Genomic DNA, 144,179 nt, shown 5'->3' with positions numbered 1-144,179 from the left:
TTTTTACCATATCAGCCCTCTCCCTCCTTACAACCGATGATGACATGCCCCTCATCTATCCCCATCTTATCCAATATGACCAACAAGAACCACTCACATTGGATTGTTTTCAAAATGATGAAGCAATTGCAGAATTCCTTAGACTACAGGAAGGCATACCACAAGGTGATCATAAGGCAGGATTTGCTATTGACCTGGATTCCATAGCATATTTTGGGGAGTCAACTCCCTCTTCCAGTCATCAAAATGAAAAAAGAAAAGAAACAGTAAAAAATCAAAAGAACAGATCTTTGAGTGAAAACCGTAAGGCACTCTCTGATCATACAAAAGTAAAAATAAAAGACGTACCTGCGAGTGAAAACCTCTCTGAGGCGCCCAAAGGTGGAAGAGTGGACATACCCCTATCAAGTCAGGACAAATCAACATTGCTTGTGGAAATGACCGAGGAAATCAATTTGGGTACACCTAACAACCCTAAGGTCATTCATTTTGCTGCTTCTCTATCACAACAGGAAAAGGTAGATTTTGTCAATTTCTTTCTTGAGAAGAAGATCAACTTTGCATGGTCCTATGTAGATATGCCTAGCCTTGATCCCGAATTAGTCCTTCATCATTTGCCATTGAAAGCAGATGCCAAACCGGTCAAACAAAAACTTAGAAAGATGCATCCTCAGGTGGCTCTTTTGGTCAAAGTGGAGTTAAAAAAATTACTAGATGTGGGCTTCATTAGACCCATTGATTATGCAGACTGGATTTCAAATTTAGTACCAGTTAGCAAAGTAACTGGGGGCATCAGAATCTGCACAGATTTTAGGGATCTCAATAAAGCATGCCCTAAAGATGATTTTCCATTGCCAAACATAGACATCATAGTGGACATGACGGCTAGATATGAGATGCTTTCATTGATGGATGGTTTCTCCGGCTATAACCAAATTCACATTGCTCCTGAAGATCAGCATAAGACAGCATTCACCTGTGCTTGGGGTACCTACTGTTGGAATGTGATGCCCTTCGGTCTTAAAAATGCAGGCGCAACATATCAAAGAGCAATGACGACAATTTTTCATGATTTCATGCATACTTTGATGGAGGACTATGTTGATGACTTGTTATGCAAATCTGTCGCCAGAGATAGTCATCTATCCATCTTGGGCCTAATCTTTGACTGAATGGAGACCTACAAACTCAGGCTCAATCCAAAGAAGTGTGTCTTTGGTGTCACAGCTGGCAAATTACTAGGATACATTGTTTCTTACTAAGGCATTGAGGTCGACCCTGCCAAAGTCAAAGCAATAATGAATATGCCTCCACCTTCAAACCTCCAGCAATTAAGAAGTCTGCAAGGAAAGCTCCAGTCAATTCGCCACTTCATAGCTCAGTTGGCCGATAAATGTCATCCATTCCAACATCTACTACACAAAGGTGTCGCTTTCAAATGGACTTAGCAGTGTCAATCAACCTTTCAAGCTCTCAAAGAATATTTGTTGTCGTCGCCTATTCTAATGCCTCCAATAGACGAAAAGCCATTTTTATTGTATATTTTTGCAACTGAAACAGCATTAGGAGTTCTCTTGGCCCAACAAGATGAGAACGGCAAAGAGCGAGCCATTTACTATATCAGCCGAACCCTGGTAGGCTATGAGCTAAATTATTCAACTATTGAAAGGGCATGCTTAGCAGTGGTATTTGCAACGCAAAAACTCCAACATTATATGCTAAGCCACCAAACATTGTTGGTTGCAAAAATCGATCCCTTAAAATATTTGCTTAGCCGAGCAGCTTTGACGGGTCGCCTAGCAAAATGGGTCATGATTCTCAGTGAATTTGACATTGAGTATATGGAGCAAAAGGCGATAAAAGGACAAGTTATAGCAGATCAACTTGCAGAGGCTCCTATTTCTGATGATCATCCCATGTTGACTGATTTTTTGGATGAATCAGTCTTTACTCTCACATCTTCTAATGAATGGAAGTTATACTTTGATGGGTCCCATACCAAGTTTGGATCCGGAGCCGGCATCTTGTTTGTCACCCCTCAAGGTGATGCTATTCCAAAGTCCTACAGAATAACTTTCCATTGTACCAATAACATTGCAGAGTATGAAGCATTGGTTACAAGACTTTGAGTAGCCGTCCACTGGAACATCACACATTTGCAAGTCTATGGAGATTCTCAATTAGTCATCCGACAAGTGAATGATGACTACGAAACAAAAGATGAAAAGCTTATTCCCTATAAGCACATGGTGGATTTCTTCAAGACCAAATTCATGGCTATTCACTTCAGTCAAGTTCCAAGAATGCAAAATAAGTCGGCAAATGCAATGGCTACGATTGCCTCCATGTTAAATATGCCAAACAATATGGACAAATGTGAATTTTTAGTTGAACAATTGTTGGTTCCTTCTTTTGACATTCCGACAGCAGATGTGATGTGCGTTCTTGTTGGTCCCAACTCCCCATGGTACAATGACGTATATCAATATTTGAAATCCCAAACCTTACCACCCAACCTTTCCGCTAACCAATGCTGAGCCTTTATCCGACAGACAGCTAAATATGTCATCATTGCCAACACCCTTTACCGCCGTTCCTTTGACCATACCCTCCTCAGGTGTTTGGATTCTGACAAAGCACAAATGGCTTTACACGAGGTTCATGATGGTATATGTGGGGGCCATTTCAACAGTCTAAGCTTAGCCAAGAAGTTGACTCGTGCTGGGTATTATTGGCCTACTCTGGAAAAAGATGTTCATGATTTTGTTAAGAAGTACTACAAATGTCAGATTCATGGAAATTACATTCATGCACTAGCTCAAGAGCTTCATTCTGTCATATCTCCATGGCCCTTTTCTCAATGGGGATTGGATCTTATTGGCAAGATTCACCCCACATCTGCAAATGGACACAAGTTCATCATTACAGCCACAGAGTATTTTACAAAATGGATCGAGGCTATCCCCATGACCTATATCACTGGTGTCCAAATTTCCAAATTCTTGCTGAATTATATCATATGCCGGTATGGGGTTCCCCTTGCCATAGTCACAGATAATGGTCGTCCCTTCAAGAATAAAGATGTTAAAGAGCTTTGTGAAAAATTTCATATTCAACACCGTTTCTCCAGTCCATACTATCCACAGGGGAATGGTCAAGCTGAAGCATCCAATAAAACCATTATCAAGATCCTGAAGAATGTTGTCAATGATGTTGGTCAAGATTGGCATGTCCAGTTGAATCCAGCACTATGGGCCTACCACACTTCTATCCGCACACCTACTGGCGCAACACCTTATTCCTTGGTGTATGGTGCGGAAGCTATTTTACCTCTGGAGGTGGAGATTCCTTCCTTGCGTGTTTCCTTGCAACATTTGATTGATGATGAGATGCACAGAGTCTCTCGGTTGCATCAGCTTGAGATGTTAGATGAGAAGCGTCAGACAGCTCTGACACATTTGCAAGCATATCAAAACCGTCTTCGTCGCTCTTATAATAAGAAGGTCAAAGGGCGACACTTCGAAGTGGGAGACCTGGTTTTAAAGGCAAACCCTAAGAATGCACAGTCTACTGACATCATCAAAGGTAAGTTTGAACCTAATTGGGTTGGGCCTTTCATAGTCACTGCAGCCTATGGCTCGGGGGCATATCAGCTTGCCACTCCAGAAGGCGAACCTTTGTCTGATCCTATCAACAGCATGCATCTTCGCAAATACTGGGCATAATTTTCTATCAGCATTTCTTCAAATATGATCCTGAAAAAATACAAAAAAATTGAAAAAAAAATCAAAAAGCAAAAAAAAAAAGAGAAAAGAGCAAACAAAAGTAAAGAAAAAAAAATGATTCACCCTCTAGTGAAAACCTGTAAATAAGTGCTTGGGGCAAGTACCTTGGTGAAAACCTAGCAAACAGGCGCCATGTGTAAAATGAGATCGTTGCTCCGTCATCTGTCATGACCTCTAAGCTATGCTTTCTCTCGACCGGTTTATCATGTTTATCTTAGTCTTAACCCAATGTTCTATTCCAGGCTTGTTATTGGTCAACATCATTGTCTTGCATACCCCGGTTTCTTGTACATATGTTTTGGTCCCGGTCTATGTATGTCTTTCCGATGAGTACTGGGTGTGTTCCCCTTGTCATGTTCGATCACTAGAGCTTTAAATTTCAAAATGTCCTGAAAAAATCTCAAAAAAAATTGAAAAATGTCCTGAAAAAATCTCAAAAAAAAAAAAAATTGAAAAATGTCCTGAAATAAAAACAAAAAAAATTGAAAAATGTCCTGAAATAAAAACAAAAAAATTGAAAAATGTCCTTAAAAAATCTCTAAAAATCAAAAAATGTCCTGAAAAAATCTCTTAAAAATTGAAAAATGTCCTGAGAAAATCCCTAAAAAGTCAAATAAAGTCCTGAAAAAACGAACAAAAAAATTGTAAAATCTTGGAAAAGCAACAAACTAAATAACTTCTCTGTGCATAGACAGCTCACTGAGTATACATCCAACGACTCGCAATCAAACATTGTGCTTTAATGAAATCATGCGTAAACAGATGAACTTTTTCAATCAAACCAGACATTCAAACTGATCACAATTGTCATATCAATCAAACGTTACCATTAATATCATTTGTCCTTGTCTCTACTATCATGGGTCTTATACAGGGTGTGGTATACTCGAAACCAGGCTGTGTCCTGTCTTAGACGGGGTACCGCATATCCTGAAACCAGACAGCATGATCGTCCTATCAGCACTTTCAACTTTTGACAATGAAGATCAAGATGTTTGTTTGATTTGTTGGAATTCGTGCATCTTATCTTTTTATTGATTTATCTTTGGCTTCGATCATGTTCCTATGTTGCTCGATGATGTCACTGAGTGATTTAGAGTGACCGGGATGGATCATGGTTCTTTTATTTTTGATTGTGATTTTTATTTGTCTGTGATGTGTCTGTCTTTTGCAAAAAGGGTTGCATTTCAACTCTGGCCTTCAATGCCATGATGCTACGCATCCGTTTTGCTACATAAAAATAAAGGTTCTCACCTACAAAGTGCATTACTGAAAGCAAGTTTTTCTTCGTCTCTAACTGTCCTCTGTCTCATTTTCTTCTTACTAACATTTCTTTCGTCCATTCAGATAGTCAGTTCGGTCTAGTGCTCCTATTTCCAACCATACATGCTGCATCCTGCATCCATTTGTTTAGGACACTTGCATTACATCAAGCATCACATCAAGCATTTTATCCATTTCATATTATATATGCATCAAAAACACATAACAAAAATACATCCATACATGTTCCACAATGGTACATAAACTGTGCATAAGTCATCCATACATGAAAAATAACATAAGTCATAACACATTGCATCCCATCATATCGATGCATATCATATCATCTATCACAAAAATATCAGAGTACAAAATTGGACTGTCTATCCTAAGTATGGCGCGTAGGCTGACTACAAAATGTCAAACTACATAATGTCCACTGTCTATCCTATGGAGCACGTGCCTCTGTCACTGGGTGCTCCCTCTGTCATCCTCATCCTTGCACTGTCTCGCGGATGATGTCCCTCATGGTCCTGGCTGTGGTGGCCTCATAAGTCCACTCACTCCCATGCTACTCAATGACCTCCGAGAGTGTGTCCTACTCTCTGTCCTCGATTGTGCCCGATATGAAGGTGCTCTCTACTCCGGTGGAACTCCACCCTCATATAGTGTCCTCCAATGGCATATCTCCTCTCCGGTCTCTACCAGCATCTATCCTAGCTCCCGTACACTTGCATCCCGAATCAACCCAATATACTCAATGACTCTCTGTTCTTCTCGTTGTGCCTGTGCTACTGTTGTGTCTCGAGCCGCTGTGAGTCTGGCTATCTCTCTCTCTAAAGTCACAATATGATCCTGCTGACTCGCTATGGTAGCCCTGAATATCTCCATCTCCTCTGTCCTAGCTATCTCTGGCTCTATGGGTATGTCCTGTAATGCCTCCTGCTCCCCATCCTCATCTTCGTCCTTGTCATCATCCTCATCTCCGTCCTCATCATCCCCACCATCCTGCTCCCCATCCTCATCTCCATCATCCTCATCATCATCATCCTCATCTCCATCATCCTCATCCCCGCCCTCATCCTCCTCGTCCTCATCATCTCTCTCCTCCTCTCCTATGAGTGGGAAGTCCTGCTGTCGTCTAGGTACTAGAATGTCCGGATCTGTCAATGGCACTGGCCGCTGTCATGAAAACCATCTCTCATACTCCTCTATCATCCCGGCATCCACCACATCTGATCTCCAATCCCATGGTCTCTGCTGTAACTGTGAGAATTTAGCATATGCTGTGTGTGGCTGAATCATACTCCCCCACTGACTCGTCTCTCTGTGAGATCGGGCAAAGTGTGTAGTCCTCCTAGGTACATCCTACCTCTCTCCAAACTGTCGTCTGACTCTCTCTAGCAAGTACATCTCAATCACTCTCTGGCGGTTCACTGGTCACCCAATCAGGTACCTCTCCTATCTGCAATACGGTAGCTCATCACTATCATCTGACCATCCAGGGCAATCACGATATGGCCTCCATATGAACTCTCTCAATCTGTCCAGCTCATGTCGCCAATATAATATGTATCCAAAAGGACCCTGTCTCAGTGCTCCACCATAGCAATACACATATGGTCGGTGTGGTACTACCTGTCTCTCTGTAATCAGTCGACATATAGCTATGTGCTCAAATGCCCATACCTGTAACAATGTGACTCCACAACTCAAAGTCTGAACTCCCTGATATGCTATCTGATGCAGCTGGAAATACAGCATAGCCAGTACACATGGTCCCCATGCGTACACTGTCCCCTCTGTCACCATCCGCTCTAGCACTCTGCCCCATCCAATAGGGAATCCATGTCCTCATCTGTCCCCTGCTAGTAGACATGCTATCACCACATATCGTCCATCATACTCTGATGCCATGCTCTCCCAGCCAATCTCCCTCTCGACGATATCCAGATCATTTGTGTCGCACTCAAACAATCTGCATAATGTGTCTCTCCCTATCACTGGGTCATACTCTATCATCTCTCCATGTATCAGAATGCGGAGGATACGCCATACATCCTCTAGTGTCACCGTCGCCTCTCCAGTCGCCAGATGGAATGAGGAGGTCTCTGAATGCCATCGCTCTGCCAATGCGGTAAGCAGTCCTGTGTTTGCCCTAATCTCAGGCATGAATGTGACATAGTATATCCCAAGTCCTGCTAATGTATCTCTCTCTGTGCTCCTAAGTCTGTGTTGTAGCATGAAACAATTTGGTCGGTTCTCCCACGTGATCAACGGATACTGTCGCCTCTGCATCACAAATTGGGGTATATTTTGTCAGTTTTAGGGTTTTCTCCTATGGGTTGCATTTCCTCATTTTCATGTCCAAATCAGGGTGTTTTTCATCTAATCTGCCCTATCCTACCCTTATCACCCCTTTCCAGATCATTTGCATGTCGTTTTGACCAAAATTAGGGTTTCCAATACACTCTTGTGCCTCTGTCAAGGAACCTGCGCCTGTGTCAGGTAACTTGCACCTGTGTCTCTCTACACAGGCGTAGAAGACCCTACACAAGCGCAGGATTCACCCTACGCAAGCGCAGAAGTCAGTTTCTGCCTTTTCTATGGGCCCCGCAATGTCCCGCAAGCAATCAAAATTCATCAAATTGAAAACATGGGTTTTTGAGATACATACCGCTGCTCCTGCGTTGTCCGATCATCTGAATGTGTGTACACGTTCCCCAAGGTGATCCGCCATTGGAATGTTTGCCATCTCTCTGCAAGTGTCCTTGTCTAGAGCAACAAATTCTCCTCTTTGTCTAGTGCAAATGAGCAATTTTCAACCTCTTGGTCTCATTTATAGCTCTTTGTCAGTGCATAGATGGACGTGCACCCTCTTCATCTTAAGTTGGTCGCGGTCTTTTGCATCTTCAATTGCTTGTCCTTCATGCATCCGGTATCCGATTGTCAGTCCGTTTGATCCTATCATTTTCTATCATTTTTATCGATCAATTGGCCTCTTTTCTGCATGTTTCCAGCCAATTCCTCGAGGGGGCATGCATATGTCATTGTCAATGTCTGGGGCATTTTCATTATTATTCTTTGAAACAACGCTTAAAATCACATTGTCTCAAAGAGGGGCAAAATGTAGACACCTAAAAATGGTCAACGCTTGCGGAGTCATACTTTAACATTTGCGCATTGCCTCATTTTAGGTTTTTGCGTCGCATTAACATTTCTCCTATGTTACGCACTTGGTCTTTATCATTTGCGAGCATCGAGTCATTCCTCTACATTCTTCATTTGTCTCGCTCTCAAATTTGGTCTTGTCGACAACACTTTTCAGTCATGATTTTAATCGATCTTATCCTATTGCATCAATGTGCGTGCTCATTTGTCATCATTTTGGACATCGTCAATCCTAATTAGGGTTTTTTCCTCTTATCAATCTTATCGATTTATCATCAATCCTTATCGTTTTCAATCTTGTCGTTTTACGATCGATTTGTCATCGGTCGTTGTCATGTTCGATCTTGTCATTTTGCGATCGATTTGTCATCGATCGCGGTCATTTTTAACCTTGTCATCTTGCAATCTATTTTGTCATCGATACTTGTCCTCTTGTCAATTTTGTCATTTTGCGATCGATTTGTCATCGATCGTTGTCTGTCTCAATTATGTCAATTTGGATCAATTTGTCATTGTTCCTCGTCAATTGGCGCATTTTCTCAATCAAATCATTTATCACATTGGTCATTTATCAATTCAAAATCATGATCGATATCAATTATCTTTCAATCAAGACCTAATTGTCATTTTCGCATTGCTAATTCATCTTCTAGGGTTTTATGATTTAATCATTTAACCTTGTGTGTCATTTCTTCCTCTAGGATTAAATAATTTATTTATTTATCCTAAGTCTTCTTGTCACAATTAAATGTTCATTTAATTGGCTAATTATTCCTCTTTGTGAATTAATTAATAAATGACAAATTATTAATTAATTTACCTAATTTCTAATTTTCATCAATTTCCTTATTTTCTAATTTCTTAATTCCTCTTTTTCTAATTTTCTAATTTTTTAATTCCTAATTTCAATTCTCTCCTATTTCTCTCCTAAATTCATGGGAATGACATAGAAATTTGTCATAATTTGTCATAATTGACAATCAATCAATTCTTGACATAGAAATTTGTCATAAATTGTCATAAATTCTTGACATAGAAATTTGTCATAAATTGTCATAAATCCTTGCATAGCAATTTGTCATAGACATGTCATAATTTTGCTATTCTTGATTTGAATTTCCATTTGAATCATTATCATGCTAATTTGTTCATCTCTCCAATTTGTCTATAAATTGGATGAATTTCTTCAGTCAAAACCCCTAACCCCTAATTAGACTATCGAATTTACGCTTCGAGTATTCTTGTGTCAATGTCAATCTTGCTTTCACAATTAGGCTTATGCACTTGAAGGTGAAACCTACAACAAATCTATTTGGAGAAGAAAGAAGAACAATGGAGCCGCATGAAGGAGCATTCAAATCATATATTTGGTTTGCTTAATTTTTAGTATTGAATGTTTTTATTTCATGTCTCTATTGAATGTGTTTAGGATTAGATCATTGCAATTATGCTTTTGTGATTGAGCTAATGATTAATGTTTATATTTGCTTGTGATGATTTCCTATTTCCTATGCTACACTTATTACATTCATTCATTCATTCTTTCTACCATTAATAAAATATAGCATTCATTCATTAATATCACATAACGTTCATTAACACATAACATTGATTAACATTAATTAACACGCAACATTCATCAATATTAATTCAGATATCATCCATAACCATTAATTAGCACATAATTACATTCACTAACACATAAAAATCAGTCATTATCAAATAAGTTAGATTACAATCATTTCTTTCTTTGTTTTTTCTTTGAAGCTATGAAAAGACTAAGTGGAACATCGGTTTCTTCATCATTTCCCCCCTCTGCAGATGTTCCGCCAACTGCTCGTGATCTCAATGTATGCGTAGTCCTATACTGAGGACGAGGACGCTGAAGCGAAGGGGGGTCCTCTGCAATAACAAAGAAAAGGGTTGAATTCAAAAAAAAATTATTATTGTTACAAGTATTTCATTAATTTAGAGAACATAAGTGTTGTGCTCTTTACTTGATGGGGCCACATCATTTTGTGTAGCCTCAACCTCAACATGTTGGACACCCTCTAGATCTATTGGAGTTGAAATACTAAAGGTTACATTAATGCTGAACACCAATTGCAATTATATTTGTTTAAAGCAATAACAGTGGTCCTCTTTACCTGAGTGGGGAACATCACGTTCTTGATGTTGTGTACCCAGATAATGCTCCACTTGCTCGCCACCGACTACATGCTCTTAAATATTAACATTACATTAATTACTACTCTAATTACAAATTAAGATGTTTAATTGTTTTAATAGCTAAATAAATAAATTTGAATAGCAAATGAATACCTCCACTACTGGGATGCACATCTGGACCTTCATGTGCAGGTGGTGGTTCACAATTAGCAGGCTGCATTCCAATGACATGCACATTGTTATCATTGCTTACTTATTTAAAACAAATATAGTCACTTTATGTTGGAACTCAACATCAATTAGATTATTGGTAAAGTATTCAATTTGAAACAACTTCCATTTAGCATATTTACCTGTGTGATGGATGCACTCGAATGTTGTGTATGCCCACTCAATTCTCATAGCCGATCAGCCACGGTTGAATAGCCTTGCTGGTAGGCAATTCTCTTGTCATCTTCTGTGGGTGCTCTATTGAATTCAGAGCCCTACATTTTTGCTTGGTACCGTGAATTTTGATTGCATTATTTGATAAAAAAAAACATTTGCAATTTATTAATATTTTGATGCAATATTTCGTTTACATGAGATACTTACAATTTGTGCAGCAAGTTTCATGTAACCACCAGAGCCGAGTTTGTGTTGCCCGTGCTTTTCTTGCCTTGCCTTGGTTGCCTTTAACGTGTCACTCAGTCTATAAAATTTTTGAAATATGTTAGATTATATAAATATAAAGAGTAATTAATTAGTACATAATTACATTCTGAATAGTATCTCGTATCTTCTTCTGGCGTGTAGTGGTGTATTTCCTTTTTTCCTTTCAATTCTCTCCTTGGCATCCAAAATCAGGTCCTTCTACTCCCTCTCTGGAATCATGGGGGGACGCTCGTACTTTAGGTTCCTCTCCAAATGGGTCCTGTATTGGTCCCTCACATACTTTAGATATGTGCCAGCTTTTTCAAGGAGCTTGGTTTTGTCAAAGGTGTCATTTCCAAACCACTCAACCATTTGGTTTGTCAATTCATCTTTTAACTATTTTTCTTGGTCATTCCACCTTTTAAAGCAAAAACAAACCTGTTAGATTCAAAAATGAACTGAAGCTACATTTATTACACTTCAAGAAATGGATCAAAGGTAAACTATTCCAGCAATGATATGAAATCAAAAGTGGATTAAGATTAGTTCACATATGATGTACCACCTTTTACATATGGTGGGCCCAAATATCTGCAATGCAGTGTCACTAAGATGTTTATAGAAAATATCATTGCCTGCAAAAAATTAATGGGATCATTAGTCCAAAACGAGTGATCATAGAGTAAATTACAATTAGAGTATATATAATAATAATTTTAAAGTACCTGGAACCTTTTGTATCTTGAAGGGAAGCATTTCTTCGTCGCTCACCACCAATGTGGCCTGCAACGTTCCCGTACTAGCAATACGAGAAGATCCAAGAAATGATGGTATGTTATCAGCAGTAATCGCCTCTAGCACATCCTTATGTGCATCTCCTCCTGCAAAAAATGAATCCACTATGAAATGGCATAAGAATTAAGAAAGAACGCTTGGAGGGAAATAAACACATGACATAAGATAGAGCAAAAGAGGTATCTACCAATGGTGGGTGGGCCAATATGACGTGCACTAGAGGATGTTTGCATGCTACGTGTTGCTGACATTGTAGTCGACAATACAGGTGAGGGTGATGAGGTGGCGGCGGCATTTGCACAGTAACATTGACAACACCTAAAGAATAATACATTAAATATATGAAAAGTGCAAGAATTCTAAACAAGGATGAACCTTTATTTTGAAAATTGACAGTATCAAGTATGATGTGTTTTGGGTAGTCAGAGTGATAAGCCAAGCAAGTGATAATACAAGAAAATTGTCATCACCTGAAGATCCTGCAACACCCTGATCATGGGAACGACTTTCATGAAGGCAGATAAATTGTTTTAAAAACAATACGTACATATTTTAGTTAATGACATAAAAGAGAATAAAATATAAACCATTATTGAACTTTTGTTATAATTAAAACTTTCATTACTACTTACTTGCAAGTTTTCTATTGTCTTATACAATAATTCCACCCTTTGTCATATCTCATTAGTGGTAGGATGCACAGTTGCCAAAGAAACAATCTCTTTTCTAATTTTTATAAGAGGCATTTTAAAGAATTTCACAAGGTCTGTGGGATCTTCAGGGTCATCATTGCTTAACCCTAATGATTCCACATCCATAGAAAGGTGCTCAGGTACTGCAACTCCCTTTCCCTTTCCCCGAACATCCATCTGTGTCAAGAATATCATTAACAATTACAAAATAAGTATAAATCGCTAAAAAAAATTGCATAATAATGTAACAATTTGCTTCTATCTAATTTGTACAATTACAATGAGGTTTACCTGCTTGGTAGAAGTGTCGCAAGCTACATCTTTGTCTGCGATATGTGATGGATCCATCTCGGCCTATGACAAAGAAAAAATATAAAAAATGTTAGTGAAATTACATAGTACACAACATGAACAACATGAACTTTGTAGACAAAAAGAGTATTAAATAATTAAAAGATGTTGTCATCAAAATCATTGTAAATTTTTTAATTCCTTACCTTTACTTTATGTAGACTATGTAGGATCCTCAACTAAATGGTTGACGATGTCTATAGTCAACGACCTGATCCCACCAAGGGTGATAGCATCACACATGGACTATACCTGAAATCAACACCATCAATTGAGCATCATAAGCATTACTACATTTGTAAGTTGATAAACAATAAATACATACGTATCATAAGCATTAGAAGCATCACATGATGTTTCATCATATATTTAATTGAGCATCACAATTACCATCACATATCATGTGTCACCATAAACATGTAATCCATCACATATGTATCATAAATCACCATCCATCACATAGGTAATAAACAATCCACGTTCTATAAATAAACACAAAGTTCAAAAAATGTCACATGCATCATCATCATCATCATGTGTCACCATAAACATGTGATCCATCACATATGTATTTAAATCAACATCCATCACATAGCTAATAAAAATCCAATTTCCATAAATAAACACAGTTTAAAAATTGTCACATAAATAGCCACTCTCCATATCTTGCTCACATTGGCTTGGAAGAACATAGGTCTCATCCCCAACTGGTTCAAATGACCTTGTATTTAAAATTATAAAACCATTATCATGTTCAATAACAGTTCTATCAGGATCATTTTTATTCAATTGTAGCCTGTACCATTTGACGACGAACAAAACTAATTTGAAGGAATTAAAGTCACACTCAAGTATATCATCCAAAATGCCATAGTATCGATTTTGAGACTGTTGAGGATGAATGTCATTTCTCGATGAAATATTTGTCACCTCAAAGACTGCAGTGATGCCAGAATCACAAATTTTCTTCATGTCATCCAACTTTTTTATGCGAAATTTATGACCATTGCAGCACATAGCGTTGTGGTGTTTGACCTGCGATATGTCAAACATGTAAAATTCATTGTATTGTGAGTTGATAAACATATGGGTGATTAATAAATTTATACGTACCTGTTTATCTCTTAAACCATATGCTAAATCAATTTCCCTTTACGTAACATTGGAATCTCCATTACGATGTGCTTCTTTAACCAATGAAGCCACACCTTCCCATGTTAACGTGCATCCAGAATGTTGACAACGTTCAATCCATACCGTCATCCAATCAAGATTGTTTGCAATATACAAATGTAGTGCATCCCACTCTCGACCAACTGTACAAAAAATAAATAGACGTCTTACAATCGATTTATTTTGAAGATTGAGAATTAATTAACTACAATAACATCTTATAATTACCTCTCACTTTCCTCAATCTACCTTTCCCCGTCAAGTACTCCCCTTCGAATTTGTTAATGGTGTTGGGATCCCAAATGCGATCCACGTGGATCTTTTCTGTAAACTTAGGAAGATATTCAGAAATGTACACCATAGTCGAGTATACCATATATCCCTCCACCATAGAACACTTAGGATGTGCTCTTTGTCGAACCAAAGCCTTCAAAAATTTCAAGTGCCTCTCAACCATCCACATTGACCTAGTGTGTACAGGTCCACACAATTCAATCTCCTCAACTTGGTGTATGAGGTAGTGTTCATGTGCATTGAAAAAAGCTAGAGGTAGACACTTTTTCATTTCACACATTAAATGAGGAATTTTTCTCTTCCAATATTTTATATCGTCTTTATGGATTTCTTTACATGACAACCACCTACAAGGTATTCAAGACGCAAAAAAAAAATATTACATAAGAAGTAAAACAAATCGCAAGTATAATATCTATACAACAAACTAAACAAATATCACTATTTACCTCATGTATTTTCCAAGATCATATATGACTTGCTTGACATTATTGTCAAAGTCGTCTGGGAGAGATAGAGGTAGGACGTACTGCAACAATTATAAAATTATCTTTTCATTTTTTTGTAAAATAATGAAAAGTACACGTACGCGCAGTACTTAAATACATACTAAAAACACAAGAACATGAATTACCTTAATGAAGGTATGCCAATCATGCGTTTTCATCCCTGGCCCAAATTCACTTTTCTTTTATATGAGATTGTTTATGTTCGCAGCAAATCCTGTGGGAAATCATATTTTTCGTATGACTTCTTTTATAGCATTGCTTTGTTGGTCCGTTAATAACCAAGGAAGCTCACTTATATTAATCTGGTCTCCATGGCTATTTGATTGAATGACATTTATCATTGCATGATTGGAATCCTGAATGTCACTACATATTTTGACAATTTTTTCTTTGTCACGCCTTCCATCCAATATTTTCCATACTGTCTCTGTTATATTCTTTCCAATATGCATACTATCAAACAAATGAATAATTTGTAACTGCTCGTAGTAGGGCAACCTACTAAATTGTCAGGGATAAATTTGTATTCCCTTAGGAAGGTGGTCATTTATGCCTTCCTGACCTTCATGATCATCAATCACATCATCAGTAAACAAAACAAAATAGAAAAGATGTTTTATGACAAACTAGTAGATGGAATGGCATTACCTTGACGATTAATTCTATTATATTCCAACTTCCACAGGTGAGGTGTCATTCTTCGTGGCTTTGATGTATTCTCTTCTTTCCCATTGAAAATATTTTTTCAGTATTTCGATACTTATGATTTTTGTGGAGAAAGTGCCTATACTCATCAAACACCTGCTTTCCTAAACTTTTTGAATGACGAGATTTCATCTTTGGACCACAAACAGGACATGCAAATTTTCCCTTTGTTTGAAGACCTACAAGATAATGTATAATTGGATTAAATATGATAATTTTTTGAATTATAATGTTCATGCACAACTTAAACACTATAACATACCACAAAAATGTGTTAGCCTCGGGGCATCGTGTATTGTCCATAGAAGCATCGCATGGAATTGAAATTGTCTTTGTCCTATTGGTCTAGAGACATCATACATAGTGATACCATTCCATAACTCCAGCAACTCATCGATAAGAGGCTCGATATATACATTCATATCTTTAACTTGGTACTTACCTAATCGAATGAACAAAAACATTGCATAATTATTATGACCATTTTATTGCAATATTTATAATTAAATTTAGACGACTATATTTAAATGATAAAATACCTGGAACAATCATTGCCAACATTATGTGCCCCCTCTTTATTGACATCCATGGAGGAATGTTATTGTTGATAACAAAAACAGGTCACATTGAGTAAACAGATCTCATCTCTCCAAATGGATTGACACTGTCCACTGCCAATGAAAGCCTGAGATTACGAGGTTCTTCTTTTAAGTGTGGCCACATTTCCTCTATGTCCATAAATGTTGAACCATCCGTAGGCATTCGAATATTGTGATCTCAACTTCTATTGTGTGCATGGTAATCCATAAATTGTGCCAAGCTAGTGCACTTGAATAATCGTTGCATATGTGGAATAATGGGAATATAGCGAAGAACGTTGCGAGGAACCCTTTTGGTTATTTGATCTGTTCAATATCTACTGATATGACATTCAGGGCATTCAGTTCAAAATTCATGTTGTTTGTGATATATAATATGATCATTGGGACAAGCATCTATTGCTTGATACTCCATTCCAATATCTTTCATAACAGCAGATAATTCTCGGTATGAGCGAGGTAGAATATTTGATGGTGGTAACAAAAACTCACCTATCAATCTATAGCAACAAAATATAATTTGTTATAATAAAGAATATTAATGGTACAACATGATTCACAGTTTATTATGACATATATGACATGCCTTAACATATGTGACATTGTTATGTTGGATAAACCATTCATAACCTTCAAGTTCACCAACCACAATACAGCGGAGAGAAGAGTTGCATGCGAGCCTTCGTAAAGAACCTCAAATGCCTTCTCAAGTAGAGGGACATCATGAACAACATAAAGGTCATCTTCATCATCATGATTAGTTGCGCGAGTACTAAATGAGTCATGGATCAACGTATTTGTACCATCATCTTCAGTTGTGTTTTCTGGCTCATGATCATCATCTTCCATGGGATCATTATCTTCAGCTTCGATATTCACACCTCCATGTTCGTCCACTTCGAAAACCATATTCTCAGGGTTGTGTTGATCCATACCATGTGCTTCGGGGTGCTCGACCTATATAAAATTGATATACATAAATAAACGGTGATCATGATCTCATCATCACATGATTTATTATGTATATAAATTGTCAAAATGATATAATGAAAAACTTACCAATGGATGATAATCATGTCCACCTTCAATGTGACCATGCAGCCTATAATGTTTCTTCGTTTTTTTGACTAGAAGTCTTCTAGTCTTTAACCCCTTACAAATTTTGCACGAATAATAACATTTTCCATCACCTTTTATTTTCAAGTTAGACCACAATCTAGCAATTGTCTCCTTATTTTATTGTTCGTTGATATTGTCTGACATGGTCTTTCCCTCAGGAGCTGGCAGATCCTGCTTCCATACTTTAATTATGTTTTCTCAAAGGACAATCCTAAAAATCCATGCATTGCAAACAACTTTTTACACCTTTGTTGGTTGTTGTGGCATCACAGAGAGTTTACATCAATAAATGAAGAACATGCCAATGCTTTTAATGCAGCAGTAGAAGTCTATCTCTTATTCAATATCTCTAGTGAAACCCCCATGATCTTTTGTTGGAGTAGAATTTGTTATATTCTAGAAAGGGTCTTGTCCTTTGTTGATTGGATATTCATCTACCTCAAGAAATAATTGTTCTTTTCTCCAACAAGAAGTGGAACTAAATGAAGATCTAGCACCATGAAATGAATCCTCAAAAGGATTACTATAGTTAGTTTTAGTAGATAATGATATGGGTAAAATACTAATGTGGCTTTACGAAACATAATGTACTAGCTTAGCATACTCTAACAACTTTGGTGCGACTGTTGGCATTTTTGTTGTTTATGTTGTGATTTTCATTGATGGACACACACTTGTATTGAGATCTCCTTTATGTGTATGAGCTTGTGCTCAACCGGTATTTGTTCCAACCGATATGTTGTATACTAGTCTTTACACTAGTGGTGATTTTGCAGAATGTGTTCCCAGTCTGAAGCGGCATGTCAACCCTAAGCGGTTCATAGATCCCAAGCGACATGAGTGAGCAAAGCGGCACAACACATTCTTACCAGTCTTCATTTTTGTCAAACTGGCAACCGGTATTTTGTATGAACCGATAATACACTGTGATGAGTAACCAATCCACCGATTGTTTGACGGTGCCGACACATTGACGGTGCTTTTTGTGTCGTGTTACTGAGTACGTCTAGATGCATTGAACCTAGGAAATTGTAATGTAATCCTATTGGACCGACATGAAATCAGATTCCTTTAAAAGGACATCATGTCTAGGGTTTTAAGTTGTTGCTGAAAGGGTTAATGTTGTGCTAGGGTTTAAGGTGGAAGTTGAGAATGATCTTATCTGAGAAGATCAAGTTGTAACTATGAGAGAGAGAGTGAAGACTGAAGTAATGCTGGAATGCATTATCTATGAGCAATACTGGATCTAACCAAGCAGTTTGTGCTATTAGATAGATCAAACACTTGTTGATTACTCACATCTTTGACAAGTCTATAACCCTTAACCGAGTAGGCCTCAAAGCCTTTGTAAAATCCTCTAACAAGGTGGTTCACACATGTGAATCTAAAATCCTCTAACAAGGTAGTCTTTAATCGGACTTATCTCCTAACAGAGATTGAGATTCCTAATGGGATCCGTTCCAATGAAGAACATTGTAAGACCTTAACCGGTCTGGTTTCTATTCTGCAAATAGTGACTCGTGAGTTCCATCTCACCGTGGTTTTTTCCAGTTGGGTTTCCACGTCAAATATCTTGTGTTATGGTTGTATTTCTTTTGTGGGTGAATTCTTTATTCGCATTTTGGTTTGCATGTGTGGTAACCGGTCTGACTGTTAGACTGCTTTACCAGTTTATCTTTAGACTGTGTAAGTGTTTCAGTGCAGAGATTTTTGGCATACTAATTCACCCCCCCCCCCCTTCTTAGTATTCATCAATTGGTATTAGAGCCTACCTTTCTATAATTTTAACCACTTGGAAAGAAATATGGGGGAATACACCATGAGGGAACTTACTCAAAGGCTCACTAAGTCTGAGCAAGCCTATGATGATCTTATGGTCAAATACAAGGCATCTCAAGCAAAAAGGAGAGAACATGCAGAGAAGCTGATGGAACTATCTAAAAGCAGTTCTGAAGATGAAGCTAATATGGAAGCCATGATAGCAAAAGTAAACAAGTTGAATGAATCAAACTCCAACCTAAGAAAGGAGTTGGAAGGAGTGACTATTCAGTTTAGTCAAGAACTTGAGAACCGGAGAAAAGCTGAAGATCGGATAAAGGATAGAGATCATGAGATCTCCAAGTTGAAACAAGAGATTAGTGCACTGACTACTTGCCTTCATGAGAGAAGAATGGAAAAGGAAGACATGCAAGGAGAACTGAACATTGCCATCTCTGAAAATGCAAGTCTAATGGAGACAAACACTGCTATTTCCAAAGAACTCTTTGAGTCAAAGGAAATACTGGCTAAGTTTGGCAAAAGTATTGTCAAGCTAAAGCAAAAGCTTGAGTCATCTAGACCGGCAAAGAATACCATGCAAAAGTACTATCAAACTAAAGCAAAAGCTTGACTCATCTAGACCGGCAAAGAATACCAATGGTCTTGGTTTCTCTGGACATGAGGAAGGAGAATCCTCAGGAACAAATGCTGAAGCATCAAAGAAGCAACCGGCACTCAAAGGAAAAGGTAAGCAAAAATTCAAACCTGTTTGCTTTCACTGTCTTAAAGAAGGACACACTACCAATGTATGTAGGAGCAAAGCCTACAATAATTTTCCATATTTTATCAACAATGTACCTAGATCCAATAAGTTCAATGGTCATTGTTATGCATGCAACAAGTTTGGGCATAGAGCATTTGAATGCAGGTCTGTGATGGATAACACTGGAAGATATCCTCAGAGGGCCCAAGGAACTGGTCCTGAACCTTTTGTGAATTGGAACCACAACCGGTTTATTGTCTTCAATCATCAGTCAAGAAGCAGTGGCCATCAAGTGGCAACGGGATGGAGAGAAAGTTGTATGATCTATCATGGTCATGGTCACACTACTGCAACATGTAGAAGGAAGAATGGAAACATGTACAATGGACCTTGGGGAGCACCTAGACTTGTTTGCTATCACTGCAACAAACCAGGTCACATTGCAAGATTCTGCAGAAGTAGAAAAAGTATATCTGATGATATACCGGTCACTCGGGAAGGAGAAATCGATGTTGAAAAAGTTCAAGGTGACATGAAGAAAACATGGAGGAAGAAACCAACAATGTTGGAAGAGGAACCGATTTCTGCACCTAGTGTGGAAATATCGGAACCGGCAAACTAATCCTCAAAGGCTTAGGGGGAGCAAACGGCGAAATGCTTTCGAACCCTCGGTTTACACTAGTAAAAGACCTTAACCGGTATACAATAGTTGTCGCTAGGCAGAAGACCGAAAATGATAAAAAGGCAAATTAGGGTTTACACCCTAATAGAGGAGCATTAATGGCGGTAGGTGAGAGACATGTATAAAAGCATTTTTCAAATCATTTCTCACTATCTAATTTCGAGCGAAGAGAAGTTTTTCAAGTGTAGAGCGAAGAAAAGGCTATTTGAGCCTTGATTTCACGAAATTGACAAACCTTGAAAGAGATTCAAATCCAGTTTGCAAGCAGTAGTGGAGAACACAAAGCGGTGATTTGGCAACCGACGGAGAGTGGAGTAAAGCAGAATCAGGAAGCCCTAAATTCGCGCTTGAAAGGTATTTTTTCGTGTTCTTGAAATACTCTACAATGGCTTCCTCATCTCATACCAGTTCGAGTACATCCATAGAGTCAAAAAGTTTTATTCAGAGGAAGTGAAAATATAATGCTTTATCATAAGTTCCAGCTGGAGTCATAGTTGAAGAGGGAATTTCTGATTATATTGATTGCAAAATAGAAGACCTAGGGTCTTTAGCCATTCACACTCAATTAGGTCTATTTTGCAGCAAGGACAAAAAGATAAAACCAGAGTTTAGTGTCTTAGAGAAGAAGAAATTCCACAACGCAGTATATTTTCTAGAAGATTTCACGGAGGATCACATCAAAATTATTTTGAGCAGAGTCCATGGTGACAAGATGTACTTGGAGAGGACGCATGATATTATGCCTCAGGCAATTCATGTAGTCATCGGTTTTTATAACACAGGGGAAGTGTCAGCCCTGAGAAAAGTGAGCAAAACCGAAATAGCCAAGCTCACCGGTTCAACCAGTGATTCACGGGGTATGACAGTCAATCCTATCAAGGATGATCTGGTGAAATATGCCTGCATGGTGATAGGCTATAGAACATTTTCAGCCAGCAGGATTAATTGTGTATCTACTGCAGCAGTAAATGCCGCTTACCGAATGATAAAAGAGGATGCATCTTTTGACTTATGCACCGGTATGCAGAGGCAACTTCTGTTGAATCTTAAGGAAATCAAACAGGATAATTCACTAAGGTTTAAGTTTGGACAACTACTAGTAGGGTTGTTCTTCTATTTCCAAGGCTACTTTCCTAGTGTAGGAGATGTCCAGTGGTCCCCTGACCAACCGGTAACTAAACAGATAAAGGAAAGTGTTCAAGCCATTGGAATTGGCTACCCTGAAGTACTAAACAAATATTTTGATGAGTTCAGAAGAAAGATGAGTCAGAGGATAAGAATCTCAGGTGATATAGTGAAGAAATACAAAGATGACATATGTTTCACTATTCAGGTGGACAAATGTTTAATGGAGGTTGTTGAGCCTAGAAAGGAGGAAGTGGAGCCAATGGGCTATGAGGTTATGTATGACATGCTGGAAGGGTATGCCTCAACCCTTATTGCCTCGCCTCTTGATCCAAAGGCTAAGAGGACCGGAACCTACTTGGAGAGGATTGCACCGGTTGAAGAACCATCGGTGAAGAATGGAAAAGAACCGACAGCTAAGAAAGCCAAGGCAGTGCCTGCAGCATCAGCACTGGCTACCACTACAACTCCAAGAGTGACCAAGCGGTCACCGGAAAAGAAGAAACCGGAGGTAACACCGGAAAAAGTCTTTGAAAGAAAGGGGAAGACTAAGACAAATGAACCGAACTCCGAAGAAACCGAGTATGATGAAAAGCCGAAGAAGGCAAGACAGACAAAGAAGGTGAAGAAGAATGAACTGGCAGCATCCGCACCGGTAAATATTGATATCTCCTCATACAAACCTTTGACACATTGTCAAAGAACAGTAAAAAATATTAGGAGAAAATTACTTCATGATTTAGTAGACTATTATGATGAATTTAATAGTGAGGAGAAAGATGAAGTACTACAGGAAATCATTCTTTATTTGTGTAAAAATGACCGGTCACCATCAGAGATTAAGTCTCAGACACTGGATTCATTATTTAAAGCATTAGATAATAAATGGTGCATTGCCATTGAAAAGGAACAGGAGATTAGGGAGAAAGTCTTTTCACAATACTTTCCTGAACTCTCAAATTCGGAATTATTTCATGCCTTGGATCAAAATAAAGGTCTCTTCTTCACAAGAAGAAGAAGACTCTAGTTGTTTGAGGGGAGAATTGATGATGTTGAAAAAGATACTCATCAGCATATGGCTCATGCTATCAGCTCTCACAAAGCACGAATGGCCAACCTCCAAGCGGAAAAAGAACCGGTTATTTCCAAACCGGATGAGGTTTTTGATGAGGAAGGAAACCTGGTGGAAGAACCAATCGACACTATCGATGTCGATGCTCTAGATGTAGAAGATGTCACTCAGGACATACCTTCTGAGGGAACTGAACAGGGGCAACAAGCCGATCAGGGTGGTGAACAAGCTGAGGACACACAACAAGCAGCAAAGGAATAGGAAGAGAAGAAGAAGAGGGATGAAGATGAGAAAAAGAAGAAAGAGGAAGAGAAGAGAAAAGAGGAAGAGGAGAAACGAAAAGATAAAGAAAAGAAGAAGCAAGAAGATGATAGGAAAAAGAAAGAAGAAGAGGATAAGGAAGAAAAGAGAAAGAAGGAAGAAGAAGAAAAGAAGAAGAAGGAAGAAGAAAAGAAGAAGAAGAAGGAAGCGGAAGAGAAGAAGAAGAGGAAGGAAGAGGAAGAACAAAAGAAGAAGGAAGAGGAAGAACAGAAGAAGAAGGAAGAGGAAGCAAAGAAGAAGGCAGAAGCAGAGCAGAAGCAGAAAGAAGAGGAAGACAAGAAAAAGATGGAAGAGGAAGAGAAGAAAAAGAGATAAGAGAAAGAGAAAGAAGAGAAGGAGAGGAAAAAGAAGGAAGAAGTAGACAAGACAGCTGAAGCAATGAAGAGCACACAGATGGAGACTCCTAAGGCAACCGGAAGCCAAGCCAAACCGGCTACTATCTGGAGTCCTATTGATCTCCAATCTGCAAGTGAGTCTGAGCTTATGCAGAGCATCAAGGTTGCCCAAGAGCGCCTTAAAGTCATTCGCAAGAAAAGAGAACAAGATATTATTCAAGCGGTTGTAGACACACTTACCGATTTATTCCTCGGTACTAATCTTCCTGACACTGAATCATCACTAGCATAGCTCAAGCTTCTATGTATTGTAGTGGATGATCAGGTGCAGAGTCTGGAAGAAGCAGCAGAGGCCAATGTAAAGAAAGAACACCAAAAGGCTCTTAATGTTGCTCTAGTGAAAAAGATGAATGAGCTTAGGACTGAACTGCTGAAAGATCAAAAGGACATAAGGAATGCCTTAGATGAGGGAAACTTGCTACTCAGCAAAATCTATCAACCTCATCTGTTCTGTGACGATGTGCTAGCCAAGAAGCAAAATCCTCAAACGCACTTACAGTCCTACTTGGGCACATTTAAGACACCTTATGATTCCTTTGCAGCATATGGGCAAACCGTTCACCGGTTCTAGATCCAGTCAGCCAAGATGGAGCAAGAGATCAGTGCACGGTCTAGGGATTTGCAGGAGCTTCGACTGGTATTACTTCCATGACTACAAATTCTTCAGAAGTGTTATCTAAACCTAGATGCCCTGACAGTCACACAGGAACTGAGCACAATTGATGCCATGGAAGAACAAGTATCCCAGATGTAGACAGAGAAGGAAGTGGCAACCTCCCTACTTGAGTCTTGGTCTCTATCCATGAAACAATTTTTGCAAGACTATAAATCGGTTTTTGACAAGTATTATTCATTATTGTCATAAACTTATATATATATATATATGGAAATAGGGTTATCCAGCAGTACTTTGTCATTGTTGGCAAAGGGGGAGAAGTATATCTGGTTTTTGGTTGGTTATAAAATTTTGATCTTCTGACACAGGGGGAGAAATATCTGGTTCTGACATTTTGATATATGCTTTGATATATGCTATATGCTCTAATGTCTCAATAATTATGCTCTGTATGCAAAATTGCTATACACTGTGTTAATTAAGGGATAGTGTATATGCTTAGGGGGAGCAATTTTGTTAATGGCAAGTTTTTGTTGTAAAACACTTAGATGTCAAATTTTTATTTTCCTAAGTGTTGCCATCAATGCCAAAGGGGGAGATTGTTGGCATTTTTGTTGTTTATGTTGTGATTGTCATTGATGGACACACACTTGTATTGAGATCCCCTTTATGTGTATTAGCTTGTGCTCAACCGGTATTTGTTCCAACCAGTATGTTGTAAGACTAGTGGTGATTTTGCAGAATGTGTTTCCTGGTCTGAAGTGGCATGTCAACCCCAAGCGGTTCGTAGATCCCAAGCAGCACGAGGGAGCAAAGCAGCACAACACATTCTTACCAGTCTTCATTTTTGTCAAATCGGCAACCGGTATTTTGTATGAACCGGTAATACTCTGTGATGAGTTACCAATCGGCATTTTGTGATGAGTTACCAATCCACCGATTGTTTGATGGTGCCGACACATTGACGGTGCTTTTTGTGTCGTGTTACTGAGTATGTCTAGATGCATTGAACCTAGGAAATTGTAATGTAATCCTATTGGACCGACATGAAATCAGATTCCTTTAAAAGGACATCATGTCTAGGGTTTTAAGTTGTTGCTGAAAGGGTTAATGTTGTGCTAAGGTTTAAGGTGGAAGTTGAGAATGATCTTATCTAAGAAGATCAAGTTGTAACTGTGAGAGAGAGAGTGAAGACTGAAGTAATGCTAGAATGCATTATTTGTGACCAATACTGGATCTAACCAAGCAGTTTGTGCTATTAGATAGATCAAACACTTGTTGATTACTCACATCTTTGACAAGTTTGTAACCCTTAACCGGGTAGGCCTCAAAGCCTTTGTAAAATCCTCTAACAAGGTGGTTCACACATGTGAATCTAAAATCCTCTAACAAGGTAGTCTTTAATCGGACTTATCTCCTAACAGAGATTGAGATTCCTAACAGGATCTATTATGGTGAAGAACATTGTAAGACCTTAACCGGTCTGGTTTCTATTCTGCAAATAGTGACTCGTGAGTTCCATCTCACCGTGGTTTTTCCTAGTTGGGTATCCACATCAAATATCTTGTGTTATGGTTGTATTGCTTTTGTGGGTGAATGTTTTATTCGCATTTTGGTTTGCATGTGTGGTAACCGGTCTGACTGTTAGACTGCTTTACCAGTTTATCTTTAGACTGTGTAAGTGTTTCAGTGCAGAGATTTTTGGCATACTAATTCACCCCCCCCCCCCCCTCTTAGTATTCATCAGCGACATGCTACATCCAATTAACTCTGCATCGGTATCTCTATTGTGTTTATGGATTGGGATTCAATGTACTCTTTTTATACACAGATTTTACTTTCAACTGAGGAGGTTTGTATGTGGAAGCTTGAACATGCCTTCCATGCTAGCCTTGTTGATACGTTCAACACCATCTTGTGCAACAAATCTTTAGAACTCCATTTTTCTAAATTGAAGAGTGAGTAGTAGGGACAATCTAGGACACTTACCGAGGTTTTGCAAGAGAGATAAATAGACCTAAATATTATGGCTTAATAATGATCAATAGGTAAACAAATAAGAAACTCTCAATATCAAAATGACTTTCTCAATTGTCTTTACTAGAAATGGATAGATTTGCTAATAATGGCTTTATGATTGTATGTCAACTTTAGACTCAATCCAAGAAGAGCTAGAACTAATATGCGATATCTAGATTTATGATCTCTATAATATAACAATCCCATAATTATGTTTCCATGCATCTATACCACAACACAAACATCATGCTAGTGTTTAGCCATAGCAATTGATATCCTAATTATAGAATGTGCAATATGCGCATAACTATGAATAAAGATTAAGAAAAACAAAGAAAGATGCTTATTGCAAACATAAACGACTAATGGACAAGAATTGAATTCATTGTAAATTCACTTATTTGTGTGCATTTAGTAACTCATGTACTTGTGGCCAACCATTTATCTCTTTCATAAATTAAACACTTATTAATAACAGTAAATGGCTGAGTAATTATGTTTTAGTTGAAATTGAAAATAAAATATTTTATTTCAAGACAGCTCACACTATTCCCTATCATATTTTAGACTTTCGGTTTTGTTAGTAGTGGTTTGATGTCTTTGGAGCTGATCATTGCATTTCTTTAGTTACATTTGCCAGCCTACTCCCAACCTGTGCCAAAATGGGAGCTTTGGAACAAGGTATGGACATCCATCAAAGCATAAAAGATAGAGGAATTTTGTCAGATGTAGTTGCAACTGCACAAAATGGATTTGTTGAGAAGGCTTTAGAAACTTTCAAGCAAATGCAATCGGCAGGTGTAAAGCCAAATTCCACGACCATTGCTACTATCCTCCCTACCTGTGCCAAAATGGGAGATTTGGAACAGGGTATGGACATTCATCGAAGCATAAAGGATAGAGAAATTTTGTCAGATGTTGTAGTTGTAACTACCCTGGTAGACATGTATGCAAAATGTGGAAGCATAGACAAAGCACGTGAACTGTTTGATAGAATGCCTGAAAGAAATGTTGTCTCGTGGACTGCAACGAATGCTAGATATGCACAAAATGGATTTGTCGAAAACACTTTAGACACTTTCAAGCAAATGAAGTTGGAAGGCATAAAGCCAGATTCCACAACCTTTGACAGCATCCTCCCTGCCTGTGCAAAAATGGGAGCTTTTGAACAGGGTATGGACATCCATCAAAGCATAACGGATAGAGGAATTTTGTTAGGTGTTGTACTTGCAAATGCCCTGCTTGACATGAATGCAAAATGTGGAAACATGGAGAAGGCTCGTGAATTGTTTGATACGATGCCGCAAAGAGATGTGATCTCATGTGAACAATCAACACGCACGTATACGGAAGGAAGGGATTGCTGATACAAAATCGAAAGCTCACTCCTCAATCACAGTTCTATGGTTTTACGAGATTAAACTAGGACAATTAACCACCACATGTATATTTTTTGCAACATGAAATTAAAAACTAGGGCAATTTGAATCTACCTCCTGCGTGGGATTGCCTTCGACGCAGGTTTGATGTTCTTGGGGGTTGAAGTCGCCACGGACGCCTACGCAAGATTGCAATTCACAAATGAATTCCCCGCCTCTTTTTTTATTTTGTAATGGCCGATGTTGTCGGAATCACGACGAACTCAAGCACTTTTTTGAAAAAAAGAAAATTCTCATTGCTAATGCCTTCTTCGTCGAAACCAAATGGGTAATTTCCGTCGAAATTACGACGAATGCGGACATTTTTTCAAAAAAAATCAAATTTGGCCACAATATACCTTCTCCGTCGGAAACCTCAGTCGAAAATCTAGTCCAAATGTATTAGTGACCAGATCCCTTCTGTAGCTTGCGGAGCCCTGAACATTGATTCCGATGTTCCTTGGCCTGTGGCCGACCTTCCCTTTATTCTACACTTTATCCTTTGGATTTTCTGAAGGAATTTATTTGGCGGATGCCAACCTTGTTGTTTTTACACGTTAGGTCTTGTTCTTCGGCATTTGATCCTTTTTGGGCCAACCGGATCCCCTTGAATCATATAAATCATTGTAATTAAGCATTAGAAAGTAGAGATAAGTAGAGATAAGTTAAGATATAGAACATAGAAGATCTATTTGAATATTTGAGGTCTCGGTTGTGACATGCTCTGTAATTAAGCATGTTTTAGCAGGCCAGTGAGCCAATTTTTGTAACCCAGTAGTTACCGGTTGGTTGTAAATAGTTTTCATTCATTCAATTATGCATTGCCTCCATCATATCCTTGTGTTTCTGTTGTGTTTATTCTTGTTGACCGATCCAGATTGATCTCTTTGAGGTCCCTCCTAACCAGTGACCGCACTAGGACTCCATTAGAGTCATTGAGGAAATTCCAAAAATAAGTTCGTGAAAGCCACAAATAAACCCTTGACATTACATTATTAAATGAAAATGCTTTACCATAAACTTAAAAGTGTATCATAACAATAGAAAATTGGATGGCAATGCTATATCATTCTTCCTGGCCAATTTCAAGCAAACTTATTTACCTACACCAAAAAAAGGTTTTAAATAATTTAAGTGAGAGATAAGGGCCCCCTCCCTTTTATAATTAAAATTAAAAAAAAATTAGGGTCATGTCCTACCTATAACCAAATGAATTTAATCATACATAATGACTTGATGGAAGGCAATGGCTTGATATACATTACGGTAAATTTAATAACAAAATATTATAAGGGAAAACAATAACCATAATTTCTCTTTTGTTATTTGTATCTTGAGGTTGCTCGGCTGTTTCTTTGTTCTGGGAAGTCCTCCTATAGAGGTGGAGGGGATTTTTCTTTGTTGGTCCATGACTATTATGTGTGGGCTTCTGGGCTGCTCTCCTCCTAGCCTGTCTGAGGTGGCCCTTTCTCCTATAGAGGTGGAGATTTGGTGGTTGGGAGCGGTCGGGTTTCTGCTTGCTACAAGAGAGTTTTCAAGGTTATTGATTTGTTTTCTTTCTTGTCTTATTGAGGTGGACCTCTTCCCTATTGAGGTGGGGAGATGGTGTGAGAAGGCCTTTCGGGTGAGGCTGTTGTTCGAGCTGCTTGTTGAGGCTACCTGCCATTACTTTCTTGTGGGTCTTCATGGTAAAGTTTGGGCTTTTTTGTCCCTGCTTTCCAGACATTTTTGGGGTTCGAGGGAGCCTTCCACAACCCTCCTTGTGTATGTCCTGAAGGTTAGGGGAGCCTTTCAAAACCCCCACGTGTGCTTTTAGGTTTTTTTTCTTTTTCGTGTGTGTTGGTCGTGGGAGCTTTGTTTTTTCCACAAGCAAGCTGGATGCTAGTAATTTTAAAGGGCCCAGTCTAGCCAATTGTGGTTTTTGGTTAAGGGTTAGTTGTGTTGTTGGCAGGCTGAAAACTTTGTTACAAGTTAAGGGAGCCTGGGAAAACCCTTGTTTGTTGGTTTTGGGAGCCAGTTTAAAACCCATGATGAAAGTTAGGGAAGCCTTTCAAAACCCCATTAGTCCAGATTGTGAGTATATGTTGATCTATTGTGATCTGGTGTTGTTGAAGGTGATGGGTGTCTGGATACACCCATGGAAAAATCTGTATGTTAAGGGAGCCTGGGAAAACCCTTGTTTATGTGTTAGGGACGATTTTATGTCCAGTTTGTGGTTTGGTTGCTGGTATGTATATGTTCTTTTCTTTTAGCAGTGTTGTATTGTGGGTTCTAGATCCTAGTAAAATATGAGGGTTTTGTGTTCCTTCAAAACCTGTGGGGTTTTGGGTCCCCTCAAAACCTTTTGTACGAGGTTTTTGGTCCCCTCAATACCTGTTTACCCTTAATAAAAAACAATAACCATAATTTCCTGATAGACTATGAAAAGAACCAATTCAAACATTTATAAAATCTAAACCATAGGCTATGTCCTCCTTTATTGGCCTACCTTCCACTACAAAAATTTGATATCTTTAGGTGATTTGGCAAGGTTGAACCACTCCTAGAGTTGGGATGACTTCTTGGGTGCACAAAGCTTTATTACATCAATAGAAGGATTGTCAAATCTAACCAAGCCTTTAAACTAACCTTGAATGACAACCACTTCTTTCATCAATGTGATCAACCTCATTTCAATATCACAATCTCTACATTTTTCACCAAATAATGAATCAACTAAGAAAGCATAAATTTGATGACATTTTACAAAAACATGTCTAGAGCGAAAAATGCAATGTGTAGTTCAACCTACATTTTTTTACACAAGTCAAATTGTAACACAATACATCAAATCTAATAACTTTTAAAAAATGGAGAAAATAAAATTAGGGGGCCACTTTAATTAGGGTTACACTAACTTGAAGGATATTCAAAGCTGATTACTATCTAACATATTGTGTAAGCTACAAATCATATCAAATTGCTACCTATCTCATTTAAAGTATAAACTACTTTATCTCTACAATGATGGATGGTACAAGTAGAGATGAGAGATGAGATAAATGATACCAAAAGGAACAAAGTTGGGAGTGCCTACTACCATAGTGGAAGGTTTAAAAGCACTAGACATGCAAGTTGGCAAGCTTACATAGACGACTCTTAAAGGTCCAATAGCCAAGGTATGACATAGGATGAGTGCCATATAGTCATGCAACATACGATGTGCAGCCAAAGAAGAAAAGTTCAAGTTTATTGTTGAGATCTCTAACAAGTTGCAATATCTATCTTACTCATAGCCTTGGTCAAAATTTTCTTCTTGACCCTCTTACATTGAGTGGTTTTTATGCCTTCTAAATCATTCATTGTAACTCATCCTTAATAATTGAATTTATATTCTTCTTCCTGGAATATTTTTGGCTTGCCTTGTGATGGAGTTCCTCTTCCAACTCATCTATGTGTAAATGTATCTCTTTAATCAAACCAAATATGAACGGAGACAACATTCTTGTCCATACCTCTATCAAAATTCGTTTATCTTATAGAGAATAACCTATGCTTTCCTCAATCCCCACTATCTAAACTACAATATCTTGTTACAATTCCTTAATGTGAAAATAACTCCATGGCTTTCCAATTTAGTTGTCTTATTTTCATCTTCCAATTGCTATTTTTACTTTCACAAACACTTTTTCTCCCCTCAAATTTGTTCGTTTATTTCTACAAGCTCTTGAAACCATGTTTTTTTGTAGACACCAAAAATCATCTCCCAAAAATTCTACTATCAGCAGTCATTCTAAATTAGTTAAATAAATTGTATTTATTTAGTTAATTGTTTCAATTTATATTCTAATAATAAAATAATTTTGATTATTTAATTAATTCATGTGATCGTTCTTCCAATATTAATTGAATAAATCAAGGCTTTATTCAATTAATTAAATCCATTTCTAAATTTCAGAGTTACATATATAAATCTAAATATTATTTATTTGAGCACATCATGCACATTCCCAAAAATTAAATAAATCAATCTTATTTAGTTAATTTCAGTTTTTCCTTTCACCCTATTCTAATCATTTGTACAACTCAATGCATGATTAATTAATGCAAATCTTGTCCATTTTCCTAGAATTCACGTGACCAAAGGAAAACTTTTACATGCATTTGTCACATTCGATCCCACTTCTTAAAAAAAATAGCCTCATTCAATATCATCCACTTATTTATCTAAGATCTCCCATAAAAGTCATTTGTTATCTCATTCCTTCATCTTTTTCCAAGAAAATTTTATCCATCGAATCCCCTTAAATCATGGAGTTCACATTGTGCACCAATCACAAGATAATACTTGGTTGCCTCTCATGGATTCAAAGTTGTCATTCGAGTTGTCATTCGACCCCAACCATTGATCTTCAAATCCAATCTTAGGCATTGATCAACCTCTCCAAAATCTATAAATAGAACCTCTTAAAGGTTATTTTAAAACAATTCATGAAAGCAAAGTTATTCTCTCTTGATGAACAACCAACATAGCTTAAATTGCATATCCTTGATTTGTAATTAGAGGCATTAGAAGGCTTCATTCAAGATCTTTCAACTTTGGTGCAAATACATCTTTGGTTCAAATGGATGTGCAATTGGATATAAGGTAAAAGCTTAGTTTCTTGTGTTTGTCTTATTTTTATGCTTTGCATATCTTGTCGATATTTTATAAAAAAAATCCCTATGACTATGTTTTGCAATTAAGAGCCTACATTTGTCAAACAACAAATGTGAGAACAAATACATACATATTTTTTTAAGCAAACCCTAAGTATACAATAAAAACAACCCTGACAATGATTTAAACCCTAATCAATGTAGATATTCATCCTAATGTTCAACAACTTGTTGACCACAAGTTACATGCTTAATTGAAAATTTTAGACTATATTTTATGTTCTTATAGTTCCATGGTTGGTTGCTAACACCATACATTCATCATGCAAGGCACATCATCCACTATCTATTTATGGTGTACATATTATTTATATTGTAACAATCAAATATAAGTAATTGAAAACGTTGTATGAAAATGATAAAGTGATTTACTCTAAAAAGACCCGATTAAGCACACTAGCAACAATCCATTATGAATCAATTTTGCATATATAATTCCCTATACAAACCTTCAAAAATGTCACATATGACTTGATGTATCCTCACAATATTCAAAAGCCTCTCAATTACAACTATAAATTCAATGGCCAAGTAAAATCAAACAACCTTTAGAACCATGGAAATAGACTAAAACCTTTGTGTACCAAACATCTAATATACAATTATTAAATAAGCTTCTACCTCTATGACATTGCATTAGTAGTGACACAGCAATGGGTAACAAGCCAACAAACCTTTTTTTAATTCTTCAAGCATATATTCTATATAAATTCTTCATGAATTAAACCTTGACTAATCTAGTCAATATTCCCCATATAATTAGTTTTGACTATAATTAAATTCAGATTCTAGGCATACATTCGATAATTTTTAACTTATCCTTCTAGTTTTTCAAGCTACTAGCATAAATTAGTACTCCGGAGAAAGAACAACACACATGTTAAATCGGAACTAGATTTATGCAGTCTCTAAAGGAAACTAATAACATATGTGCAAGAAAGTGCATTCACAAATGCCAAAAGACAGCTCAAACAAAATCAATTTGAAGTAATAAATAAACTCGCAAAGTAAACACCACGAGGTCAAACGGGTTGTCAAACATGAAGCTAACTAGCCATACCCAAAGAGTAAATTTTTGCAGAGAGGTTGAAAAAACTTAATGATCATGAAAGGCCAAACCAAACAAGATTTGGTGAGAAAAATGTAATCTTGAGAGTACATGTGTAAATTCCATCAATGGCAAAAACATAAAGAAATTCAAAAAAATTACATGAAGAAAGATCCAACTGCTAGGCAAGGGTTCACTTACCAAAGGTCAAAAACAAAATACAATGGCCAAGCACAAGGCTTGGCACACAATATGTCGTATAACATAGGGCCAGGTGAATAAAATTGTGTGCACTAGCAGACAAAGTGAAGTCAAGGTGATTCACAAAGGGTGAGAATGAAAGGGTTGATCGCTTTCTCACTTGAAAATATAGAGCATCTTAAGGCATAGGGTTAACGTTGAGACATCAAATTTGTGACACCTGTCACAAACCTGCACTCTTCAAAAACTTAACAAGCACCATGGACTTATTATAATAGGGTTCTAAGTCTACCTCGGGACCTCAAGGATGTTATCAAGTTGCAATCAACAAGAGTGGAAACTGAATCACCAAGATGTCAGTATGTGTCACCTCCTTGGCTACTCAAGCCCTCAACAAACAAAGGCTAGATGCAATCAACCCAGCCAATACTTCAAAAAGGATGAAGTCTAGGTCCAAAGCACAATGGAAGTCTTAAAATTACCAGACAAACTAGTTGGCAAACTTGTGCAACTCTAAGGACCCAATGGTCAACCCCCTCATGGCATTTCATGTAGCATTATATGACAAATGATGAGCACCATATAGTTATGTGTCATAACGCATGCACCCAAGGAAGGAAAGGTGAAGCTTAATGCTAAGGTCCCTCATAATGTTCCGAAGAATATTCCTCAATCACTTATAGATGGGAACACAACAAAGATGAAATACAAACAATTAATCAACCTGCTTAATGAGCCTATTAATTGCCCATTATATACTCCAAGTAGAAACTAGGTTTTACATGAAGTCAAAGGGAACATAAAGAATGCACAAACTAATGGATAAATAAATAAAATACAAGACTGCCATCAGGTCTAATCAACCAATCGGAAAGTTCTCTCAGAGGGAATGAAGCATTGCCACCAAAACCTCGAGGGTCTAAACTTTAGGTTCCACGCACCCTCAAGACAACTAACTCCTCCCTACAGCCCCAAAGCACAAGCAATGGGATAATCATACAAGTTGTGCACTAGTTGGTCACACAAATTTGCACAAAAAGCATCCACCATCAAAACATACACTTAATTTTCAGCGCAAACCAAGAGTATATAGATTTCAAACGATTACATAGAAGAGAGCAAGGGGTACACAACCTTAAAGCCTACATGTCTCTTGTATGATCTTAGATATGAGGTTTCTCTCAGTCCCTTGTCCAATCAAATCTACCAAGCTCACCCCACACTACCCTCAACAAAACCACCACAAAGCTCCAGCTCAATGACAATGTCCCACATGTTAAAGAAAAAATCTTTATACTTACATTGTTATCTCTTCAAGGAACATGACAAAAAACAACTACACAACATACTCCCCTATCTTGATGTGCATTCCATTCCTCTAAGCATAGTCTCTCTCTACAAAACACGATTTCCCAACTAGAGGCAAATCATTGAAAATATTGGAGCCCATAAGGTCTTTTACTCTCCAAGGCATCTACACAATCATCCCCCCGTAGACCAATCTGCTATCATTAAGGCAAATGGTCCTATTTTCCTTCTTTGTCATCTACGAAAACATTCAAACTCCCTAAAATGCCCAAGCAAAGAAGCAATAAATATAAAACATCCACAAGCTTTGAGAAAACAGGGCACAAAACCAAGAAAAACCAAATGAAACAGAAGAGTGAGAGTGATGAGAATTGATTCAATCAATAACAATATTCCTAGACAAATTTCCACAAATATATAAATCAATCCGATCACAAAACAATTATACAATATTGGGGCATAACCTTTAACCATGGCATGGCTTAAGTCCTGCAGTGCAAGTGATTGCAGGTTTTGGCACCTAGCACCACCTTTCATTTCCCTTCTTGACTCCACTTGCGATACACACAAAATTCATCAAATAAATTCATTGTAAAAACAGTTGAAGCATATTGTCGTGACATTCCATTCAGTCATGTATGTTTGACACAAGTGTAGGCAAGCATACAATTAAGTACATAGCATGATATTACACCAAATTACATTTTAGCTATCTAATCATGTATCATGCTAATTCATAACAACCTTTATAAATTACATAAATCACAGTAATAGATTGATAGCAAGATGGAGTTGTTCAAGTATAAAACAAAATGGCCACAAACAATGCCACAAGAGTCACAGAAGTTTGGGCCTTACCTGTCCCATATGAAAAGGCTAAAGGAGAATGGATTCAACTCCTCAAAAAATATTTGACTCTCTTATGTTGTCTGTCATGCACAAGTCCATTTCACAAGCAACCAAATCTATTTGTTAAAGCCAACCCAAACAATGACAATTTTACCAATAACCAAAATGATAACACCATGTCCTACCCAGCAGAATGTTACAATCAAACATAACCTACGACTTTGTTGCACCCATTCTTCCTCTATTCTGATCTGAGTTTTAAAACTCAACTCGCCGGATGGTTGATTCACTCAAACCAAATAAAAGTGAATGTTTATCCAGTCAATTTCAGGTCATTTTATTTACTACCCAACTCTCCATGCATTCATCTCAATGCCCCAAGTACCCATAACAAAGAAAAAATGTAGACATTAAAAAGATCTCTAGATATTTTTAATGATGGATTCTAGATTATTTGCTGCTCAAAAACAAAATTTATGCCACTCAAGGAATAACAACCTAGTGCTCAACCATTTGGTTTGTACAGATAGCTTCTCCATGGATGAAAGAAATTGAAGTACATGAATATAAAGTCTGTTAATCTAACGAGGGGTCTTAATTAGATGGAAAGATCCTTATTTCAACGTAAAAACTAACGATGAGTGCCACTGCCAATGATCCCTCACATGGTTTGAAGGAAAATCTCCTTGCAGCCTGTAGTTATAAGCTAAGAAAATAAAATTAGCGTACAGCAGCAGAAAGTTCCAGAAAACAAGTTATTTTAAGTGGTTTGATGTTAATAAAGATTGTCTATTAAATGTTCATACCTATGAGATCTGTCAAAAGAGAATAAATTTGATCAGCCTCCTAGGAGATCTACCAAGGATGGTGCTGGCTAGGTTCCAACAAATGAGTATGTTTCATGTAGATTTAAATCTTCTGAAACTAGCAATGATTTATCATAATCTTACTTTAGGTTGGGTTCCTTAGTCATAATCTAATTTCTGGCCAACTGTTGAACAGCTGGCTTTTGATCTTTGAAAGAGCTTATACATTTGGGTTTGGCAAATATATTCTTATAGCCACTAGTTGGCAAAGGCTGTTATTATTAGCTTTTTCATTTCAATTTTCATGTGTGAATGATATGACTTCTCTAAACAGGAAAATTTAAACGGAGTTCTTTGTTAACAAATGTTATGTACCATGGCAAGAAGTTTCAGAGTGCATTTCAAAAATCCATTATGCATTCACTGATTGGAATCTGATAGTAGCATAAATGCATCTTTTGGTTGTGTCCATTAACATGTCTATAATCCTGGACGTTTGCACCTAAATAACAGATTTTATTCTTAAAATAAAATGACATCTGCTCAGATTTCACAAGAGCTTTGATAAATTTAATAATGCCCATGATTACATGTTTGAAAAAATAAGGAGAATTGCACTCCTCCAAACCATTTTCTGGAAGTGTCAATCCCTTGTCAAAAAGGCACTCAGAAATAAGAGGTTCATCCCATATTAGAATATATGTTCAGTTTAACAAATTGATCCTTGTAATAAAAGATGGCATACCATTTATCTGCATTTTACTTCTATGAAACCTAATTGAAACAAGAAGTAATGAACACAACCAGGAATGTTTATAACTCTCCCAAAAGCCAACTAATCTCTATACAAACAAATATGAAATGGAAATAAATAAAATACAGATGGGCTTGAAAGAGTTCAATGCCTTATGTGCCATAGGTGATATGTGAATTCCTTCCAGGTATTCTGCTCAACGTTTGTAGTAGCCACTTTGCTGCGGAGGGTAATACTCACTAGATGGTGGTATATGATAAGGAGGTTGAGGTGCAGCTGGTGGTGGATGTGACCCTGGCATAGCATTGTAGTATGGACCACGCCAACCTGGATAAGCTGGCTGGCTGTAGTCATGTGGTACCGATGGCTGAGGTGTTCCAGATGAGGAATGGTAAGGACTGGGAGCTTGTGAATAGTATGGAGGTTGACCTGGGTAGACATTATGGGGCTGACCAGGAGCTTGTGGTGCAGAATAGGGGGGCACTGATTGTTCAGCTGTGCGATAATAAGGTGGCCGTGGACCTCCTGCCTGGTGTGCATTCTGTGGATCAGGATGTGAGGAAACACCTGCAGATCTTTGAGATGTTGAACTAACGGATGGGTAATTGTAAGAAGATTTACTGCCATTGAAATTAAGTCCAGCTAACTGTCGTTGAAGATCTTCCATCATCTCACGGCACTGAATGTTACGAGTCATAGCAAAATCACTACACTGTTGCTTTAAGTTGTTGATTGCATCCTGATATTGTCCATAAAAGTCATAAACATAGAGAAATCAGCTTATTGAAATAATGCTAAAATGTTCAAAAATTGTAAGATATCATAAAGCAATATTGACAAAAACAAATCTTGAAGGGAATCCAATTTGACACATGAAAAGAAATGCATATGTTGACAAATTAAAACTACTTGTACTCCTTAGCCAGAAACACATATAGCAGCAGTTTGAACTTTAAAACATAAAGGCAAATTTCTTACTCAGGGATATCCTAGCAAACCAAAGATAAAGATATTTTTGATTTCCCAGGGTATTATTGGGATGATATTTGGAACCCAAAAAATGCAAAAAACATCACAAAAAAAACAAAAGAAAATAAGTAATAACTGATGATTTTTATAACTTAAGTCATCCAAATTGCTTATAGATAGAGAAGGAAGTAAAGGAGAGTGTACACCATGAATAGTGAAATATGAGATTTTTCTCAAAAAAATTGAGATAGAGGATACAGTGCACACTGCGTAGTGTGTTACTACATAATTCAACTTCAGAGTAGCCATATTAGACATATTTGGGTCTCCACATTAGTTATTGAATCTTGAATTTCTTAACTAAAAAAAACAATTCTGATGGACCATTACAATTTTTTCACAGAAACTTTCCACACTAATATCATGGACTATAAAAATCTCATGAGTTCATTAAGATTATGATTCTTGAATATTAAAATTTTGAATTATGAATACGAACTTTATGGGCTAATTGATTAGGAAGACATTTTACAGTAAGAGTTGCTAAACTTTTAATATGCTTGTATAAATGAAAAGCCAATCCCATAAATTCTGTAAGTGATCAATATTCTTCTAGAATTCTACTTTTTGTACGTTGAGAAAATGGTTGCAATGGAACAAGAGATCATAAATAATTGCATCCAAGACAAAGACAAGGGAAGGGTGCCTGTAATGAGTATCGTAAATAACATGCTCATGCAAAATACAACAGTATATCAGAAGAGGATGTGAAGAAATGGGATGCAGGTTTTGCTCAAAATGCTCTTCTGCTGATAAAAATCAGGCAAATATACATGGGAATTTTCTTGAAATCAACTATCTATTTGATTTGTTATGTAAAGCAATTGCAGATTTTCTTTAAGACCAACATGTAAAACAAATGTGCTGGATTTTCAAGATAAAGAATAATTTCAGTGAGGAAGAGGAGGCAATCATGCAAGAGACGAGGACAAGATGGGTGTATAAATTAAGTTCTTCAGTGGGACAGTTACAGATTACTGTCAAAGTAATTTCCTACTTTTGTTTCAAACTTATATAATCTTCCCTCTAAGTTCTTCTGAAGATGGTTTGAAGTAAAATGTTTTTAAAGCAATTAATATGAGTTGTATTCCACTTCTAAAGAAAGGATTCTAGTTAACATGCCCTTGAATCCAAGAGGAATCCTCCAATATATGCCAAAACTGTGCTCAGGAAACCCAAAAAATCCAGTCTCTTTGTACAGAAAAAATTAGAGCAAATGGAGTTCAAATGACCCTGTAAGCAGGAAATTTTGAGAATATCATAGTCAAAATAGCTGTCAAACTATGTCTTCAAAAATATCATCATTTTTTCATGAAAACATTGGTCTGCAGTCTGAAATCCAATATATCACGAGATATTGCAATATCTGCTTCTATGGCTGACTCACTTTAAACTAACAAAAAGATATGAGCACAGCATTGATATGTGAAAATAAAATAGACACTTCTAAGAGGAATATAACATATTCCAAAAAATCTGTTCAGAGCAGTTTTCTCCCTCATGTATAGTACTATGAAAACCTATCAGTTTCGTTCATCCATTAGGAAGCATCTTCACATTTCAGAAAACACATTATGTGCCAATTTAAAATATGCCCACATAACAAAGCGTCCAGTGCATATGATGTATTTATGTTCTAGTTTATTTTTGCTCCAGAAAAAAGGAATTGTGTAACAATGTTAAGTAGCTTCAAGAATATTCCAATCTTTAAACTTAAATTAATTCTTGGGCATTTGTTTGATCATTCTGTGAAACAACTCCCAATCAGCAATCATAATGATATCCAATGGCACAGAGTTTCTGTGCTATTATGGGGACCATGAATCTGCTGCTATTGTTAGCTACTTCCCATATCACATATTTATTGTATCTTCCAAGAAAAGGCCTCATTATGTTGATAAAAGTTCACAAACTGTCAACTTAAGCTGTTCTGACACCAAATCTGCTCTATTAGGAAAACCTGATCCAGCATGCCCATATTTAATGGCTGGTGGTGGGACGGGAAGAAGGTGCCGGGTTTGAGGGTAAGAGGGTTAAGGGTGGAGGCTTTAGAGTGAGGTTTCCTGTGGGCCAGGGCTGAATGAAGTAGGGCAAGTAGTGGTCGTGGGACTGGCAGAGAGGCAGTTGGGTGGTAAACTGGTTATGTGAGTGACGGCGATGATCGGGTTCTGCAGGTAATATTATTTTGTTGGTGCCGTGATTGCTAACTATTGCTTCCCACCCACCCGGAAATGGCTGGTTGGGGTTGGGCATAAACAAAACTAGATCCTTAAATTACACATGTAATGTCCCCCAATAAACTTACAAAGTTGGGATAGCATATAAATTGAATGAAACCACTTACTTTTTCAAGCTGTTGTAAGTTGAAAGAAATCCAAGAAAACAAATTCTTGATAAAACGTGGAGACATATGTTAAAGTACTCGGGACGAACCTAACAATTGTTTGTTGGTATTATTCTGCAACTGATGTGAAATTCAAAACTGGTTAAATCTTTAAAAAGTAAATAAGTTTTAAACCCATCAAACCTAATAGCTTTATATCTCTTATGAGCAGCAATGCATTAACTTTCCTTGATGTTCCATTTTCAGTAACATGCACTCTTTTTGTACTAATAAATAATAGTTCAATTGCAAATGGAAGAACATGTCTGATAATACATTCCTATTCAAATAATGTAGAGAGAGAGTCCAACATGCTCAAGCCACAACTATGTTTCATGCTAAGCAAAAACATCTATGACATAGTCATTTTCTTCACATGCAGTGCTTCAAGTTCTCCTATTTGAAAGTAGGGTGAGATATCTCTTGGATGGGCCTTTGTGTATTTTGGTATCTCCTACAAAGCTTATTTTATTTCATTCATCTTTCTTTCTTGATACTTTTCAAAGTTGGTGGCTCACCCCCACAATATCTTTCAACAGATAACTGAGAAATTCATTGTCCACAACGCATGCACCAAAAGATAACTTGGCTCAAGTCTAACATTCACTTCTTGCAAATGTAGTCAGCATACAATGTCCATTATTATGTTTCAATAATATTGGTTACTTGACTATGTATTGATTGTTTGTTGGCTTTGGGGAGTTTGTTGTTTGTAACTAGGATTATGTATGGGTTCGGATTGCCTTAAGGCAACATCCGAAGCCCTTTTAGGTCCGGGCCCTATCCTAGGGTAACGTGACTCTAATATATGCCCAGCCCAATCCTAAATACACGCCACCTAATTAAATTGGCGCCAAAACCCAAAGGAGGCCGACTTGCAATCAAGGATTAAAATGTGTATAAATAAGAGACATTTGCAAGTCAATATTCACACATTCATTCAACAAGCAAAGGTGAAAACAGCTCTGCTAATAAAGGGCAAATTTACAAGGGAGAAAGCGAATTCATTCAGAATCGTGCGAATTTGTCCAAGAGGACATAGGCTGTGTTATACAAACTTGGAGAACTTAGAAAGTGCAGATCTGCTATACAAAAGGACCAGATCTGACAAAGAAGCTAAGTATTGTATTTGTGCATTTAAGAGGAGAATATATAATCTGACCTGTGGGTCTTTAAAGCTGGGTTTTTTCTCCTTGGAGGTTTTCCCAGGGTATGTGTGTTTGTCTACTGAGTACTTACTTTCTGATTTTACTGAATGTTAACTTATTTGTCACAAATTTGATTACAATCTAGGGCATAAATAAAAGGATATAAGTCTGATTAATGAACCTAGTGTATAAAATTACATGGTATCAGAGCTAAGGTTTCACTACTTCTGATTTTAGCAAATCAATTGTTGCATATAGCTACTATTTGTTTTCAGATTAAAATGTCAGGTTTGAAGGCTGAAGATAGACTTGAAGGAGCCATTGATTTTGCTGATTGGAAAGTCCGTATTCTATTGATCCTTGAAGAGAATGATCTGCTGAAATTTGTAGAAGAAGAAAGTCTGTCTCCTTCGGAAGATGCTGAAGAGCTGAAACAGTTCAAGAAAGATTCCCTCAAGGCTAGAAGGATCATAATTGAGTCTGTCAAGAATCATCTTGTCACTGTCATATCAAAGTTCGTATCTGCCAGGGAAATGATCAAGCACTTGGAAGGGATGTATGAGGTCAACAACCTCAGCAAGGCTCTTGCTCTAAGACAGCAGCTTCTTCACATGAAAATGAAAGAAGAAGACTCAATCATAGCCTACTTCATGAAGATTAATGAACTAAAGGATAAGCTAAGCACTCTTGATTGCCAAATCTCGGATAAAGATCTTGTTATGATTGCATTAAATGGTCTACCTGATGAATGGGAACCATTCATTCATAGCATTGGTGGAAGAGCCAATCGTCCCAACTTTGAAGTCTTCAATCTGATTGCATCGAAGAAGAATCTCGAATTGAGGTAAGAGGAAAACTCAAGAACTCTCACAAAGATAATCATGTTCTCTTGGCTAAATCTAGGAAAGGTGGGCATAGGAAGAAAGAAAAGAGAAGCAAAGATTTTAGATCCTCATCCTATGATCCAAGGAAAAAGTCAAGAGATTTCTCTCACATTCATTGCTTCAGATGTGATAAGTATGGTCACTATGCCAGAGATTGTCAGAATGACCCAAAGGAAAGGGAAGCCAACTTAAATGAAGTTGTCGAACAAAGTGAAGATTATCATCTTATCTCTACTCTATCCAGCAATGTTCCTACGGACAGCAATACGTGGATACTTGACAATGGTGCCTCCAAACACATCTCAAGATTTCGTGAGCATCTCGCAGATCTGATTGAAAAAGACACCAACTTTCATGTAGTAATCGGTGATGATGCTCGATACTCGGTAAAAGGTTTTGGCACTACCTCTTTAAATCTAGATTCTGGTATTTCCTTACAACTCTGTGATATTCTCTTTGTACCTGGTATTAAACGAAATCTGATTTCCATTTCTGCCTTAGAAGATAAGGGTTTGCAAAGAGCATTTTCTAAAGGGAAAGTACTCGCTTGGCCTAAGAAATCTATTTTCAAATCTGCCCGTATTATTGGAAATAGATGTGACAGTTTATATAAGCTTGCAGCTAACCCAATTCAAGCTCTCATTCATGAGACCCCTGAATCTTGCGAACTATGGCATAGAAGATTGGGTCACTTACACTTCCAAGCTCTTCCCACTCTCGGTAAGATGGTTAAAGGTATGCCTAAACTCAGTGTATCTCATGATGATGCTTGTAAAGGATGTGCAATGGGTAAAAATATAAAGAATCCCTTTCATAAAAACGATAGTAGGGCTAAAGAAAGGTTAGAACTTATTCATTCAGATTTATGTGGCCCTATGTCTGTAGCATCTCCTAGTGGTTTCCTATATTATGCTATCTTTATAGATGATTTTTCTAGGAAAACATGGATCTATTTTCTTAAATCTAAAGAGTCTAAAGAAGTCCTAAACAGATTTAAAGAATTCAAAGCCTTAGTTGAAAATACTACAGGAAATCGAATTAAATGTTTGAGGTCTAACAATGGAGGTGAATACATCTCAGATAGTTTCTATAACTTTTGTGTTAAAGCAGGAATTAAGAGGGAGTTATGCGTTCCCTACAATCCTCAGCAAAATGGAGTTGCTGAAAGAAAGAACAGGACCATTGTTGAAGCTGCAAGGGCCATGATCCATGATCAAGACCTTCAACCTTTTCTATGGGCAGAAGCATCCAAAACAGCAGTTTACATTCAAAATAGATGTCCTCATCGCGCCCTAAAGGATGTGACTCCTGAAGAAGTCTTTACAGGAATCAAACCTGACATCAGTCACTTAAGGATTCTCGTGAGCCCGGTGTATATTCATGTGCCTAAAGAAAAACGAACCAAGTTGGATCCATCTGGAAAGAAAGGCATCTTAGTGGGTTACAACGAATCTTCCAAAGCCTTCAGGATCTACATTCTAGGTCAAAGGTATGTTGAGGTAAGCAGAGATGTAACTTTTGAAGAAGATATTGCTTTCAAAAGATCTAAAGGTTCATTAACCATCAATAATGATATGATGATTGAAAATCAAGATTCAATAGTTAATGCTAACCCTGAGTCTCAGGAGGCGTCTACTGACCTTCCAGATCAGGAAGTTCAGAATGACCCATCAGAACCTATGCACTCTACCGATATACTTCAGGATATCGTGGTCCCCAAGAAGAGACCACTTTGGGTTAGAAACACGATTCAAGATGTTGAAGGATTTGCTGCTCCCAGAGGAACCTTTAGAGATTGCAAGAGATTCAAATATCACGCCAACTACATTTCTGTGATGTGCAATATCATTGAGTTTGAACCTCACAATGTCGAAGAAGCTATGTCCCATCATGCTTGGAAACTAGCCATGGATGAAGAGTATGGGTCTATCATCAAGAATGATGTCTAGGACATTGTACCCAGACCCAAAGGTAAGTCTGTTGTTTCCTCTAAATGGTTGTTTAAAATTAAACATAATGTTGATGGTAGTATTGAAAAATATAAAGCTAGGTTTGTAGCTCGTGGCTTTTCTTAAAAAGAAGGAATAGATTATGAAGAAACCTTTGCCCTTGTTGCTAAATATAATTCTATTAGATCTATAATAGCTATTGCTGCAGCCAAAGGTTGGCAGCTACACCAAATGGATGTTAAGACAGCCTTCCTCAATGGAGTTATTGAAGAGGAAGTCTATATTGAGCAACCAGAAGGTTATGTAATCCATAAAAGAGATTCTCATGTTTGCAGGGTGAAGAAAGCCTTATATGGGCTCAAACACACTCCTCGTGCTTGGTATGAAAGAATTGATAAGTACTTACTAAGCTTAGGATTTTGCAAGAATGATGCTGATGCTAATATTTACTTGAAAGTTTATAATGGTGAGATGCTTATTTTAGTTCTGTATGTGGATGATTTATTTCTCACTGGTGAAAGTAACTTAATCATAAGATGTAAGAAGGAATTAGCCTCAGAATTTGAAATGAAGGACTTAGGTTTAATGCATTACTTCCTAGGGTTAGAAGTATGGCAAAGATCCAATGAAATTTTTCTAAGTCGAGGAAAATATACTATTGATATTTTGAAAAGATTTAGGATGATAGATTGTAAACCTATGCATACTCCTATGGAATCTAACTTAAAGAAGTTAAGTGTTTTTGCAGCTAACTCTGGTTTTGCAGATCCATCTGAGTATAGGCAATTGATTGGATCCCTGATGTACCTAGTCAATACTAGGTCAGATATTTGTTATGCTGTGAATGCTCTCAGTCTGTTCATGAGCTTACCTAAACTTGTTCACCTAGTTGCGGCCAAGCACATTCTTAGATACCTGCGTGGCACGATTGGCTATGGGCTGAAGTATTCACTAAATACCCCAATCCTCTTGGAAGGCTACTCAGATTCAGATTGGGTAGGAAGTGTCAAGGACAAGAAAAGTACTTCAGGTATCTGCTTCAACTTGGGCTCTACAGTGATCGCTTGGGCATGTAGAAAGCAATCTTCGGTAGCATTAAGCACTGCAAAAGCTGAGTACATTGCTGCATCTGTTGCATCCAAAGAAGCAGTGTGGCTTCGTAAGCTCCTTGTTAGACTATTTGGTCAAGCTAGTGGTCCTACCAACATTCATTGTGATAATCAAAGTTGTATAAAGATGTCGGTAAATCCTGTGTTTCATGATCGATCCAAACATGTGGAAACACACTATCATTTCATTCGGGATATGGTGCAAAGAGGCACCATTCATCTAAAGTACATCAGCACAGATGAACAGATTGTTGATATCCTCACCAAACCTTTATCCAGAGTGAAGTTCGAGTACTTCAGAGACAGACTTGGTGTGATGGAAAACGGAACCCTGATTGAGAGGGAGCTTCAATCTCAGTGACTCTATTTGTAGCACTTTGAATCATTCCTTGCTTGTGTGAAAGAATGAATTACATCCGATCTATGTTTGTGTGCTAAACGGATAATTGTAATAATGTAAAGACCCACTGGTGTATTACACTTTCTATGCTTGTGTGCTAGAACCATCCTATGCTTGTGTGCTAGGTGGAAGATGTAATTCTATGCTTGTGTGCTAGATCCATTCTATGCTTGTGTGCTAGATGGAACTTAAAGGTTCAGATTATGTATTCTCCTCCTCCCTAGTTAAGAGGGAGTGTTGTTTGTAACTAGGGTTATGTATGGGTTCGGATTGCCTTAAGGCAACATTTGAACCCCTTTTAGGTCCGGGCCCTATCCTAGGGTAATGTGACTCTAATATATGCCCAGCCCAATCCTAAATACACGCCACCTAATTAAATTGGTGCCAAAACCCAAAGGAGGCCGACTTGCAATCAAGGATTAAAATGTGTATAAATAAGAGGCATTTGCAAGTCAATATTCACTCATTCATTCAACAAGCAAAGGCGAAAACAGCTCTGCTAATAAAGGGCGAATTTACAAGGGAGAAAGCGAATTCATTCAGAATTGTGCAAATTTGACCAAGAGGACATAGGCTGTGTTATAAAAACTTGGAGAACTTAGAAAGTGCAGACCTGCTATACAAAAGGACCAGATCTGACAGAGAAGCTAAGTATTGTATTTGTGCATTTAAGAGGAGAATATATAATCTGACCTGTGGGTCTTTAATGCTGGGTTTTTCCTCCTTGGAGGTTTTCCCAAGGTATGTGTGTTTGTCTACTAAGTGCTTACTTTCTGATTTTACTGAATGTTAACTTATTTGTCACAAATCTGATTACAATCTAGGGCATAAATAAAAGGATATAAGTCTGATTAATGAACCTAGTGTATAAAATTACAGTTATGAGCATTGATTGGTTGATGATTGTGTTCCTCTTGACCATAGTTAAACTACTCGCCAAAAGCAAAAACTTGCCAAGGCCCAGGAAAAAAACTCGGTGAAAACTTGGCAAAAACTCGGCAACTTAAAAAATTGCTTAAATTTAATTAGAAATGCATTCTTTTGCAAAATTCAATGAGGAGATGCATCCAATGAGTCAATAAATGAGTACACAAAAGAAACAAGCTGAGTCTAGATATATTTGATTGATTTAAATGCAAATTGGGTACAAAATGGCATCCTCTTGTGGAATGTTGATGGCTGATAGACTAGCAAATTGTTCTTGTAAAACTAGCAAATTGTTCTTGTAAAAATAAAAGTAAATACTACATCAAAACGTTTTACATCTTCCTCTTCCCAGCTCTAGTGAAAACCAGGGAGAGATAGAACTAGAGGGTCTAGTCCTAGGAGTCTGATGGGACTCCTCCACCTCACCAAAGTTAGGTTGAGGGTAGCACCCCTCACGGGGGTTTGAGGGTGAGAGAGAGGGGTAGAGAGATAGGTCTAGAACTTGGGGTAGAGAGGAGAGAATGTGACAAAGAGTGGTAGAGAGAGGGGTAAGAGGAAGAGTGATAGACAAATAGATAGGTCTAAAATTCGAGGCAAATAAAGTGAGTAAGATAGAGAGAGTGAGAATGTTGATTGGAGACTACTGATTACTGAAATTTGACTATCTGAAAATTTAAAAGATCTAAAACCTAGAATTTGCATTATAACTCCTAGAGATTTGAAACCTCTCAAACATCCTACCAATATATACATGAAATATAAAGTTGACTTATACTTAAATGTTATATTTCATGTATATATTCTGATGAAGGGAATGAGACTGACTTGAAAAAAAAAATTAGATAATTTTTTAATGTGTTTGGACCTCTAACTCAGCAAGTTTTTACCAAAAACTCTACGAGTTAATAGCATAAATACTTGTTGAGCCAAAAAACTCGCGGTTTTGAAAAAATCGTCGAGTACTCGGCGAGTATTCCATCTATGCTCTTAACAACCATCAAATCTTTTAAATAGATTGTGTATCATCATAAAAAACAATATGATCTAGTCGGATCACTCTAATCCTTGGCTGATCATCTCTAGTCTTCTTTTGTAATAATTTCATGTTTGAATTAAGATATCTGGTATGCATCGTCATCTCTAATATTAATTCATTTATTTATTTTATCAGATAGAGCAATAAACAGTTGGTACCATTGCCTTGTAAGAAATTGGGCAAATTTGAGTGACTATGCCCATAGATCCCAATAAAACGAGAAGAGACCACAAGGTGGTCAAGACCATTAGATTGGGCAATCTTTAAGGATTATCAAGCAAAGGGAACAAAGGAGAGAATTGGAGAAAATACAACTATACAATTCCCAAGTTAGAGCCCTTATCAAGAGCATGGTCAAGTTGAAAAGTCAAGACAACCTTCTCTAGATGAGGGAAGTTGAGAGACAAAATCACAGAATTGTCCAAGAGTAGCCTTGGAGACATTTAAATGTTGTTAAATCAAAGGAGAACAAATCAAGCCAAGTGTGTATAAAAGAAATTATGAAGGCAAAACACGTGCAAAAAAGGCTGAAGCCAAGGGAAGAGTTGAGGATTATTATGTAGCCAAGAGTTCAAGAGAAGCACCTGAGTGTCCAAATCAAAACTCTCTAGCAAGCAAATTCCAAGCACTAGGTTTGCATCAATCATGGTAAGCCCTAGTGGAGAAAAGCAAAAAAAGTTGCCCAAGTTTACAATCAATGGATTAGAGGATCCTATACGCAACGGAAGACTTGTGAAACAACTTGGACAACAAATGGCCAAGATGATAAAGCAATTTGGCTATGATCTTTTCCAGCCACCTTGCAAGCTATAGTGACTAAATGGTATACAAAAATTGACCAAGCCTCCCAAAATACATGGGAGAGATTAAAGGCCTTTGAAGAAGAGTTTAAATTTGTTTGTGATGATAATGAACTAGTAGCAAAAATTTACAATATAAAACAAGGTAAGCACAGAAGTGTACGAGCTTATAATTGTAGACTTAAAGATTGCAAGTAAAATTGGAAACAAAATCGACTGATGATATAAAAAAGTCGCGGTTAATTGAAGATCTACTTCCATTATTACGAAAAAAGATGAAGGTGGTACCACCCTCATCCTATTTTGAAGCTTACAACCAAGCAATGGATATAGAAAGTGAAGAAGATGTGTACTTAAACAGTAAAAGAAAAACAGAGGAAGATGGAAGTTCGGATGACAATAGTGACAGTGAATCGCAAACAGTACAAGTACTCCAGAGGGACATGCTTCAAATGATGAAAGAATTTACAGCAAAAAAAGAAACTAACAAACTATGGAGTACTAAGTGCAAATTTGAGGGGCACACAAAAGGTAATCATACTAGAAAGATGTTTTATGAGGTTTGCTAGGTTATGGATCATTCAATAAAGGAGTGCCCATACAATTTTAAGACTAGGAGCACATAAGTACTCTTTATGCAAGGAGAGCAGTCCACTCCATCGAAGCCACAAAATGCATCCTCAAGCAGTTAGTGGAATCAAAGAGTAGGGTGAAATCAAATACAATATGAACCCAAAGGACGCCCTATCATACAATGTCGACAATGTAGCCAAAAAGAGAAAATATTTATGCTAAGTCTTGCCTCAAGTATTTGCTTGAGTTCTAAAATAAGATTGCAACAGTACTTAGCCTTCATTAAATTTTGATCTGAGTCCAATTGTTGCCTTACCTTTACTTTAGTGAACTCTTTTTGTTAATAATCAGTACTGCTAGATTCTCTCAAAATGTCAACTTATTGGACTTGACTAACTCATCTTCAATTCATATCTCTCTGCAGTCCTATGAAGAAGGTAGCCTCTAAAGAGTGTCTCAATCTACAAGGGACTGATACTTGTCTTTTATCTCAAAGATAAAGTGGATGGAATCCTTTAGGTTATCCTTAGGTCTTGATATTCAGGATTTCCTTGGGTTTGATATTTCCCCACTTCATTTGTAATCTGAATTGTTTTAAAATGTTTATATTCTTGACATTTTAAGCAAGCATTGTTGTCAACCTCTATAATAAAAATCCTCACACTTATTGACTAAGATAGTTTTCTTTCTTGCAAACAGAAACACACTTGTATACACGCTTTCTGATCCAGGATGCACAACAACAATATTTTTCTGTTGTGGCTAGACTGTGCATGTAGACTAAGACAGATGAGTTTCATTATGCATTATGAATGGATGTTTCTTTTATCCTCATTAGCTGTCCCCTTCCCAATAGGACTTTTTAATTTTGCCAAGTAATAACAGGGATGATTTAGGGGTTCTGGTAACATAGGAGGGCAGTGCATACACACAATCGATGCATTATTCAGTAACCACATAATGCAAAATAAATCCCTCAATGAGGATTGATGAACAAGTCGGCAGTATGCTGTTCGTTGCATGACTTCTAATATATCTATCGCTTTGTTATCAACACTCAGTGTGATTGCTTACTGTATGATCACTGTATCAATCACTTCGTTCTAAGCACTTCCTTTCACGTTGCTTTGTAATAAAATCATATTAACTGTTTGCAGCACCTTATTATATCAGTCATTGTATTGATGATTAAATCAATGCTTAACCTCCAATTTTCTTCATCACTGTTCTCATTAATAATGATGACTGCTTATCATTTCAATCGCCGTATTCACTATTCTACAGATCGTTGCACTATGAATCTTTCAATGTTTATCTGATTCTGCATTATTCAGTAACCACAACTTGAACCTATAAACAGTGCTACCTATGGAGCTAAACAAATGCATCTCACTTCACTGTGACTTGACCCTGCTCATGTAATTGTTCTCGAGATGTTAAACAAGAGGTCGTGTGTCTTGAGAAATATAACAAATATGTATAAAGAACCACAAAATGCCATGGAAAAATGTCAAATGGTACACCAAGAGTGATGGCCTTGTTGCATCTCCAAACTAGAAAACAACTGCATTAACAATGCCATTGTTGAATTGAATTCATTGCCTATGAAAATGTATGAGAAAGGCAACTAAAATTATTGCATATAAAAACTTCAAATGCCACCTGATAGAATAGTCAATAAAAAAAGTAACTGACAATTCAACAGAGGCTGTGGATAAAATTGAATTCAAGTTCCTCTTAATTTCAGAGCAATCAAATTTCAGATTTGGTTTAAAAGTTTAAATCCAAGACAGCAGAAAATACATGCCTGTAGAGTGACATAAAACTTAAGACCTTCGTTGATATTGTCCCTGATTTCCCGATACTTAGCAACTGCAGCACTTATTTGTTTATAGCCCTTTTCCCGAGCAGCTGAAAACAATTATTAATAATCATATTAGAAAAAGATTAAAATACTCACCATAGTAAAAACATAGAGAAATGCACACAGCATAGGAAATCAATACATTGCCATGATTTGAATTTCTGTGCACGACTGCAATTTTAAGCAGGTCGATTCAACTTGGAAAAACTGATTTTTTTCATATATAACAATGGAATCTTATTGTCTTGTCCAAGACAGAAATTATAATTAACTATTAATCCATTCCAACTAAGAAAAAAAACCATTTATTTTCATATTTGATAAAGGAAATTTATTGTCCTTATGTAAGACCAAGGCAAGGCAGGTTGGGTGCTGGGATGGGTCGCGGGATACCTCCTGTGGGTACCCAAAAAAAAAAGGAAATTTATTGTCTACAACTAGGATATACATTTTGAATTTATTTGGGATAAAGGTCAGTTCAGAATAAAGGATTTATATTTAAAACAGATAATAAAATTAAAATAAGAGAGCTATTCTTAGTGCAAATTCAACAAGAATGAAGTTTCAAGTAAATAATTAAATAAAGATGCAATTCAAGTTTTATGTTTCACTGATCTTCAAGTAGTGGAATATCTTTCGCTCAAACACTCCCAGTAGAATCTGTATTGGCAAAGGATGTTTTTGCTGTCCAAGGGTTTGTGATAAATGGTGGTGGGGCACTCATGACTGTGTGACCCAAGTTCAAATCTAACTCACCGAAATTAGGCAACCCATAATTCTAGCAGATATGTGGTGAGGCTGTGGTGTCACAATTATGGGATACATTGGAGCATGACACATGATTAATCTGAAGAATACAATCCAAGAAGTAAAAATAATTCCTGAATGAAGGAAATAATGGTGATCTAAGCATTCTTATGTAAATCATATGTAATAACATATAATGAATGTTTGTATCACATTTTGTAGAAGCTTTGAAAAAGCTAAATTTAAATCAGCTTTTATGGTATTGTACTATTGAGAGTGCTTGTAAAGTGAATATACATTAAAGAAGTTAATGCATCTTGAAAAATGAATTCACTGTCCATGCTGATGGCTTCTGTCAAGCATGCAACACATAATCTCCTCCTTGCACAAGTAGAAGATATTTAGCTGCCTTGAGACAAAAATTACTCGTGTAAACTACTCTTGTAAAAGCTTCTCCTACTCAACCAGATTTATATTATCCTGACATCTTCCTATCATCATGTCATTGTCCTCTGCTAAAACATCAAATATGCTAACTCATAATGACACAGAAAGTATGCCATTAGAACATGCATATAAACTACCATTAGTTTCTACAATAAAAGCTGTTTGCTGACAACCCTCCCTATGGATAGGCGTGTAGCTCGATGATGCCCCCTATTTTAGTATACATTTTGGGGACAGCCTGCCATCCCCTCTGCTGTCAAAGTTTTTTGAACACAAAAGAAAAAGGACAAAATCAAAAAGCTCCACAATATGCAGTTATGCTATCTGTCATAAATTTCAAGTCTGCAATAGCTCGACAATTTCAGTACTGGTTAGTCACAGAAACAACTGACTTTATTGTACAATTAGTTATACACTTGCCATCTTAAATCTCTCCTACTTATGGACTCTAGTAGTTGTAAGAAACTCATATATTATCTGTTGGAACTCACTGGCTACAAGTCTGCAATTCTGAAATTACTGCAATTCTGAAATTAACTTCTATATTAATATCTTTGCTGATTTAGACATTCATGTTGCTATTTCTTTTACTTTCATGTGCATCTTAATGTTCTGATTGAAAGTGAAACGTGCAGAATATGAATATCCTTTGATCAACTGCTAAATATTATTGAGCAGAATTGTTAAAAATCATATTATGTCATTACGATTAGCATATGGATATGGATTAGTGGATCAATGTGATGTCATTGCTGTTGATTTTAAGTAATCAGATTAGCAATATAGAATGAAAATCAGAATGCAAAGTAAATCATACACATAACACACATGTACCCTGGGAAAACCTCCCTCTTGGACGAAAAACCCAGCAACCAAAGATCTAGATTAGGCAATAACCAATTGAGTTTACAATGATCTTCAACACATGAAGCTGTCAGCAAATATGCACAGAACCCTAGGGCAGATAGCAATCATAAACTTATCTGCAATCCAACTGTTGCTGTGACAAGGAGGATGGCAGATTGAGGTTGCTGTCTACAAGATTGATCTGCTGTCACAAGGATGATGTTTTGCTGACCCTCAGATGATGTTCACTGCCCCCTTTAGACCAGTTCGCAGTCCTTCAAGGGAGTTCGCTGTGCCTTGATAAGGTTTGCTGTCCTCTAAATGTAATTCGCTGACCTCTGAGTATAATTCGCTGATCACAGAGAAGATAGGGATTGTATTTCCTGAATGTGTGTTGGATGACATTAGCATAATATATATATATATATGAGACTCTAGCCATCAATTTGCTTTAGGTCGGCTAGGAGTCTAATTACAATGCAAGACATAAAGTGGCGCCAAAATCAAATAACCCCACCGTTAGGAAGGGCAGGGTTAATCCACACGTTACATGAACCGTCTCACTTAGGGCACATTAAACACAAGATGTTTAAGCCTTCTAAAGCCCGGCAGGGCTATACACACGCCAGGTGTGCTAGGTCGGCCCTAGAGAGGGCTCTGACCTAGCTACTTGTAACAACAATTACAAATTCAGCACACTGTATGTGCTTCTAAAATTTCTAGTTTCTTTTCATGCCCTTATTATTTTTATTTATTTATTTATACATTTGATTGAAAATTATGAGTTTTCAGGATTATTTTAATAGCCACATCCCTGCTATCTCCACTATCAGGAAACATTTTTTCCATCCCCAAAGCCCTGCCCCCCTATACCCACAAGTCAGACAAACACTGTATAAAATATGCTTATTTTGACAAGGGATAACAATAGAATTAGTAATCAAATGGATGTTTTATTTGACTTAAGAATTTAAAAAAAAAATTAAATTAATTTCAGTGAATGATCAAAATTTATAGAACACGTTATCTGCATATTTAAGACAGCAACAGGGAATGAGTAATATATGTTCACCCTGCACAAATCCTTTTTCTATCCCTTGATAAATTCCATTCATGTTTTTGGGACATAACTCACTGATCCACTGATTTCAGTGAATGATCAAAATTTATAGCATTAAATGTTACCTTCATATTTAATACAGCAATAGGGAATGAGTAATGTGTGTTCACCCTGCACAAATCCTTTTTCTATCCCTTGATAATTTTCATTCATTTTTTGGGGACTTAACCCACAGATCCACCCTTGTATATTTGTATGTTTTCACATCGTTAACTTTAATTGGTTGCATCAGTCTTCTGTTATACGTTCAGCTTGCAATATTTAGGGTTGCGAACCATGCAATGTACTGTAATCGTCAAAAATATTCATTGTCTGCTAATAATACCCTCTTTTTCTGATTTTATTTGCGTATGCTCTTGGCAGGCATTTTTGCAAGTTACAGAAGGTGGACAATAATGGATATTATAAAAAAACTGAAAGTTCATTAGCAGCAATCAAAGGTCAAAGAATGTATATGTACCAGTTGTAAGCCTTTTAACTAAGAAATGCAAAAGAGTTCAAGAGGGAAATTTTGTCAGCAGACTAAAGGTTGCAAGGTTATACTCTGCCAAACAGGAATATTTAAGGTATCATGGTGCATAGTAACAATTATTGTCATTCTATGTGTTAATGGAGCAGACTTTTGTACTCTTTTCCAAATAATTCAGTTGATATTTTTCCTCAGTGATACAAAATGGTGTAAGGCAAATGAATTTGCTGCAGGATAGACACAGAAAAAAGATCTCTGGTTAAGCTGCCATGGAGTATAGCAACAATTATTGTCATTTCATGTATTACTCGAGATGACTTGTGTACTCTTATGTATTAAAAAGACCAGGCTTTGTAAGATGTAACACCAAATAATTTAGTTGATATATTATCTCAGTGAAATGATATAGAAGAAGGGGAATGAATTTGCTGCAGGATAGAAAGCAAAAAGGATGTAAATCAGGAGTGATTACATTTACAGGAGAAACAGTTACAGAAGGGAAAATAGAGAAAGACAACCACCAGAATCCTAGGGAACACATGAAGAATATCAGTAAGACAGAAGCAACTGAGAAAAACACAGAAGAAATATAGGTGAGATGTTTATGTATAGAGGGAAACAATAGCCAAAAGGCTGTGGACATGGGGAGACAAAAATGGTTAGCACACAAATGGATGCATCTGAGCATACAGAATGCAAGGAAACATAGGTACTCCCCACTGGTATGAAATTTTGGTCAATTGAAAGGAAAGTAAAGGCTGATAAGCTAAAAACAATGCAAAAAAAGAACAGAAATGCAGGCAATTAAAGTGGAGGAGCAGGCCTTAGAACAACTCTGAAATTCACTAGCAGCTTATTGATATAATTTAAGTTATTTAAGGGACATTGATTATGTATTATTGCAAAATTGCAATATTATGGCAATATATAAAGGTTGCATGAATATGAAATTGTCCCTGGATATGTTTTGCCTTACTATGAATCGATATTATATCATTCTTATTATGTTATATAAACTACTAAATGATACTTGGTATAAGAGAGAATTAAGGATCGCCTAAGGTTTATTGGGGAACCTAGCAAGATGATGGCCATAAAGAAAGTCCAACTGAAGATTTGTTTTGACAGCCATAGACAAGGTTTAAGCTCCTTGTGAACTCCCAGACCAAAAAATGATGACCACTTTATGCCTAGAACAAATGGCCCAAATCGTACAAATGTAAACACACATTAATTGACAATAATATGCAAGAATAGTAGGCTAAGATCTTTGTTTTGCAGGTGGCAACTTGTGCAAGTTGACATCTTGGACACTAAACAGCTCACCTTTATCTTAAATCACAAGTTGACCAGATCTATCATTTGTTTGAATCGTATCTCTTGGACGGTACAATAATATCTAACCCTGTCCAAGCATCAACCAATGCTATAGCAAGGCATCATCAAAATGAAGCAAGACAAAATCTTTAAGTGATGTTATAGCCAATTTAAAATTTCTCATTAAATTCATCTTGTTCAAAAGCTATGGCATTCCTTTATATATCTTCAAATTCTATAATAAGACTAAATCCTCAGTGGAATTTTTAAATAATACGAAGTTAAAATATCCTTTTTTCCAAAGTTTGATAGGGCAAAATGACTTACCCATCAACTCTCACTGAAATAGAGATCCACGTGTAGAGAGAAACTATTTCAGGGTATCCAAAGTTAATGTAAATGAAAGTGTTTGAAAAATCAGGAAGGCACAATAATTATCGTAGTCAAATGAGATGAGGTCAAAATGGTAACTTATCAAGGCTTTCATGAACTGTGTCCAAATCCCCAAGAGATATGATACATGTGTAAAAATGTACAAATGTTGACTGCTGTATCAGGTAAACTACAACATAAAAATCTGAGTGTGGTGTACCCAAACAGACAAGGCCAGATGCAAGCCCACAGAAAATTTGATGGAAAAGATAATCCTCAGTCATGGCGTCTAAGACAAAGGTCACCTCACAAGGGATATATTAAACATATCAACAACAAAAAAACCATCAACAAACACCACAAGAAAACCCTCGCAAAATATCTGTATCACCAAACAAGTATTACCTTTATAGTCTTCTAGGTTGAAAACAGCAGCAAATGCATCATTTTGGGTCTGCATCACAAAGAGATTCAGTATTAGTGTCAGTCAGAATTTATACATTTTGAAAAATTTGCTAATTCCATAAATATTGTAAGTAACAAGCCTCAACCAGAAAATCATGTTAAGACTATTATTCCCATAAGGTCTGTATCTTAATTATCATTAATTATTTTGTTAGTTTACTAGTTTTCATCAATGTTTTTGGTAGTCAGCTTACTAAAGCATCATTTATAGACATGGTCATAACCTATGTCACAAGCTTCGAGTTTGAATTAGTGTTCGGTTGGATGAAGTTTGGCAAGAGAAAAAAAATCGATTAAGTTCACCTTATATAAATTTAAGAATATTAAAATATAAATACGTTTAATTTAAATATTATAAATGCTAAATATATTCAATTTAAAATATTAATAATTAATCATCTAAATTAAATATTTTAAAATATTAAATAATAGTAAATAATTAACACAATAGTCACAACAATTTAAAAAGGACTATTATTAATTTCAAATACTAGTAAAAAAATATATCGTATAACAATTTTGATAAAAGTCATACAATCGTAAATTAGACAGTTATTAATAATAGCAATTCAATCAAATACTATATTCCCTCAATATAATCCATATATAAAGGGGACACAAGAACACTTGTCCTTGTGGTTCCACTATTCCCTCCAACAAGCCAAGAATCTAGCCTTACTTAGCTGCACATGTTCCTCATTCCTCTCATGGTCAAACCAACTTACTAATTTTAGTGAGTCAACCCTAGCCATTCACTTTCTAACTACCTTTCATCTCATCCCTTCATTCCCACCTTGATCCTAGGGAAATCCTCTCAACAATCCTCCACCATCGATCTCATATTTTGATTTCAACCATTCATTTATTTCTCCAAAAATCTATAAATTCAAGCATTCCTCTTCGTTTCTCATCCATTGGCATCTTGCTAAGTATATGCTATCAAATAACATAATCTTCAAGCAAAAGAGCATCCACATACCATCAATTGGAGCAAATCTTTCAACAATGGAGGTTTCGGTAACATTTGAGTTTGATTAACTATGTTATGCTTTGTTGCTTTGTTCATTCATTGTGAGCTCTAACTGGAGGTTTTGCTTTAGTTTGAAAAGAAGTTTACATTCTTGTTTGCTTTCATTCACATTTCAAATTTTCAGCACTACAGAGCACATAAAGGTCTCCAACTGCATAAATACTAACACATTGGAAGGAAACAAAAAGAATATTAAGCTATATCAAAGGTATGCTACTTAAATGTACTACAAGCCTTCTTTAATTACTATAATAAGGAGACATTTCATGAGACCATTAAGAAGCCAAGGAACACTGCCAATCCTCAAGTGAAGCAACTTAAAATGTCATATCAGTCAAAGCAGATGATAAGTGAAATCAGCTTGATCAAGAAGACTCTTGGTAAACAAAGAGCAATAATCACAATTATTTTGTAAACAAAGGTATAATACACTATGGCACTAATTTTGAAGATTTTAGTGATTCAGGCTGCACTAATGACATGAGCTATGTTAATTCACTACAAGCCTTCTTTGATTACTCTAATGAGGCATTTCATAAGACCATTAGGAAGACAGCAAACACTGCTACTTCTCAAGCAAAGCAAATTCAAATGTCATAATAGTCAAAGTGTACGAAAAATGAAATCAATTTGATTGAGAAGATTCTTGGTAAACAAAAAGCAATAATCATGGTTATTTTGTACTTGCAAACTAACCAAGGTGTGATGGAATTTAACATACTTCCTGAGAGTTTCATGACAAGAGAACACCAGGTGTTATGGAATTTAACATAGTTCCAAAGAGTTTCCTAACAAGGGAACGCTAGGACATAGAGACGGATTTCGGAGACAAGGAACCAAGGGCCTAAGTCTAGGGATGGCTAGGGAACGGTGGCAGGGCAACGTACAAATACATGTAGTACTTGAAAAAATAGTTATAAAAAGATGTATAAGAATTACAATTGAAACTTTAGCAAACTACTAAAACTTTGAAGTGAACATTGACAATTTAACATTGAACAAAGAAAATGCCGAATCCAAAATTTATATTATATTCAAGAATTTATAATGATGATTAAAAATGTTCAGAATAACAAAGTGGAGTGAAGTGAGTCCTCTACTCATCCCCAAATGCCTTATCACTAGAATTGTTGGACTCCACATGGTCAAGCTCCTCCAAACTAATACCAACCAGCCTTGTCTAATCTATTCTAGCTCCTTTGGCTCTACATCCCATCGTGATGTTGGACTCTCCTTGTACAAAAGTGTGTTGCGGTCAATGAGACATAAGCCACTATGCACAGCCACCAGCTTCTTTGCTCTCCTAGGGGTAACTGTGTTCCTCTTAAGGGAGTGAATCAAGTTATAAGTAGACTAATTCCTCTTAGCAACAAAAGAACTAAAAACATGTGATAGCAAATGAATGACTAGAGAACTAGTCGAAGAAATCGGTCCATGCATAGTCCACCACAAAATTGGTTCCTCGTGTGCTATAGTTGCCCTATCCATTTTGGCCTCCTCAAAATAACCCCTAAGAGTGGCAAAATTTGTCCACTCGGTACAAATAATGTCAGCCTCTATAGGATCATACACCTTTGGGATGGCCCTCATGAACCTTGCCTTCACCTCAACATCTTGTATGGGCATAACTCTACCAGACCTTTACACATACCACTTAGGATTCATTTCATAGGCAGCCATGTGCAAAGGAGTGTTGAGCTTCTCCCATCTCTAATAAATGATTAGCTGAATGTGCTCGTTGTAGAATAATAATATGGGGTCCTCTCACATGACAGCCTTCGTTTGGTCTAGAATAGAACCAATGCACTCATACACCTCTCCAAGCCTAGGTGCGTTGGCATTTCCATATCTGAACACCTAGAAGACTGGAGCATTTATGGAGACGATATATTTTGCATCACCCCAATAAACAGCACCCTTCGCTACATCCTTCACCTTCTTCCCCTACTTTGTCTTGGTCTTGGACCACTAATTCCATTCTATTGTCATAACCATTAGTTGCAATGCCTCTTAAAACTCAAGCATTTTCTCCAAGAGAATGAAATAGGATGCACATTTAGTCTCGAAAAGTTTCAAGAATTCCTTCTTAGAGAAAGTCTTGAAGAGTGCATGTGAAGTGTGGTGGTGGCAAATAAACATATGCACATCTCTAGCATCGTTGACCAATGCTATGATCCAATGATGATCAATCTTTCCCATGTCCTTGATTGCATTATTCATTGCATGCACACAACAAGGAGTCCACCAAAAATGTCCATAGGCTACCTCAATTAACATCCTTCCAACTTTGCACACATGGGTTCAATCTATCCTACTTGGACCACATTTTATGACCCAACCTCCTCAATAGCATCCATGAGGATTTGAAACTCAAAAACAACATCCTTGCAATGCCATGAACAATTAATTGCCTTAAGAAAATATGGGCCATCTGAACATGTAACCATGATAATGATGAGTGGATGATGCCTAATGTCTATCCACCCATCCAAGACTATACTAAATCCACGTGTCACCCAGCATTCCTTTATTTTTCCATTTACACATTTATCTTGGAATGGTTCTTATCCAATATTGTGGTCCTCAATTTTGTCTCCCCTAGTCACACATATGATGATCCTACCCTTGCTACCTTTGCCATCACCTCCTTATAATAAAGAGATTGAACCACGTGGAATGGAATGCCATTGGCAAAGAAGAATTTGCCAATGCCATCATCTACCTCATCCTTCATTTGCATATTGAATAATTCTATTAGTGGGTTAGGAGTATCACTTGTCAACATTTCGCCCTAGCCTCTACTACATGGACCCTAAAGTAAAGAAACTAGCATACGCGCACTTTGCCTCTACGAACTAGAAGTAGAGTCATGCGGTTGGCTTTGATGACACCTCGACCTTAGAGATAACGAAGCAAACGTAGGTGCAATTGCATTTTATTCACGACCCCATGGCCTACATATCTTGACCCTAAATTTCAAGTTTTTCCCCAACTCCTCACATACATCCTACACCTTTTTCCTCTGATAAGAAGGAGGTGGGCATTAACTCTAGGAATGCTGCTCTAAGATTCAAGGTTACAAAAGTGGCACTTCCACGGCCTTGTGCATCCAAATACCCCAGGCCTGCGTTGTAATTTTGTTGCAAATTATTTCAAAGGAGACTTAGCATCAAAGGGAAACTCAGCAAAATCTACTAGTATTGTGGAGGGGCAATTAATATTTGCACTCACCATGGAACTTGTGGTTTGGGTTTCAAAGTCACACCTCTTTGCTTCTACATTTTCATCAACCTCAAGTGCATAATCGGATTCAATTTCACTTTGAACCTCAACCTCATCATCACTCATGCCATGAGAACTCAAATACTACAATAAACAATATAAAATTTTCAAGTTTATTATTTTAATTTTAAAATTCAAACTATGCAAAATGCAAGGGATTAAGACACAAAAAAATTCTTTTTTGTTTTTCTTAGTTTAAGATGCACGAAGTGCAGAAGCAAAGGATATACAAATAAAAATCTTTGTTCTTAATCTTTGTCAACCAAGGATTTTACTTTCATTTTTCTTACTTCAAGTCGCATGAAGCGCAAAAGCAGAGAATACACAAAAGTTTAATTCTAGTTTGAAAATTAAAAAATTGATCATATAAACTAATTAAATTTATTTGTAAAATTTAAGAAAAAAAATGACACCTTGCTGTTGTATAATTAATTTTTTTTCTTTTGTTTTTTTTGCAAAATTGAAAATTCAAAACTAACTTAAACTATTGAATTTAAAAATTGAAATTTGCAATTTTATATATGGTTTTTTTAGTTTCAATATTGATGACAATAGGCAGACATGTCTATGGATTCTATCAACATAAATGATAATAGACAGCCATGTTTATGGATTCTATCATCATAAAGATAACATACAGTCATGTCTATTGATTGAAATTTGAGATTCTATCAACATCAATCATGAAACTAATTGATAAAAAAAAATCAGTCATAGAATCTTATCTCTTGCTTGAAAAATGCTTACAACTTAGCATATATCCTCTTCTTGCTCCTCCTCAACCCTCTTGCACTTCACTCTCACTCTTTCACCTTGCACTTGCAGCTCTCACTCTCACACTCACTATCAGCTTGCTCACTCTCACACTCACTATCAGCTTGCTTTAAATTTGTTTTTGTGAGTTAAAATGAGAATTTGAAAGTGTTTTATAGGGTTAATGGGACTAATGTGGGGCCTATAGACCATTAGAGTTCGGCCTTGGGCACAAGAATCAATAAAAAATTGAGTATTTTTTAAAATGTCTTTTTGGTTGTTCAACAGCAGGTGATGCCTAGTCATCCCCAAGATAGTTGAGAGACTCCAAGGAGTCTCCCAAACATCTCAAAGACATCCCAACATCCTCGACATCTCGACAACTTTGAGGCAGCAGAGGTGGTAACAGTGTGGGGGAGGGAATGTTTCCCACAAGTCCCTGCATCCAGGAAATGTGGGATTTTTTGGGGGGCACACATTCTTGTGGAATACTAGAATTCAATAATATCAACAGTTTGCAAGTATATCCTACTAGCAGATATTGTTGTCTGTTTAAATATAAATTGAAAATCGAAAGTTAATGAGATGATGTTATTGTGATATTACCAGTGATGTCAACAATGGTATAAAATACAATGAGCTTCTATAAGAAATTAAATATACAAGTTAAAGAACCAAATTGTGTCGCATCGCAAGGAACTGCTACTTTGTGCAAAAGGAGATTGCCTAGAATCTGTACTGTCCAATCTTCTGCTTGCTAAAGAAATTCCATTATTATGCAAACTGTTACAATGTTTCAAATATTCATTTCCAAAATATGTACTGATCTCACCTGGATTTGATGCAGTAATTGTTCTTGCGCTTCAACATTCCTCGCAACCTCTTGACAAACAGGATCATACTTTCCAAGCTCCTTCTTAAAGAGGTCTTCATAAGATCCAGAGGTTGCCATCAACTTGGGTAAAATGTCATCCTACATATGAAGAGAGATATATCAGTAAAGAAATCTGAATCAGATTAGATATCAAACTCAAAATCTTTGAGACACGTTTTTTTTTAATGCATTCGAGACTAGGAAACAATGTGACCATCTTAATTAGAAAGATAAATAAGCACCCAATCCATTTAGTTGGGTATAAGAAATATAAAGCAGTAAGATACAATATGAAGCAAAGTCATATGCTAAATAAGTGATTTTTAAGACACAAATTTCACAGTTTCAAAGTCAGCACCTTCAGTTTTGGTCAAACTTATGCCTTTCTTAGTTATGTTAGCACAGAGATAGCAAAGTATTTGCACTGCATTTTTCTGACTACATACTTCTGCAAAATATGTAAATAAAATACATCGAATTCACATGTGTGTATGTATAATATATGGACAATATTCTAGATTCAGACTAGTGCAAAATTAGTATTTTAGTATTTATAAAGTAAAAAAGTTATATTTTTTAGATGGATTTCATTAATGCTATTTAATACTACTCGGAAGTGCAGATTTATTGTATTATAGCTCAACAAATACTATTTTTCTATTACATTAGTTCCTACAATTCTTATATTGCTCTATGCCAAATACGTTTAGCATTGGTTTAACTTTGAGTAGGTATTATCTTGTGTTTTCAACAATCTACCAAAAAATAGAGAAATTATATCTGCAATGTGATATGACCCTATAACGATTTGCAGCCTCTAAAAGGATTGAATAGAACAGACAGCACATAATTTATGTATATGACAATTTGTGTGTTTTTCTCTGATGAGATTAATATTTAAATCAAGGAAAAATACAACCTAAATAACAGAACTATCTCAATATTACAGCCAACAGTGTGAGGTTTTCAGTTACAGGTAAAATGAAAAGGGTAAGGAAGAGGTCTTTTAGTGATGCAATTTTGGGGTTCAAAGCAACAGCCCTCCCCAATTAAAATTTCATGCATGAAACTACAGGAGGATACTGACAATTAACTCAGAAATGAGATACATTCAATAGTGACAGTCAGGAAAGAAAAAATAATACCTATGCAGAAAATGAGATTTTCTTGACTAAAGGCCAGGGAGGAAAGGTGTCCATTTCTTTCAAAATGTGGGGTTATTCATGAAACAATGGCATCTGATTTCAAGCCAATGGAAGAAATGCCATCAAAAGCCCCAGTGTCAATCCATCTATATGCCCTTCCATGTGAGCTATGGATTGAATGTGCTTCAAATGTTAACAGATTTCATGGGAAAGTACATTTGTTCTTCTAAAGTGATTTTGGAAACAAGAGCAGCAAACCATGCATGTATCTGCAAGAAGCTCGCGCTAGACCAACCACTACAAAAAAGTGTTATTTTAAGGCAGCAAAGCTTTAAATAGATTCCACCAATAGATTGTGAGTGCATCTCTTTTAGATACAAATCTTGCATTGAGTATGGACCATGGTCATCAAGCAAGATAAAGCCCCTTTGATTAAAAAAGACTAAAAACTACTACTACAACACCAAATGTTGAGAAGACAAATGAGGAAGGATGTATGTGAAGTCAAAGAAGAAACATATGATTAGAAGAAAAAGTGAGGGAATTGAGCATACCAGGGGAAATAGCAAGAAAAAACCCAAAAAGAATCAAGGAAAAGATCCTAGATGAGAATAAGGTATTGATGGCTAGGTGTGGCTTCCCAGATGATATTGAAAACATATGATTCAGAAGTGCATGAAGTACACCTGACCAAGGAGATAAAAAATATTAAAAGGAAGGAAAGAAAGGAAGAAGAGGAATCTAATTGAGGGTGGAAGAGCAGAAAAATCTTGCACAATTATACAATTTACTAGTGAAAAGAAATCTGTGGATACTAGGTAGGTGAAAAGGAGAGGTAATATATATTTTAAAATACAAAAAAACAATATGTGAATATAGCCATGGGATCCCAACCTATCTTGGAAGAATTGCTTGAAAGAGAAAAACTTGCAAGCCTACAAGTAATATCAGAGCCCAGTTTTTAAAACTTGTGAGTTCTCTACAGACTCACAAGACAAAAGTGATCAGCAAGTTTCTCACCAAAAACTCAGCTGCCAGAAAGTTAAGAAACTCTCCAACTAGCAGAAAACCTTTTTCTCAAATTTTTTTCCAAGTTTTTTTCGGAGATCTTTTCCTAGCTATGCAAAAATTATATTCATTTCTTATGCATTTTGACAATATTATTTTATGGATTTATGCATTTTTTAAATATGCATAGTTTTTGCTGAGGTTTTTCCAAATCCTGAGTCTGAATCAAAATTTTGGCCTGCCAAGTCCTAATTTTGAACTATGGTTCAGACTCTGGAGAATGCAAGCAACCTATTTTTCATCAAATAAATCGCTCATGTAAAATAGAAGAGTATGTGTGTACGGTAAAAAAATGATATAATCTGGAACACAACCATGTATGGCCTGCATTGTAAGAAAATTCAAAATTCAAAAACTTGCTTGCATGCTTTTAGTTCAGACTGCTCTTTACTGTTCTTAGTTAGGGGATAATTCCATATTTGAAAGGATTAAACATGTTACAGTTTTCTTCATATAATTGTGAGATCAAATCCCTTAATTTAACATCTAAAAAAAAAAGTATCTCGAAATGCACAATAAGAGCTACTAGAAAACAGATGTTCTAAAAGATTCCTTGAAACTAGAATGGGACATCATCCTTGAGAGTTATGGCATATTAGTGCCCCAAATCAGACAAGGACCCCACCACGGCACACATGGCATGGCCTACATGAAGCACATACTTGGATGATTGAAAAGGATGAAATGTGTAACCCTACCCCTCACCACATCCCATAACCCCCAACCCTATTAAGGTTATTTGGCCCTTTTGATAAGCAGACATGTATATGAAAGCATAACAATCTCCAGTGAAAATATTCACATTATGTTTGACCTATGATGCATAGGGATGGATTCCCTACCCTTTTGGAGGTGTACCCATACTAGGGAGGTTCCAGAGATGAAGGGATGCCTCTGAAGCATCCACTGTCCCATGTCCCTCATTTTCGCACTAAATTGCTTTGAAAACATTTCAAAAATGCCTCAATTTTTCAGGGACAGCTTATCGTCCCCCAATCATCCCAAAGATGGCCGACCGTACTTAAAACACACAGGAAAATAAAATATAAAAGCACTGGACTCTATGTTTAGCATATGCTTTCTCACGACCATCTACAAATATGGAGTCCATATTTTAATTGATCCTGGTACTGTGTGTGGCAATAAAACACAAGATAAACTCTAAATTCAATAAGCATAACACGGTTTATTCCTCAACAAAAATTGATATATTGAATTTCAGAGGTATGGCAACAACCATAGAAAGGTTATCTCACTTTTATGCACCTATATTGTTGCTTCCATCAAAATTTCTAACTTTCAAATGGATGATAATATGGGGGAGCAAACTTTTTCTAATTGAGAAAGAGAGCAGATTAAAAATTGCAAAGGTATTTAAAGGCTTTCCCAACTACAAATCCTATCAGTTGGACCCTACTCATGAATATGTGCCAGTTGACTCACAAGAAGTAGTTGATTGTGATGTGGCTGTTGAAATTATGTAGCAACGGTTGGATGACTCTATTCATTCAAATGTCTAATTGGCCTAACGGCCTTAGACATTTGTACGATTATTCCTTATTCCTATCCTTCACTGCAAATTAGCATTCTGATCACAGATTAGAATATTGTATGATAATCGACTTAATCATTGTGATGACAATCAGATTCTACATATAATCGATCATATGTATAATCAGTAATAATCTTATATTACTGATTATACATAGCATCGAGTGTATTATATACCGATCTGTGTATATCCGATAATTAAATATTGTCATCATAATCTATTATCGGTTTCACTAATTGCTAATGGATTGTTTATACTATGTTTATTAATCGGTTTAGTTTACCGATTGTGTTTGCATGTAATCCCGATTATACAATTGTTTTTTATTGTTTGTTATATGTTGGTGATTATTGGTTAGCATGCCTCCACATAGGAGTCACGACTCTATGTGCAACCATGTCGGTTCCACATAGAGTTGTGACTCTATGTTAATCGCTATGCTTATAAATCATTGACTATCACATTAAATCGACGATACATATACAGCGAACAAACAAATCATGGTACACAGTCGACATAAAGGAGTTGATACTAATATATATCTGTGCAAAGGCAATATCATTCAATATATATAGTGAAGCAATCTGCATTTCATAAGTCTGTGATACTGTTGGGTGATTGACAGTACTTGACTAATATAATCAAACTGTGGATAGTTCGATATATAGTGTAAACAACATTATAGTATATATATATATATATATATATACTGCTGAGTATAACTCATCGTTACATTGCAATCTGGAAATTGTCAAAGACATCAGTGATCCATTCTATATATATTCTGCAAACTGAAATATATAGGAAGTTACAGTTAGAATAAAACTAAGTGACTATAAAATTTTGAAAATTACCATATATATAAATCTGATCCAACTTTAACAGTGGCAAATAACAATTGATTGGGAAGAACTTATGAAGAGTCTAAGGCTTTTTTCTTAGAAAACTTGAAGGGTTTTAAGGACTCCCGGGGCTTGGTTAAAGAAATTAAATTATGAAAATGGCATGCACCTTGAAGGTTCGTGTGGTCTCAATGGTTTAATTTGGAACAACACAAGGAACACTACTCCTCAACCCCATTGGGGTGCTACCCCCAAACCCCCTCAAGGTACACTGCCACTCAACTCCACTAGAGAATGCCAACCCCAAACCTCCACTCTAGTTTTAAAAAGAAAAAAATAAAGAAATCATTTTGGGTGATGCTACATGTAAAAGCAACATTTTTTATATACCCATTAAACATAGATGACTACATCCTCTAGGCATTTTGTTGTAATTTTTATATAATATAAATGTACATTGACAATGAAAGCAACAAAATTTTAACATTGTCTATTTGTGTGTTGACTCTCATGTGAAATCTCAATTCAGCTCCATATTATGTAGTAAGGTTCTATAATGGTTATAGTGAAAACCTTATCAATGCTATCATAAAGATATTTGAAATTTTCCTATATTTTTTATTTTTCCTATTATTTTTAATAGTCATCCATACCCAACCATCCCCTAAAAATTACCTCCCAAAAAACCTGTCCTAGACATGCATCCCTGTCATCCCCATTCTGAAAACCTAGTGTAATATAGAGTATAGACTACGATGAGTAAAAATGGACACCTAAGCCTAAGGGTGACTTCTAAAGCATTTAAAAGCAAACAATATGTGCCAGTATCTACATCATCTAATATTCATGATGAAGATGATATCTTTGAAGACCCATATGACACTCAAGTCTGATGGTTGATTGTTGACATTATTATTTTTAATAATATTGAAGTCTCAACAATGAATATTTACAATGACATTTAATTTTAAGTAATTGCCCTTGTAGTCTTTAATTTTTCCGGTGACTTTGTTTATTATATGATGTGTGGTACTTAATTACTACTGCAAAAATGTATATATTTACGACTCGTATATATTTTTGCATAGATGAACCATACCCAGAAAGGTTTTTGGTTGAATTTACAAAAACATGCAAACCTGAACCAAAACTAGTAACTTAGATTTATTCCTCTCTAGAGCAGCAAAACATTTTCTCTTCACTGCAAATGAATATTACTACCAAATGATATTCAAACTTTAAATATGTTTATTCTTCAAAATTCAATGCCCGCAAAGGATGTAACTTTTTTGTGAACTATGGACAAACTAATCAAAGTAGAAGAGAGAGGTGAGGGTGGAATAAAAATTGAAGAGAAAATGCAAAACCACAACACATCTAAGAAACCTACAACTCATGTTGATGTTGCATTCAAACTATAGGCAAAAGGGCCTAATAATTTCCCACCTAATCATCCCAATTTCTTTATCACCCCACAAGTGCATTCATTTATCGACTTCATTGTTAATCCCACCAATGATCTTCCAAAGCATTTCCCTCTAAGCTAAGATATGGTTCTCATCAGAATCATGTTGGCCCTCAACCCATCACCCTCCTGTTGTGACGTATTCACACATCAACCATTGCAAATGGGGACCCCTACTTTTTTTGCTTTATGGGGTTTGCTTTCTAGGTGTTTAGGGTTTGTCTGTTAGCCTTTGCATTTTGAGTGTCGCCAGGGGATCAATAGGATGGTAGGCTTTGCTTGAGCCAGGGGAGTCAGCAGGTGCTCCAGGTTAGGGTTTCTTTGAGAGTCTTCCTTAGGGCCTAGTTTTGCTCTTGTTGCTAATTGTATCTTGCTTCATGAGTGAGTATCATCCTTGAAGGTCTGAGTTAGGTCAAGTTGGTGAGTGATGAAGTCTAGAATGTCATCCTGATCTTCAAATGCCCTGAAATTTGGCTAAGTCTGGAATGCCCTGATCCTGAAATTTGGCTAAGTCTGGAATGTCTTGATCCTGAAATTTGACTAAGTCTGGAAAACTGAAGAATCCATTAAAAACTAGATTTTGCAATATAACTCCTGGAGGTCCGAAACCACTCTCAAACATCCTGAAAGTATATATGGAATATAACTTAAAGTATACTTATACTTAAATGTTATATTCCATAAAATGATCCTGACGGAGAGTCCAAAATGTCAAATTTCACTCCTGACCCTTCCAAAGGGTCCAAAGCAAATTTCACTCCTAACCCTTCCAAAGGGTCCAGAGCGAAATTCTCCATAAGACATTCTACTTTGACCAAAACCTAGAACTAACGCATTCCCAGGCTTGAATGAAGGCAAAAGCACTTGTTTGAATGAAGAAATGCAAAAAAATGAAGTCAGGATCATGGCCTAAGGTGAATTTCGCACCTGACCCTTCCAAAGGGTCCAGAGCGAAATTCTTATTTCCTCTATTTTTCTCCTTAGCTTGACCAAGTTTGGAGACTTTTGAGGCATAATTGAGAAGGTTTGATGCAACTTTACCTTGGAGAGGAGATTTTAGACCTTGGGATGATGGATTCTAGCCTGGGAGAGGAATTTCGCTCCTGACCCTTCCAAAGGGTCCAGAGAGAAAATCCTTATAACTCTCATTTTCCTTCCTTGTTTTGGATGGGCGTTGGTTTATTAGGCTTTGTGTGTGAGTCTTGATGTGTTCTTGCCTTGAGAAGTGTTTTGAAAAGTGAGGATGTTGTCCAAAAATAGGAATTTTGCTCCTGACCCTTCCAAAGGGTCCAGAGCGAAATTCTTCATAAGCCTCATTTGCTCCCTTGTTTTGGATACCAACCTTGTTCCATGGGCGAATTTGGGAAGGAAATAACATGTCTCTTCCTTTTGAGGTGATGGAACGTAGAAATGTGAAGGATTCTAGCCAAGAAGGTGAATTTTGCTCCTGACCCTTCCAAAGGGTCCAGAGCGAAATTCCTTGCAAGCCTATTCTTTTGACCTTGTTTTGGCTTAATACCTTATCCCTTGGGTGAAGGATGATGTTTAGTTACCTCTTGAGGTGATTTTGAGTTGGAAAAAGGAAGAATCAAGCCCAAATCATGATTTTCGCTCCTGACCTTCCAAAGGGTCCAGAGTGAAAATCCTCCTAGACCTCATTTCCTTCCCTATTTGACCAAATTGTGATGTCCAAAGCATGTTGAAAGGGGAAATGGACATGAACTTGCCTTTGAGAGTGTTTGGAAGTTGTGAAAATGAAGGATTTTAGCTAGGAAAGGAAATTTCGCTCCTGACCCTTCCAAAGGGTCCAGGGCGAAATTCCTTATAAACCTATCTTTTGACCTTTTTTGGACATGAAACCTTATTCCTAGGGTAATGAAGGATGAAATCCTACCTTGCAAAGAAGTTTCAAGTTTAAAAATGATGATTTTGGGTCAAAAATGAAAATTTCGCTCCTGACCCTTCCAAAAGGTCCAGAGCGAATTTTCTCAAAACTTCTTTTTGCTATCAAGTTTTTGCTAGGTCAAGTGTGGGATAAGGCAAAATCAAGAGGAAGTTGCCCTTAAGATTGACTTTAAGTTGCTAGAGACCATGGAAGATGAAGGAATTGAGCCTAGAAGTGATTTTTGCTCCTGACCCTTCCAAAGGGTCCAAAGCGAAAAATCCTTAAAAACATCTTTTCTTCCAAATTTTGAGCAAAGTCAAACCTGGACAAGGGTGAGAGAAGTCATTTGGATTGCCTTAGAGTGAATTTTGGTCGCCAAGAATGCAAATTTTGAAGCCAAATGAGAATTTCGCTCCTGACCCTTCTGAAGGGTCCAGAGCGAAATTCTTAAGATCACCCCTTTTTCCTTGCAAATCAAGTCAAGATTTTGATTTTATGACCTAGAGAGGAGTGAGGCAGGGTGTTCTAAGTCTTGGAGGTAATTTGAAGTTGAAAGGATGGCGAAATAGCCCTAAAACAAGATTTTCGCTCCTGACCCTTCCAAAGGGTCTAGAGCGAAAATCCCAAAATCTACCTATTCCTTTCAAATTTATGCTAAGCTATGCCTAGACCAAGGTAAAAGATGCCCTTGTGATTGCCCTTAAGTCGATGGTTGTCTCCAGAAGTGATGATTTTAGGCCAGAAGAGGAAATTCACTCCTAACCCTTCCAAAGGGTCCAGGGTGAAAATCCTTCAATCACCTATTTTGCCTTGCAAAATCAAGATAAACTTGGGTTGGATGAGAGAAGAAAAGTGTTTCCTTGCCTTGTGAGGTGGATTGAAGTTGAAATGATGAAAAAAATGAGCTACAAACAAGAAATTCGCTCCTGACCCTTCCAAAGGGTCCAGAGCGAAAAACACTAAAACCATCCTTTTCTCCAAATTTTGTGCTAAGTCAAGCCTGGACTAGGGTGAGAAAAGCTATTTGGAATGCCTTGGAAAGATGTTTGACCTTCAAAAATGTGAATTTTGAGCTAAAGTTGGAATTTCGCTCCTGACCCTTCCAAAGGGTCCAAGGCGAAATTCTTATAGGGTCTGTCCCTGGAGAAAATCTTGGGCAAGTTTCATGTTGATATCTTTTCGTTGATGATTTAAGTTGAAAATGCTATGTTGAAATGAATTTATCATGTGTCCTTAATCATCTTTTTGTTTGTCTTGCAGTTAAAAGGTGACCTTCTCCAATCCGACATCAACAAGGACGACCTTCTCCAGTCCGGCATTAACAAGGACGACCTTCTCCAGTCCAGCATCATCAAGGACGACCTTCTCCAGTCCAGCATCATCAAGGACGACCTTCTCCAGCCCAGCATCATCAAGGACGACCTCTTCCAGTCCAGCATTTGAAGGAAAGGTACACCATCCATCCTGCACATCAAAGACAAACGAGGTTAAAGCAAGGGTCTGTTGAAGAAGCCAATAGTTTCAGAAGAGTTAATTAAAGTTAGCTTCTAAACATCACCAAATTGAACATCAACCAAGTGTCGGACAAGGTGGCATCCCAGTCATCACTCCTCCAGTCGAGTTGGTCCACTTCAACGTGTCCAGATTCAATGTACCTGACTCATCAAAGATGGCACTAACTTCGATGTACCTACCCCGGCTATCCATTGGTCGAATATTCCAGAGAAGACATGTGTCCAAATAATGCAATTATTTCATTGGCCAGAATTAAGTTTGTTGTAACAAACCCTAATTAGGGTTTCATTGTAAAATCTTGGCCATTGATCTCAAATTGATCTAAGCCATTGAATTGTATTGTGGGCACTATATAAGCCCTGGCTCCTCATTTGTAAAGGCTAATAGTTAGTCAGTAGTTAGAAGGTGAATAGTTAGAAATAGTGAATAATCAGTTGATAGAATAGCAATTAGAGTAGAATAGGAAGAGAAGGCAAAGATTGTTGCCAAGATGTTGTTGTAAAAGACTTGTAAAACTTCATTGAAGAAATGGTGAAATTTATGGGTCGATTCAACAATTTGCATGGTCTCTATACTTCTCATATTTGATTTCATGTTATTAGATGAGTGGAAGAAATGTGTTTGATTGATGGTGAAATTCGTATATCCATACTACTAGCAGTTTGTTGATTGCAGACTTGCCTTGTGTAGTCAACTGGAATCATTCAGCTTAAGCTTAACTTCAATTGTCACTTCTTCATTGATATGCATCAACCTGATGGTGTCTATGCTTATAGCGATGATCTGAACATCATAAAGCTTTCCTCCGAAGATCGCACTAACCTTGTGGAGATGGTCCTAGGATGTCAAAACAAGACTTAGTTAGAATTTCACCAAAGGTTATTCATTGCTCCTACATTCTTAGTGTCAGAATTAGATCCTTTCCTCGCCCTCATCCTTTTTCTTTTTTTTCTTTTTTTTCAAAATCTAGGCCAATGAAATCTTGTGATTCCAGCAAAATCACATCATACCACAAAGAGCTTATCCATGAGTAGAGATCCTACATAACAGGAACCTTGAAGCTTCTCCGATTGATCCTTCTACGATATCTTCAGCATTCGGGAGCTTTATTCAAGAGAGGATAAGGTACCTTTAGGTATTTTATTCTGTGTTTGGTCGTGTACAAAATACACATCAACACCTCCCTACACATACCCAAAGATCATTATGCAAATAAATACATTTTAATCTGTGTTTGTATTATTTATGAACATCAGTAGAGGATTTAGGGCAAGTTTTTGAAAGTTGAGAACCAGAGAAAGTTGATCAAATCACATTGAAAACGACTCTTGCTGCCTACAAATGCCTTGAAATTGCTTTCAAATCACCCCTGTGCACCTAGAACCACCTAAGTATGATTCAAAATTATTCTATCCTAAATTTTAAGTCCTCCCCAAATCTACAAGTGAATCAATTCCAATGCATTTCATACCTGAAATTGTCAAGGTTTCAAGTTGACTCGATCACTTTGCATATATAAGTATGTATGTATTTATGTGTATATGATATTATTAAAATTCTAAACTATCAATTGAAATGGCATTTGGCATTGATCAATGATGAAGTGGCATACTATTAAATGTATTTTGTGTGCGTGTGGACGAACCCAACCCTCGAACCCAAAAGGCAAAAAAAAAAATTCCTAAACCCACGAACCGGGTTCACGTCGTCAAACCCACTCCCGAACCCGAACCGGTAACTTAGATGATAAACAACAATACTCTCAATGAACCATTTTGAGTTGGTACTCTTGGAATAATATGTACCTTCCTTGTGGGTAAATGGTTTTAACTTTTATGCTATAACGTAAGTATAGAAATTATAACAAGGAGAATAAAATTATGCGTTTCTCCCTTGTAACTTGCATGCATAGATTTGATGCCTAGGATATACCTAACCATGAGGTGTTAGACCTTGGCAAACCTTTATCTATACACCATTGGAAATCTATGGAGGATTTGATGTGGAGATCAACCATGGGGGAATTCTTAAGTCCTTGGTGTTGGGATTGAGTGTCATACAACTTGCAATTATGAATGTTCAATTTTAAATTGTGTTAATTATGTGCCCTCATGCAAAAGGGTGTCCCACTTGAAGGGGCACTATGCGGCACTTGTAATAATTTGTATTTGGCAAGTTGTAATTAATTTGTATTTAGAAAGTTGTAAGTAATAATTTGTATTTAGCAAGTTGTAAGTAGCCCTTGGTGACATTTGTAAGGTGTAAAAGTTGTACTTTGGAAAAAGGCATCAAGATAGGGAATTGATTGAGGGCTAGAAAATCAAGGAGGTCTTTTAATTGATGCAAGAGAGCGTCTTTCTAAGGTGGACAAGTTCAAGATTTAGTGCCTAATTTGTTCATGGTATCAGCACATTGTTTTGGAAACCACCCTTGGTTTCTAGTTTTGGACTTGCCTATATATGAGGTGCATGGGTTGGTGGTATTGCGATGCATATGTAATTGCTGAGTTTATGCTGCTTGATTGATTCCATGAAGCCGGTGATTGGAAATCTCCTCTTTCTCTTGATAGAGCACTAATACTGACATTGTATTGCAATTGTATTTGTTGATGAATAATACATTAAGAGTGCTCTAGAGGCTAGGTTTTTCCCAAGGTGTATATCTTGCGATCATGTTTTTCATTGCTATTAATTATAGATCTAAACTTATTTGCATTGTCTCTCTTATCAAGCTGATATACAAACTATTTAATTTGCTTTTGTAAGCCTAGTTTCCTTTCATTTCTTATCAAAGAGACAAGGAGATGGATGGTTATAGTACTTGTGACTCTAGTGGCAATACTTTGGGATTTCTATAATAATACTTTTGAGTCATTTGTGGTAGTATTTGTGATTCATGCAACAATACTTCGAGTCATGTGTGGCAATACTTTGGGATTCCTATAGCAGTACTTGGGGTCGCTTGCATTTGACTTATGACTTCTATAATTGTACTGTAGGGTACTTGTGGCATTCCTATAGTAGTATTTTGGGTCACTTGCAGTTGTACTTATGACTCTTATAGCAATAATTTGAGGTGATTATGGCATTCCTAAAGTGGTACTTTGGGATATTTGCGATTGTGCTTTGGAACTTGTAGTACTTGACTATGGTATATATGTATGGATCCTTGATCCCAACTAAATGGAGCTACATACAAATACATAGTCGATGGTGATAGATTGTCTTCTAGGCTGAAGATGGTGACCACGATGCTATAGAAGCTCTCGCATACTGTTTGGAGTTTTGGCATGACATGGTCGAGCCTTTGAATCTACCAGATCTGTTTATCCCAATGCCATGGGTAGCTCTAGAGTTTAGGACATAGTAGAATCTAGATCACATTTTGTAGTTTTCACATGATATGGAGGCTCTTGGGAGCAAATTTGTCTATCAGAAACAGATGATTTTCTATTGAGAAGATGTAAATCAGAGCATCATGATAAGATCCTAGTTTCTATAAAGGGAGCTTTGGTGGTTATTTGAGGCAGTCTTCGAGTATTGAGTTCAATGATAAATTTGCTATGGAGAGATTTTGAATTTTACAATGTTGTAGTTGGAGTTCAGTTGGCATAAGGTGATTGATTGGATGCTTCTTGATGCTAGACAAACTTGGGTGAGTTGCCCCCACCTATTTTTTCATATGCATTCTATCTTGTGCTTTGTTTTCTCAGGAGAATGAGTCTTGAGTTGTGGATATCAATTTTGTGGACAAGTTTAGGTACATGTTGTGGTTTGATTTTTCCTTTCTCTTATGTGTGTGTGTCAATTTTGAGGATAAGTTTGAGGAGTAAACGAGATGGATAGTGGCTTGGGGCATATTTCTTATTGGCAGGAATGGTTGTTTGTTTGATCATCCTTCAATTGAGAAGATTATAGTTTTTAAGTTTGCTGATATCATTGTGCTTGACCTACGATTTGAATGGTTAGATGTTGTGATGGCTTTTCTATATGGGATTTTGGAGGTGGAGATCTACTTGTCACAACTAGAGCACTTCTTGATGTTGGTAGGACATGTTGTTTTGCACGATATCTCTCTTTGATTTGAGTTTTTTATCCCAAATCTTTGATTCATATTTTGTTAAGAGTTGAGATTTGTGTAGAAGTAATCATAAAACTTTTTTTAACATATTGATGACCATTTGCTGTTATTGCACTTCATTGTTCTTTAGTAATAGTATGGATGATTGAGGCTTTTTAATCTCAGTTTTTCCTGTGATGTGAAGAACTTGGAAGAGCTAAGTTTTTCTTGGCATAGAGATCAAGGAGAGAAGCTGAGAAAAAACCATTCAAGGAAGTATGTTCTATTTTAAAGCAATTTTATTGCAAGTTTGTGTATCAATGTATCCTTTGACACTAGATGATATTAAGGACATGAGTTACAGCCTTTTTGTGAGTGTTGTTGGTAGATTTTTGTATGCTATTGTGTACATTATACACCAAACTAGACATTGCCCAAACAATGGGAGTACTTAGAAGGTATATGTCCATGCTAGGCAAGTTCAATTAGATTGTTGTATAAAGGGTTTTTAAGTTTTTTGCACATTCATGTTTCCTCCCAAAGAAGATAGACATGTGCAAGACAATTGATACACACAGATTTATGGTTGCAGATTCAACTAGACGTGGACAATAGGAATCTACTAATGGGTATGTGTGTTTACCCTATTTTGAGGAGCATGTAGTTGGATGGATGAGTAGATAGTAGTGAAGCTGTTCCAACTACTAAGGCAGGGTACATGGTTTCCACACACCTATTTTCAAGGAATTTTGTCTTTAGTGTGTTCAAATACCAAGTTGAAGCAAGATGTAATGGTGTTTTTCTATGTTGTCAAATTGGCTAGGGATCTTGTCTTTCATGTGTTTGCATGATGGAGGATGAACAGATTTTGATTGAGATGGTGGTCACCTTGGTGGTTGTTGCAAATGTTTTGTTGAAGCCTGAGAGCATACAGGAGTTGCAACATGCTTGTGGGCTTCTTAGCCCTTGGCAGTTGGTTGACTATTGTTGAATTTTAACTTTAACTCTTGCAGGATATATGACAAGTGGGAGAATGTTGATATAAAGTGTCGTACACAATGCAATTCTTGATGTTTGGTTTATTGTTTAATTCGTAATAATTATGTGCCTACATGGAAAAGGGCATCCCACTTGAAGTGATACTATGTGTCACTTGTAATAATTTGTAATTGGCAAGTTGTAAGTAGCACTTCATTTCATGGAATTTGCTAAATGCAACTATGACATTTGTAAATTGTGAAAAAGTTAATTTGGAAAAAAGTATCAAGAGAGGGAATCAAGTGCAAACTCCAAAAATAAAGGAGTATGAGCCGATGCATGAGAGCATCTTTCTAAAAGGTGTATAAGTCCAAAATTTTGTGCCTTGATTGATTTGAGTGCCTAATTTGCTTATGGTTTTGGAAACTATCCTTGGTTTCTAATTTTGGAACCATCTATGTTTTAGATGCACGGGCTGATGGCATGATGCACATGTAATTGCAATGATTATGCTACCAGATTGACTTAATGAAGCTAGTGGTTGGAGATCTCTTTTCTCTGGATAGAGTCTTAATACTCTGGCATTGCATTGTAGGTGTATTTGTTGCTAAATAATATGCTAAGTGTGCTTTGGAGCTTGGGTTTTTCTCAAAAGAATTTTCCTAAGGTATTTCTTATATCATATTTTTCTCCACTTTAGTAGTAGATTTGAATTTATTTGCATTGTTTCTCTCATTGGATTAATGTAAGAACTGTTTAGTTTTGCTTTTGTGAGCTTAGTTTTCCTTCTCTTGGTAGTTGCCTATAGATAATTGAGCATAATGGGACACCATGAGTAGCCCTCAATTTATTGTGTGCACAAACATAAGAAACCTCAACGAAAGACCTTATATCGATGCTTAGCGTAATGAGCAAAATGGTATAACCTATTGGCTCGAGATACCTAATTGCATGTGATTTTCAAGTATGCATTCATTATGATGCATAAATAGTTGTCTATCAATATTGAACAAAATGAGACACCATGAGTAGCCATAAATTTATTGTGTGCACGAACATGAGAAACCTCAATGAGAGAACCTATATAGATGCTTAGCGTAACGAGCAAAATGGTATGTCTGGCTTGAAATACCTAATTGCATGTGATTTTCAAGTATGCATCATTATGATGCATAAACAACTTTCCACTTTTGTGTAGAATGATTCAACATAAGAGCAAGTGCAATGGGGTGCATTCTTTAACACCTAAGGCTGAAATTGATAAAGAGATAGAGGTACAAGCAAATAGGGCTCATTATATTGTCTCTGGTTAGAGCTATCAATATCTCAAGCACTATAAGTAATGCAATACTTCTTGCACTACCAAGATATAACATGGAGGTTGTGTAGGACTTCGATCCTAAAGGATTTACACATAACAAAGGCAAAGAACTTAGAGCCGAGGTACACATCAATGATGGTACTCAAAAGAGACTTGATGGAGTGACTCGAAGGTCATGGGAGTGTGTCGTCTATAGTTCATGGGGTCAAGCATAAGCATCAAGATAGATGGTTGGTTGGTCCATATAAGATGTTACTTCCCTTCGCTAGAATTTTCTACTAGTCCAAAAGCCCACTTTACCATCAATAATTTAAACAAGGTGGTTTTCAAAATGAAAGGATTACCATAATTAAAACTAGACATGACCAATGAGTTCAAGTAGATCAATGAGATACATTCATTGCATCATGATGTATGATAGTGGGAAAATATGAGGATCAACTTTTGGAACTTGAGAAATATGGAAGTAACCTAAGGGATTGAATGTTTAAGGTTAACAAATTCATCACTATACAATGTGATTTGTATAACAATTTATGGTTTTGGTCTATGACAAATGTATGACTATACTACATGAGAATTTGAAAACTCTTCTTACAAAGACATTTGCCAAACACCAAAGCAAAGGAACCTAGAGATGAGTCCTAAAACTGATTGACACTAGCATGATTCATATGTAATAAACCACACTTTGCCTAGTGATGTCCATAGAGAGTCCTACAAGTACCATGATAGTGACAAATATATATCAATAGGGATGGCGACAAGGATGTCATCATCTTAGGATGCACGCAATGACTAACAACTGCCAAGCATGGTACCAAGTGACAATCACAAAACTCAAAGTAACAATAAAGATTTTGAAAGTACTATTGCTGAAACACATTTCACAATTTTGATAGATTTCAGTGCCACTAGTAGTTTATTTCTTCTTTATTAAACCAATGCGGGCTATAAAAGAAAAGTGGGATTAGATTCCATAGATAAGGATTTCAAGATGAGAGATGGGTTCCTATGAACCACTTACAGAGGAAAGTGGGATTAAAGTTTGTTGATAAGGATTTCACGATGAAAGATGGATTCTTGTATGAACAATGGGAGTTTGCTTGATGTTACTCATATTGAAAAGTGTGCCCTCACCACTCGTACTACATGAAAAGCATCCTTTGACCTTGTTTGAATAGGTTTGTGCTTATCCTCCTAGACAATATACTAATCTATTCAAGAATAGAGGTGGAGCAAAAGAGTGTTTGAGACTCCTTTTATACTGTTATAGAAGGAATCAGCTATGTGCTTAGCTTTGTAAACAATCCTTCTATTAGAAAAAGTATAGTAGCTCGGGCACATCATTTCAAGATACAACGTCATGGTGGTCCTCTCACAAATTTGAGCTATTCTACATTGGGCAGCATTAATGAATGTCTCAGAGATGCACAATTTTATGGAACTTGTAGGCTACTATCATAGGTTTATAAAGAAATTTTCAAGGATCACAACACATATCACTTCCCTCCAATTGTATTGACCTAATGGTGGGAAACAAATCCTTTAATTATTGCCTACTGGAATTGAGTTATGGTTCAAATGAGCATGAATCATAAATGTATGTCCGTTCATTTCTGCATGAGCAATCATGGAATACAATGCACCTTCTCCTTCATATCACTCATTCATAAGCCAGCAAATAAATCTAGCCATTTGAAATTAATCATGTCCAGCCATGAGCTCAATTATAATATTTCTGACACCTTCACATTCCAACTTAACTCCTCTACAATGAATGGAGTGGTCATGTTATACAGAATGCATGTCCAATAGATTCCCTGTAGAGTTGGATGGAATTTCTCACCTGTATATCATGCATGAAAATGAATTCCGTAGTTGTGTAAGCATACTTCCAAAACCCTGAACTTCATCTGAGCCATTCCTTGGTCATGTCAGATATGACCTCAACAAACCAAAATTATACATTTACACACTAGATGATAAGAAATTATGTGACCCAAGCCATTGTCTTTGCAAGAGGATCTTTTGCATACAACAACCCACTAGATCTTTTAATTTGAAATAGTGTCAAGGTCTTCGTTCCACAAATGTGGCAACACTACCCTGTGAGAAGAATATTCTAATTAAGGGCAAACAATCATGGCATGCATTATTTGTTCACTCAACCCTACACTGAACACAAGGCAATGCCATCATATTTTGCTCCTTAGTGGACATAAAAGAGAAAGATACCAAAGTTGCTGATACCCTTAGTCGGAGGCTACCATGTGTTCTATGAATACATTACAAGGTGATTTGATGAAATATCCTTAACAAATAATTTCCAGATTTGTATCTAACTACAAAAATAAACCTAGATAGCAAGCACAGAACTCTTACACAACTGTAAGAAATAAACTACATTCCCTCAGTTAACAGCAATCAACACAGTATTGAAAGTTGAAACAATTTATTGAGTAATGAAGTAAATAAATTTTGACCTTCGTTGACATCAGTAGTATGCCTTATTGGCAAATTTACTCAAGAGATGCATACTCACAAATGAAAAACAATCGTTTACAGCCAACACAGAAAATATTCCAGATTGTACTACCCAAAAATGGATCTCTCCAACATAATGCCAGAATAATAGGAGTCTCATGGCCAAGTAGGGAGAAAGTGCAACACCATTATCCAGAAGTCCATGCCAATAGTAGGGATGTATCCACACCCAGCAAACATGATTCCAACTTCAAACATTAACATAACCCACATGCCATCATGCTCAGAATTGAATTTTCATTAAATCAACCCATGTAGATTGTCATGTGCACACAGATATACTTCCAGATTTGTCTGAGATAACATAATAGCAAATATCTTTATTACTGCAATTTGTCTTTGAAGGAAGACTAGCAAATTAGCTCTGTAGTGATTGCTGACCTGAAATCACTCCACAGAGAAGGGTTGGGTTTTCATCCTAACCTTCAAGCTCCAAGAGTTTCCATCCTCAGAAACTTCACTCCTCCTAGGAAAGGAAATGAGTTACATATCAATTTTAATAACAATCAGAACACGTTCAATTCATCCACAAACCCACCCTTATAAAGACTCCAATCAGCCTTCTAGAAGATAGGCCTACATTTAATGCTTGAGGCTGAGTTGAACATTATTAAATAAAGTGATAATTAAATACTATTTTATTCAATTTTATTAGTTATATATATATATATATATATATATATATATTAATATTAAGTTATCCTTTTGAAACAATATTTATTTTTGGACAACTTAATTAATTAATTTAATTAATGTCACTTCATCAAAATTGGGGACATTAAAATTGAGATGTCAAGAGCTGCAACTACAGCATGCATGGTATGCACAGATTAAAGTTGCTTTAATGACTGGTGAGACCTGTTTCCAGCCAAGATTTGAAAAATTAAACCTGGGAAGTGTGATGACTTTTAAGATAACGACATCACATGTATGCCCCCAGCAGTGGCAAGATGCATGAGATGATTACCAGGCTCCAATTTCTACACATCATGGTATGAAGAAGATGCATGCAGATCTGTGATGGCTGTATAATTGGCTAAGCATGAGAAATTATGTCAACAGTTATATGACTAGAAGCTTAGAGTACTAGTGGGTGAAACCCAAGCATAGGCAACCCAAAAATTTATTTTGGCACACAACATCCCACTGTGGAAATGGGGTGCTCTGATGCAGCACCAAGTTGACACACTCACCAAGGTCATGCCTTCTATCCCCACAGACATATATGATGAAGAAGCAATAACTCAGATGTAGACAATGTTGTCACACTGCACAAGCTTCCAAACAAGAATCCTTGCTCACATCACAGTTCTAGACCACCTTACAAGCACCTTTGGGAACATGAGTCATGATATCATACTTCCATCACAGTTTGCATACACCTTGTGCTTCTACAATTCACAAATCAACACATGAATTGTAGACTATGTAATGTCCCCTTTCTAGCTGGTCATCAGACGATATGTCGTCAGCCCACGTTGCTATGGTCCCGAGGGCTAACCAGGACATAGAAGGGATCTAGGAGCATTTTGGCCTAAGCAATTTCAGTTTCAGGCCAAACCGAGCTCGTTTGATGGAGTTTTGGAGGGACTTACTATTTATAGTAAGTCGACAGTTGGCTCAGTGAGTTCAAATTCTCAATATTGGACTTGGAGCGTGTCAGCGAGACCTTTCCGAAGAGCTATTGCACATGGTATTCTGAGTTTGATTGATAATATATTTTAATTCCTGAAGTTTATTTAAGTGACTTTAAAATTAAAAAGTATAATATAAAGTTATAAAGTCACTTTATATTATTTTGAAAAGTGGTCTCCCTAGGCTGAGTCAACCTAATGAGGAGACATGGGACTTGAGTAATTAAGAATTATAAAATATGAAGCTTGTTTAGTCCCACATGGCCGGTAAGTTGTAAAGGCCTCTTGGTGAAAAGGATAAATAGAAGCTGTGAGTGTTTGCTAAGCATGCTTGGTCGAAGGATATTGTTATTCTGTTGGATTTTCCTGGAAAATCTGGCTTCAAGGGCTTGGAGGACGAAATCCCTTCTTGCTTACAATCTTCACACTGTTGAAAGACAGCCTGAAGATTAATCAGTTTCAATTGCAAATCATAGAGACTAGAGCTGCGGCGTTGAAAACGTTCATCAGCTTAAAAGCTTCCGGCTTTGGAGGTATTGGGTTTCTTGAATCAAATGGTTGCTTGCATTGTATCTGGAATCATAATCTGCTGGTGCGAATTGGTAAGGATCTGAAATCACCTTTATCTGGTGCAATTTAGATGCATTCATGGTTGTATGTAATGCTGCACGTGGGACTGAATGTCAAGAGCAAATCAAGGAGTTTGAGTCTGTGATAAACCCCCAGCAAAGCGTTTTGGCTAAGGGCATAGCGAGTGACAATATGATAGCAATGACATGAGAGTTAATGCTGGGCGTTGAAGGTACAGCAGTAAGGCGTGGGCTGTTAACACAAGCACATAGCAAAGTGACTCAGCCGTCCTCTACAGACCCAAACACGAGTAAAGGGGGACTGAGAGTTAGCTGGAAACTCCATCTGCAGGAGCAGTTCGTACAGGCACAAGGACAGAGAGAAGAATATGGTGCAGGTTCAGTACACAATGATCAGAACATAATCAGCCAGTATACTTGGAGTACGCTGTGCATAGAGGCTGGAAGTTACAAAGATTTCGTTGCAGTATAAGTTGGGCCACAATCACAATGAGTTGTTTGTAATTGGAAAGTATTGACAGTGAATAAAATATCAATTTAACTAAAGTGATTCATGTGCTGTTATCATTCCTATGTTTGGCAAGCATTGCTAATTGTAAATACTACATTAAGACCATGGTTACTTTGGTATGATGAAAGCAATATCTGTTCCAAGTCTTTACCACGGGTCTAAGAAAACAAACAAATGATACACATTAAGACAATCTGATAATTAAAGCAGAGATAGTGTGCCAACAGTTTGACAGAATTCCTTACATAGGAATTTGAATATATCATAAGTTGCTTGCCTACTGTTTGATGAAATTACTGAATAGCTTAGAGACTGAAAGTGAATAAATTCGGAGGCAAATGAGGGGAGCCATTACAGACTAAGACATTCTATCTGACCTTCTACGAAACATGAGAATATGTTAGCATTAAAACATTACTAACACCTAATGGAAACAGAAGCAACTGATAAGGGAAATCTACCTTTCTTTTCATCTCCTTCAGCATATCTTCTAGTCCCGCCCGCTGTGATCCAAGCATCTCTAGTTGTCTCTGCAATAAAACCAGGTTGCCCATAAGTAAGAAGAATCATAGATCCACAAGGACTTCATTTTATTTATGTTAGTTTTAAACGATTTCAATAAAATGAATAAGTATCTAACATAGCAGTTCCATGTTTTGTTCTGGTAAAAGACTAGAAAGCCCTTGCTTTTCAACCTTTGAAATATTGATGCCAATAATTGGCTCAGTTAAGTAAGTCATCTCTTTTTAATGTCCAATGTGTTTCTACATGTTGATGAAACTTCTCTATTTTATCTCTTCAATTAGTTTCTACTATCTCTTCAATTAGTTTCTACTATCTCTTCAATTAGTTTCTATTTTATGTTAGTTTTAAACGAATTCAATAAAACGAATAAGTATCTAACATAGCAGTTCCATGTTTTGTTCTGGAAAAATACTAGAAAGCCCTTGCTTTTCAACCTTTGAAATATTGATACCAATAATTGGCTCAGTTAAGTAAGTCATCTCTTTTTAATGTACAATGTGTTTCTACATGTTGATGAAACTTCTCTATTTTATCTCTTCAATTAGTTTCTACTATCTCTTCAATTAGTTTCTTTTATGTTAGCTTTAAACGATTTCAATAAAATGAATAAGTATCTAATATAGCAGTTTCCATGTTTTGTTCTGGAAAAAGACTAGAAAGCCCTTGCTTTTCAACCTTTGAAATATTGATGCCAATAATTGGCTCAGTTAAGTAAGTCATCTCTTTTTAATGTCCAATGTGTTTCTACATGTTGATGAAACTTCTCTATTTTATCTCTTCAATTAGTTTCTACTATCTCTTCAATTAGTTTCTATTTTATGTTAGTTTTAAACGATTTCAATAAAATGAATAAGTATCTAACATAGCAGTTCCATGTTTTGTTCTGGAAAAAGACTAGAAAGCCCTTGCTTTTCAACCTTTGAAATATTGATGCCAATAATTGGCTCAGTTAAGTAAGTCATCTCTTTTTAATGTACAATGTGTTTCTACATGTTGATGAAACTTCTCTATTTTATCTCTTCAATTAGTTTCTACTATCTCTTCAATTAGTTTCTATTTTATGTTAGCTTTAAACGATTTCAATAAAATGAATAAGTATCTAATATAGCAGTTCCATGTTTTGTTCTGGAAAAAGACTAGAAAGCCCTTGCTTTTCAACCTTTGAAATATTGATGCCAATAATTGGCTCAGTTAAGTAAGTCATCTCTTTTTAATGTCCAATGTGTTTCTACATGTTGATGAAACTTCACTATTTTATCTCTTCAATTAGTTTCTACTATCTATACCCTTATAAACAGTTTCTGTCCAACAAATTTCTATCCTATGGTAATATAAACTTTTTGCATCAAAATTGAATTCACAAATTATTTGTGTTGAAAAAATATAAAACATTTTCAACTAAATTATCAAATCATCATGTGTTATTTAATTATTGGTACACTAGTATGGATGTGGAGGATAGAATTGATGAGTTGACACTTCAGTTAGAAAACAATAAACACTGTCAGTAGTCTACACATAAGCAGAACCGAAGCAAATCCATTGAGTTTTCAACTAAATTATCAAATCATCATGTGTTATTTAATTATTGGTACACTAGTATGGATGTGGAGGATAGAATTGATGAGTTGACACTTCAGTTAGAAAACAATAAACACTGTCAGTAGTCTACACATAAGCAGAACCGAAGCAAATCCATTGAGCAATCCTTATACTGGGTAACATTGACCAAATCTGAAACATATGATCTAAATTCCAAAAACAGTAAAATGTAAAATACGCCTAGTACAGGTTCATAAAATAAGTTGTGAGGGCAACACTGAAATTTTATGTCATATAATTCTACAGTCTGCTCTATATCCAAATGTTATTTTGTATAATTATAATGCCAACATTGATGAACCTTAATAGTAAAAATAAGTGTCTTTAAATCTGACAGATTTTTTATCCCAGAATTACAACCATCTAATGGTGATCTGAAATAAATCAGTTCTGTTGGTTTGGAGGACTAGCAATCTCATTTAAGTCACTTCTGAGACCCCTCCTAATGAGGACACATGAAGAGAAAACTCACCTTATCAGGAATAACTGGTTTCTACCTCAGTATGTAAAGAGGTATAAACAAACAGTAATGACGCTCTTGTCAATAATGAACTACCAAAGCTTTTTCATAACAAAATCCAAATTAGGAATTCTAAGGTTGAAAGATACCAGACTCCTGAATGCTTAAAAACACTCCCACAGATTTCACTGAAAAGATCTTTATTAATTGCTAACAGAAACTTATAAATTTGAGCAAGCAGTGGAAATGTAATGCACAGATTTTCAATTCAAATAGATACTCACCAATAGAAAAGCAATCTCAAAGATAGTGACAATAGATGCCAGGTATAATTATTTCTTTTACTGCTATTCTGATTAGACCCGGATTTATTCACCAAATTCAATTTACTACCGTAGAACATCTATCCAGAATAACACCTTTCAGAAAACCCTGTGCTCAGCGATTAAGACCATAAGCTGTGAGGGGCATGTCGATATTAGATTGTTAGCCTGCATTTGGAGAAAGCACAGGCAATATGCCTGGCCACCAAATCAATGCAGAATTCTTCAGGACTCGGGTAAGGTAAGCCGAACACCCAATAGATGGGGTCTCTATTACAATATTTTCCAGCACCAGCAATTACACCCAGAATCTGCCCCACACTGGAGAAATAGAAGCTACGCACAGGAAGATAACTCTACTATTGGCAACAGGAGAATGAGACAATACACCCGATATGCTCTGAACTGCATCCAAACTCTAGTCGAGAGGAATGGAGTCGGCACAAACAAATATCCATGGCAAGACAAGGAATATAAGTGCTCTCAATATTCACAATGCCAAATAATAAATGTTTATCACTTCCCTCATGCTGGCTCAGATAATATAGTCTAATGGAAATATTTGATATACTTCAATGTTTTCCGCTATAGGATGCCCGCAAACTTTATATTATTCCTTTCAAGGCTCTGCAATATACATTAAGCCACGGCAATCATAATAATCACCACATGAAAGCTTTATGTTTGCAAAATGGAAACCAAATAAGAACCGAGACCCACGATATGATATGATAGTCAGAATTGGGCAATCTTTATTTAAATCAATTCTTATAACAATATACACTAATATCAATCAAGCCGGAACTGTGTAAAATGAAACACCAATATTGGAAGGGTAGCGGATAAACTTACTGCAATATTATATTTCAGAATTTAAGCTGACCAATTCCCTTGATAATATCTCCAACAAAGCACCCATATTTATTCCAGAATAAAACATCAAATTTGTCTCCATAGGAGACTTTACAAATTTGCACTGATGTAGACTCCGTCACGAATCCAGTCCCAGAAAGAGTTAGATTTTCGTTCAACCTTTCTATCAACTCCTGAAGGATTTTGTCTCCAGAAAGCATAAACCGTTTATCAAATCATAAGCATATCCAATCCATCACCAAGAACCCCCTTATAAAGATCTCTAGGAAGTATCTACAAGATAGGCCAACTTGGAGAAATATATTTAATAAAGTGACATTATGATACTATATTATTTTCTTGTTATTAAATTAATCAATATTAAGTCGTCATTTAAATACTTTATTTATTTTTGACAACTTAATAAGAATCAATATCATTTAAATTGTCACTCTAAAAATCGGGAACATTACAACCCTCCCGGCCCAAACATTGCTTGTCCTCAAGCAATTCTCTGCTGCACCACCAGGATCCCAAACTAACCATATGAAAAATATTACATCACTCCACTGCTCCACTCTGATGCCATCTGCAGTGCTGAATTCTGTAACTTCATTATCCTGAAGCATTCCCACTATTAAGCTGATTGACGGATCCCGAATCATCACACTCTCATACCCACGAAAAGTGGAGGGATATAAGTCTCTTATCATACCACCAATGCCCAATGTCCATTTAAATTTGCATGAGTTCCCAAGGATGTGAACAATGATCATCCTAAGTGCATAATCAGACATGACAATATACCATATGTTGCTGTTGTAAATGAGGACAGCATCTATTCGACTGAGAATCTCACACCAAGTGAAGCAATAAGTACCTCAAATGACAATGGATGATGGGATTTCATCAATAAGCCAACCTCCAATAAAAGAAAGATGATACAACCCTCTCCAACTCCTCCAATCAGCAGCTGTCCCTGGAATCTTTGTGGTTTCATCTTTCCATGTATCAAGGCTCAGCTGAGACTTATTCACTCCAAGTAAATACCTTTCTCATGAAGAACATTGATTATGCGCACTTCATACCTTGAAAATTGAATAGCTCCATACTCTAATAATGTATCATGAGGTAGAAGTGTAACAATAGCTTCTACAAGAGTGTCCACGTGCTTAAACAAAGCTGAATCACTACTGCACCCATCCATGTACACTCCTTCATAGGCTCGTCCAAAGAATAAAACCTCTACCATGTGAGCCTCACAAAGAGATAACTCCTCAAACTCTCCACGCATGAACAAAAGCCCAACCAAATTACTTATGCATCCCTCTGCATGAGTAAGTATATCACAAGTGGGTGATCCACCAAGTGTATGCTCAACTATCCCATCTTCCTCTACGACTTGAGCCCTCAATGGATTCTCTAAAAGAAGTAACTCCTGGTCCTCATGATGTATACATACAGAAAAAAATTCCGAACCATATGTATTTCCATGTCCACACAATTCTAAATGTTCCTCTTGTAAGTTTTGTCTTGCTTGCTTGGCCTTCCTATCTCTTTGTAACCATCCATCACACGTACCTTGTGACTTCTTTACATCCCCCAAAGTATGATGTACAAAATCAGAACTTTTGTGGCCTGAATCTTCAATACATTCCTCACACAAAATTTGAGTGTCCATATTGGGAGACTCCTCAATACCATTATCCTCATGTGAAGTGGCTGCTATCTCTGATTATGCAAAGGTGAGGGACTGCTGTTGCCAAGCAAAAAATCAGAATGGCAGTCATAGCTTTCCATAGTGTCCTCGAGGGCCTCAAACACTCCTTCAATCTTTGTTAAAGGTTCTTCATCAAGTGCTGCTTCAAGAGATGTCTCTAACTGAAAATCGCATGCTTCAAACTTTATTCGAGCCTCCATGCCTTTCCATAGTGTCCTCAAGGGCCTCAAACACTCCTTCAATCTTTGTTAAAGGTTCTTCATCAAGTGCTGCTCCAAGAGATGTCTCTAACTGAAAATCACATGCTTCAAACTTTATTCGAGCCCCCATGCCTTTCCGTAGTGTCCTCAAGGGCCTCAAACACTCCTTCAATCTTTGTTAAAGGTTCTTCATCAAGTGCTGCTCCAAGAGATGTCTCTAACTAAAAATCACATGCTTCAAACTTTATTCAAGCCTCCATCCTCTTGGCTGTCATGTTCATAGGTGTGCCATTGATTTTTGTTGTCCCAAAGTGTGTACCACACCAAAAACCATCCTCCTCAAGGTTGCCAACCGTCCCAACTGAAGTAGTGCTACCAACAATTGGAAAATCAGGATTTTATAAGTTTAGGGCAGCATCATGTCCAATCAAGAAATCACCCTCTTCACGATGAGATGTCAAAACACAAGGATATCTCTTCCATTTTGAATTGAGGATAATTTATTCCCTAGTTACACCACTATCATCCCTTGATGGCCCACAAGGAGTATAAACAATCTTGTCTCCTTTGATCATAATTTGAATCTTCATTGCGACTTCTTCACTGGGATGCTGCTCCTCAACAAAGGCTGGTCCAAAAGAAGCATGCAACTGAAAATTACATGTATCTTCTTCATGGTTGCAAACTAAATCCTCTTCTCTATGAAGATCCTCCATCCCCACTACTACTTGCTTAATTTCTACCATTCTTGCATTATTTTCCTCATATACCCTCAATCTGTCTTACCAAGAGACCCGTCTCCTACCCCTTGAGACGCGTACCAAAGACGAAAATGCATCTCCGATACCAGAAACTTCCTGATGCACAGGCCACATAGATTGGCTATGGTACCAATATTATAAGCAATTTTAGTTTCAATTTTTGTTCAATTTTAAATTTAACGTTAAACTTTACCACTGTTCTTGTTTTCAAAGTTCTATGTCAAGATATTTTCTAGAAATTATTAAATTATATTAAAAAAAATTGGCGTATTGAAGTATCTGTCTCCTATTTTTGAAAATTAGCTGTACCAGTCTCCAAGTACCCCCCGTCTCCCAGTAACCTTGCCCTCAATTGACCATTTAAATGATGGGGCCTATTATCTTCATACAACTTTTCTGATTTGTCTTCATAATAATGCCTCTTCAAATCAGCTTCTTCCATGACATCTTCTCCACAATATCCATGTTTGGAAGCTTGGTCACCATCACGCTCAATCAAGGGATCGCCATCATAATAGTAAGTAGAAACATTTACATCATGCTCTTTTTTCAGCTGCTGATACAAAATCAGACTGTGAGCAATCTGAATTTCCAACATTCACCCAATACTTAAAAAACCACTCTTGAGTGCCCTCAATGCAAGGCTCATGAGATAACACAGGACTGCAGGTCAAATTCCAAAAATTAGAATCCTGTTCATTCCTCTTCAAAGTGTCTTCATTGTCCTTTATTGCATCTTCTTCCCATGTAGGTTGCTTCTTCATAAGTGCTGGTCTATCCTCCTGACTACCTTAACTGTCATTAAACTATTCCATACCTGCACCTCTTTAGCTGTTATATTTTTTGCCTCCAACCAACTCCATGATGAAGTATTCATGACAAACCAAACATTATCAAATTGTATGTTCTTCTTGTTAGGTAATCTCCTAGTCTCAACAATCAGCTCTTTACGACAATACAAATATTCCTCCAAGGTAATCAAGGGTACGAAACAAGGGAAATCAATTCATTACATGACCAATTTTCTATATTGCTTTCATATGTATGAACATCATCACTATCCAAATCACAAATTGATTCCTTGCCAATAAGATGTAGAATTGGTTCATGCAAAGGAACATTAGTAGAATTCATACCAACAAATAGCTGGTCAATCATGCTGGTTTGGCACACTCCATGAATGCATTTTCTTCAGCCTTGTAGTTGTCATGAAGACTTATGTGTTCTCCACTTGCAGGTGTAATAGTTGATTCTTGCTTATCTATATCCACATATAGCTGAAGTGAACTTGTGAACATGACTTCATCCTACTTAGGGCTTCCACATGTTTGGCTAGGAGTCCAAACTTCTAGAGATGTTGACTGATTTCTATCTTTCCCATAATTGTTTGTAGGTGTGAGTCACAAGCAAATGATTCATGTTTCTTCTCCATCCTTTCTTCAATGATGGCTTCTGAGTTTTCTTCTTCCAAGAATGTTCCAACTGGCTTCAGCTCTTCACTCTTCTTATTCATTTCAATTTCTCCACAAACATCAACTCCCTCTTGACTAGGCACAACTGATCTTCTTTTTACTCTGATTGAGTTCCTAACTTAGGATACAATACCTCTTTCCTTTTTCTTATATAGTACCTATCAAAAGATTCAATAACATTGACCTCCTCAGGTTCACTTGAATATTCATCAAAAATTCTAATAACCTCCTCATTCACAGGTATAATATTTCCAGTCAAACTTAGATATTCATCAAAAGCTAGTAGATTCTTCACCTTTTGATATATGTTATACCATCTGGCAATTTTAGAGGCAGCAATTTCATTCTCCCTTTCTTCCATTTCTATAATTAACCTTAACATCCCATTAGGCTATACCACTCAAAGATACCAGACTCCTGAAAGCTTTAAAAAACTCCCACAGATTTCACTAAAAAGATCTTTATTAATTGCTAACAGAAATTTATAAATTTGAGCAAGCTGTGGAAATGTAACACAGATTTTCAATTCAAATAGGCACTCAACGATAGAAAAATAATCTTAAAAGACAGAGACAATAGATGCCAGGTAAAATAATTTCTTTTACTATTGTTCCGATTAGACCCTGATGTAATCACCAAATTCAGTTTACAATTGTTGAACATCTATCCAAAATCGCATCTTTCAAAAAATCCCGTGCTCAGTGATTAAGACCATATGCTATGAGGGGCATGTCAATGTTAGATTGTTAGCCATGTTTGGAGAAAGTGCAGGCAATACGCCTAGCCACCAAATCAATGCGGAATTCTTTAGGAGTCAGGTAAGTTATGTCGAACACCCGATAGATGGGGTCTCTATTACAATATTTTCCAGCACCAATTACACCCAGAATCTATACCACACTGGAGAAATAGAAGCTTCGCACAGGAAGAGAACTCTACTATTGGCAACAGGAGAAGGAGACAATACACCCGATCTGCTCCGAACTACGTCCAAACTCTAGCGGAGAGGAATAGAGTCGACACAAACAAATATCCATGGCAAGACAAGGAATATAAGTGCTCTCAATATTCACAATGCCAGATAATAAATCTTTATCACTTCCCTCACGCTGGCTCAAATAATATGCTCTAATGGAAATATTTGATATCCTTCAATGTTTTCCGCTACAGGATGCTCACGAACTTTATATTATTTCTTTCCAAGCTCCACGATATACATTAAGCCACAACAATCATAATAATCACCCCATGAAATCTTTATGTTTGCGAAATGGAAACCAAATAAGAACCAAGACCCACGATATGATATGATACTCAGAATTGGGCAATCTTTATTTAAATCGATTCTTATAACAATATACACAAATATCAATCAAGCTGGAACTGTATAAAATGAAACAACCAATATTGGAAGAGCCACAGATAAACTTACCGCAATATTATATTTTAGAATTCAAGCTGACTAATTCCCTTGATAGTATCTCCAACAAAGTCCCATATTTATTCTAGAATAAAACATCAAATTTGTCTCCAAAGGAGACTTTACAAATTTGCACTAATGTAGACTACCTCACAAATCCACTCCCAAAAAGAGTTAGATTTTCATCCAACCCTGCTATCAACTCCTGAAGGTTTCCATCTCCAGAAAGCATAAACCGTTTATCAAATCATAAGCATATCCAATCCATCACCAAGAACCCCCTTATAAAGATCTCCAAGAAGTATCTAATAAAGTATTTAATAAAGTTTCATAATAATATTATATTATTTTATTGTTATTAAATTAATTAATATTAAGTCGTCATTTAAGTATTTTTTTATTTTTGACAACTTAATAAAAATTAGTTTAATTAATTGTCACTTTAAAAATCGGGAACATTACGAAGGTTGAAGTTTTCTATTTTTCTTGCTCATAGGCAAATATAATTTCTAAGTAGTTGGTAGGCAATTTGGGTTTGCAGGTATATGATCATCCTGATCCTTCTTCACTGGGATAGATTAAACAAGGACTTTAGATAGAGACAACAAAACAATAAATAATTAAACTTGCTATTAAAACCATTTTATTGATAAAGTCATTGTGGTCGGTGTGCACCTTGTTCTATGTGGTATAGGTTTTGGCAGCCCTAAAATGTATGTGAGAAATGCAAACTTCTCAAGAACAAGCACTGTCATTAACTCCTATGAAGATAAATCCACACTTTCTTTAATCAGTACTTCAAAAGCAAAGAAAACAATAAACGATAGTGAGAAATTTGCTTTGTTCCTTTTTATGATATAAGAAAGATGATAATGAAGTTCTTTGTTACAATGCTTCTCCTATGTTGCCTCCTATTAAAGAGCGGAAGAGAATAGAAGATATGTTGTAGCAGTTTAAGGAAGTGTTAAGAGACTAAGGTGCTACCTTGTAAAAGAACCAGACAATGTGATACAATTGTTGCCAGATAGCTCTCTCCCCAACATTAGGACCTATTGACAATCACTACTAGAGGCCAATGAGGTTAAAACCATAGATGGACTACTCGCCGAAAACTCGGCGAGTTTTGGCCCAAGCAAGTAGTTACGACTTCTACTCGCCCAAAAATTCAGCGAGTTTGAGCTAAAAACTTGGTCGCGCCAGCACATAACATGATAACGTCAAAAGTTCATTGCATTTCATTTTTTGAGTTGGGTTTTTTGGTGAGAAGGGGGAAGAGTGACCAGCAAGGAGATTTCAAACTATTCTTGCTCATTTCAAGTGGATTTGAAGGGGATTTGAAGTGATTTTTCAAGGAAAATCAGATTCCCAGGTTGGTTAGTTTTTTTTTTCTATGTTTTTTTAAAACAATTTGTTTATTTTTTGTTGCATTTAGATGAATTAGAAATGATTCCTAGATAGTCTAGATCCTTTCTAAGTTATTTGCAAAAGATTTAACCTAATGTAGATAGTTATTGAATTTTTCACAATTTTTTTGAAGAATCTCTAGTTTTCAAAAAAAAAATCAAACCCTAATATTTTTGTTTTAAAAACTTTGAATGATGTCTAAATTTATTTAAACTAATGTAGATAGTTTGCTAAATTGTTTAACTAAAATGTTAACTTTTTTTTTCACTTTATATGTGTAGGTTAAGTAAGCATTAATCATGGCAAGGGACGAATGGCCACTAGATCCATGGCCATCTAGATATATAGGCACTCGTCCTAAAGGTGCTAGAGATGGGGCATGGAGGTATGCCTATGAGGGACCCGATCCTGGGTCAGTTATATGCATAAAGTGTGAGAAAATACTTCATGGAGGCATCAACTGCCTCAAATACCACCTTGCAGGAATAGACAGGCATGATGCTAGAGCATGCCCTGGGACCAATGAAGAAATGAATGCCCTACTTGCAGCTGGGGAAGAGAAGAAATTGCAAAGGGAGAGGGCAAAGCTAGACATGAAATCAGCCATAGCTGAATCTCAATGTGTTTCTGTTGTCATTGAAGAGGAACAAGAAGCACTTGAGGGCATAGTGGGCTCTCGGCATGGCCCACGTACCCGCAAACCCACCACCACCTCGCCCATCGCTTATGCTTCCTCTACTAGAGTACCTGGCATTGTTCCATCATCACGATCAAGGTCCATAGGTGATTATTTTGTGCCCAGGAACACACCTGGAGCACAACCATCATTAGAGGTCACTGGATGGAATAGGGAGGTACATGAGACAACCGACATTGCAGCAACTGATTTTTGGTACTTCAACAACATTCCATTCAATGTGACGGACAATCCGTATTAGCTGAATTTGGTGACTGCTATAACAGTTTCAGGAAAGGGGTACAAGGCCCCTTCTCACAAGGATTTGAGTGGGAGGTTAGTAAATTACTACATAGTCCACTTGATTTCATTTTTAATTATTTTTTAGATTTCTTGTTTATTAAATCAAAATTGTGTACTAAGACCTAATTTCACTTTGCTCTTACAGGTTGCTCACAAATGCAGTTGCTAGGGCAAGAGAAGTGATGGAGGAACAAAAAATTGAATGGGCAAATTATGGCTGCACCATTCTTTCTAATGGGTGGACAAATGGCAATAACCGCACCATCATCAATTTTTTGGTTGCTTGCAAGGACAATGTAGTGTTCTTGAAATCTGTTGATGCCTCCAGCAAGGTGAAAGTGCAGAAACATTGGCTGGAATGTTGGAGCATGTCGTCATGGAGGTGGGGGTAGAGAGTTGGTGCAAATCTTCACAGATAATGCAGCAGCATATGTGTCACTAGGTAGAATCCTTTTGAATTATCACCTTTAGGCATTAGCAATATTTTCATTTGTTGTGGCTTTGTTTTACTTGGTTGCATCTTTCTTAAGAATAAATTCTTCTTTTGCAGGAAGAATCCTCCAAGAGAGGCACCCCACTCTTTTTTGGACACCTTGTGCAACACATGTCCTTGACCTTCTTTTGAAGGACATAGGAAAACTTGAGTTGGTGACTCCAGTTGTGGAAGATGCAAGGAGGATCACCAAATATATTTACAATCAGCCTCGGGTCCTAAATTTGATGAGACAGCACACCCAAGGGAAAGATTTGGTGAGAGTTGGTGTCACAAAGTAAGCAACAATTTTCTTGACGTTGCAAAGCCTTCTTGCTACATTGACTTCTTTGAAACAAATGTTTGTGAGTAGAGAATGGCTTAACTCACCTTATTCAAAGAAGCCTGAAGGAGAGGTTGTCGCATGCATAGTCTTCGACAACCAATTTGCACAAAGAGCTGCAGAGATTGTGAAGGTAACTTCAAAACTTTAATTTTTAAATTTTAATAATTCTTGATTCCAGTCTCTCATTACTAATTTGTAACTTCATTATTTAATCTTTTTGTAATTTGTATTTTTCAATTGTAGGTGTCAGAGCCCTTGGTTCGAGTTCTTCGCTTGGTGGATGGGGATAAAACCCCAATGGGATATCTTTATGAGGCCATGGATAGGGCCAAGGAGTCTATCAAAAATTAGTACAAGGGGAATAGACTCAAATTTGATCCCATTTGGGAAATTGTTGATAGGAGGTGGAACAATCAGCTCCATCAACCCATTCATGCAGCAGGGTACTTCCTCAACCCTCATTTTAGGTTTGGGGGTTCTTACTCAGCTCCGAATGGAGAGGTCATGGAGGGCCTCAGTACATGCATTGAGAGGATGGTACCCGATGTTGAGGAGAGAGACCTCATTGTGAGTGAGCTCCAAAATTATGAGGGAGTAAGGGGTAAGCTATTCTCTTCAAAGTTGGCTAGGAGAGGAAGAACCACTCAAACCCTAGGTATAATATTTGCCATTTGGATTTTGGGATCTAAAATGATTAATAAATTATGTTTTTTCTTTTCTCTTTGCTTTCTAACTTTTCCATTTTATTTATTTTGCAGATGCTTGGTGGCAAAATTGGGGTGGAAACACCCCACATCTCAAAAAATTTGCCCTCAGAGTCTTATGTCTATTAGAATAATATCTTTCTCTTTGTGTTATTAATGGTCATTTAAGTTGTTTCTAATTTCGCCTCTAGTTAACGATTGTTTCTTTTAGAAACATCGTCTTTGTAACTCTATTTAAAGGAGCTTTGTCTCCTTGATTAATTGAACAACATCGATTCTTTGAAATCCGTATGCTTTTGCATCTGTATTATGGTATTAGAGCAGCCTTGGTTAATTTCGAAATAATTTTTCAATTAAAAATTCGTCATGAATTTTTAACAGTTTTTTTTTGAAAAATTTCTTTGTTTATTCGAAATTGCAGTTCGTTTTGGCTGCACTACTAGGGTTTTCTGGCTATTTTCTGCACTCTCCCGCGACCCGTCTCTCCTGCATTTCGCGCAACCATGCGACACATTTTTTTCTGCCATTTTTGTACGGATATCTGCATTTTCGGCTAGGGTTTTGACCCTCCAGATTCAATCGAAAAAAAATTCTGAGTACAGATTCGTGGTGGGTTTTTCAGGACCTCAACCGGGTTGTCGTCAGAATTTTCTTCGTGCCTCGATTTTCGAGCCAGCAGATCCAGAATTCAACAGCAGATTCGTTCTGGGTTTTTCGCAAGGATTTCTGGGTTGTCTTTGGATTTTTCTGGATCAGCTAGAATTTTTTTCTTGAAATTCGTGCCCGTCGTACTTCATTTTTTTTAAGTTTGTACCTACATCTGCCTCTGTTTCTGCATTGGGATTCGAATTTTTTGAATTTTGTGCCAACGCCTCTTCTCAATTTTTTTGTTTTCCTTGCATTGGGAAACGTGCAAGATGGCGTCATTGACCAACTTGAAGTTGGAAGGCAGTTAGGTTTTGTGCGCTTAGCATCTTCTCAGTACCTCATTTTTCGTGCCTCGAAAAATGTGAAGATGGCTTATGGGCATCGATGTTTGCTTCAGTTTTTAATACTTTTTTACCTAAAAAAAAAATTTTGACGAGTTTCAATATTTTTTCCCTTAAAAAAATCTGTGGGTTTTAATAATTTTGTCCTAAAAATTATCTGTGGGTTTTTAAATATTTTTTGTCCCTGTAAAAAAAAAATCATGAGGGTTTATGATTTTTTCCTCAAAAATTGTACTTTGCTGCAGTCTGTTTTTAGTCGCACCTGGAGTTGTTGTGCAAACATCTGCACTAGTCTCTTGTTTGCAGTCTATTTTTCGGGCATCTTGCTCATCTGCAATAGTTTGGAGGGTTTGCCGATTTTTTCCTCAAAATCGTGACAACTGTTCTTGGTGTGTCTCTAGTTACAGGGAGGAACAGTTCTCCAACATTAGGTTGGACGGTTGGTGTTGTTTTGGGTATCTCCAAAAGTTCTACAATTTCTGGGAGGGTTGGTGGCGGACTCATCTCAAGTGGCAGAGTTAGTGGCAGGCTCTTGTCTTCTATTGCAGCATGTTCTGAGAAGAAGGGGGCAACCTTCTCTATTATTTCTCTTGGTAATTAGAACTATGACCATTAAGGGAGGGTATTAGAATAGTATCTTTCTCTTTGTGTTATTAATGGTCATTTAAGTTGTTTCTAATTTCGCCTCTAGTTAACGATTATTTCTTTTAGAAACATCGTCTTTGTAACTCTATTTAAAGGAGCTTTGTCTCCTTGATTAATTGAACAACATCGATTCTTTGAAATCCATATGCTTTTGCATCTGTATTAATGTCAACCTTGCAGTTCATCCAATTGTGAGCACAATTGGAGCTTGTTTGAAGCAATCCACACGAAAAAGAGGAGCAAGTTAACGCAGAAACGCCTCAATGACCTTGTCTTCATGCAATATAATCTTCGATTGCGCGTAAGGAAGGTAGAGGTAGTAGAAGGTGGTCCAATTGACTTGGATGATATAGATCCTTACAGTGATTGGACATCACAGGAGCAGCCTCCATTGTTTTCCGACACTGACATCACTGATTTGGAGAGGCAGGCTATGGAGGAGGAGGGGGGTGGATTTGAGCTGGATGACATTGATGAGGAAGTGGAAGAGGAAGAGGATGAGGATTCATTGCCAGTGCCAAAAGCAAGTGGAGACATTGCTTCATCCACGATGGAGGATGAGCCAGCCATACCGAGCGAGGAGGCACAATCACGCCCACTGCAGACTTATAGGACTAGACCCTCTAGTTCTACCTCTCCCCAAGTTTTTGCTAGAGCTGGGAAGAGGAAGTTGTAATTGTAATTTGTAATGATGTATTTACTTTTGGTTTTACAAAAAGTATTTGCTATATTGCTTTCAGGCTTCCAGCCATCAACATTCCTCATGAGGATACAATTTTGTATCTAGAATCAGCTTGTTTCTTTTGTGTTATCATTTATTGACTCATTGGATGCATCTTCTCAATAAATTTTGCAAAAAAAATGCATTTTTTATTAAATTTAAGCGTGTTTTTAAGTTAACAAGTTTTTCGCCGAGTTTTTCCGAATTTTTCCCAAGTTTTTTTCCCAGGGGCTTGGCGAGTCGAGCCGAGTCGCGAGTAGTCCAACTATGGTTAAACTTAAAACACAATTACACTTTTTGATTCACTAAGTTGCAACCTGTCCTTGTATTTCACCATATGATTCTGATATTGCTCAAGTATCTAAGAAAAATTGTACGCACTTGTTTCCACAGACGCACTTGTTTCCACGGATCAACAATCTTTTGTATCAGCTACAACATACTAAATATTTCCACAAGATTGACTGGAAATCCGTTTATCACCAAGTATGAATTAAGGAGGATGTGAAGAAAAAACATTCAAGATAAGGAGGATGTTTGTATCAATGGTTGGTTCTATCTTTTGAGTTATATAATTTACCTGCTACTTTTACAAGGCTTGTAAATAAGGTGCTTAAACCATTTGTTGATATTTGTATCGTTTACTTGAATGACATTTTGATCTTTATTAAGACGTTTGATAAGCATCTAACCAATGTGAAAGAAATTTTGTAAGCTTTGAAGGAAGACAAGTTGCTCTTAAATGAAAAGAAGTTAACTTTGCACAAAAAATACTCATTTACTTGAAGAATGTGGTTGGAGATGGAAAGCTTCGCAACAATCCAACAAAGGTAGGGGCCATTTGAAATAGCCTAAGCCTTCTTAATAACCAAAACACAATGAGTTTTGTGGGTGCAGTTCAATATTTGAGAAACTCCATCAATCTTTCTCAACCATAGCAGCCACTGTTATGTTGCCATGTAGGTCCTTAAGTTGATAAATTAGTAAGCAAAACTAATTTGATGAGTTTAAGATGAGAATTAGCCATGCAGTGGTATTCATTTTGCTTAATTTGCAGCAGCTTTTTTATTTAGAAACCAAATGCAAGGGACTGTGCCATGGGTTGTCAAACTCCAAGGAGGTAAGCCTGTGTGTTATCATTCAGGAACTCTTCTATGGTTCCATTTTGAACTATTGCACCTACGATAAAGAACTTTATGCTCTAGTTCAAGCAGTTAAGAAGTGAAAGTGTTATTTTATGGCCAAGGAAATCATTGTTGACATGAATAAGCAGTCACTTCTAAATTTGCAAACTGAATCTAAGTTGCAAAAAGCTAGGCACGATAAGTGGATGGATGCTTGTGATCTAGTCATTTTATGACCAAGTGCAAGAAGGGTGTGACAAACAAATTAGTTGATTTGTTGTCTAGACCATAGATCAAAAACTCATTAACTAATTTTGCAGCCAAGATCACCCATTAACTCATTTAAGTGACAATCTTAGGCTTGCTAATTATTTCAAGTCTGTTTTACTCGGCAGCAATTTTGGAGGCTTGCAGCAGGGGAGTTTCAGTTTGCACCGTGTTCTGAATATCAAAGATGCATTATCTACAGCTCAAAGGCGGCAACTGTTTGTGAATTTCAAACTTAAAACATATGTACCTAACGTATATAACTAATAACAGATTTCCAGTTGTTTCTTTCTGTTTGTTCCTTCATTTATAAATGTTTTGTGCTAAGGTTTTCTGTTTGCTTTTTGTTTTATTTCTTATTTACTATTAGGGTTTAGAAACTAATTAAAACTAAAAGTAAAAGTTCTTTTTTTTTAATTTAATTCTAAGGTGATAGGATTTTATTGATTTTTGTTCTGTTATTTCCCACTTGCTAGAGTTTATTTCCATTTTTTCAAAAAGATAATGACATCTACAAGTAGGAGAATGGTGGCAAGCCTCACGACCCTGCTTGGAAACCTGGGACAGCAGGTACAGAGCTAGGAATGGTTGTTTGCAACTATTGTGATCACCATATGAGAGGAAACAATATGTGTGTGTGTGTGTCTGTGTACATATACATATATTATACATATATGCATGTGTGTGTATATGCAAAAATATATTTCAAGATAAAGTGTAAAATTGTGTAAAATAAACTTTGGAAGCAAAATTTAGCTGCAAAGTTTGGAAACTAAACTTAAACTTGTTTGCAAATTAGGGATTGTTGCCAAATCGTGTATGTGTGTGTGTTTATATATATATATGCTCCAAGATTAAGAGTTAAATTGATTGAGTTAAATAACCTTTGGAAAGGGAATCTAGCTGCAATCTGAACTTAACCTTGATTACAACTTAGGGGTTTTTTGAGTTAAGACTGACTACGACTACACAATCCCTTATCTAGAAATCATTTGAGATAAACCCAGAACTAATCGGATCTGTTTGCAATCAAAACTTAAATGAGAATCAAAGTGATTCTATGTGTAGTACTTAACTGAAACAGCATAAATGGGAATTCTTTGAGAAATCCTAGCTTGATGATAGCTTAGTAAGAAATCTCAGTGCGTAATCGACTAACTTGCCACAAATTGTGAGTTTTCCAACACACCACAATAACTCAGGCTGAAAAACAAATTTAGGCTGGGATTTGGCCGAGTTTTGCCATAAGACTCCTAAGTTCTTGGCACGAAATTGTTTGGCAACAAGATAAAATAGAACCCAGGTGATTTTCACTATTTCGCTTCATTTCTTTTGACAATTTATGGTCTTATTTCACCCAACATAATGTGTCTTCAGCATCCACATGACAAAAACACACAAAGAGAAGGAATTGGAAGAATGAGGATTTAATTAGGAATAGTGAGGACTTGGTGCTAGAGAAAAGTTGAAAATATAGAGATAAAATTATGATAGATGGCATTCACCATGAAGGTTCCATGTGGTCTCAAATGCCTTAATTTGGTCTTGGTGCTAAGGGATCTGCCCCTCTGACCTGCCCTATGCTGTGACAAGGAATGAGCCAAGGGCACTGCCTCTCTCTCAACCCAATTGGAGGCTCCGCCCCCAAACCCCCACTTATCACCATCCCCATGTTGTCCCAGATCCATGCCATTGGTCAACCTGTTTTGAAACCCCGTGGAACCATGTCATTTATTGATTTGAGGTCATATGGCATGTAATATTTGAGTTATGACAAACCGATGATCAAAATATGCTTATGAGTTCTCTAAATGCACTAGTTTCATTTTTATTTTTTATTAGGTTTTTGTTTTGTTGAGTCCCAAGTCCAAGTCAAAATTTTGTATGAAAAATCTGATTTTTCAAACTATGGATGATACTATGAAGATTGGATGTCTTTTCTTGTCAAAGAATAATTTCACCTTGGGATGTGATTTATGATTACCCCAAAAAGGCATAATCAATCTGCTCAGAGTAGTTCAATAACATATAAGAAAATTGCTCGGGCTCTTCCCAAAAAAAGAAGAGAGGGCGGCCTAGAGGATCCAAGAAAAACCTGGGTTGCAGGACACTGTGGATTGGCTTCCCCCTGGAAGCTCATGACGACCACGTTGATGAAGAGGACCAGCGCGTGCGCGACTTGGCAGGAAGTGATAAAGGCAAGAAGATTGTGGTGGTCAGTGAACCACAACAGTTTCCTTTTGTATGCTGTTTTTGTTTACTTCATCAGACTCTGCTTGTTTTGACAGACTTATGTTGCTCTGGATTGTATATGTGGTTGGTTAGGTGGATGGTTTCTTTTGGTTTGAACAGTTGTTTTATATGCGACTCTTTCAAGTATGTAACTTTTTTGATATATTAATACAATGAAACAATTACCGATCAAAGAAAAAAAACGAATAAGGAAATTGATCCAATGTGAGTTAAGACATCTTAAAGAAGCTTGATGACTATATACAATGGTTCATTAAAACAGGTGCTTGTAGTGAGTAACAGCTTCGGGAACATACTCAAACAAGAAAGAAAAAGAGGCTGGGTTTTTTTGACATATAATTTACAGATTCCAGGGAAAAAGAACATGAAAACAGTATTAGTAGAATACACAATACTTACTAGGCTTTGCTTCAATGCCCCTACAATAGCATCCTCGTTACCATCCAAGGACATAATTGGCCTTGCAAGATTTGGAAGAGCAGATTCTATCTGCATGCAAGAAAACATCCAATAAAAATGTGAGTAATTATATATATACAGCTTTAAAATCTTGGGCTAAAAGCATGAAAAATCACTAACGCTAATAAATTCCCTTTGAACTATTAAGAGGAAACCAATTGGAAATGGTAAACAAGAGTTCAAATGCTTTAGAGAACCTATCAAACAATGTTTATATGCATATCAGATATATCTAAATATTCAGCAATGGTCTAAACAAAATATGCACTATCATAACTACAAAACAAGTGTTAAATTCAGTTTAGCATAACAACTGAGTAACTGACAGCCCTTACTCTTACTCAATCTAATAATCAAGACTATAACCTCAACTTGGACTCTAGCAACTATCATTCTAAATTTGTGTAACTGTGAAGGGTTCAAATTAAAATTAAAAATAGTTTGTCATTAAGGTTCGGTTAATGATAGTAATTTAAAGCAAAGAGAACGCTGGGAAAACATTTATACAGACAAAACAGGCAACACCACAAAAAAAAGTTCCAATGAAAGACTATATACAATAATCCAAATGATAAAGAATCATTTTAGTTGTCAGCAATGATCAAAAATACTCATGGAACCACACATTTGACCTCGAAAATACATGACTTTGACATCAACAGCCATAGAGCTACACAATCAACTCCGATAGTTTAATATCGAGAAGATTTGTGTAAAGAATTAGAAAAAAGTTTTGTAAAATAATAGAGAAAAAAGTTTTGTAAAATAATAGAGATGATAACATTTGAAGATATAAATCAGTAACAAAAGAAAAGAAAAAATCAATGGCAAGGTGCCCATTCATGAAACGATCTGATCCCTCCGTGTTATAAAGTGATCGCCAGTGAATAACATTCCTCATATCATTGAACTTAGATTTTAAGTTTGTCCTATATGAAGTTTCCATTTTAATCTTCTAATATTTTCGGAATAGTGATTTTAACATAAATTAAAGAGCGGATTAGAAAAACACAAATTTGAGAAACAGACACAGACAGAAACACAGAAACACGCAAACAAAGAAAAAGAGAGGTGACTTAAGCCGACGACTTACTGGTTTGCAGTCGAGAATACCCATCAAAGGATAGTTGTCTCTTATTGCACGCTCAATCCTACCATCGCTTTCAGTTGCCTGTTTCAGATTTGAAGCAAACCTATTCAATCTATCCTGCAAGTTCTTAGTCAAAGTACTGGACTGGGGCCTAGTCCATCGTGTTCCAAATTGTGTCCTGAACTGAGCATCCTCTCTCGACTCTTTCTGCAACAACTCTTCGGTTTGCACAAGCAATTCTTGATTTACTCTTCTTAAGTCTTTTAACTGCTGCATTTCAGCTTGCAGACCTGCAGGTCCACCACCAACCTGTACAGCTTCAACATCTTCCTTAAGCGGCTCGGGAAGAGTAGCATTTCCTTCCAGAGCATGAAGAGAATCGGGAAGATCCATTTCTTTCAGCTTAACTCTAGTGATCTCACTCTCTTGCTGTAATTTCTCAGCCTGTGCACGAATTGTCTCATCAACCATTTCCGTGTACCTAGAAAGGGCCTTTGCACTACTGTCTGGGACAAGTTGGGCAAACATTTTTTCCTTACTAGCATCCAGACACTCGTGCATGGGCGTTGACTTAACCAGAGAAGCTGTGGGCAATGCTGGCAGGGCGTTAATTGCGGGAACTCTCATAAGGTATACCCTATCGTTTTCTTTGGTTGCCCTTTCCAAATTTCGATTAATATTGCTCTCCAACTTATTGACTGCGTCCAGGAGTGGTCCCGCCACTCCTTTCGCAGACTTCTTGCCATCTGCAAGTGTAGCAATTCCAGCTTTTAGCCGGGCAATTTCTTCTGCGATTTCTTCCTTGTCGTGTAGGTCAAGACTTAATCTATAACAAGCTTCGGCATTAAATTGTGCAGCTTTGAGCTGCACATGTGCAATCCATGTCCGATCAAAGTGTTGATTGAGTGGTGGAAGATTCAGTGCAGCATGTGCTTCTTCATAGTAAAGACTAACCTGCCAATTCAACAATTAATTAAAATTCACACTATGGTCGTCTTTGAGAACAGAAATTAACCAAAGCTATAAACAGAATGAACCGACCTGTCTTGCAACTTTGGAACACAAAGCGTGCGGTTTGCCGTCTGATATAACCTTTTCGAAAAAGCATTCCTGCGCCTGTGCAAGCATAAGCCTTTCCAACATGCCTGCACACTCTACAGAGACATCGAGGGTGGAGGACCCCAGTGACGCTTTCATGGAAATATTATCCCTCAAAAACGCAAACACTCCGGCGGCCGCTTGGAAGGAATTGCATGCCTGCTTGAGGCCGTTGGGCGTGGTTCGATCCCCGGCGAGCGCGATCTGGCTGTGAAGGGCGCCCAAATTAAAGAGGATGGCGGCCTTCTCAAAGTGGATGTTATGCTGGGAGGCCTTCTTGTTCTGCTTGAAGGCATCGTACCAGGTGAAAGCGATGGTGTGTACGTGCTCCTTCTCGGTGCTGATGGGAAAGCGCGACTCCATTACACACAGAGCCCTGTAGTAGCTCTGCAGCAGATCGCGCCGCACCTCCAGCGTGTCCGATGCCTTTTCGACCTCGTTCCTCAACTCCTTCACCCTCTCCAGATCCTCTTCCACGTTTTGCGCCTCCCGCTCTGAGTAGTGCATTACCACATACTGCCTCAGCGGCCTGTACAGATCGATCGACCCCGTCTTCTTCTCATGGATGCCCAACATAACATTCACAGCCACCGACGCTGCAGCCATACCCTCAATTCTCTCTTCAAGGCCACTCCAGGCGCAAATTGACAGAAAATTTACACAGAATTTTGTTTCATTCGTCCAACCAAACAGTCAGCATAACAAATAACAGGGCGAGAAAAAGAATGCAAACAAGGTCTTCCGTCCACAATGGTGGAGGGTTGTAGGTAACTTATGCTCTGTTAATCTTCCCCCTCTCCGCAACATATATATAGGTCTCGGTCTAAAGAAGAGTCCACGGTCGCTTATGCGCTAAGTAACATACGCTTCCCCAAACCAAACCAAAGGAAAGTCCACACAAAATTAGTTTATGAAATAACAACATTAATTGACAATGTTTAGAAATAACTAAATAACCCTCATGGTTACAATGGTGAAAGTTGTATATTTATGTTTTTTTTCTTATATTTTGTATTTTTCTTGGTAAAATGTTGACAATGTTAAAAATAATTAAATAATTCTTTAAATTAAGGAGAATAATCAAGGATTTTGGTTTCAAAGTAGTGCATAGTCAAGTTAGCTTACCTATTTATGTTCTTTTTTCTTATGTTTTGTATTTTTCTTGGTAAAATGTTTTAATGACAACATATTTTTGTGTTTGATTTTACTCTAATCTCTTGTCCATTTGGCTCTTATTTGTACCCATTTCTATTTATTATATTCTTTCTATTTTATTTCACTTCTATGCATTCACCCCTAACCCTAAGATTATCACCTTATGCATGTGGCTTATTTTCACATAACTTGAGCTTGACTTGATCAGGCATGCAAGCATGACCTCAAATTTTAAAATAAGAATTCAAAATCCAACTTTCATATCTATTTCTATTACTCATTTTGTGTGATAATATTTGTGTGACATGTTTTTATACTATGATATTTGAAGACATTTAATGTACAATTAATTAATAAGTGGAAAAAGATAAAATCATTACCAAACATTTTGATTTCTAAGGAATAAGGAATCATGCCTTACATATAAGTAAACTAATTTGTAAGCATCTAGAGCATAAGAGCAATCTTATTATAGACACAGAACTGCCCTGACATTATCCCATACTAATGTTTCATCATTGTTAATTAACTAAATTAATCTAATTTGCTACTAATTAATTAATGTAGAGAGACATTCTAAAGCAAGGGGTGGAGTATAATGACATGAGTGTGTTAACAATAACTATTATCTTTATCTTAAATTTGATAATCATTTACACATCCAAATATTAGTATTTAATAATAAACGTAATATTTCCAAAATAACCAACACATAGAATTTATGTCTCCATGTATATAGTAAATAAAGTAATTTCAAAGTAAAATAAAATAATTTTTAGTATGTGTGTATGTATATGTATACGTATATGCATGTGCATATGTATATGTATGTGCATATATATATATGCACATACATATACATATATATAATTGTATTATTTAATTAATTTGATTCATTACTAACTATCAAATAAATATTATTTACTTAGTCTATAACCTAATACCACTTCTAATTAAATCTCAAATTCTACCTCACATCTAATTTAATAATGTTATTTAATTACTTCAATTTCAACCTCCAATGGAAATTAAATATTTTTATTATTTAATTAAATATATTTCATCTACCATGTTACACCTCATCGTGGTATTACTTATTTACTGCTACTTTGTTTAGTTAAAATACTTTAACACATGAGCATGCTTTGAATATATTTATCTTGATTGGAAATCTAATGAATGAATGTACAATTAATGTGATATTTTGAGTATTTAAAGATGAAAACCTATGATGTATATGTATTTTTTAATAACAATTGACTACCGTTGTGATGTGATAAGTTGGATGCAGGAAATGAACAAGTCTCCGGAAAGGAGGAAGAGTATCACTCAGGAGAAGAACTCGGTTCAATAATCTTATATGTGTGCCTTAGTGAGCTATCACACACACACATCCTAGTTGGTCAAGTTGAGTTAACTTAGTTGGGTGTAATGGTAAGTTGCCTTATGTCGAATCGGTGATGTTTCGTAATTATTGGATTTTGCCAAGATCAAGAGGTCAATGAAATGTACAAGATAGAGACACAATATAGGACAAGAATAAATTGTATTCTCATCAATAGAAGATGATCAATAATTGTTACATACAATGAATAGAGCCCTGCTTATATAGGCAAGGCTAGGGATATGTATGAGCACACAAATATGACATGTGGCTCAATAAGAAACAAGGGTAGGTAGGAAATAGGTGTGGGTAGGTAGGAGAAATAATATAATATTCCACATGAGGTGGATCACCCACCGAAGGTGGAATTATCACTCCATAATAAGTGGATGTGATAGTGTAATAACAAGATCAACACCATAAGAGGTGGAATTTCTCCTACACACACTATCCCAATGTGACACAAACACCCAAGTGTCTCATATCCAAACTACTATGAAATGCATTATCCTAAGTAAACTTAAGTAAGTGTAATAATATCTATGATGAATAATTATTTACACCAACAGTAATGTTATGGTTTGAATGTCCTTAATTGGAATGTTTGATTGAATCTCTATGATAAGTTTAAATCTTCATGTTAATATCTATGTATGTATACATACATACATACATACATACATACATACATACATATATGTGAATGGATCATACTACTTTTTATTACATGTTGACCATGTCAAGGTGAGTGCCCATGTTAACAACGACCCATTTAATAGGGCAAGTGCTTATATATAGGCACACCCTATTCACTAGCAAACATAGCAAAGTGAAACATTGCCACCCTACCCATGTGGGTTGTGGGATTATTAACCATGCAACATGTATATAGGATGGGGGGATTGACCACGTATGTGGCATACTCTCCCTTCATCCTTAGCAAATGGGGAGGGTGTTATTATATAGAAAAGCCCTTGTTAATAGCAAGCTAATGGTCAAATTTAATCGAACCACTTTTCTCAGCATAGCAAGTGGATTTTGGTTATGTGAAAAGGTATTAATATTAATTCATAGGTGTTGCCCCATATTTGACATACCCAAAATTTGAACTTCAAATTGGTCCCAATGTTGAATGAAGGCCCAAATATGTGTCTATGTGTAATGAGTGAGCATGTGATCCAATGTTGTTGTCAGTCAAAATGTGGAAAATGGATGAATTTTGAAAATTATAAATAATAAAGGAAAATCGCTCTATGAACATGTCCTAAGCATCATTTTGTGTCATATGACCAATTTTTGCCTAAACCCAGTTCACAGTTTGCCATATTTAAACTTTCAAATTTTGATGCTCCTCGCTTTACGGTGCATGACCACCTAAGGGTTGAATTGCACTTGACCAATTTTGACTTTTGAGACCCTCCTATGGTCATGTAGATATTTGTTTGGTTGTTTTCTTTGTAGTTTTTGAGTTTTTCCTTATCGGCAAGACCTACCCCGATCGACAAGTCTTATCCCGATGAGGTCGCCTGTGTTGGAGTAGTTGTATCGGGTATCGATAGGAGTTGTTGCACACTTTATCGATGACCCAATGGGAGTTATCGGGTATTGGAGAGAATGTTTTAATTCTATCCGACGGACCCGATAGGAAAGTGCTAGCCGATAACAAGTGAGCAAGTCTTACGGCTTCCAAAAGGATCGGACGACTATCGCTATACCGCAACGGGAAAATGATCAAAGTTTATCTTTCGCGACTTGGCAACCATGGTGGGACCCAGTGAAAAAGAAGAGCATTCTGGGCGGTTAGAGAGGTCATGTTGAGATGTCAAGGTAGAGCCCCCAGAACCAATCAATGAATACCACGTGGCAAAGCACAAAAGAGAGATCGAGTAGATCGGACGATCGGATTAGCTTTTCGGTTATCTTCCCGAAGACCGATAGAAATGCCCAGCAAGCGGAGATATGCATCGACTATCGAACGAAGGGATTTCTTGTTATCTCGACGTTCGATGGGAAAAGTGTGAAAGATGGATTTTATCATCAGCCATCGGAAGTGAAGTTTTATTGTCTTCCCAATGACTCAATAGGAAGTGCGGAGCACAAAAAGTTGACATTGGCAGTTGGAAGCCAGGTTCTGTGGCTACGCCGATGGACCATTTTGTAACTGTTTTTCAGTTTGAAACCATCTGTGTTTCACAATGGATGAAATGTATTAAAGACCCAAAGGGCATTTGTAAAGGGTTGGATGTTGGATGTTGGAAGGTTGAAGCACTAAAAGAAATACATACAATCTGTTTTTTCTAGTTTTTCTATCGTTGTACTATTTATTTTGATTAAGTTTTTCATTACAGTTATGTAATTAAAGTTCCTTTTTGTTGTTCATTTTTATTTTGATCTCACTATGTAAATATGGCTCTGTATTGAACCTCCACCATGGGATCCATGTGGCCATTGGAGTTCTTCAGGAAGAGCCAAAAATGTACAGTAGAAGTAGAGTAGTAGTAGTAGGAAGCCAGGAAATGCCAATCGCCATTTTTATATACTGAACCTAGGCGAGCTTGATGGTAGTCTGGCTAGGTATCAGTAATTGATTGAGATAACTTGTAGAGGAAGGATACTGCTGAGAACTAGAAGAAGATCTAGAAGGCTACAAGCCTGAGATTGAAACATTGAGTAATCAAGAGGAAAGTTTGCTAAACCAAACAAGATGGGTGGTTTTGGAAAGAGTCAAGAGTGTGTCCTTCACCCTTGCAAGGATATAGTGAGCAAGCTTACTTTGTGAGCTTGAGGTTGGTGTTAAGCAAACAAATGGTAGGGAAGCACCTAGAAGTCTAGAAGAGTAGACTTGGAACCCGAGAAAGGATAGAAACAAACCGTCAAGAAATCTAATTGATGGTTAAATAGGTAGCCTCCCCATCATATTGGTATCAAAGCAAGTTTAGACTTGGGAATAAAGTAGTTGATGTCTGATACTGAATTAGTAGGAGACAATAGTCGCATAATGGTGACTAATGCAGAGTTAGCCAAGAAGGTAGAAGATCAGGAGGAAGACAATAAACTCCTGAGAGAAAGATTAGCACAACTGGAGAGAAAACTAAACACAGTTGAGGATAAAACTGAGAAAGTAACAATCTAGGTCAATGAAGGGAAGGGAAAAGAATCAGTAGAAGAGGATAGGATACCTAAACCAGACCCTATTCTACCGAAAGAACCTTTCCTTAAAGCAATTAAAGCCTTAGGAGGAAAATCTTTAGAAGGAGTGCCACTTTTTCATGGGAAAATGGAGCCTGAAGTAATTATTGAATGGATTGAAGGAATGGAGAATCACTTTGAGTGTGATGGGATCGGTGAAGCCCAAAAGGTGAAAGTAGCTAAGTCTAGATTGAGAGGAGCAGCCTTAACTTGGTGGAAATTTGTCCAAGAAGAGAGGCAAAAAGAGGGTAAGAACCCCATAGCTACTTGGAAGGGCATGTTAGCCAAGGTGAGGGAAACTTGTATCCCTAAAGACTATGAAATCCAGTTGCACAAGAGGAGACAAACATGAGGCAAAGAGACTTGGATGTGAGCAGCTAGATTGAGGAATTTCAGAAGTTGTGTCTGAGATCCAAGGTGGTAGAGGATGAGAGCATCAAGATAGCCAGATACGTGAATGGTTTAAGATGGAATATTCAAGAGGATTTGAGTTTGTTAAGTCCTAACGCCATGCATAAGTGCTATCAGTTGGCACTAAAGGTGGAGGAAAAGAGCAAAAACAAGCAAGAACAAAGCAATAGAGGAAGAGGCAGAGGAAAAGATGGTAGAGGCTAAAGAGGCCATTTTGGTGGAAGAGGAATAGATCAAAGGTCCCAAGGAGAGTCCAAACTTAGAGAGCAAAGTGAGAATTCACATAGCAAAAGAAGCTATAGAGGAAAGGGATCATCTAGCAACCCAGGAAGAGGTAGATCTAGTGAACTGGGAAGAGGGTCCTCCTTCTCCACCATGAAGTGTTACAATTGCCAAAAGTTGGGTCACCCTGCCTATAGATGTCCAGAGAAATCCTCTTCATCTCAAGGAAGTGAAAGAAGAGTGACATATGCACAAGAAGATGCAGAAAACAGCAAGACACAAGATGTGAGCTTAGCTCCTGAAGATGGAGAAAATTTAATGATGAGAAGAGCCTTGATTAAGGAGCCAATCAAAGAAGAACCAACTCAAAGAAGAGCTTTGGTCATTCACAACGGAGAGGAGAACTCTTATTCTTTTCAAAAGGATGGAGTTACCTACCACATCCAGTCCCTAATTGATGAAGGAGAGAGCAAAAAAACTAAAGCCCCAACTGTGTCATTGGTGAGTGAAAAAGAGTTCATTGACACTCTCAAGGAAGGAGAAGGAGTGGGATTTGCTCTTATAGTAAAACCAAAGAAAGCAAAGCAAGAAAAGAAGGTTCAAATACCTTACGAAGTGCAGCAAATTCTATACAACTTCAAAACAATCATAAGTGATGGAGCACCAGCAACCCTACCGCCTATTAGAGCCATTAGCCATCAGATTGGTTTTATTCCTGGAGCATCATTACCCAACAAAGTAGCCTATAAGATGACTCCCGAAATGAACAAGGAAGTGGCTAGACAAGTCCAAGAATTGTTGGACCAAGGGTTGATAAAGAAGAGTATAAGTCTTTGTGTCGTACCTCCAGTATTAGCACCCAAGAAAGGAGGAACATGGAGGATATGCACAGATTCAAGAGCCATAAATAGAATCACTATCAGGTACAAATTTCCTATCCCAAGAATTGAAGACTTGATGGATTGCTTGGGAGGTGCAAAGTACTTCACTAAGATTGATCTCAAGAGTGGATATCACCAAATCAGAATAAAAGAAGGTGATGAATGGAAAACAACCTTCAAAACCAATGAAGGACTTTATGAGTGGCTTGTTATGCCATTCGGTATTAGTAATGCTCCTAGTACATTCACGAGATTCATGAATGAAGTGCTTAAAGATTTATTGATAAATTTGTTGTTGTATACTTAGATGACATCTTGATTTTTAGTAGAATTAAATAGGAACATCTAGAGCATCTTAGTATTATATTGCAAAAATTGTATGATGAGCAACTAACAATAAACTTGGAGAAGTGTGAGTTTATGAAGTAGGAACTTGTCTATCTCGTATTTGTAGTTTCGGGATGAGATTTGAAGATGGAGACATCAAAGGTAGAAGCCATCACAAATTGGCCAACACCAAAGACAGAGAGTGCAGTAAGAAGTTTTCATGGTTTGGCACAGTTCTAGAGGAAGTTTATCAGAGGATTCAGTGAGATTTGTGCACCCATGTTGGATGCCATCAAAGGAGGAGTTAAGACTAAGTTTCAGTGGACCAATGCAGCTAACAAAAGGTTTGAACTTTTGAAACAAAAGGTAGCCACACAACCAGTACTCATTCTTCCTAGTTTTGACAAGTTGTTCACAATTGAATGTGATGCTAGTAATATAGCAGTTGGTGTTGTTTTGAGTCAAGAGAATAGACCTGTAGCTTTCTTTAGTGAGAAGCTCAATGATGCCAAGAAGAAGTATTCATCCTATGATCTCGAGTTGTATGCTCTTGTTCAAGCTCTTATTAAGTGGAGGCACTTCTTTTTACCTAAGGAGTTTGTTGTTTACACAGATAATCAAGCTTTAAGTTTTCTAAATTCACAAGACAAGTTGAGTCATAAGCATGTTAAATGGGTTGAGTATCTACAGTCATATACTTTTTCTATTAAGCATAAGAAAGGACAGTGTAATAAAGTAGCAGATGCTTTGAGTAGAAGGCTACTAACAGTGCAAGAAGTGCAGATTCAGAGTATTGGAGTTGATTGATTCAAGGATTTGTACCCCAAGGATGAAGATTTTACAGCCATTTAAAAGGTTTGTCAAGAATTTCAGAATCACTTTCATAGTGAATATGTTGACTTTACTTTGTAGAATGGTTTGTTGTTTAAAGGTGGACAACTGTGTGTTCCCAAAGGACTGATGAGGGAAAATTTGATCCAAGAAAAGCACAATGGATTTTTGAGTGGTCATTTTGGCCTTAATGAGACATTGGAACTTGTTCAAAGGTTCTACTATTGGCCTAGAATGCAGAGGGATATCAGAAGGTATGTTGAGCAATGCATGGTTTGTCAGAAAGCTAAAGGCACAACTACTAATGCTAGTCTTTATCAGCCATTACCTATTCCCACAAGGCCACGGGAATGTGTGAGTATGGATTTTGTGGTTGGATTACCCAGAACTAAGCTTGGATGTAATAGCATTTTTGTTGTTGTTGACAGATTTAGTAAAATGGCACATTTTGTTCCTTGTAAAACTACTCATGATGCTAGTCACATTGCACACTTGTTTTTCAAAGAGGTTATTAGAATCCATCATTTTTTGGTTAGTATTATTTCAGATAGAGATGCCAAATTCCTTGAACATTTTTGGAAAACTCTTTGGAAAAGACTGGGAACTAATTTGTCTTTTGGTTTAGCCTGTCATCCCCAAATGGATGGTCAAACAGAGGTAGTCAATAGGACACTTGGAAACCTTTTTAATTGTTTGACAAAATAGTATGGACAGAGTTGGGATCAGGTTCTTCACCAAGCAGAGTTTGCATACAATGACAGTGTCAACAGGTCTACTAGGAAGAGTCCTTTTGAGGTAGTGTATGGTATGTACCCACGATGTGTTCTGGAATTATGAGATCTTGGTAATTTGTCGAATAGAAGCGGTCAAGCTGATGATGTCGCTCAATCTATGAAGGAGGTTCATGACCAAGTTAGGCGAACTCTCCAAGATTCTTCACAGAAAATTAAAGCCAAAGTTGATGCCACACTGAAAGATGTGCAATGTTCAGTCAGAGATTTGATGATGGTACATTTGAACAAGGCTCGACTTTAGAAAGGGATTCCGAGAAAGCTACAAATGAGGAAAATAAGACCATGTAAAGTTTTAGCCAAATATGGCTCTAATGCCTATACGATTAATTTGCCATCTGATATTGCTTTGTCTCGCATTTTCAATGTTGCAGATTTAGTTGTCTACAAGGGAGAACTTCCCATAGAGGATGTGCAAGTTTCAAAAGTTCAACAGTCACTTGTTGATCTGCCATTCCTTTCTTCTTCCATGGCTCAGGCTGAGAAAGTGTTAGATTCTCGCATTCTCAAGAAGACTAGACAACAGGTCTACATGGAACATTTGGTGAAATGGATGCATAAACCTAATTCTAAAGCTACTTGGGTCCCTGAATCAGACTTTGTGAAGTCAGGAATTGATCTTTCCTTGTTGCCGAGCGCAGTCACTTGACTTCTTTGTTTTTGGGGGAGTATGGTGCAGGAGCACCTAAGGGTTGAAATGCCCTTGACCAATTTTGGCTTTTGATACCCTCTTATGGTCATGTAGATATTTGTTTGGTTGTTTTGTTTGCAATTTTTGAGTTTTTCCTTATCGGCAAGACCTACCCCGATCGGAAAGTCTTATCTCGATGAGGTCGCCCGTGTTGGAGTAGTTGTATTGGGTATCGATGAGAGTTATTGCATGCTTTACCGATGACCCAATGGGAGTTATCGGGTATCGTAGAGAATGTTTTTATGCTATCTCGCGGACCCGATAGGAAAGTGCTAGCCGATAACAAGTGAGCAAGTCTCGCGGCTTCCAAAAGGATCAGACGACTGTCGCTATATCGCGATGGGAAAATGATCAAAGTTTATCTGTCACGACTTGGCAACCATGGTGGGACCCAGCGAAAAAGAAGAGCATTCTGGGTAGTTAGAGAGGTCGTGCTGAGATGTCAGGGTATAGCCCCCAGAACCAATCAGTGAATGCCACGTGGTGAAGCACAAAACAAAGATCAAGTAGATCGGATTAGCTTTTCGGTTATCTTCCCGAAGACCAATAGAAACGCCTAGCAAGCGGAGAAAGGCATCAGCTATCGAACGAACGGATTTCTTGCTATCTCGATGCCCAATGGGAAAAGTGCGAAAGATGGATTTTGTCATTAGCCATCAGAAGTGAAGTTTTATTGTCTTCCCGATGACCTGATAGGAAGTGCAGAGCGTAGAAAGTCGACATTAGCAGTTGGAAGCCAGGTTTTGTGGCTACGTTGATGGACCGTTTTGTAAATGTTTTTTCAGTTTGAAACTGTCTGTGTTTCACGATGGATGAAATGTATTAAAGACCCAAAGGGCATTTATAAAGGGTTGGATATTGGATGTTGGAAGGTTGAAGCACTAAAAGAAATACATACAGTCTGTTTTCTAGGTTTTCTATCATTGAACTATTTATTTTGATTAAGTTTTTCATTATAGTTCTATAATTAAAGTTCCTTTTTGTTGTTCATTTCTATTTTGATCTCACTGTGTAAATATGGCTTTATATTGAACCTCCACCATGGGATCCCCGTGACCATTGGAGTTCTTCAGGAAGAGGCAAAAATGTACAGTAGAAGTAGAGTAGTAGTAGGAGGAAGCCAGGAAATGGCAATCGCCATTTCTGCATACTGAACCTAGGCGAAATTGATGTTAGTTCGGCTAGGTATCAGTAATTGATTGAGATAACTTGCAGGGGAAGGAAATTGTTGAGAACTGGAAGAAGATCCAAAAGGCTACAAGCCTGAGAATGAAACATTGAGTAATCAAGAGGAAAGTTTGCTAAACCAAACAAGATGGGTGGTTTTGCAAAAAGTCGAGAATGAGTTTGTCCTTCACCCCTGCAAGGATATAGTGACCAAGCTTACTTTGTGAGCTTGAGGTTGGTGTTAAGCAAACAAATGGTAGGGAAGCATCTAAAAGTATAGAAGAGTAGACTTGGAACCCGGGAAGGGATACAAACAAACCGTCAAGGAATCTAATTGATGGTTAAATAGATAGCCTCCCCATCGTATTGGTATCAAAGCAAGTTTAGACTTGGGAAGAAAGTAGTTGATGTCTGATACTGAATTAGTAGGAGACAATAGTCGCAGAATGGTGACTAATGCAAAGTTAGCCAAGAATGTAGAAGATCAAGAGGAAGACAATAGACTCTTGAGAGAAACATTAGCACAACTAGAGAGCAAACTAGACACAGTTGAGGATAAAACTGAGAAAGTAATAATCCAGGTCAATGAAGGGAAGGTAAAAGAATCAGTAGAAGAGGATAGGATATCTGAACCAAACCCTATTCTATCGGAAGAACCTTTCCTTAAAGCAATTAAAGCCTTAGGAGGAAAATCTTTAGAAGGAGTGCCACTTTTTCATGGGAAAATGGACGCTGAAGTAGTTATTGAATGGATTGAAGGAATGGATAATCGCTTTGAGTGTGATGGAATTAGTGAAGCCCAAAAGGTGAAAGTAGCTAAGTCTAGGTTGAGAGGAGCAACCTTGACTTGGTGGAAATTTGTCCAAGAAGAGAGGCAAAAAGAGGGTAAGAACCCCATAGCTACTTGGAAGGGCATGTTAGCCAAGGTGAGGGAAACCTATATACCTAAAGACTATGAAATCTAGTTGCATAAGAGGAAACAAAACTTGAGGCAAAGAGACTTGGATGTGACCAACTGGACTGAGGAATTTCAGAAGTTGTGTCTAAGATCCAAGGTGGTAGAGGTTGAGAGCATCAAGGTACCCAGATACTTGAACGGTTTGAGATGGAATATTCAAGAGGATTTGAGTTTGTTAAGTCCTAACACCATGCATAAGTGCTATCAATTGGCACTAAAGGTGGAGGAAAAGAGAAAAAAGAAGCAAGAACAAAGCAACAGAGGAAGAGGCAGAGGAAAAGATGGTAGAGGCCAACGAGGCAGTTTTGGTTGAAGAGGAATAGATCAAAGGTCCCAAGGAGAGTCCAAACTTATAGAGAAAAGTGAGGATTCACATAGCAAGAGCGGCTATAGAGGAAGGGGATCATTTAGAAACCTAGGAAGAGGTAGATAGAGTGGCCCGGGCAAAGGGTCCTCCTTCTCCACCATGAAGTGTTACAATTGCCAAAAGTTGGGTCACCCTGCCTATAGATGTCCAGAGAAATCCTCTTCATCTCAAGGAAGTGAAAGAAGAGTGACATATGCACAAGAAGATGCAGAAAACAACAAGACACAAGATGTGAGCTTAGCTCTTGAAGATGGAGAAAATTTAATGATGAGAAGAGCCTTGATTAAGGAGCCAATCAAAGAAGAGCTTTGTTTAGAATCAAATGCAAGGTCCTTGGTAAGGTTTGTAGAGTAGTGATAGGCTCAGGGTCTACTAACAACATTATGTCAGAAGGAAGAAGTAAGTAAACTGAAGTTGAAAATAATTCCACATAGTAATGCATATAGGGTCACTTGGCTCAACAAGGAGCAGCATGTGGTAGTGAATGAACAAACATGGGTTGAGCTCAACATAGGTAGTTATAAGGATAAAGTCTTGTGTGACATCCTGCCTATGGATGCTTGCCATATACATCTTGGTAGCCTATGGCAGTTTGACAGAAAGGCCATTCACAATGGGGAGGAGAACTCTTATTCTTTTCAGAAGGATGGAGTTACATACCACATTCAGTCCCTAATTGATGAAGGAGAGAGCAACAAAACTAAAGGCCCAAATGTGTCATTGGTGAGTGAAAAAGAGTTCATTAACACTCTCAAGGAAGGAGAAGGAGTGAGATTTACTCTTATAGTAAAACCAAAGGAAGCAAAGTAAGAAAAGAAGGTTCAAATACCTCATGAAGTGCAGCAGATTCTAGACAACTTCAAAACAATCATAAGTGATGGAGCACCAGCAACCCTACTGCCTATTAGAGCCATCAGCCATCAGATTGATTTTATTCCTGGAGCATCATTACCCAACAAAGTAGGCTATAAGATGACTCCCGAACAGAACAAGGAAGTGGCTAGACAAGTCCAAGAATTGTTGGACCAAGGGTTGATAAAGAATAGTATAAGTCCTTGTGTCATACCGACAGTGTTAGCACCCAAGAAAGGAGGAACATGGAGGCTATGCATAGATTCAAGAGCCATAAATAGAATCACTATCAGGTACATATTTCCTATCCCAAGAATTGAAGATTGATAGATTGCTAGGGAGGTGCAAAGTACTTCACTAAGATTGATCTCAAGAGTGGATATCACCAGATCAGAATAAAAGAAGGTGATGAATGGAAAACTACCTTCAAAACCAATGAAGGACTTTATGAGTGGGTTGTTATGCCATTCGATCTTAGTAATGCTCCTCGTATATTCATGAGACTCAAGAATGAAGTGATTAAAGATTTTATTGGTAAATTTGTTGTTGTATACTTAGATGAGATTTTGATTTTTTAGTAGAATTAAAGAGGTACATCTAGAGCATCTTAGTATTGTATTGGAAAAATTGTATGATGAGCAACTAACAATAAACTTGGAGAAGTGTGAGTTTATGAAGTAGGAACTTGTTTATCTCATATTTGTAGTTTCAGGAGGAGATTTGATGATGGACACATCAAAGGTAGAAGCCATCACAAATTGGTCAACACCAAAGACAGAGAGTGTAGTAAGAAGTTTTCATGGTTTGCCATAGTTCTAGAGGAATTTTATTAGAGGATTCAGTGAGATTTGTGCACCCATGTTGGATGCCATCAAAGGAGGAGTTAAGACTAAGTTTCAGTGGACCAATGTAGCTAACAAAGGGTTTGAACTTTTGAAACAAAAGGTAGCCACACAACCAGTACTCATTCTTCCTAGTTTTGACAAGTTGTTCACAATTGAATGTGATGCTAGTAATATAGCAGTTGGTGTTGTTTTGAGTCAAGAAAATAGACCTATAGTTTCTTTAGTGAGAAGCTCAATGATACCAAGAAGAAGTATTCATGCTATGATCTCGAGCTGTATGCTCTTGTTCAAGTTCTTAGGAAGTGGAGGCACTGCTTGTTACCTAAGGAGTTTGTTGTCTACACAAATAATCAAGCTTTAAGTTTTCTGAATTCACAAGATAAGTTGAGTCATAAGCATGTTAAATGGGTTGAGTATCTATAGTCATATACTTTTTCTATTAAACATAAGAAAGGACAGTGTAATAAAGTAGCAGATGCTTTGAGTAGAAGCCTACTAACAGTGCAAGAAGTGTAGATTCAGAGTATTGGAGTTGATTACTTCAAGGATTTGTACCCCAAGGATGAAGATTTTACAGCCATTTATAAGGTCTGTAATGAATTTCAGAATCACTTTCATAGTTAATAGGATGACTTTACTTTATAGAATGGTTTGTTGTTTAAAGGTGGACAATTGTGTGTTCCCAGAGGATCGATGAGGGAAAATTTGATCCAAGAAAAGCACAATGGATGTTTGAGTGGTCATTTTGGCCTTAATGAGACATTGGAACTTGTTCAAAGGTTCTACTATTGGGCCAGAATGCAAAGGGATATCAGAAGGTATGTTGAGTAGTGTATGGTTTGTTAGAAAGCTAAAGGCACAACTACTAATGCTATTCTTTATCAGCCATTACCTATTCCTACATGGCCATGGGAATGTGTGAGTATGGATTTTTTGGTTGGATTACCCAGAACTAAGCTTGGCTATGATAGCATTTTTGTTGTTGTTGACAGATTCAGTAAAATGACACATTTTGTTCCTTGTAAAACTACTCACGATGCTAGTCACATTGCACACTTGTTTTTCAAAGAGGTTATTAGAATCCATGGTTTTTCGGTTAGTATTGTTTCAGATAGAGATGTCAAATTCCTTGGACATTTTTGGAAAACTCTTTGGAAAAGACTAGGAACTAATTTGTCTTTTGGTTCAGCCTATTGTCCCCAAACGGATGGTCAAACAGAGGTAGTCAATAGGACACTTGGAAACCTTTTTAAGTGTTTGAAAAAAGAGTATGGACAAAGCTGGGATCAAGTTCTTTGCCAGGCAGAGTTTGCGTACAATGACAGTGTCAACAGGTCTATTGGGAAGAGTCCTTTTGAGATAGTGTATGGTATGCACCCACGAGGTGTTCAGGAATTACGAGATCTTGGTAATCTGTCGCACAAAAGTGGTCAAGCTGATGATGTCGCTCAATCTATGAAGGAGTTTCATGACCAAGTCAGGCGAACTCTCCAAGATTCTTCATAGAAAGTTAAAGCCAAAGTTGATGCCACACTGAGAGATGTGCAATTTTTAGTTGGAGATTTGGTGATGGTACATTTGAACAAGGCTCGACTTCAGAAAGGGATTCCCAACAAGCTACAAATGAGGAGAATAGGACCATATAATTTTTTAGCCAAGTATGGCTTTAATGCCTATAAAATTGATTTGCCATCTGATATTGCTTTGTCTCCCATTTTCAATGTTGCAGATTTGGTTGTCTATAAGGGACAACTTCCCATGGAGGATGCGCGAGTTTCAGATGTTCAACGGTCACTTCCCGATCTGCCATTACTTTCTTCTTCCATGCCTCAGGATGAGAAAGTGTTAGATTCCCACGTTCTCAAGAAGACTAGACAATAGGTCTACATGGAACATTTGTTGAAATGCATGCATAAACCTGATTCTGAAGTGACTTGGGTCCCTGAATCAGACTTTGTGAATTCAGGAATTGATCTTTCCTTAAAGTTGAGCGTAGTCACTTGACTTTTTTGTTTTTGGGGGAGTATGGTGCAGGAGCACGTAAGGGTTGAAATGCCCTTGACCGGTCTTGACTTTTGAGACCCTCTTGTGGTCATGTAGATATTTGTTTGGTTGTTTTCTTTGCAGTTTTTGAGTTTTTCCTTATCGACAAGACCTACCTCGATCAACAAATCTTATCCCGATGAGGTTGCCCGTGGTTGAATAGTTGTATCAGGTATCGACGGGAGTTGTTGCACGCTTTATCGATGACCCAATGGGAGTAATCGGGTATCGAAGAGAATGTTTTTATGCTATCCCGCGAACCCGATAGGAAAGTGCTAGTCGATAACAAGTGAGCAAGTCCTGTGGCTTCCAAAAGGATCAGATGACTATCGCTATACCGCGACGGGAAAATGATTGAAGTTTATCTGTCGTAACTTGGCAACCATGGTGAGACCCAGCGAAAAAGAAGAGCATTCCAGGCGGTTAGAGAGGTCGTGCTGACATGTTAGGGTAGAGCCCTCGGAACCAATCACTGAATGCCACGTGGCGAAGCACAAAAGAGAGATCGAGCAGATCAGATTAGCTTTTCGATTATCTTCTCGAAGACCGATAGAAATGCCCAACAAGCGGAGAAAGGCATCGGCTATCGGACGAAGGGATTTCTTGCTATCCTGACACTCAATGGGAAAAGTTTGAAAGATGGATTTTGTCATTGACCATCGAAAGTGACATTGGCAGTTGGAAGCTAGGTTCTGTGGCTACGCCAATGGACCATTTTGTAACTATTTTTCAGTTTGAAACCGTTTGGGTTTCACGACGGATGAAATGTAGTAAAGACCCAAAGGGCATTTGTAAAGGGTTGGATGTTGGAAGGTTGAAGCACTAAAAGAAATACATAGTCTATTTTCTAGTTTTTCTATCGTTGTACTATTTATTTTGATTAAGTTTTTTATTACAGTTCTATAATTAAAGTTCCTTTTTGTTGTTCATTTCCGTTTTGATCTCGGTATGTAAATATGGCTCTATCTTGAACCTCCATTGTGGGATCCACGCGGCCATTGGAGTTCTTCAGGAAGAGCCAAAAATGTATAGTAGAAGTAGAGTAGTAGTAGGAGAAAGCCAAGAAATCGCAATCACCATTTCTGCATACTGAACCTAGGCGAGCTTGATGGTAGTCCGGCTAGGTATCAGTAATTCATTGAGATAACTTGCAAGGGAAGGAAATTGCTGAGAACTGGAAGAAGATCTTGAAGGATACAAGCCTGAGATTGAAACATTGAGTAATCAAGAGGAAAGTTTTCTAAACCAAACAAGATGGGTGGTTTTGCAAAGAATCAAGAATGAGTGTGTCCTTCATCCCTGCAAGGATATAGTAAGCAAGCTTACAGTGTGAGCTTGAGCTTGGTGTTAAGCAAACAAATGGTAGGGAAGCACCTAGAAGTTTAGAAGAGTAGAATGGGAACCCGGAAAGGGATAGAAACAAACCGTCAAGAAATCTAATTGATGGTTAAATAGGTAGCCTCCCCATCATATTGGTATCAAAGAAAGTTTAGACGTGGGAATAAAGTAGTTGATGTCTGATACTGAATTAGTAGGAGATAATAGTTGCAGAATGGTGACTAATGCAGAGTTAGCCAAGAAGTTAGAAGATTAGGAGGAAGACAATAGACTCCTAAGAGAAAGATTAGCACAACTAGAGAGCAAACTAGACACAGTTGAGGATAAAACTTAGAAAGTAACAATCCACGTCAATGAAGGGAAGGGAAAAGAATTAGTAGAAGAGGATAGGATACCTGAACCAGACCCTACTCTATCAGAAAAACCTTTCCTTAAAGAGATTAAAGCCTTAGGAGGAAAATCTTTAGAAGGAGTGCCACTTTTTCATGGTAAAATGGAGCCTGAAGTAGTTATTGAATGGATTGAAGGAATGGAGAATCCCTTTGAGTGTGATGGAATCCATGAAGCTCAAAAGGTGAAAGTAGCTAAGTCTATATTAAGAGGAGCAGCCTTAACTTGGTGGAAATTTGTCCAAGAAGAGAGGCAAAAAGAGGTTAAGAACCGCATAGCTACTTGGGAGGGAATGTTAGCCAAGGTGAGGGAGACCTATATCCCTAAAGACTATGAAATCCAGTTACACAAGAGGAGACAAAACTTGAGGCAAACAGACTTGGATATGAGCAGCTACACTTAGGAATTTCAGAAGTTGTGTCTGAGACCCAAGGTGGTAGAGGATGAGAGAGTCAAGGTAGCCAGGTACTTGAATGGTTTGAGATGGAATATTCAAGAGGATTTGAGTTTGTTAAGTCCTAACACCATGCAAAAGTGCTATCAGTTGGCACTAAAGGTGGAGGAAAAGAGCAAAAAGAAGCAAGAACAAAGCAACAAAGGAAGAGGCAGAGGAAAAGATGAGGCAGTTTTTGTGGAAGAGGAATAGATCAAAGGTCCCAAGCAGAGTCCAAACTTATAGAGAAAAGTGAAGATTCACATAGCGAGAGAAGCTATAGAGGAAGGGGATCATCTAGCAACCTAGGAAGAGATAGATCTAATGGACTGGGAAGAGGGTCCTACTTCTCCACCATGAAGTGTTACAATTGCCAAAAGTTGGGTCACCATGCCTATGGATGTCCAGAGAAATCCTCTTCATCTCAAGGAAGTGAAAGAAGAGTGACATATGCACAAGAAGATGCAGAAAACAACAAGACACAAGATGTGAGCTTAGCTCCTGAAGATGGAGAAAATTTAATGATGAGAAGAGCCTTGATTAAGGAGCCAATCAAAGAAGAGCTTTGTTTAGAATCAAATGCAAGGTCCTTGGTAAGGTTTGTAGAGTGGTGATAGGCTCAGGGTCTACTAACAACATTATGTCAGAAGGAAGAAGTAAGTAAACTGAAGTTGAAAATAATTCCACATAGTAATGCATATAGGGTCACTTGGCTCAACAAGGAGCAGCATGTGGTAGTGAATGAACAAACATGGGTTGAGCTCAACATAGGTAGTTATAAGGATAAAGTCTTGTGTGACATCCTGCCTATGGATGCTTGCCATATACATCTTGGTAGCCTATGGCAGTTTGACAGAAAGGCCATTCACAATGGAGAGGAGAACTCTTATTCTTTTCAGAAGGATGGAGTTACATACCACATTCAGTCCCTAATTGATGAAGGAGAGAGCAACAAAACTAAAGGCCCAAATGTGTCATTGGTGAGTGAAAAAGAGTTCATTAACACTCTCAAGGAAGGAGAAGGAGTGAGATTTACTCTTATAGTAAAACCAAAGGAAGCAAAGTAAGAAAAGAAGGTTCAAATACCTCATGAAGTGCAGCAGATTCTAGACAACTTCAAAACAATCATAAGTGATGGAGCACCAGCAACCCTACTGCCTATTAGAGCCATCAGCCATCAGATTGATTTTATTCCTGGAGCATCATTACCCAACAAAGTAGGCTATAAGATGACTCCCGAACAGAACAAGGAAGTGGCTAGACAAGTCCAAGAATTGTTGGACCAAGGGTTGATAAAGAATAGTATAAGTCCTTGTGTCATACCGACAGTGTTAGCACCCAAGAAAGGAGGAACATGGAGGCTATGCATAGATTCAAGAGCCATAAATAGAATCACTATCAGGTACATATTTCCTATCCCAAGAATTGAAGATTGATAGATTGCTAGGGAGGTGCAAAGTACTTCACTAAGATTGATCTCAAGAGTGGATATCACCAGATCAGAATAAAAGAAGGTGATGAATGGAAAACTACCTTCAAAACCAATGAAGGACTTTATGAGTGGGTTGTTATGCCATTCGATCTTAGTAATGCTCCTCGTATATTCATGAGACTCAAGAATGAAGTGCTTAAAGATTTTATTGGTAAATTTGTTGTTGTATACTTAGATGAGATTTTGATTTTTTAGTAGAATTAAAGAGGTACATCTAGAGCATCTTAGTATTGTATTGGAAAAATTGTATGATGAGCAACTAACAATAAACTTGGAGAAGTGTAAGTTTATGTTGGATGCCATCAAAGGAGGAGTTAAGACTAAGTTTCAGTGGACCAATGCAGCTAACAAAGGGTTTGAACTTTTGAAATAAAAGGTAGCCATACAACCAGTACTCATTCTTCCTAGTTTTGACAAGTTGTTCACAATTGAATGTGATGTCAGTAATATAGCAGTTGGTTTTATTTTGAGTCAAGAGAATAGACCTATAGCTTTCTTTAGTGAGAAGCTCAATGATACCAAGAAGAAGTATTCATCCTATGATCTTGAGTTGTATGCTCTTGTTCAAGCTCTTAGGAAGTGGAGGCACTGCTTGTTACCTAAGGAGTTTGTTGTCTACACAGATAATCAAACTTTAAGTTTTCTAAATTCACAAGATAAGTTGAGTCATAGGCATGTTAAATGGGTTGAGTATCTACAATCATATACTTTTTCTATTAAGCATAAGAAAGGACAGTGTAATAAACTAGCAGATGCTTTGAGTAGAAGGCTACTAACAGTGCAAGAAGTGCAGATTCGGAGTATTGGAGTTGATTACTTCAAGGATTTGTACCCTGAGGATGAAGATTTTACAACCATTTACAAGGTTTGTCAAGAATTTTAGAATCACTTTCATAGTGAATATGCTGACATTACTTTGCAGAAGGGTTTGTTGTTTAAAGGTGGACAGTTGTGTGTTCCCAAATGATCGATGAGGGAAAATATGACCCAAGAAAAGCACAATGGATGTTTGAGTGGTCATTTTGGCCTTAATGAGACATTGGAACTTGTTCAAAGGTTCTACTATTAGCCAAGAATGCAAAGGGATATCATAAGGTATTTTGAGCAGTGTATGGTTTGTCAGAAAGCTAAAGGCACAACTACTAATGCTAGTCTTTATCAGCCGTTACCTATTCCTACAAGGCCATGGGAACGTGTGAGTATGGATTTTGTGGTTGGATTACCCAGAACTAAGCTTGGCTGTGATAGCATTTTTGTTGTTGTTGACAGATTCAGTAAAATGACACATTTTGTTCCTTGTAAAACTACTCATGATGCTAGTCACATTGCACACTTGTTTTTCAAAGAGGTTATATTGTTTCAGATAGAGATGTCAAATTCCTTGGACATTTTTTGTAAACTCTTTGGAAAAGACTAGGAACTAATTTGTCTTTTGGTTCAACCTATCGTCCCCAAACAGATGGTCAAATAGAGGTAGTCAATAGGACACTTGGAAACCTTTTTAGGTATTTGACAAAATATTATGGACAGAGTTGGGATCAGGTTCTTCACCAGGCAGAGTTTGCGTACAATGACAATGTCAACAAGTTTGCTGGGAAGAGTCCTTTTGAGATAGTGTATGGTATGCACCCACGAGGTGTTCTGGAATTACAAGATCTTGGTAATCCGTCGCATAGAAATGGTCAAGTTGATGATGTCACTTAATCTATGAAGGAGGTTCATGACCAAGTCAGGCGAACTCTCCAAGATTCCTCACAGAAAGTTAAAGCCAGAGTTGATGCCACTCTAAGAGATATACAATTTTTAGTTGGAGATTTGGTGATGGTACATTTGAACAAGGCTCGACTTCAAAAAGGGATTCCCAACAAGCTACAAATGAGGAGAATAGGCCCATGTAAAGTTTTAGCCAAGTATGGCTCTAATGCCTGTATGATTTATTTGCCATCTGATATTGCTTTGTCTCCCATTTTCAATGTTGCAGATTTGGTTGTCTACAAGGGACAACTTCCCACAGAGGATGCGCGAGTTTCAGATGTTCAACAATCACTTGTCGATCTGCCATTACTTTCTTCTTCCATGCCTCAGGCTGAGAAAGTGTTAGATTCCTGCGTTCTCAAGAAGACTAGACAACAGGTCTACATGGAACATTTGGTGAAATGGATGCATAAACCTGATTTTGAAGCGACTTGGGTCCCTGAATCAGACTTTGTGAAGTCAGGAATTGATCTTTCCTTTCTGCCAAGCGCAGTCACTTGACTTCTTTGTTTTTGGGGGAGTATGGTGTAGGAGCACCTAAGGGTTGAAATACCCTTGACCAATTTTGACTTTTGAGACCCTCCTATGGTCATGTAGAAATTTGTTTGGTTGTTTTCTTTGTAGCTTTTGAGTTTTTCCTTATCGGTAAGACCTACCCTGATCGGCAAGTCTTATCCCGATGAGGTCGCCCATGTTGGAGTAGTGGTATCGAGTATCAATGGAGTTGTTGTACGCTTTACCGATGACCTGATGGGAGTTATCGGGTATCAGAGAGAATGTTTTTATGCTATCCCGAGGACCAATGGGAGTTATCGGGTATCAGAGAGAATGTTTTTATGCTATCTCGAGGACCCGATAGGAAAGTGCTAGCCGATAACAAGTGAGCAAGTCCTGCGGCTTCCAAAAGGATCAGATGATTGTCTCTATACCATGACGGGAAAATGATCAAATTTTATCTACCGCGACTTGGTGACCATGGTGAGACCCAGCGAAAAAGAAGAGCATTCTGGGCGGTTAGAGAGGCCATGCTGAGATGTCAGGGTAGAGCCCCCATAACCAATCAGTGAATGCCACGTGGTGAAGCACAAAAGAGAGATCGAGCAGATCGGATTAGCTTTTCAATTATCTTCCCGAAGATCGATAGAAATGCCCAGCAAGCAAAGAAAGGTATCGACTATCGGATGAAGGTATTTCTTGCTATCCTGATGGCTGATGGGAAAAGTGTGAAAGATGGATTTTGTCATTGGCCATCAGAAGTGAAGTTTTATTGTCTTCCTGATGACCCGATAGGATGTGTAGAGCGTAGAAAGTTGACATTGGCTGTTGGAAGCCAGGTTCTATGGCTACACCGATGGACCATTTTGCAACCGTTTTTCAGTTTGAAACCCTCTATGTTTCACGATGGATGAAATGTATTAAAGACCCAAAGGGAATTTGTAAAGGGTTGGATGTTGGATGTTAGAAGGTTGAAGCACTAAAATAAATACATACAGTCTATTTTCTGGTTTTTCTATCGTTGTACTATTTATTTTGATTAAGTTTTTCATTATAGTTTTGTAATTAAAGTTCCTTTTTGTTGTTCATTTCTATTTTGATCTCACTGTGTAAATATGGCTCTGTCTTGAACCTCGACCGTGGGATCCATGCAGCCATTGGAGTTCTTTAGGAAGAGCCAAAAATGTACAGTAGAAGTAGAGTAGTAGTAGGAGGAAGCCAGAAAATGGCAATCGCCATTTCTACATACTTAACCTAGGTGAGCTTGTGGTAGTCCGGCTAGGTATCAGTAATTGATTGAGATAACTTGCAGGGGAAGGAAATTGCTAAGAACTGAAAGAAGATCCAGAAGTCTACAAGCCTGAGATTGAAACATTGAGTAATCAAGAGGAAAGTTTTCTAAACCAAACAAGATGGGTGGTTTTGCAAAGAGTCAAGAATGAGTGTGTCCTTCACCCCTGCAAGGATATAGTGAGCAAGCTTACTTTGTAAGCTTGAGGTTGGTGTTAAGAAAACAAATGGTAGGGAAGCACCTAGAAGTCTAGAAGAGTAGACTTGGAACCCAGGAAGGGATAGAAACAAACCGTCAAGAAATCTAATTGATGGTTAAATAAGTAGCCTCCCCTCACTTTACATCAATTAAAATTCCACATCCTAGATATTTTCATGAGGAATAAATGATGTTATTTTCTCACTTCCCTACCATCAACATGTGTTTCAAATTTCAGAGCCTAACTCCTTACCATTTAAAAGTTATGGCCATTTTTCCTAAATTTGGGTATTAAATTTTAATGGGAAATATTTAAATTATTATTCAAAAATAATTTAATATTTTAAATTGGTTTCAATATTGTGATCATTTCGGGGGAAAATTTATTTAAAACTACCATTATTTTCACTTCCCCTTTCTCCCACTTCGTGGTCAACGTCTCCTAAAAGTCAAAATTATAACCTTTGAGAGATTAAGGTTAGGAATGCTCCCTTTTCGAGCATTCCTAACCTAAATTTATAACCTCAAAAAGAAAAGGTTAGGATTTCTCCAAAATGGAGAATCTCTAACATTATTTTCTAACCTTGTGTGGGTCCACTTTATGAGTTACATGTAAAGGTTAGAAATGCTCTGTTTTGGAACATCTATAACCTTTTTCACAAGATGAATAAAAGATGCTCGAGGGATAAGCCTATACAAAGAGTAGTAAATGAAGGGAAGTGGTGACAGCAAAGGCACATGAGTTGTTTGATAGGTTTTTCAAAAGAGATGCAATTTGGTGTAAACGTCTTTCCAAACTTAATAGCAAATGCAAAATGTGGAATCATAAAGAACACAGAAGAATGCATCAAAGAGATGTCATCATAGGAAAGAAAGGAAATGGGTTCACTTGTAGTTGTCTTGTTTCACAAAGACAAAGCTATTGAATTGTTTGACAAAATTGTTTGAAGAGGAGCTCAAGCTAGCAGAAAGTGAAGCCATGGAAAAACTACTTGAATTCTTTGACAAAATGCATATTATAGAACGATTGATGTGGAAGCATATAGTGACATGCAAATTTTTCGATTGGATGCCTCATATAAATGTCATCTCAATGATTGGAATATAATGGTTGTTCGATATGCGCAGGCAAAATTGGAGGAATTTGCTTGTGAGTGAAAGAACGAGGTATTTCCGTATTGAAAAAAAATTATTTATCGGCCATCGTAGTGTAGAGTTAGCAATTGCATCTGGCTTATTTTCATCATTTTGAACACTGACAATCTTATTGCAGAGATTACTAGCGATGCTAAATGAAATAATCTAAAAATGATGCTTGTTGCACTATATAAGATGACCAATATATGGGTGTCCATCATAGCATATCGATGGGAGACTTTTGTCAGATATTATAGACATGCACACAAAATGTGGAAGCATAGAAAAGGAAAGTGAACTGGTTGAAAAATGCCTCAAATTGATGTCATCTCACGGCATGCCATGATTCAAGAAATGCAGATCATGGAAGCATAGACAATGCACGCGACATGTTTGACAGAATGTTGCATGTATGCAGATCATGGAAGCTTAGACAAGGCCCGCAACTCATTTGACAGTCCACTTCAAAGAGACGGTATCTCATGGCACAATGATTGCTAGAAATACACAAAATTGATTTTAAAAAAAGGCTATACAGATTTTTCAAACAAATGCAATATGCATATGTACAACAAATGGAGTTAACGGGTATGAAGCTGAACTGTGCCAATATCATTGTTGTGTGCACATTAAATGTGAGCAACATTAATGTGTATACAAACATGAAAGCATGGAAATTGCCAACATCGACATGTTTGTGAACTGTGAAATCATAGATAACACGCCTGCATTGATTGACACAATTCCTTATAGAGGTTGATATATATTGATTGTTTGACATAATGCTCCTCGGAGATTTCAATCCATAAAGTGCAATGGTAGCAAGGTTTTCACAAAAAAATAAAATGTTGAGAAGGCTTTAAAGACTTTTAAGTAAATGCAACTGGTTGGTCTATAGCCAAATTCTACTCTCATTCTTTCTGCATACAACCTTGTTCAAGCTTGCAAGTGTGATATGGCAGAGAATCCTAAGATCTCTTGATCCAGTCTTGAAGATGTTTCCTTTTCTCTCACTTTCCTTGTATCCAATCTTGATAGTGAGGCTGAAATTATTTCGAGATGCGATGCTAAGCTTTTCAATGTTGATATTGTGGATATCAATGAAGAGAAAACCTGTGATGTTATGAGTACAAATGCTATTTATCTAACAAAATGACATCATTCATAAGTTCTTAATAGGAAATGTCAATTGGTGAAGAAAAGATAATACTGATTTCAGTTGGGATATTAATGCTTAAATTTGATCATCAATATGACATATAGTTCGGGTTGCCTAAATCATTTGAAAGTATGGAAAGCACATATGGATCATGTAATAGCCTTACAAGTTGTTCTTCTTGTGCAAATAATGGAGCTTGTGGATTGGGAACATAAAGTGTAAATGTTGGAAAATTACATGTTTGTGGACATGATGTTCATGTTACCATTCTTCTAGGGGCTTCCAAATTACTCCATCAGCAACAAGATAAATTGAACTATACTGTAAGGCTTGTTTTTAACCAATAGAAGAAAGAGATGCAGGCTGGTATAAGTGGATGCACACCATCCATTAACTTCGAAGAAGTACACCTTGAGTATACTTCTATTGCATATGGAGAAAAGGTGCACAATCACATTCAAAAGATTGGGAAAACTTTGGTTGAGTCACATGATTTGAAGAAAAGATAGTGGGAGTAGAAATTTTTTCTTTCTAAGCTAGCAAAAGGTTGTTAAACAAAAGGACAGTGACAATACAAACTCCAATAAATCTCTTGGGAAAACTAGATGAATTCATGGAAAAGAAGAATGCTTAAAAGATGCAAGTGGAATGTATGTCCTTGAAGTCCAAGTTATTATTAGACAAACTGGAAAAAGACAGTGATTACTTTAACAAAACTAATAACTTATTTTTTCTTTCAAAGTTGTAGATTTTTGTAAAAGTGATTTATGTCACTTATTGTAACTGAAAGTTAGCTTTTGGGCTTCATCTTTGTAAAAGTCAGGTAAATCTTAATTTACTTGCAAAAAATTAGTTAGGCTAAGTGGTTACAAATTAGTTATCTTCTAAAGCCTATAAAATAAGGCATTTTCATGGTAAGGGGGGACTTTTTAGAGAGGGGAAACTCTGCAGAATTTTGTAGAGAAACTATGTGATAACTTTTGATGTTTATACCTTTGCACTTAAGGGTTTTGAATTTGTATATTTTCAAAATAATGATGAAGAATACATTGAGTTCATATGTCTTGAATGTATTTCTGTGTTATAAATTTGATGAAGTAGGATAGTTATTATCTTTGGGAGCTTGTGAGATTATATGTTTGTGGATAAGTTGTGAAGCCAATGTGATTGTGAATAGGAATCGATATCTGTGTAGAAGCTATAATTTAGGCATGAGGATTCTATCATTTCTTTTATATTTAAATATGTTATATGGAGAGCAAGATGTTATAGAAGCTTGGGGTGACCCATGTAGTACAATGGTTAAAACACTTGCTTGGTGATACTGCCTCCAAGGTTCAAATCCCCGCTAGGCTGCTATGCTCACAAGCTTGGTACTTTCGCTGGGCTAGTGTGCTTGAAAATTTTAACAATAGTAGTGTTCAACACCTTAAAAAGTGCCCATTACCGATTAAAAAAAAAAGATGTTGTAGAAGCTTAAGTAAAGCAATGATTGAAATTATGTTACTTGTATAATCTGCATTCATGAGTTGATGGAAACTTGTTGTTAATCTCTATGATTGGATTTACATATACTAGCTAAGTTAGAATTGTGCAATGGTGTGTATCTTTAGTATGTAGGAATGATTGATTTGGTTAATGTTGGGGTTAGGATAATCCATGGATGGGAATAACCTAGTTAGTCATCCTATTATTAACTTTATGGGAATGATATGGAAATAGAATAAATGATTAGTATATAAAATTGAGTAACGAAGTGGGTGGACATACAAATCACACTCGAAGTGTTGGGTGATGAATTATTTGGCCAAAGTAATGTAGGTTGCCACTGTCTACATTGTCAATTCACTGTGATCCAGGTTTACATACTAGACATGGAACATCATACATGTAGGTTGTATTCAATGTATGGTGGCTCTAGATATGTAAGACACAACACTATGCTCACAAGGATATTATTATGAGGTCACCAAACCAATCTCTTCGTCAAAGGGTCTAGTCACTTCAATTAGAAGAGTCATAGAGGACTGTAAAGTCTTGGCTGGGTGGAAAAGTGCTTGAGTGATGCTCTTCCTCATATAGTTGGCAGATGAAATTTGAGGATGCATGCCAACAAGGACATCTAGACCATTTGTTTCTCTTATGTTTCATTAAGATCATAGATGTTATGTATGTACTCAAATATTCCTAAAGTAAATAGAAATTTAAAAAGGAAAATGTAAATACTTTCATATGTTTATGAATATGATATTGTATATGAATTACATGATGCAATGAAAAATTTGAAATGGGATTTATTTCAAATATGCATCTTGTTTATGAAATGGAAAAAGAATTTTTTTGCTATGTGCATGTTGGCAATTTATTTCTTTCACATGTGGTTAAAACTTAATAAATTGAATGGGTAGAACAATGGGCATGTTACACGCGGTGTTAAAGCTAATAGGTTCAACTTTGGAACCTATGTGCTCACTATACTTTCCTTCCTAACATTAGACTCAAATATTAGGAATTTGCTACCATTGCGAATTCTTGTGCCAAAATGATGCGTCTCAAGAAAACTGTTAGGAAGTCGGTAATAAAAAATGAGTGCTACCTTAAGGTCAAAAGGGAAAAGGAAGCCATTGTCAAAACCATAGAGAAGAACCAATCATGATAACATAATTTGGCTAAGTGGCACTAAGACTTTTAGTCATGCCTTATCTCGTGTCTATCAAGAGAAAAAGAGGATGCAAGAGGCAGTAATTTTGTACCTCGTCTCCCCTAACAAGTCAAATTCTTTACCACTTTCCAAGGATTTGCCTATGGAATGGAGTATTGGTCTTGACATGATTTGTATGGATCCTAGTATACCCACATTGTCTAAAATAGTTGTAATTTCCTCTAGTAATGAATCAATGGGATATGTTCCTGTAGTTATTTATATGAAGATGAGTCTATAGGATATTCACCCTTCGATCATGAATATGAACAAAAATCAAAGGGATATGCTCCACATGATTATGTATCTGAGATTGAATCGAAGGGGTACTCTCCTCTTGACTATCTAAATAGTCATTCTATGTAAATAATAGGATATATGAATCCTTAAGATTATAAATAAAAGTTTTAGATTTGACAAATATGTGCATAAGTTTGTTTAGAACTTATATGCTTGGATGAATGCTACTTTTATGTAATATATACAACTTTCGTAGGAAATAATACAAATGAAACCTCTAGGTGAAACGAATCTGTGAAAAATGGTTAGGACAAGAACCAACTAGGAGGGTAGCTAAGAAGAAGGCCAAGGTGTGGAAAACATTGAGGCTAAATTGGATCATATCCTGGCTATGATGAATGAAATTACAGAGAGGATTGAGAATCTAGAGAAAAAGGTTATGGGAACAGAAAGGAAAGAAGAAATAGTTTTTGATGAAGAGGAAGGGGGAAATTCTCACGATCAATCATTTTCAAGTGATTTCAATAATGAAGAATCACAATCTAGGTTAGAAAAGAGTACAAGAAAAAGACTTGCAAGTGAGTTATGCCATGATATGAAGAAAGTCATTCCTCTAGAATTTGAAGGAACCACTAGTAGGGATGTAGCTGAAGCATGGCTCAATGAAATGGAAAAATGTTTTGAGATTAGGAATTATTCTGATATTACTAAAGTTGTTTGGGGAGCTTATCAGTTGGCTGGTGAAGCATACATTTGGTGGATGAACAAGAAAATGGAGCTTGGGTTTAGCTCTTTAAGCCTTACTTGGAGTTAATTTGTGGAAATATTTCAAAAGCAATGGTTACCACAACTTTTATATGATCAAAAGTTGATTGATTACCAAAACCAAAGGCAAGGAGACTCCTCATCAAATGAATACTGGGAGAGATTCACCCATCTTCTGAAGTATATGCCCATGTATCAAAAGGATGAACAATTTTGCATAATGAAGTTTATCCTGGGTCTCAATTCTTAGATTGAAGGAGAGGTAGACATACATGGTCCTGCCACCATAGACTTAGTGTACAAGAAAGCTATTAAGTAAGAGCATAGGCTTAAGTCTATCTCAAACTACCAAGAAAGGAATACAAAAAAGTCTAAGTGGTCACAAGACAATCAGTTTTCCAAGAAGCTAAATGATGGACAAGATTTTCAAAGGAAAGGAGACAAATGATATCGCAACAATATGAATTAATCAAGAAAGGACCAGAAGAGAAACAACAACTTGGAGAGGAATGAAGGCCGTAACGGAAAGTCTATACCAAAAAATGGGCCATTAAGAGGATGTTTCACATATGGAGAAGATCACTATGCAAATCAATATCCCAACAAACCACTAGGGACACAACCACATGGAAATCCTTTACCCTCACAACAAGGAGCATTCCAACAAAAGATCCATGCTGCCCTATACAATCGACATGCAAGTACATGCGTGTTCCTTGTTTAAGATCTATTATTTGTTTGGAAAGGTGCATCCCTTATGAATAATCTCTCCTTAGTGAAAGTGTGCAATCCTTCACTAAGAATCCACTTTTTCCTAAACATTGGAAAAGGTGTGTATTCTTAGTCCTCTTATCCTTTCAAAGTTGTCATCTTTATTAAGGATCTCCTCTACTCTTGGAGGTAGGTGCCTTTATGCAGATATCTCTTCCTCCTTTGTGAATTATTCACCCCTCAAAATGATCCCTTTATATTTGTTGTTATATATCTCTTTTCCAATTATCTCTTCCTTGTTTAGGGAAATGAAGCCTATTCAATCATCTTTCTTCCTATCTTGGGATGCATGTATTATTCATTAGAAAATATCTCGTTGGCATTGAAGGTGGCTATCCTTGTTTCTATCTATCTTAAGACATCAACATAGGACTATGTTAACATCTTAATGGGGGGCATATATGCAGCCCTTTAGTTGCATTTCAGCTATCAATTATCAATTTGGGATTATTGCATCCTCATTCTTAATCATTATCTTATCTATCATTTATGGGATTGTTGCATCCTCATGCTTCACCCTCATTTTAGGCATTATTTTCCTTAGATGGGTATTTGCATTCTCATGTTTAATTCCCAAAACTAAACACATCATTTTACAATTTTGTGTCTTATGCAGGTTGCATGCTCAAAACCAGACAAAACAAAGTCTTATACAAGATGCGTAACTCCTAAAAACAAACAACAACATTTTAAGCAAGATGAGTGGAACTAGCATAACACAACTTGCTATAATATTCCAAATATTCCCTCCTATATATATCACATAACATAACACATCTTGCTAGCCTATGGAATCCATGATGATTTCTCTTTCTCTCCCATGAACCTGTTATGCCTTGCATACTCTTTCCCCTCCATTTTGTATCCAGAAATGTGGGTCCCCCTTTTATTTCTTTTTTTGCTTTCCTTTATTTTCTCCCTTTTCTTCCTTTTGTTCTGCCTCTCCGAAGTTTTGGGTTCTTGAAACCTTGGAGTTCTTTGTTTTCTTTTTTAGACTCTGAAACCCTAGGTTTCTGGGATCCCGAAGTGTGTTGTTGGTCTTTGTCTCTTTTGCCTGATTTGGGATTCCTAAACCCCGAAGTTTGTGTTCTTTCTTTTTGTTGGAAGTTTCGGGACTCTGGATCCCCAGAATCGCAAAGGGTCTCCTCTTGGTTTTGTTTTGATTTCAGAACTTTGAAGTCCTGAATTCCGTGTCTGGCTTTGTTCTCTCTTTGGAGACTTCGGGACTCCAGATCCCCGAAATCCTAAAGCCTCCCCTTTGCCTGTTTTTTATTTAATTTTGGTACTCCAAAGTCCCGGAGTCCCAAAATCCTTTTCATCTTTCTCTTCTCCAAAGTTCTGAAATGTCAAAATTCTAAAGCTACTTAATTAGTGACCTCAAGATTTTGGGATCTCAGAACCCCGAAGTGTGTTTTGGTTTTCGTACCTAAGAGGGATATAAATAGTCTTTCTGAAGAAACCACCAGTGAGGAGGGACATCAAAGAGATCAATCTAGATCGGTCAACAAAAATAAACACAACAGAAACACAAAGATATGATAGAGGCAATGCAAAAAAAATTGTTTTATTTCATGGAAATTGATTACAACCAACCGGTAACAACCGGGTTACAACATACCGGCTCACAGGCCTAGTAGAACATACAAAATAGTTCACAACTAGGACCTTGAATCGTGAGATCTATCTTCTACGCACAATATAACTACTTGATTATCTGATTGATTACATTCTAATACACAATTACAATTATATATATATCGATCCAAAGGATCCAGTCAACACAAAAAGGATCAAAACCCGTAAACAAGACCTAACGTGTAAAATAACAAGGTCGGCCTCCGCTAAGAGATTCCTCTGGAAAATCCAAAGGATGAAAACGTAGATCGTGGTAAAAGATCGACCACATGCCAAGGAACATCAGAATCAATGCCCAAGGCTCCACAAGCTTTGGAAGGGGTTCCGGTAGATCACCAAAAATAGGTCTAAGCAACCAGTAACAAGAACTGTCAACCAGTAACAGGAAACTGTCAAGGAAACCGATAGTGATATCTTGCCAGAAAATGATCCAAATGCGATGCGGCATGGAAATAATAAAGATGATCAAGTCTTGAAGTAGAATCCAACTCCATAGGATTTGGTGAGCCAAAACAAGGACACACAAAAAGAAAAGTTGAAACTGCAAACAAAAAACAAAACAACAAGAAAATGTTTCTCATTGATGCAAGATTGCTATGAATCAAGGACGCTGCTAAATCAGACATCCGAGGTTATTGAAAAAGTGAGCCTCTCACTTTACTGGGGTCAGAGGAAAACCAAGGTTGTCTACCTCTGCCTAAGAAATCCAAGATGAATCTTCAACTGGTTTGTCCTTCCACTTGACAAGATATTCCTTATACTGACTGCTCTGGGTACTACGCCCAATCCTATTGTCCAAGATCTCTTCAATCTGATTTGGTTCCTTCCAGGGCAACTGTTTCTCCAAGTCTGTAGTAATGTCCTCACTGAATTCTGGTTCATGATACTCATGAAGATCTGCAATGTTAAACATAGGTGAAATACTTAGACTATCTAGTAACTCCACTTCATATGCATTTCCAGAATTGAACTTCCTCAAAATCTTGCAAGGTCCAAACTTCTTCATCTGTAACTAGTTATAAGTTCCAACCAGGAATCTCTCTTTTCTTAGAGATACGATCACTTCATCGCCAACTTCAAATTCCTTATGTATCCTCTTCTCATCTACCTTCTCATTATACTTGTTGTTCATGTCTTCCAAATACTGCTTAACCTGAATATGCAATGCTGCCATGTGATCTACAGAGTCTTCAGTTTTTGAACTTCTCTGATCTTCACTGCTAATGTCTCTCAATTATGATATACCCTTAGGATGTGCTCTAGTAACAATATCAAAAGGTGTTCTTCCGGTACTTCTATTCACTGAATTTTTGTAGGCAAACTCTACTTGTGCAAGGATCAAATCCCAACTTCCGGTTTTATCTCCCACTAAACATCCCAACAAATTTCTCAAACTCTAGTTAACAAATTCTGTCTGTCCATCAGTGTGTGGATGAAAAGTAGAATTGAACTTCAAATCTGTCTTCATCTTCTTCGAAAGTGTTCTCCAAAAATAGCCAACAAACTTAGTGTCTCTGTCTGAAACTATGCTCTTAGGTAATCCATGCAATCTTACCACTTCCTTGAAAAATAGGTCTGCTACATGCAATGCATCTAATGTCTTCTTACAAGGTATGAAATGAGCCATCTTCGAGAATCTATCCACTACCACAAATATATAATCTTTCCCTCTTGGTGTCTTAGGCAATCAAATTACAAAATCCATGCTTATATCCTCCCAAGGTTTATCGGTATTGTCAAAGGTTTATACAATCCCATATTCTGACTACTACCCTTTGCAACTTGACAAACTCTACAACTCTACACATATCTCTTAACATCCTTATGAATTTGGGGCCAAAAGTACTGCTCGCTCACCAATGCTATTATTTTGTTAATGCCAAAATGTCTAGCTAGTTCTCCATTGTGTTTCTCCTTTATCAGATTCTCCCTCATAGAACTCTTAGGTATGCACAATTGAACTCCTCTGAATAGCATCCCATCCTAAATAAAGTAATCCAACCACTTGCTTCTATCTACCATAACTGGTTCTCTACATGCTTTCCAAGGTTCTGCAAAATCCGGGTCATCATCATACAAGGTCTTCAAATCTTCAAATCCTAATACTTTCACTCTCATCTCTGTCAGCAAATTCCTTCTCCTACTCAATGCATCAACAAATTTGTTAGATTTCCCACTTCTATGCTTCACAACAAAGGTGTAAATCTGCAAGAATTTTACCCATCTTATATGTCTCTTATTCAACTTACTCTAACTATTCAAATACTGCAAAGCTTGATAATCCATATACAACACAAACTCCTTAGGAAACAAGTAATGTCTCCACTTCTTCAAGGCTTGAACTATGGCATAAAACTCCTGATCATACACTGAATATCTCCTCCACACATCATTCAATTTCTCATTGAAATAGGCTACTGCTCTCCCTTCCTAACTCAAGATTGCTCCTATTGTTGTTCCACTTGCATCACAATCCATTTGAAATACTTTGGTGAAATCTGGTAAAGCTAACACATGTTGCTCAGTCACTTTCTGCTTCAATAGTTCAAAACTTTTGTTTTCTCTGGTGGTCCACTTGAATTCCTTCTGATCTCCTCTCATGGCCTCAGTCATAGGGTTACAAACTGAACTAAAATTTCTGATAAACTTCCTGTAAAAACTAGCCAATCCATGAAATGATCTTACCTATCCAATGCTTTCCGGTGTAGGCCATTCAATAATTACTTTTACTTTCTCAGGTTCCATCTTCAAACCATCCTTAGATATCACAAATCCCAAATAGACTAACTCATCCTTCATAAAAGTACACTTCTTAATATTGATCAGCAACTTCTCTTCTCTCAACCTCTGCAAAAATTGTCTTAACTGCAACAAATGCTCCTCTTTTGTCATACTGAAAATCAGAATGTCATCCAAATACACAATAACAAACTTACCCAAGAATTTCTTCAATACCTCATTCATCAACCTCATGAAAGTTCTTAGTGCATTAGTCAATCCAAAAGGCATCACCAACCATTCATATAGTCCTTCATTTGTCTTAAATGTTGTCTTCCACTCATCACCTTCTCTGATCCTAATGTGATGATATCCACTCTTCAAATCTATCTTTGTAAAGTATTTTGCTCCACTCAAACAGTCCATTATGTCATTCATCCTAGGCAAAGGAAATCAATATTTCATTCTGATCTTGTTTATTGCTCTGGAATCAATACACATTCTCCACTCTCCATTCTTCTTAGGTGCTAATACTGTTGGTACTGCACAAGGGTTCATACTTTCCTTGATCAAACCTTTCTTCAAAAACTCCTGCACTCGTTTATTCAATTCTTCATTCTCTGCCAGTATCAACCGGTGTGCAGCTTTGTTAGGCAAACTAGCTATGGGAACCAAGTCCATACAATGACAAATACTTATCACAAGTGGCAATCCATCAAGTACATTATCTGAAATGATGTCTTCATATTCTGTCAGCAAATCTTTTATCTCTTTCAGGTGTTCTCTTTTTGGTTCCCGTTTCTTAGTCTTCTTAGGAATTATGGTAAAACACACATTGTCATGTCTCAGTCCATCTAAAAATTTCCTTCCATCTACTAAACAGATTCTAGCATTCATACAGACTTCATTATTCAAAAGGTTCCTCCAAAGGCAACAAGGTTTGCTTCATCCCATTGGCCACAATAGTGTATGTATTCTTCCTCCCATCATGTACTTCCTGTCTATCAAACTCCCAAGGTCTACTCAACAAAAGGTGACAAATATCCATAGGCATAATATCACACAAGACTTCAACATGATAATTCCCAATTTTCAATTTCAGCAAACATTGCTTACTTACTAACAAATTATGTTCATCTTGAATCCATGCTATCTGATAAGGCTTAGGGTGTTTCAATCTCTCCAATTTCAACTTATTCACCATTTCTTCTGAAACAAGATTATTTGAACTACCACTATCAATAACAACTTTACAACACTTACCGGATACCTTATATCTGGTCTTGAACAAATTATTCCTCTGCAAGGGCTCTTCATCTCCTTCGGTATGACACAAAGCTCTCCTTATCACCAGCAGTTCTCCATCTTCTGGTTTAGTCTGATCCGGTGGGGTTTTCTTCCACCACTACTGCTCTTCTGGTATTCTCTGTCTTTTTACACTCAAATGCACGATGTCCTTCTCCTCCACACTTAAAGCAGGTTCCTCTAAATGTTCTCTTGTCTTGTCTCCCAAAATTCTCATTCTGGTAACCATCTGATTCTCCCCTCTGGTAGAAATTTCTATCATCTTTCCGGTATAAATTATCTTCTTTGTTCACTTCCTTGTCCTTGTTTTGATCAGTACTAGTTCCTCTACCTATGGTATTGTAGCGTCCTAAAATTGCGACACTTGCAATTTCGACCGCATTTGGGTCTTCACGATGGCGACGCAACACGCAACCTGAATGGAGACCCCGAAACTTGTCCACGACACCAAAAACTGCATTTTTCAAGCACCCTGGCCTGAACCTCCTTTGCACCCTGCTGTCCCGGGAGGTGGGACCAGAGCGCCCAGCGCCCTGGTCCCTGGCCCTATTTTGGGCCCGGTCTCCTTTGGGACTTCGGGTCTTTTTTGTTTGCAAATTGGAAAATTATCTTTCCTGGTCGGCCTAAGGTCGGGAAAATCAGTCTTTTAACCCTAAATTGGCAAGTATATAAACTACATTTTCCTCTCTCATTTGGTAAGAGGAGAAAAGACGGAAAAGGCATGGAAACTATACTCAAACATTCAAGCATTCAAGCATTCAAGCATTCCTTCAAGCAATTGATCATTCTAAGTCTCCATTCAAGGCTAAGTGTTGCATTCAAGACAAGGATTCAACCATTGAAGAGGAGATCACATACTACAACATACAACATACAACAAACAACAACATCTATACCTTCGCACATAAGGATACAAACATCCTTACAACAAGGTATTAGTACTTGTTTTACATTACAGACATTTACATTTACAACATTTCTCATTTCTTGGTTAATTCCAAAACCGGGTTTTGACCTAAAGGCAAACCCCTAATCCCTAACCCCCCAATCGTCTTCGCTTTTCTGTGTGTAGGTTGCAGGTACGCGGCTGAAATTGAAGATCTGGAATCCTTGTGCAGAGACGAATAGATCCCCCTTCGTTTCGCGGATTTTTCGAAGGACCGTGTGCACGCCGGGCGCCATCGTCCCGTCAACTTTTGCTCAAATTTGCAGGACAGTGCCGTATCGACATTTTACTGCTAATTCCAGGTCCGCAGCTTCATCCTATATCCCTATCTCAGTTTATAAGTGAATCTTTCTCACTTTCTATGCATTCCTAGCTTAATTCTTCTATCAACATTCTTTACAAAAGAGGGTAGCCTTGCTGTCTTAACCCTTGAAACTCATTTAGAATCCAATCTTGCATTGTGTGGGATTGGATCTTGTGGGTTTCAACCCCTCTTTTGAATGTAAAGTTTCCCCTAAGTGAAAACGATCAACCCTAGTGACCTCCCTTCTCTCTCCTTGGAGTTGGAAGAGGGGAGAGCAATTAGGGTTCGATCGCGATTTTCCCCTTTACATTTTGGTGAACCCGACATGAACATCCTTTCTGATTATTCATGGTTAGATTTGAAAATTTGATTCCTTGATTACATTTCCATGTTTGATCTTTTGCAAAATTTTAGAGGTTGATTGCATAAAAACCCTAAAATTTCTTTTTAGTAATTGAACTTGTGAAATATTTAATTGTTAATGCTTGTTTCAGATCTGCCCTTCTATTACAAATTATCAATTCATATCTGTGCTTTAATTTTGAAAATTAAGTGGTTAATTGTCAAAACCCTAATTTTTGAAACCCTCTTGATTCAACCTTTGTCCGACAATTTCACTGATCAAAACATCTCCAAATCAGCTGTAACTTTGGATTCCGCAATAAAATCACAATATCTTTCATCCCTGAAAATTTGGAAAAAAGTTGCGAGGACCGTGTGCACTCCGAGCGCCATCGTCCCCGACATTTTTTCTGAAATTTCGGGAGCAAGATCTTACTGTATTTTCCTGCTAAAATCCAGAATTTTGGTTGATTTTATCAATTATAACACTTTCAAAATTACAGTCAAAGTTGGTCTTGTGATTGCTTGGTCTAGGGCTTCTAATCATTCAAAAAATTGTTGAAATTGAAATTTTGTGTCAAAATTGTGTTCTTATTGTCTTAAATCTGAAAAGTGTGTTAGCATTCATTAAAATTTTTAGTGCTTTATTCAAATTCTTGCAATTTGTGACTTTTGAAATTAAGTGCTTAATTACAACAAATTTGATTTCCGCTTTCAAAATTGAATTTTGTGTGAAA

General features: G+C 37.1%; 1 protein-coding gene across 1 annotated transcript; it reads right to left on the bottom strand.

Moving 5' to 3' along the window:
* Positions 1–36,883: 36,883 nt before the first annotated feature.
* Positions 36,884–106,713, bottom strand: LOC131077376 (vacuolar-sorting protein BRO1). Its single transcript, XM_058014863.2, has 8 exons — positions 105,857–106,713; positions 104,819–105,769; positions 103,666–103,755; positions 84,489–84,557; positions 62,874–63,014; positions 56,917–56,965; positions 51,137–51,240; positions 36,884–37,830 (listed from the first exon to the last, which is right to left on the bottom strand). The coding sequence occupies exons 1-8, from the start codon at positions 106,517–106,519 to the stop codon at positions 37,288–37,290; spliced, it is 2,610 nt and encodes an 869-aa protein (XP_057870846.2). The 5' UTR covers positions 106,520–106,713; the 3' UTR covers positions 36,884–37,287.
* Positions 106,714–144,179: the final 37,466 nt, after the last annotated feature.

The sequence above is a fragment of the Cryptomeria japonica genome, chromosome 4, assembly GCF_030272615.1.
Source record: "Cryptomeria japonica chromosome 4, Sugi_1.0, whole genome shotgun sequence".
NCBI classification, from domain to species: domain Eukaryota; kingdom Viridiplantae; phylum Streptophyta; class Pinopsida; order Cupressales; family Cupressaceae; genus Cryptomeria; species Cryptomeria japonica.
The sequence above is the reverse complement of the archived record's forward strand: the minus strand, read 5'-3'. Positions and strand labels throughout refer to the sequence as shown.

Excerpts from the sequence above, each read along its gene's own strand:
- LOC131077376 (XM_058014863.2), bottom strand. The coding sequence starts at position 106,519 with ATGGCTGCAGCGTCGGTGGCTGTGAATGTTATGTTGGGCATCCATGAG. Across the intron at positions 105,770-105,856 it reads GTTCCAAAGTTGCAAGACAG|GTTAGTCTTTACTATGAAGA; the intron begins GTCGGTTCATTC and ends TTGAATTGGCAG. Across the intron at positions 103,756-104,818 it reads GTATTCTCGACTGCAAACCA|ATAGAATCTGCTCTTCCAAA; the intron begins GTAAGTCGTCGG and ends TCTTGCATGCAG.